We start from the raw sequence: 144,179 nt of genomic DNA on the forward strand, positions 1-144,179 counted from the left end.
GAATGTAAAATGGTGCAACCATTGTGGAAGATAGCTTGGCGGTTCCTCAAAAAGTTAAACATGGAATTACCATGTGACTCAGGAATCCCATTCCTGTATGTACTCTAGAGAAATGAAAAGATACGTCCACACAAAAAGCTGTGCACAGATGTTTAAAGCAGCACTATTAATAATAGCCAAAATGTGGGGGGGAAGAAACCAATGCCCATCGAGAGATGAACGGATAAACTGTTGGTTTATATGGACAGCAAACTATTCATCCATAAAAAGGAATGGAGGATTGAAACATAATACAAGAAAGCATTACGCTAAGTGAAAGAAGTCAGATACAAAGACCACAAATTACATGATTCCTTTTTTTTTAAGATTTTACTTATTTAACAGAGGGAGAGAGAGATCACAAGTAGGCAGAGAGGCAGGCAGAGAGAGAGTAGGAAGCAGGCTCCCTGCTGAGCAGAGAGCCCGATGTGGGACTCGATCCCAGAACCCTGAGATCATGACCCGAGCTGAAGGCAGCGGCTTAACCCACTGAGCCACCTGGGTGCCCCTATATGATTCCTTGTGAATGAAATAAATATCCAGAACAGCAAACCCCACAAAGACAGAAAGCAGATGAGTGGAAGGGAATAGAGAGTGATCCCTTCAGAGATACTGAGCATTCTTTGGGGCTGATGAAAAAGTTTTGGAACTAGAAAGAAATGGGTGTTGTAAAACATTGTGAATACACACTGAATTTTCACTTTAAAATAGTTAATTTTATATTATGCCAATTTCACCTCAATGCTTAAAGGACACATCCACAACACAAATCCTGTCTTTCCTCTCAGAAGTTTACCCATAAACAGCACAACAAAATCCCCACTACTTATTCTGGCATTCAAGGCGCTTTGTAATTTGTCCCGAACTTACACCCCCACCCGCCACCCCAGTTTCCACACTCCCCCCGAGTCCTCCAGCCTGAGCGTGCCCACACACAGGGCTCTGTATCTCTGCTCTGGGACGCCCTTGCACAGCTGACGGCATGTGTGTCCTACTTCCCCAGCCAGGCTGTGAGAGTCTTGAGAGCAGATACAACATCTAATTCATCTTCGGGTTCCCAGAGTCTAACCCTGAGTCTGGTATTTACTGAGCACTCGATGAACTTTTGCTGAATTAAACTGAATGCACTCGGAAACCCTGGGGAAGATCTCCCAGAATCCCTCAGGGATGGGGAATATGTGTGCAGTTTTGGGCAAACACACAAACAAAAAAACATAAGGAATGTTGAAGTGCAGTCAATATTCTCAAAAGGTTTATGTTATATTAGATTGGGGTCGGGAAGAAAGAATGGGGGTAAAGCAAGCAGCACAGGAGAAATCTTTGCACTTTGGTCTTGGAGGAATAACCACACCTGAAACACCCCAGGGCTTTCCACAGGCCTCCATTCAACAGATGGGGGTGAAGGGGGGTAGATGTCAGGCAAAGGGGAAGTGGATCCAAGCCGGCCCGCTGTCACTGCTGCCACTGCTGCCACACTGGGCTACAGAATTCATCTAGGGCGGAGCGGAGGATCATGTACGAGTGACCCTTGGTAACGTGGTGGCCCCACACGCAGCCGAAAGTCTGCTTCGGGTGTTTGACCCCCCAAACTTCATCACTCACTGCTACTGGCCACCGAAGCCCAGCCGGTACCCCAGACAGCCAACCGACACGTGCGCGTTGTGTGTTATCCACAGTCTCACAGTAAACCAGAGAAAAGAAACTGTTATTAGAAAATCATAACCAAAAGATACTATGTTCACAGTTCTGTGCTATGTTTTTTGAGAAAAAACCCATGTGTAAGTGGAACCACACAGTTCAAAGGTCATGACCCATGACATGACCCATGACATTCCAGGGTCAGCTGGATACAGGGGCTGCGCCGGGGGTGCGAGGTTGAAAAGACCCCGTGGCACAAATGCGGCCGCCCCTTATCTGAACATGTCACTGGGGAGTCACCGGCGCTGCCGACAGGACCGTCCCAACTCCTCAGTGTTGACGGTCCCTGCGCAGGGAACGCGGCCCCGTTTAAAGGCAACAACGATAACAATGACGGCGACGGCTGACATCAAATACCATTTCACATTCCCATTAATGTCTCAGCTGGGGGCAGGGGACACTGAAATGAGTTAAAAAACAATGTTTTAACCACAAAAGCTCGTAGCTTCCTGAGATAGACAAATCATTAACTCAGTACCAAGGGTCACTGCGGACTCATGAGGAAGTGCTGCTGGACCCTCGTGCCTCAGTCATTTTCTCTGTGAAATGGACTCAGAGTTCTAAGACGTCTTGATTCAAAGAGTGGATTAAACTGGGAGCAGAGGCTTCTTCTCTCTCCCCATAAAACCACACCAGTTGCTCAGCTCTGAAAGGGAACATCTATCCAGGACAGACATGCGAAATTTATGAAACTCTGTTCCTCCCCAAATCATAATGCACAGCAGATGCTCGAATCTGAGTCTATGTCGTCTCAGCAGAGCAAGGAGAACACGTCGTACCTCGAAGACTCCTGCCGACCATCGGGCCTGCCGGAGGCGGCAGGCACGCGAGCTTTCTCCCGCGCACCACGGAAACCCAGCTCCCAACCACAGGGAGGGAGCTACCCAGAAGTGGTGGACAGAGACTCTCTACTCAGAATTTGTCACCAGCAGCAAGAAACAAAAACAAACAAAACCAAAATATGTGACACCCTGAAGGGGCCCCTTTACAAGGTTGGTTCTTGACAGAATTGTACTCCGTCCAACACAGGCTCACAGAAAACAGTCAGAAACCGTGTCTGCTGATGTCTTCCAAAGCAAGTTCCTCTGGGTGAGAGGGACTCGCCTCTGCAAGGCCAACTCCGGCCCCACTGGGAAGGCGAGTCCTTAGTCACAGACACTCGTCCTGGCACTTTTCAGGGTCAGCTGGAACCAGCGCATCCCATGGGGGACATGCTCTGAATGTCCTCCCCTGAAGTAAGACTTAGAAAATGGGCCGGCCTCAGTCGCGTCCCCGCTGAAATGAGAGACAGGACAGCGTCCACTTTCGAAAACACCGAGACCCCTCCCAGAGGACTCTGACGCCCCTGGACGGGAAGCAAGACGGAAGCTCTAGGCCGGCCAACACTCCGCTTCTGAAAGGATTTACGTGCGAAAGCCCTTACATGGAGCCCGGGTGAGGCCCGCCGCGCGGCACAGAGCCGAGGGGGTCCTTCGGCTCGTCAACCTAGGAACACACTAGAGCAACCACACTCCAGGTCCGGCCATTCCGGATCCTATCACGCCGTGGGCTGGTAGAGGCAGAGAGAACTGTACAGCTGAACCTTAGAAAAAGTGTTCTATTGTGGCTGACAGGATAAAGCCAAATGTACTCCAGAAAGTCCAATGTGGAAAACCATGAGAAAACTCCATTATCTGGGAAAGCACTTCGTCTCTTTCACCCACCCCACCCTCTACCCTCCAGGGAAGGTGGCGTGAGGCTTTGCTGTGGGGCTGGGCTTTGAGCTTCCCTCCTGGTTAGAGGGGAGGCCCGCGGTCCTCAGAGCTCCGAGTCTCTGCTTACCCTGCAATGAGTCCAGCAGCATTTTAAGGGCTGCAGGGAAGTTCCTCCTCCTTGTCCTCTGCCCTCCCGGCGTGGTGAAGGTGACACTCTACTGTGGAGAATTACTTATGCTGCGTACAATATGGCCGTGGCTCTGTGTCCCTCTTTAAGAAGCAAATACTCCTGGAAACATAACATGGAAGTCACTTAACCACTTGCAGACTCTGCTGGTCGGTGCTTCTCTCACTGAAGAGAACTGCATCAACGGGAGCTAAGACGATGCCCAAATGCAGGGAAGGATGACAGGTCTGGAAAGGGTGAAGGAGTTCTCCAGCTGGCCACCGCTTTTTTATCCCCTACAGCAGCGCGGAGAGGGGAGACGGGGGGTCTGACGTGCGGGTGGTCTGCCTCAGCTGATACAGATGTCGTGAAAAGAAGGGCCATCTGTACCCCAATGTTTATAGCAGCAATGGCCACGGTCGTCAAACTATGGAAAGAACCAAGATGCCCTTCAACGGACGAATGGATAAGGAAGATGTGGTCCATATGCACTATGGAGTATTATGCCTCCATCAGAAAGGACGAATACCCAACTTTTGTAGCAACATGGACGGGACTGGAAGAGATTATGCTGAGTGAAATAAGTCAAGCAGAGAGAGTCAATGATCATATGGTTCCACTTATTTGTGGAGCATAACAAATAGCATGGAGGACAAGGGGCGTTAGAGAGGAGAAGGGAGTTGGGGGAAATTGAAAGGGGAGGTGAACCATGAGAGACTATGGACTCTGAAAATCAATCTGAGGGGTTTGAAGTGGTGGGGGGGTGGGCGGTTGGGGTACCAGGTGGTGGGTATTAGAGAGGGCACGGCTTGCATGGAGCACTGGGTGTGGTGAAAAAATAATGAATACTGTTGTGCCGAAAATAAATAAATAAATTTAATTTAAAAAAAAAAAGAACATTTAAATACTGCCAGATGGTGCTACAGCTAATGCAAAGACTTCCTCCAAAGCTTTGATTTTCCAGAACTTGTCCTCGTCTCTCCAGAGCATTATACTTGACTTCTCTTCAACTATATGGAGCATACAAGGCAGAATCGATCCTTTAGGAAGAATCAGCTATGATAGGAGAATTCCTCAGAGTCTTACTTGAACTTGACCTCGATTTATACGTTCCACTCAGGGTCACTTGTAAATTCCAGCACTCTACTGATTCCTATGCCCCGTCCCATGTCTCTGCCTGGACGCCTCACCTGTGCTCAGTCATCGTACCCCGAATTAAATGTATTATTTTTCTTCCCCAATCAGCCTATCCTTGTATCCACACATACAAAATCCTTCCCTCCTTCTCCTTTAACTTAGGACTGATAAAACGTTAATTTTTTAAAAAATGTGTTGAAGCCCGGACATTTGGAAAAGTGTTTTTACACCTTTTCCTTTCCATTCCCACAGCTTCCACTGGAGAGTAAGGTCCCTACAGCAGGGCCATCGCACCTTCCTCCTCCCTGCTTCCCCTCTGCAATCGGTCTTACAAAATCCCATCGCATTTGTCCTCCTGGAACCCTTCACTGAGTATATCCTGCAAAGAGTTCGAACCACCAGTGTACCTGCACTGCTCACATAATAAAACCCAAATCCCTTCAGGCTGTTTCTCCAAGTCCTCACTGAGCTGTGGTGTGGAGATGGGTTCAGAGACTGCACTTGCCGGCTTACCTCTGACTTTGCTCCTGAGCCTCAGGTTCTCTGCTACGATATTAGTGTAACGACCCCCACGCCTGGCCAAGCGTCATGGGCCCAACAGTTCCGTGCAAGGCACATGCAAGCCATTTCACATGAAACACACTGGGGCACTGGTGATTTCTCTCCCATTATTTCACGACGTGTAACTGTTCTAGGGACTCAGGTGGCAACTGTTCTGCTTATTTCAAAAGTGCATTATAAGCCCTTTTTCCTGCACACATTTGCTTACTCTGACTCCTCTAAGTGGGTTCTTTTTGTTTTTTCTTGTTTCCGTTGGCGTTTCCCTTTAAAGTACCAATAAATTTCATCTGTTCCATGAAATTTTCCCTAACGCCCTCACTCATCTTGGATCACAGCCCTTATATTCTGTGACCCTTTGAATTTCTAAGGTTCTGGACCACTCGTTTTTTTAAAAGATCTTATTTATTCATTTGACAGAGAGACACAGTGAGAGAGGGAGCATAAGCAAGAGGAGGGGGAGAGGGAGAAGCAGACTCCCTGCTGAGCAGGGAGCCCGATGCAGGGCTGGATCCCAGGACCCTGAGATCGTGACCTGAACCGAAGGCCGAGCTTAACGACGGAGCCCCCCAGACACCCCTGCACCACTCGTCTGGCACTTAGATTGGCACAGCCTGGACCGCTTTTCTCTTTACGTGCCTTGGACCCTAGTGAAGACGTGACCTCTTCGGAGCAGCGGCTGCTCAGCTGGCTCGGGGGCCTGCGTATGTGAACACCTGTCGCTCGAGATGATGACAGTAGCAGCTCAGTTATGAAGCATAATCACTCTCGAGTAAACTGGAGAATCTCAATCTCTGTCGGTGGGTCGACACTCTGGTGAATTCTTAATTAGCACATTGGCAATTACACTTCAAAGCTGCGTTCATGGGGCACCTCACAATTGTTCATTAGTTTTTGGCAAGATGGTCTCAGGAGGTGAGTGATAAAGATCACTCCCTGACTTTCTTTTTTTCTAAACTGAGGAAAGCAAAGTACTTTTATGAGATATACTGGGAATACTGAATACAGAAACTGACTTGAAAAGTAAAATAAATTGTTTTTCTTGCCCCCTATCCCTTTCCAGGGACAATGTTTCTCTAGCAATTTTTGTTTCTAGAAAGCAAATACTGACTTACTTGGTTTAATGGAGCTGCTGACAGTCCTCAGAGGCTGGGAACTCTCTACTCTTCTTTATTCAAACTGAAACTTTTTACTTTACCTGAAAAAGAGAGAATTCTGGTATGTCCTGGAGTCATGTTTGGGCTTTGCTTATTAGTTTTTTTTAATGATTAAAACAATGCAAATTAAACCAAAAGTAAGTAGAAGGAATGAAATAACGACAGAAAATAATGGAAAATAGGTAATAGAAAAATAGATTAAAAAATAAAATCAATAAAACTGGTAAACCTGTAGCCAAAGGAAACAAAGAAAGATACAAACTGACAATACCAACCATAAGAGAGGAAACATTATAGCCCTTACAGACACTAAGAGGTTAAAAATAAAAAAGGATATATAAACAGCTCTAGGCTAGTGAATTCAGTAACTTAGATAAAGTTGAAAAAAGAACATTTTTTAGAAATCTTCAATGAGTTAAATTGTTTTTCAGGAGGATGGTACTGATTTAACTCTGACCGGTAGTATGTGAAAGGACCGGTTTTACTGTGTTCTTGCCAGAACTGAATTGCTATCATTGATTATTATTTGAAATAGTTGCTTAATCCTTCCACTTCAGCTTGGTACCAGGCTGTAACCCTTCTCTAAAAGTCTGCACATAAACAGCGAGTCCAAATTGTTTCCTTCCCTGTGGGCAGAGGCTATCTCCCACTCGTGAGGATGGCAGGCTTTTGCAGAGCCTCTGGCTGTGTGATCTCCTCCGGCATCACCCTCCCCATGGTCCTCAGCCAGAGTCTTCCCATTTTTCACTTCTGTCTGCCTAGTAGGGTCTTTTTTTTTTTTTTTTAAAGATTTTATTTATTTATTTGACAGAGAGAGATCACAAGTAGGCAGAGAGGCAGGCAGAGGGAGAGAGAGGAGGAAGCGGGCTCCCTGCTGAGCAGAGAGCCCGATGCGGGACTCGATCCCAGGACCCTGAGATCATGACCTGAGCCGAAGGCAGCGGCTTAACCCACTGAGCCACCCAGGCGCCCTGCCTAGTAGGGTCTTGATGACGTATCACCTCTAATGCTTCAGGCATTAGCCCAGCACAACACGGCAGAGCTAAGCCCGTCCGTGCACACAGCACCTCTTTCCCTACAATGCAGCTCAGCAGCGCAGCACCATTCATTTTCATACGGCACAGCTGGGATTTGTCCTTCACTTCCGGGGCCTCCCCATGGCTACCTTTCATGGTCGTCTCCCCATCCCTATCCTTCCTTGTCATCTCCTCTCACTTCACCCAGCTAGCACCTCCTTCCCAGTTACACGCGTGATGGCATAAACAGAGAGATGGAGATGATACCAAAGAGATCTGGGAGGGGAGGGAGGGAGGGATTCAGAAGGGCCCTTGTGGTGGGCACCCGGCTGTGTGTCCAATCGCTCTACCATACCCCTGAAACTGGCACAACACTGGCTGCTATAACTGACGGGAGCTCAAATAAAACCTTTAAAACAGGGTGATCGAGTCCTCTCTGTGGCTAGGCTGGGTCAGATCCAGCCCGCCTTCCTCCATCCCTACCCTGCAGGCACTCCACGTTCCCCTCCCCCTCCTGCCCAGGTAACGCCGTCCAGATCCTGGGTCAGTACCGACCGTGGCTGCTGGGGGCCAGCTGGCTGCCGCAAGGCGGTGTACGCCCCTGGAAATGTGAGCTCCGGGAGCTCAAAGACCCGCTCTCTCATCTGGCTACCTCGGGCGCTGGCACCGTCCCTGGATTTCCAGGCCAGTCCCCTGTTTCCACTCCTGTCTTCCCACCACTTTCTCTTCTCACAGCAGCCATGGTGCTCTTCCGCGAACACAGTCCGTTTCCACTTTAATTTACTAATTTCCCGAGGAAGAGTTGGTGTCCTACTTTCCTGCAGTGGCTACCTGTGGGTTCGTTTTTCTTTTAGCCGGTGGTTTTGTGGTTCTCAACCTGTTCTTATGTTTTGCCTGTATCATTATGAACTCACAGACTTATAAAATGTATTCAAGAGGAGTCAATCAATCGCAGCTGCCATTTTCTTTTTTTTTAATTCTCAAAGTACCCCATCTTGTACCAAAAGAGCTCCCTCAAACCAGCTCCTGGGAGACCTTTATGATGAAGTCCTGTTTTGTTTGTCTGTTTGCTTTTGACAGAGTCTTTGCTTACTGGTACTACAGTTCATTATTATCTTATTTCCAGCCTCACCTTCGGATCAGCCCTTTCTCCACAAAGCCCTAATTCCTTGTGATGTATAATGTCACTTAGAGACCACAATCTGGGCATTATGGCTATTCCTTGTTACTAGCTTGTCATTGCTTGTAGCTCTTTAGTGTGGACAAGATTAGGGACTACACATTTATCTGACCTGTCCTGTACGGCTACATTTTAGAACAATCAAAAAAGACCTAGCTGATGAGGCATTTTTCTTTTGATAGAGAAGAATTACAGTTATTAAATGCAAAAGGATTAATAAAATTGGAACATCACCATTTATAACCAGTAATGAAATAACGATTCAGGCAATGCATATCAAGAGATGCTAAAGACATTAGGGAGAAGGATGGCAGGACCCTTCGCAATGGAACGATCAGGCTGCTCTCGGAACCGCCGATCAGTTTCAGCATGTTTCAAAATGAGACAGCCAGACATTATGTACTGTGTAATGTAATGCAATAAGAAATACACAGCACCACTTATAAAAGAGTACTGCCAAAAACTGTTACACTTGAATTTAGTCAAGATTCAGATCTAAACTTCAGTTTGCAAGGCAACAGGAGAGCAAATACACAAATCCAGAATTTGGTACAATTTCTAGGACAACTAAGATAGTTTATTCAACAAGTCAAGGACCAAAAAGGGGGGAGGAAAGTGGCAGATCTGTTGCAAATTAAAAAGAAACTAAAAGGCATTACAATCAAGCGCAATGACTGGACCTCATTTGGGTCCTAATTCAAACAAATCAACTCTAAATGTCTTCTTTGAGATAACTGAGAAAATGTGAAGGCATATTTGGACTCACAAGCTATTAATGGATTTTTGTTAATTTTGTTGGACATGAAAATAGAATTGTGGTTGTGAGAAAATATCCCTTTTCAAAAAAATATATGTGGAAATAATTAGGGTTAAGATGAAATGTAACAGGAATTTTCTTTAAAATAATGCAGAGAAGGGGCGCCTGGGTGGCTCAGTGGGTTAAGCCTCTGCCTTCGGCTCAGGTCATGATCTCAGGGTCCTGGGATCGAACCCCGCATCGGGCTCTCTGCTCAGCAGGGAGCCTGCGTCCCTTCCTCTCTCCCTGCCCCTCTTTTTGCTACTTGGGATCTCTGTCAAATAAATAAATAAAATCTTTTAAAAAAGGGGGGGGGGGAGGAAGAAAGGGAAAATAAGGAAAGAAAAGGAATAATGGAGGGAGGCAGAAAAAAATATTAAGTACTGAATTTAGAGACGGTTCTCAGAAGGGTTAATCATACTGTTTTCCCTACTTTTGTGTATTTGTGTATATTTAACATTTTTCATTTGAAAGTTTTAAAACATTAATTAGATCATTCCCCTTTTACTTTCCCATTTTCTTAAGAGAGAGAGAGAGAGAGAACACATGTGGGCATGTATGCAGGGTGGGGAGGGGCAGAGGGAGAGGGAACATTCTTAAGCAGACACCACGCCCCAAGCACAGAGCCCTAGGTCGCGGGTGGTGGGGCTTGATCCCATGACCCTGAGATCAGGACCTGAGCCCAAATCAAGATTTGGAAGCATAACAGCCACCCAGGCATCCCTAATTTCCCCACTTGATGTATGACAATCATGAAGTGTGTCCGTCGGCTTGGGACTAGACAGGACCACGTTCAGACATATAGAGAATAAAAAGTAAGTCGTCCGGGTCACACCGCCCAGTAATGACCAGTGCTGACATGCAGGACATTCTCTCCAGGCCCTCTTCACCTCCGCACCAGCAATGGCTATTGTCTTACGCCAAATGGTTTTTGTCATTTGTCAGTTTATGCCAAATGACATGTTTTATGTCAAATCAGTCCAAACGGCTTGTCTTGCTGTTGTATGTGGCTTTACTGTCATTACCAGAGAGGCAGGACCTTCTCTCATAGGCTCACTGGCCACTTGTATTTCTTTTGTGAATTATTTGTGTTAAGGGCTTCTCATTCACATTACAAACTTTTTTTCCTGCAGTTGTTACCTAGTTGCAAAGAAATTTGCACAGACTATGTAGCATAAGCACTAACAGGAAAAGGGGAAGGAGCCACGGGGTTTGGCAGCTTTGAGGATCTCAGTGTCCTGTCCCTGAAGACTCAGCCAAGCCTCCCTATTCTCAGGGCAACCAAGTTGCACAGCCCAGAGAGCACCGTTCCCTTAAAGACAACGGGCTACTCTATTCTGAGAGTATGAACAGAGTCGCAGTTTGTCTTGGCCGCAGACCTCTAAAAGAAACAACATATAAAACAAGTCCCGCAAGTAGGAGAAATTCAAAATATGGATTACATTTTGGTGAAAAAATATTTTTTAAAAGAACGTGACAAACCATGGGAGAGATTTAGTTTTTAAATGATTTTCCTCTTCCTATTCAAAGAACATTTTGTTTCAGGAGGCAGTGAGGACACAAAGAAATGATAACAAGGTATCAGTCAACTTCAGCAAAGGGAGGCAGCGGGCGTACTGCTGGAGATTTTACTGTGAAGGCGTCTCCTGTGTGTTCTGGTGTCTGTTCTCCGTTTTCTGCTCTGCCGTTACTCTCTGCCCCAGGCTCCAGGATCCCATCAAGAGTTCCTTTCCCCTCCCTCCCACTCTCGCTCTCCCTGTTCTTTCTCTTGGGTCTTTCTAAGCCCGAAGTCAAGACTCAGGAAAGAAAATGCTTTCAGGCAACTGTGATGTGTTTGTGTGAACTGTGGCAGCCAGAGGACAGACAAGTATGGAGAAGTCAGTTTTTGAGAGAAAGAGAGTTAAGGGTCCACGGCCAAGTGCTTGGAAGGAGCCGACATCCGAGAACAGAGCTGGGAGAGGCAGGGGCGATCTGAGAGCCAGAGGATGCTTCCCGGGTGCACGTTCTGGGCCATCGCCCGTACTGACATGATTTCCTGTCGTGCATGTGACGCTGGACAGGCATGTCATCCGCACGTCACAGAGGAGGAAACAGCAACCAGGGAAGGTTATGCAGGCTGTTAAATGTCACACAGCCAGTATATGTTGTCAGCAAGATTCAGGGCCAGCTCTGGCTGGTCTGCAAGCCCACAGTCTTTCTCAAATCACAGAAGCTTCCAGAGGACAGAAGACGAAGCCAGGTCATGGACAACTAATGGGCTCTAAAATACAGATACTGGTTAAGGCATCAAAGCGTCACTCTTCAAAGATAATTCTTACCATTTTCTCTTGAAAATAATGGTAACAGGGTTATCCAGACTGTACAACTGGCAAACGCAGGCAAGATTTAAATCAAATTTGCTTACATGTCCTGGAAATAAGGTTATGTAAATTTCATGAGATTTTATTTCTAGAATGGCCATGGTCTGGGGGGGGAGGAAAAAAGGGAAGTAGGGTATGTATTTGTGTAGGGTATGTATTGTGCTGAAAGAGAACTTAAGCACTGCCAGGTGCTACTGATTGTATCTGAAAGGTTCTCCCTCACTACTTTCATCTGCCTGGAGAACTCCTACTGACCCACCAAAGCCCAGCTTAAATATCACTGCGCCCTGAGTCCCTGCTTAGAACATTTCTGCATCTTCTCCCTACTTTGAGGCTCATGCACTGTAGCTCTGTCATTTTCCTTCCTTGTCACCTATGGTCTTCTGACTTCCTGACATGAGAGCATTCTCCAGTGAGAGCTCGCAACCCTTTCCGCAGCGTTCCTGCATCACCTGTGTCTTTCATGCCCAGAAGGAAACCCCATCGAATCCGCACAGCCCCCCTTTCCAACCACAACCTCTCATCTTTTCAGCGCCCTCCTTTTAGCACCCATTTGGCCACCTCAGTGAGTCTTCCAGTCCTTTCTCGGACCCTGGTCGGAGACCCCCACCACTCGTCGCTCAGTGGTCTCAACTTTATCCCACCCCATCTGTGAACCCACTGCACCTGCCCAGAGAAATCATAACTCTGGGTCAGTCCAATCACTCATTTCCTTACTGCCATACCTGGGTTGCCAAGTATAGGAAGAAAGAGATCACACACCTATGCACATTAATGACAATAAAAGTCCATTCTTTTACATCTTAACTCCGTCCTGAGAGCCACGAGGCCGTCCTTCTCAGTGCCCTGAGCCAGCCTTAGCTTGTTATCCCCTGACAGCCTTTCCAGGTCCTCACCGTTCTTGTAGAAGACACCAGTCCACCACCTTCTCCACCTTTCTCGGATGGTCACCCTGTCCTGTACTCACAGAGGGCTCCGGCCTGTCCCCTGCTTCTCCCCTCGTGCCTCTGTACACTGGTGCCTCCTTAGCTAATTCCCACCTGTTACCGTTGGGAAGACTCCCCCCAGCCCCCATCCAAGGCCTGTCTCTCCGTCCGCCCATCAGTGCCCCTCCCTCTCTCTTTGTAGCCACACATTCAGTCTCCTCAGCTCTAACGTATTTTTTTGGCTGTTTATAAACACACTCACACCACTATTACCTTCAAAAAAGATATGATCATATATACAAATATTGAATCACTGTGATATGGGCCTGGAAATAATACATTATGTTAATTATATCTTGGTAAAAAATACAAACAAACAAAATTCTTCTGCTGCTGCCTTAGACCATCTGCCTGTATCACCCCAACTTCCTCACCTCTCATTCCGACCTGAGTCCACCGCGCCTCCTCCTCTGCCCTCAGGACTCTACTGAAGCGGATCTCCCCATGATCTCCCCAAGGTCATCAATGCAGTCATCCAATGTTCCCCTCTGTAGCATTTTATGCCATCGTCTCTTCTTTCCTTCCCACGCCTCTCTTGCCCCTGGCTTCTTCACCTCATTTCCTCTACTTCCTCCAATGACTCCTTCTCAATCCCGTTACAGGCCTTTCCTAACTCTCCCTTGGATATGGCCATTCCCTCGAAGTCCCGGGCAGAATTCTACGAACATACTGCCCACTTCCCTTCTGTGTTCATTTGCACCATGGTTCAGGCCCTTCCTGCGCACCCTTGACCTCTGAGTCCAGACCTTTGCTCAGGTTCCTCTCTTAACCTCTAGAGCTCCCCAACCACCGTTCTACTGTTCATGTCCGCATCCGTGCCTAACATAGGCTTTCAGTTCAGCAGTCAAAGTGTGTGTCATTGTCCCTTAGCCACAGCTCAGCGAATGACATCATCATCTATTCATTTTCCCAAGTTAGAAAGCTGGAACTCATTTTGGATTCCTCCCTCTCCCTTGTCTTACAAATTCAGCACTCGAGTTCCACCTGCTTCACATATCCTGAATCCATCTCCTTTCCAACCTCACTCCCACTGCCATGCCTCAAGGCAATGCCTTGCCTCCTAAAGAGTCTCTGCCTATGATCTTGCCTTCCCTATTATACCCCAATCTATTTCTGACACCATAATTCTGAATTATAAATTGGATAATATGACGCTCTGCCTGTCCTCAAAACCATTTAATACAAACACTAGAACATCTTGATTGTCATTTAATTATTGAAGGATAAAATTAAAAAGAATAAAACCCAAACTCCTTCAACAGGACACAAGGACCTGTTTGGAGCCTTCTGCCATCCTTCTCAACCACATCTTTAGCCACTTTGCCCTCACATCCACGGCCCAGGCTCCCTGAAATATTTGCAGTTCCGGGAAGATTCCACATGCCACCTTCTCTACGTGCTAGCACTCAGGTGGGTCCCCCTGTCTGAACGCCTTGTGATCCCTCCTTCAGTCTTCTCGTCTCACTTGGCTCATCACCTTCCAAAAATCAGATTCGTTTTCCCAAAGCAATGTGATCCCACAAGATCCCCACACATTTTTATAACAACACTCACCATCCTGTATAATATTCTTCCATTCGTTTGTCTGTTTCAGCAACTAGGTGTTTCTCAAGCAAACACATCAGGCTTTACACCTCACATCTCACCCGTCTTTGAATCCCCAGCACCCACCTTAGGACCTGGTTCAAAAAGCCATGCAGAGTGTTGAAAAAAAGGAAGAACACCTTAGTTATTCAAAATACTTTTATTTCCGTTCTTGTTCTTTATTGCTCTATTATATACCATCCTAAAATTCCATGCCTTAAAGCAACAATTGACTATTAACTCTCATGGTTCTATGGATTAACTAGGCTCACAAGGTCTCCATTGGAGGTTCTGTCTAATGGTAAACAGGGATGGAGTCAACCGGAGGCTCTGATGGGCTCGGCAGCCAAGATAACCAAACCCTATGTCCAACCACGGGCTGGAAGTCTAGCTGAGACTGTTTCCTGGAGCTGGTACGTGGTCTTTCCTTTTGGCTTAGACTTCCCACAGCATGACGGGAGAGTTCCCAGTGCATCCCAAGAGGAGTGCTCCGTGAGATCAGGTGCAAGCTGCCAAGACTTTTTATGACCTTGGAAGTGCTATTTTTACTTCTACCTCATTCTGTTGGTCAAGCAAGAACTTAAGGTCAGCCCTAATTCAAGGGGAGGGAAATCTGACTTTACCCCTTGATGTGGAAATGGCACTTAGGTGCAGAGGAGGAACGGACTGATGGTGGTCATCTTTAGAAACAACCTACCATGACTTAGAATTATAAGCAACTTTAAATAACACGCTAAAGTGTGGTTCCTAAGACCTTCAGTTTCCCTCAATTTGGCCATTTTACTCTTTTTTTTTCTTTTCAGTGTAACAGAATTCATTGTTTTTGCACCACACCCAGTGCTCCATGAAATCCATCCCCTCCGTAATACCCACCACCAGGCTCACCCAACCTCCCACCCCCCACCCCTTCAAAACCCTCATATTGTTTTTCAGAGTCCACAGTCTCTCATGGTTCACCTTCCCTTCCAATTTCCCTCAACTCCCTTCTCCTCTCCATCTCCCTTTGTCCTCCATATTATTTGTTATGGTGCTGGGAAAGCTGGACAGCTATATGTAGAAGAATGAAACTCGACCATTCTCTTACACTGTACACAAAGATAAACTCGAAATGGATAGAAGACCTCAATGTGAGACAGGAATCCATCAGAATCCTAGAGGAGAACACAGGTAGTAACCTCTTCAATATCAGCCACAGAAACTTCTTTCAAGATATGTCTCCAAAGGCAAAGGAAACAAAAGCAAAAATGAACTTTTGGGACTTCATCAAGATCAAAAGCTTCTGCACAGCAAAGGAAATAGTCAATAAAACAAAGAGGCAACCCACAGAAAGGGGGAAGATATTTGCAAATGACAGTACAGACAAAGGCTGATATCCAGGATCTATAAAGAACTTTTCAAACTCAACACACACAAAACAGATAATCATATAAAAAAATGGGCAGAAGACATACAAATGGCTATCAGACACATGAAAAAGTGTTCATCATCACTAGCCATCAGGGAGATTCAAATCAAAACCACATTGAGATATCACTTTACACCAGTTAGAATGGCCAAAATTAGCAAGACAGGAAACAACAAGTGTTGGAGAGGATTTGGAGAAAGGGGAACCCTCTTACACTGTTGGTGGGAATGCAAGTTGGTGCAGCCTCTTTGGAGAACAGTGTGGAGATTCCTCAAGAAATTAAAAATAGAGCTTCCCTATGACCCTGCCATTGCACTCCTGGGTATTTACCCCAAAGATACAGATGTAGTGAAAAGAAGAGCCATCTGTACCCCCAATGTTTATAGCAGCAATGGCCACGATCGCCAAACTATGGAAAGAATCAAGATGCCCTTCAACGGACGAATGGATAAGGAAGATGTGGTCCATATACACTATGGAGTATTATGCCTCCATCAGAAAGGACGAATACCCAACTTTTGTAGCAACATGGACGGGACTGGAAGAGATGATGCTGAGTGAAATCAGCCAAGCAGAGAGAGTCAAGTATCATATGCTTCCACTTATTTGGCCATTTTACTCTTGAGAAGCATTTCCATTCGTGGAGTAAATAAGATTATATGAAAGGACAGCTTTCAGTGAGGTACCTAGTACTCCACCAGCTCTCTGGGAAGTTTTAGCCTGAGGCTAAAATAAGATTAGAAATGATTTGTATGTTTCCATCATCATTTCACTCTTAAATGGTCTTTACAATAGCAGCATTTGAGAACAAAAATGCAAGCTCCTTGGGTCTCAATTTTTCTCTTTAATTCCTTTGCCTTTGTAATTCTGTCATTTTGATGGATAAGAAGATTAACTTCAGAAAACAAGTTTCTCAGAAGAGATGATCAAAGAGGGAAAAAGAAAAGAGAGAGGTAAACCATGAGAGAGACTCTTAACTACAGAGAATGAACTGAGGGTTGTTGGAGGGAGGTGGGCGGGGCTTGCATGATATGGGGTGGGGGTTAGGGAGCAGGTCATGGTGAGTACTCTGTGGTGTATGCAAGTGATGAATCACTAGATTCTATTCATGAAACTAATAGTACACTGTATGCTAATAATTAGAATTTAAATAAAAACTTGGGGGGGGGGGAGAAAACGAAAGTTTCTTTCAGCATGTTAATTTCTATAGAACAATACTCTTTTTTTTTTAACTTAAACTTATCTTCAGTATTGTTAATAGGTGAACGAGTATTGACTATATGTCCACAACATAGAATAGTGGTTTACCAGTGATAGATTTAGGTATTCAGTATTTTTTGGTTGATATGTAGAAGTTAATTTTCCAGTTGCTGTTGAAACTGACCCTGATGTGGGATGTGACTCTTACGTACTTCAGACTCCTGGCTTAAGATGGGAGGTAGAGAACCTATTATTTATTTCAGGAGAGTAGAGTAGAGGGTGTAGGGCAGTCCTAGTTTGGGCTGTGCTGCAAGTCTAGAGGGGAGATTGTAACATTGAGAGGACCCAAGATTGTTTTCTCAGGAAAGTGGCATAATTTAATATCAATGAATCGTTACAGGGTTCCCTTCCCTTTACAGGGTCTGGGGAAAGCGGGACGAGGAGGAAGAAATTTCAGCCTCTGCTGTCCTTTGGTACCAGTGACGTGTGAGGCAGGAACAGGCAGCCGGGCCCGAGCGAACACACTGCAGGCTCCGTGGCTAGGACAGCGGCGAGCAGAGAGTGGCAAGAGACGCGAGGCTTAGCCAGATCACAGGAGAAGACAAGAGAGCGCCCCGCGCTGCTGCCGCGGGCCCTGCGGTCCGCCGGTACTCACTCGCCCTTGCTTCTTTTCCTCCTCCACTTTACAGTTTAAGCTTCTCTCTTCTGTGTTCATGCGTGAAGACCAAGAAAGCGAGGAAGCAGAGTGTGTAGAGAGGCGGGAGCAAGTAAGGGGACAGTGTGAAATCCCTCCATCCCCTCAAACTTGCAGAAGAGTCCATGACAGGAACAACAGTGCCTGTCCATGTCAAGATTTCAGGGGGCGGAGGGGCCTGGCTCGCAGTCTGCACAACGCGATGCAGGAACAGGACGTATGGAGCAGCAAGAAGCAGCCAGACGTGAAAGGGGGGGATGGAGGTGTCGTCCTCACCTCCCTCCTCCTCCCTCAGCCTCCCCCTCTAAAAATTATCTTGAAAAGTCTGGAATAGACTCAAGGCCATCATTACTTCTAGGTAAGGAGTGGAACTGACCTTATTTGTGTCTTAATGGACAGGATAACTCAGCTGACACGTGGCCTGTCTGCACAGCTCTTGATTTAGATCTAACCCTCTTCGATCTGCAGCCCTTGAAGGCAGACAGTTGAGATAACCCGCCTCCAACTCCCCAGGTCTTACTCCCGAAAACATACACAGACACTAAATGTTGTTGCGGTTGAAGAAAGGAAAGGAGGGAGGGAAGCAGGGTGCGATAAATGATTATTTCACTAACTCTGTGTTGTGGTTCTAAAGAGCATCTCTCCAGAACACTACGTGAGCGCCTCACAGGATGGAAACCGGGGTAGAAGTGCTCCGTAAGGTATTGACGACAAGCTGACCTTTAATACACAAGGCCAGAAACTGCGGAAGTTCTCCTTAGCTAACCGAACTTGCACGGATGCCGATTACTCATGAATATTAATTGGCTTAGAGTTAGGAAACATTAGCTATGACAAAAACAAGAAATGTTAACCTTAAAAAGACCTCCAGCTAAAGCTCCAAATGCCCGTGTAATACTCCTGGGGCGTTTACAGCCTTTTCCATGGTGGATCGTTCTTGCGATACTGGACAAGTTTGAACACTTCTGAGAAGTGTTGCGATACTGAGAAGTTTGGAACATGGTATCTCACATGCAAATTACTTCATGGCTGGCACGAACGAGCAGCACGTGGAGAGGCTGACGTGCTACAGCAGCGATCAGAGTACAGTGGGCCTTTGTCATTGTCCTCGGTTGACGAACAATGTGGCCCCATGGAATGCCCTAGACCCAAGAGGGAGTGTTCATTGTAAAGCCCTTCCAGACTTGAAAACGGCCTCACACAACTCAAGCAATAGGATGGCCTGTATTTTAAGTACATTGAGTTCAAGAAGGAGAACGTGGATTTCTTGTAACAAATCGATAGAAGCAGCTGATGCTAAAGAAATACAAGATTCAACGGCCACACCATACGTTTAACAGCGTTCTCTCCTGTAGAAATCTCCCCGTTAGCAAAGTGGATGGAGACAAGCACATTCCTATGGTACCACAGTTACTCTCGGCAGAGTGAGCTCTGTGAAATCACGATTTTTGAAAAGCAAGTTCATAACCAATTTGTTTACAACCTTCTTTGTCATTGAACAAAATTCACTCAAATGAAGAAAAGCTGGATGAAAGTGAAATTTTTCATCCGGCTGATTTACGGTGATTCATCACAACTCTACATTTTTTAGAGCTTAGAAATTTTGGATTTGATTCAGAAGACCTCCACCTCTGAGTGGCCTGTGTGAACCCGGGTTGCTCGCTCTCCCCAGCTGCTCCATGTTCTTTATCTCATCCTGTCCTCCAGCCACCAGCTCTTCTCCATTTACTCGGCTCCCACTCAACCTTCAGAGAAGGTCCCGCCTTGCCATTGCCGCAACACAGCGAAGTGCAGCCTCTGCGACGTCTTCATCGGTGTGTGACAGTCCCTCCTCTGCCTACTGGTGCCGTAACTACTCACGCCACTTCCCAGTCACTTGGCAGGAGGTGCCTTGTTGAGTCAGGGTCTCAGCTTGAGGCTAGGTGATGGCACTGCTTTCTGATGCCCAGCTCAACTCCAAGGGTGTGCCCAGTGGGACCCTGACACTATGATCACAGCATGGGAGCAAGAATCCCACAGCGGCTGCCCCTTCTATGCCACCAGACCCATTCTATTTTCTGGCATGCTGCTTAGAAAATAAATTTTTTTCTGACAAACTGCCAATCCTTTTCCTGGGGCAAGAATAAATGAGGTTTTCAGCTACCCATCTTTTGTCATTTCTATTTTTTGTTGAACCCATTATTATCCATAACCAAAATTGAGCTCTTAAAAACCCAGGGGACTTAACACAACTGTTCTCAAGCCTGAATTGTTCTTACCACAGCTAGAGTCATTTTAAAAGACTTGTTTTAGACCATGTGATCCTGAAGCTGGAAAGGAAGTTGGAGATTTATTATTTCAAATCTTTGTTTCGCTACAAGAAGAAACTGGGGCTCGGAAGGAGTTTAGAATTTATCCAGCGCCACAAAGGGGTATGGCTGGAGTCGGACTCACTGCAGAGGTCCTGCTCCCAGTGTACCGTCCCCTCCAATGCCCCTTTGCCTCCCTGACCTGGCGAATTCCTCTGCCGAATGCATCCTGCTCTTCCCCTTTAAGACAGGGTTCTCTCAGTTGACAAGTTCTTGAAACTGCTGACAAACCATGCCCACGTTCTGCTCCAGCACAGGTCCTGACAAAGAGCACAGGGAACCTGGAGGAAGGCAGGCAGAGGACAGAACACAGACTCTGGGCTCAGCCAGCACTGTGCAGCTCTGCCCGGGCCTCTGCCGGATCAAATGGGTTGAATGTGATCCGGCAGAGAGCCTTAAGCACACAACAGGGCAAGAAATGAGAGTTCGCCTTCCATTCGCTAACCAGAAACCAACTGTGATTATCAGCAGTGCACCCAGCTTCTGAAACTGGAAAATAATAATGACGGCTAAAATAAACTTATTTTTAGGATACATGTGCATGAATAGTAATATAAAAAATGGCCAAGTCCAGCTTGGAGACCTGCTTATTCTAGTCGGGTACTAGCCTTTTGCTTATTCCACTGTAAACTGAGAATGAGTAAATGATTCACCACGGACACAGCTGCGTGTGCTGAATATAGACTCTCCAGTGCTTGGTTTTCCATTAGAGTTTACATTTCCAAGCTTAATGCCTGCAGGGCGGCCTAACACATTCTATTGTTTGTGTGTTCACTTTTTAAAGCTGAGTTTAAAAGATGGGAGGGGAGCTTTAGACACTAAAAGAATAGACTTAAATGGCAAGAACACTGTAGCCCCAGATTATTCTGATGTATTAAACTGACAATTTTTCAAATTCTTAATTTAGCCTCCTCTTTGCTCTTTACTGACAAGAAAATCATTTCCAAGGAAAACAGTCGGTTATTTGCTTAGCAATTACATAGGTGGCAATGATTAAATTGTAAACATCTTGGAAGCAGAAGAAGATATTAAGTTTTCAAACATGGAGAAATGAAAACAATAGTGATATCTGAGGATCTGCTTCATGCCAGCGAGTCTACTAAGTAACTCGGACTGTGTCATTTCTGAGCCACTACCATGGCGGGGCGGGTATTACTAACCTGTTCCCAGATGAGATGAAGGGGGACTGGCTGACTCATCAAGACCATATGGATGGTGGGGGTGACGCCATGAGTCAAACCGTCACGGTGGGGCCCCGCCCACCATGCTACTCTGCAGTCCTTACAAAAGGCAATGGAAATAAATAAATTGAAAAAAAAAAGTTATATATTTTTTAAAAATGAAAGAACCAGAATACTGGGAACAAATTAAAAATAAAAGTTGTATCTATGAAAAAAAAATGAATACTGTTATGCTGAAAATAAATAAAAAATAAATTAAAAAAAAAAAAAGAAAGGCAATGGAAGGAGACAAACCATGAGAGTCTCTTAATCTCAGGGAACAAACAGGGTTGCTGGTGGGGAAGGGGGCAGGGAGAGGGCGGCCGGGTGATGGACACTGGGGAGGGCATGTGCTATGGTGAGTGCTGTGAAGTGTGTGAGCCTGACGATTCACAGCCCTGTACCCCTGAGGCAAATAATACACAGTATGTTTAAAAAAAAAATTTTAAGTAAAAATTTTTTTTAAAAAAAGGAAAATTTAAACCAACTGGTTTTAAGGGGAAAACAAGGCAATGGGAATACACCTAGATTTGGAGTCAAAATCAAATTTTAGGGCTCGGGTTATTACTTGTAAGCGCTTGGAGCATAGTCAAGACCTACCACTTTCTGGGGTTTAATTTCTTTTCATCTGTAAAATGAGAAAGCAAACACCTACTTCACAGGACGTTATGAGGATTAAATAAACTCCCATGATTTGCAAAAGTGTTTTAGCTGCCACAGGCCATCCAGAGAGAGATGTCTGAGAGGCGGGCAGGCTGTCCCTTGCCCCTGAGCCGCAGCCACCCCCTCTCAGAACTGCCTCGAGGAGTCACTGGAGGCTGTCAGGGTCCCTGTAAGCCCATGCAGCAGCACTGAGAATGTCAAGTTTTTTTAACATCCTTAGTAGCTTTGCAAAGCTCAAGGACTAAATAAAATAGGTCTTATAAACTTGGTTTTCCCAATGTAAGTAGTGTAGCCTTTCAGAGGGGCAGAGGCTCAGAGAATATCTTCCGAATCTAGTTTGGGAAATGAAGACTCAGACAGGACACAACCTTTACTAGAATATACACGTTAGATTTGCGAGGAAGCACAGAGAATACACAGAGTCAAATCTTAGTTTTGCAGATGAGTCAAGGGACATCTAGACAGCACAGCTGGCTCCAGAACTCGGGGGTCCTGCTTCTGAGTGAGCTGTTCTCCACTGCACTCATCATTCTCACAGACCCTTCCACAGACCCTTCCAAACGTAGATAAATACCACTGACAACAAGTTAGTGACAAAGTATCAGCTGTTACACCCCCCAGGTAGAACTCTAGATGGGTTTCTATTTACTGCGCGACCTTGCTGCGTGACCTTGAAAAAGTTACTTTGTATCTGCACCTCAGTGTCCTCATTTGTAAGTCATAATGACACCAGCGTCACTGATTATAGTGAAGATAATACACGAAAAGTCTAGTACAGTGCTGGAGGTGCTCAACCCCACCAGCCACTACCTAGTCATACTTTCTGGGCCATCAAACTCCAAAACAGGGCTCCCTGTGCCTTCCCTGTTTACGGTTACCCCCTAGCAAGCAGGGAGCCTGCCAGGAGACTCCCTGATGGCACTTGGGCAGACCCTCTTTGCGATCAGTCTGCTTATCTCCACTTTATCCAGTTTAAAGCTATCATAACATGGGGGGGCCACGGCTGGATGTGGAAAGAGGGAGAAAGTGACGCAGTCACTCTGAGCCTTGGAGCCTGAGTCACCTTATCTCATCTACAGATGGGAAATTACTATCCATTCTTTTTCACTCTGAGGTACTCAAAGCTGTCAGTTGCCATAAAAAAAGTACATTATACGTTAGAGAGGAGTAGGGAATTTGGGTAAATTGGAAGGGGAGGTGAACCATGAGAGACTATGGACTCTGAAAAACAGTCTGAGGGGTTTGAAGTGGCGGGGGGGTGGGAGGTTGGGGTACCAGGTGGTGGGTATTACAGAGGGCACGGCTTGCATGGAGCACTGGGTGTGGTGAAAAAATAATGAATACTGTTTTTCTGAAAATAAATAAATTGGGGGAAAAAAAGTACATTATAAACTATTTGTTGCTACATAAATACAAAGCCTGTAAAGCAAAGAGAAGAAATGGTAGTGGGTTTCTCCCCATGTTAATAAGCCACCGTCTCTCGCTGGAGTGAATTTTTACTTCCTTTCTTACATGCAGCACTTGGATTTAGTTTCTAGCCTAATGAATTAGCGTTTTATTAATTATGTCTGATCTAACGGCCATGAACCCAAGTGTTTGTTCGCCTCCAGCAAGAAAAATGGAGTCCTTTCCTTAGAACATGAGATCCTTTCTAAATAAATTACGAAAGTCTTTTCAATAGCTTGCTTGTTCTGTGTACAGAGTTGCTCAGATTCTGGATTATCTTAAACCCCTGCTAGCCAGCTACCTGCTTTGTGTATTGTCCCAACAATTTACCCTTTGATTTCACGTTTCTTTCAGCAGCGTTAAGGCACTAGGCAAATATTACTCACCAAACTGGTTTGATGGTGTCCTGTTAAATTTAGTTTAGTTTTTTGTTTTTTTTTTTTTCCACTTTTGTGGCTCGGTCACATCTATTCTCAGAGCTATGACCTACATGAGCTATGAAGACTCTGGGCAGAACGGCCACATCAGAGCTTCCCATGGATGATCCAAGTGTCCAGAGCTTGCTTTCTGGTTGGCTACACCATTCAGGACCCTCTTTGCCACTGCCGCCTCCCACTGCTGTCGCTTGCTCAGGGTTGTCCTGGGGTGGGCGTCCATCCACATCCCTGCCAGGAGCTTTACCGCTTACGGACACGAACCGCAGGGCCCGTGAGTCTGCACTAGCTAGGTGTGTTGGTGCCTAACTAGACACATCTTTAGGTTCAACCTGAGGAAGCTGTGGTCAGTGTCAGCCTCAGTCTCCTCCAGGCCTCCTCTGCCAAGACCACGCTTTCCTCCCACCCACGGTCCCGTGCTGATGTGGGACCACGAGTAAAGAGGAGCTGTCTGCAAAGTCCTCTGAGTGTCACAATCCACACCCCCTACCCGCTCTCTCCTCCCACTCAACCTCCCACTTCACAAGCCCATCGATCCCAGTGGCTTCCTCTCCTGGGAGCAGCTGGTCCAGCTAAGGGGGAAATGAGGTAGCAGAGAGGCTCAACATCATCTTCTTCCAATAGTTCAGCTCCAAAGGGGTAAAAAAAAACCCAGCTGGAGAGTGACCAACTATTCATCACTCCACGTGGTAGCTGGTCTCTGCTGATAATTCCTGCTTCCAATTAATGAAGTGAGAACTTGGGATCCACGAGGGAATGAGACACTGTCTGACTCCAACAGAAGGGCTGCTTTCAGAGAAACAGAAGTAGATGGATCCCACAGCACTAATCAACGTGCTAATATTTAATCTGTTAAAAATAAACATTTGCCATCCCTCAGGTGAGTACACCTTGCTTAATCTTTTCCCCTTCCTATTTGTCCATATTTCATTAACACAAACTTTTCTTGCCTAAAACGGTATTCTTGCTTATGGTCTGCTTCTCATAAAGGGAAGTACATTCTGATAAAATTTACCTGAAATGAGCATGGTCAGCACGCAGCATCACGTCACTTTCTGGGGCCGCCCCTGAGCCTGACATGGGGTTACCCCTCTTCACTTGTGGCTCTATTTGCTTCCGACTCGGGGGCTTCCCAAAATACCTACGGTAATTCAACAGAGAATTTCGAAGCCCTCTAGATTACATGATGCTAAAGGTCACCTTTCAGTGGGAAAAAGTTTTGCTGATGAATGTGTCTCGGTAACTGCACTGCCCTCAGCAGAACCCTATGAGAAAGTGCACCTGATCCCACACCGTCCCCGGCCCCACACCCCCTTAAAACCAGCAACACTGGGTGGAGAGAGGCAGTAGAAAGCAGAGGCTTCCAGGGGAAGGCTCAGAGGTTCAAAACTGGCTCTGCCACTCGCCATCTGTGTAACTAGGGACAGGCTACTTAACATCTTCTTCCTTCATCTGTAAAGTTAGTGTTAGTAGTACCTTCCTCTCGGGCCTAATTTGAGGAAATGTATATACACATGCATGCACAATACACACGCACACACGCATGAACACAGGCACACACACTACACAGGCTACACACACATCTAACAGTACTCAGTAAGTGCTGGATATTGTTCTCAGTGCTCACGGTGCTGAGAGCCAACTACGCGCCAATACAGCGCTAAGCATTTCCCATGTGTCACTTATTTATTTCTTGTAACCATCCTAAGGTTGAAGCTGTATCGCTAGGCTCTTTTGCAAGGCGAAGACAGTGGAGGTCGAGATGACTTGCCTTGGGTCCCACAGTGAATAAGCCGCAGAAGTGGCACTGGAGCTCGGACCTTAGCAGAGCCCCTTGCTAGGCTCTGCGGACAGCCACACTGTAAGATGCTACAAGAATCTGGGCTGCCAGCTTCAAGTAGCCACTTTTTCTATACTGCAGGGTCAATCAGAGTGTACACGTAGTCATACATACAACAAAATACTTACAATATTTCATCACGAACACTTCCTCCCTATTCAGTAAGTCACTCAAAAATATTCTTCACCAAGAGCTTGCTCAGCACTAGCCTCTGTACAAGTCTTGTAGAACCCAGAAAAGACTGAGGCAAGCCCCCACCCCCAGGAACACTGCAGCTTGAGGCAAGAGAAGGGGAGACTTGAAGTGGCTGCTTGCTCCCCAGAGCTATTCCCTCGGCTGGAAAGAAGACTTCTTAGGGGTGGTACACCAGTGGCCATCATGGGCCCTAAAGCCCTTGAGGTGCTGTGCTTCCTACTTCCTTCCTTGCTCCAATTTAAATAGTAAGTCCTAGTTGTTTTATCTTATTGAACAAGGGCTTAAGCATCCTAGACCCCTACATATTATAGAAAGATCTCGTGCCCCTGCATAAAAATGTCCACAAGAGATTAAAATATTAAAAATAAAGGTGGTGGTATAGCTTCATTTACTTTCTCATTCTGCAATAGTTATTGAACACCTGAAATGAGCCAGCCACTTAGAGCAAAAGGAATACAATGGGGACTTTGCAGAGGCGCAATGGTCCTTCTCTTTAGACTCAGTCTGGTGAAGGAGACATGCAGACAGACGGGTCAATTGCAGGGGCTGTCAACAGCAGTCACTCTAGGGCAGTCCAGAGCCATGCGACATCACAGAGACGACGAGACTGTTCAAGACGCAGAAATAACGAGCAAAGGCCCTGAATTGTGAGCATGTAAAGGATACCACAAAGACCAAAAGGAAAATGCTGTTGTACTGCGAAAGCATGGATATGGCGAGAGATGAAACTGGGTATGTAAGTAGTAGGTTAAACAGGCTTCAGGCCTCAGTTTTCTCATTTCAAAACAGGAAAAGTCTGTGATGTAAGATCCCTACTAACTTGAGAGATACAGAACATCACCCAAAATCCCAAACAAGTGCCCTGAGGGCCCTCACCCCACTGCTGCTGTTTAAAGGGGAAGCTGTTTTGCCTTAATGAATCTGCAGGAGTGGCGCCCTCTGGTTCCGTGTTTTCTTTGTAAGGCTTTCTTTACAAACAGATGTTTTGTTCAACAAGGCATATAACTTCCATATCAAGAAATGGATTCCAACTTCTTAAGAAGAAAGACACCTTTTCTGAAAAAAGACCAAGGTACTCAAAGGGGGTAATTAGCCCTTCCTCAGCCCATGAGTAGTTCTGTAGTATGTGGCCAACGAAAACAGGATGGAGAACACGAGGACGGTGTCAGTGAGCTCCCAGGATGGGCCCATGTCTCCGACGCCATCTGTCCAGAGGGTGACTGATGGTGCAGATCTGGACAAAGGGAAACTCGGGGTGCACTAGACTCCAGCATTCACCCCTGGATGTTCTCAGCAGACGAGTTCACAATTTCATCCCTTAACTCTTCAGTTACTTAAAAGAATCATCATCCTCATCTTCTTCAAAATAATAATAATTTTAAACTGTTTTGTGGATTAAAAATGTTTTATATGTATAATCCTACTCAAGACTTCCTGAGAACCCAGTGAACTAAGATTTCTTATTCCTTTTTCGCCATGGAAAACCTGGGTTCAAAGAAAGTGACTCGCCGTGAGTCAATGATCCATCACAGACTAAGGAATCTTTGGTTCCTTCTGCTGCTAAACAAGACTATGAAGACTTTGTTGGTGTGGAGGGTTCTTGCTAACAAGTCTCAAATAAAGATGAAAATTTAACAATTCTGGCTCTTCATTTCCATTTGTTCCTCATATATTAAGTGTGTTACTTAAATAATCTCAATTGTCTGTCATCAGCCAAAAGTCAATCTTTACACAGAATCTACCTTAAAATTTCATCAACTCAGATGTCACACCAAAAGATCATTTCACAAGTTATTTCATCTCTGGCATCCTCATTTTCCCTTCCAGAATTGGAAGCTAACATATTAAAATGCTAAAAACACTGTGCAGAGTGCTTCTGCATGAATTACCTTGTTTTGTCCTGTGAAAAACACGACAGCGGGCCCAAATGGAGTCACTTATGCTAAGCTCTAAGTCACCGGAGACTTAATTCAATTTCAGCTTTTCCAGAAATGAAATCTTTTTTTTTTAATTTATTTTCAGCATAACAGTATTCATTATTTTTCACCACACCCAGTGCTCCATGCAACCCATGCCCTCTCTAATACCCACCACCTGGTACCCCGACCTCCCACCGCCCGCCCCTTCAAAACCCTCAGAAATGAAATCTTAACCCAGTCAGGAATTGCCTGATCAGCGCCAGTTAGATAATCTGCCCGACAGACCCTTACCATCCCCTAAAGTAAGTAATTTAGCAAGAACCAACCAGTCTGGCTTGTTCCTGCTCCAAATGGCTGATAAAAGTCTTTCATTTCAGAGCAACTTTCTGTCTGGTAGATTGGATACTGTGCAATTCAAATCAAATCAAATAAACTCAATATTTCTCATATGTCTCAGTTTGCCTTTTAACAGTTCTTAAAATACCCTTATGAGGCAGGTGCAGACTTCTGATCCCAAATTCTAGATAATGAAAAAGTTAAGAGATTTTCCCATGTTTTCATAATTAATGCAGTGGTGGAGCCAGAATGCAGCTGAGGCACTTCAGTGGCCAAATGATGCCTGTGCTCTTCAAGTCCAAAGTGCTGTCCCACACACACCACCCCAAGTGGCAGGGTTCCATGAAAAACAAAGGCAGCCTGAGTAATCAATGCAGTCTCAAGGTTATGTGTGCGATTTCTGACTCAAGGCTGGGGGCACAGAACATTGTGCACTTCACGTTTTAGCTAGGATGACCACGTCATTGAATGCCACAGATTTACAACAGCGGTGAAATAGATTTTGAAGACTTGCCTTCATACTCAAAAAGAGGTCCACCTTTTTTTGGGTGGAGAGATGAACTGAACTGCTCTACCAGGGAGAGAGATGGAAGGGCAAGTCATCTCCGAGAGTGTCTCAACCCGCGGGCCTGGTGATCAAGGCTTTAGATCTGCAAGGTCCAGGAGTGCGGGCAGTCAGTGTGGGAACAAGAAAGCTAAATGTCCCATATAAGATATCCCACCCAGGGATCAGATGTACAAGTCTGGGATTGTTAATATGGACCATTAATCAGTCAAGCACACTTGCCAAAACTGCATCGACATCAATTTATGTGCGCGAGAGAAAAGAGTTACCCTGCAGCTCTTCTACTGGAGAAGGAAGCGCCGTACATTTGCACGCTCTATTGTATTTTTTGACAAATAGCGTAGTGAACTGCCGCTGCATTCAAAGCTGGTCCCCACTTAGTGCTGGCAGCACAGGAGTGAGCCCCAGGAGCTGCCCTGGCACTCCTGCTCTTGGCCCCTCTCTGGGCACCCACTGCCGGGGCGGCTGCCAACAGCACTTTGGATCCCGTGGGACTCAGAAAAGGAGAGAGAAAGCACAAGAGTTGACATGCTTTTAAAGAAACTATTATCCTGTTGAAAGATTTTCATTTCATTTAAATGTTAGCCCCAATTTTAGATGATCTTCTTAATGTGCTCTTTTCAAAAACTGAAGGTTAAAAATAAAACCTTAAGAATAATCCCACCATCATTTACACAAATAGTTATTTCCATTTGGCTATTGTTTTCCTCCACCAAAGTGTAGAAAGCAATTACTCAGAGGGATAATTATGGGGACTGGAGGGACTGAGGACCTGAGCCACCTCCAAATTCATTCTTTAAGCATCTGCTCACAATTACCAAACTCGAATAATGAGCATGATGGGCTCAGTGTCATGTTGGAGATAAATGCTGAGAACATCAACAACATAATAAGGTAAAATCTGACTTGTATTCACGAAATTGTTTTATAAAGATACTACGAGGCATTCACCAGCTTGTTTAAAGAGAGCTAAGAGGAGACACATCCATTAGCAACAGGGAACAGAGCTCTGGTGTGATAAGCACTTGGATGCAAAGTTTGAGATCTAAGTTGGAATCCCAGCTGCGGACACCACCTCGCTCAGACCACGAGCCTACTCCGAGTCTTAGAGTTCCCACCTGCCAAATCCTAACATTAAGGGGGCTGTTTCAGATGAGATAAGGTAACAACAGAGAAACCCACAGTAAGCCTCCATCACCATCTTTTGAACAGAGTCTGAGTATTCAGATGTCCGGACATGGAGATAAAATCCGGGCGACTGAGTCATAGGGTTGCAACGTCACATGCAGAAAATAGCCACTCCTTAATTAGGTACAACTTGATGTCCCACACTTACAGGCATCACAAGGCAATTATTTAAATAAGAGAAATAAGAAATATATTGCAGTTACGGATGAATGTTCTGCCAAGTCCAAACTATAGAACATACAAGGAAAACCTGTGAGAACGCCAGTGAATTACCACAGAAAACCAAAACAACTTACAGAAATGTGGCAACAGTATCAATCCAGAACGGCTTCAGGACACAAATACTGCCATGACATTGTCTCAGTCCAATGCTAAAATGCAGTTATGCTTTGCTTTCTTTGCTTGAAAAAAAAAGGTGTGGTGGGAATCTCTGTATAACAATCAGCATTTTGTCTTCCTTGGAGAGCTTCCTCCCAGAGTAACACTATGGCAAGTCTTTTTGGCAAATGATCATCCTAACATTATCTTCTGTGTAACTACAGATCTCCTGGTATCTCCTCTTTCCTGACTAGCCCCTTGCCACCCCCTTGTTACTCAGGAGTCCTGAGAAGGGAGGAGGAGGACCTCCACATGAGCCAGGGTCCCCCAGAAGCAGCCGTAGGAAGAGAGCAGGGTGGACAGGCTGCAAGAGACACAGGTTCAAGCCCGAGCTCTGACAGGCACCGGCTGTACGAGCTTCGGCAATATCTTAGTCAATAGACATTGTAGATTTTCACCCGTGAAATGGGGAAAATAATAGAATACCTGTAAAGCCCTGAGAACAATAAGCATCAGTGAGCATTAGTTGCTGCCACCACCCTCATCCTTGCCCAGCACAGAGGCCAAGAGGGAGCCAGCTGTTCACACTTCAGCCAAGTCCAAAAGACCCTTCCATCTTGCCCTTCCCTCGGCACCCAAAGTTTACAGTCCGTACCGAACGCACTGGGGCCTCCAGCCTCCAGACTCAGCAACAGGACACTACTTACTTGGAGAGAAATGAGAAAAAGACAAAAACATAAACATCTGTGTGCCTTTTTCTCCCCTTATGATTTCTGGAAGAGCTTATAAAAGGGTAATCAGAGAATAAAAACTACACGTTGATTGATACGTTCTTTTCTCTGTCCTTGAATCTCACTGCCATGAGATTTCCACTGATTTCTACGAATCCCAGATTAAGAAGCTACAAGTCTGCTGTAGAAGATTCATCCCATAGAGATTTCATGGGTATCAGGAAAATGCAGAAAGCAAGGAAATTAATTAATTAGCCTCAGTGAGGCACCAACCAAATAATGCCATTAACTTCTTACCTAATGGGCTGGGACTCCATCACAACCTATTAGGGGACTATTAATATGTGTAATGGTTTTTGGATTTCACAAATGTGACCTCTTCTATTAAGAAGTCAGACTTGGCTGGGCGCCTGGGTGGCTCAGTGGGTTAAGCCGCTGCCTTCGGCTCGGGTCATGATCTCAGGGTCCTGGGATCGAGTCCCGCATGGGGCTCTCTGCTCAGCGGGGAGCCTGCTTCCTCCTCTCTCTCTCTGCCTGCCTCTCTGCCTACTTGTGATCTCTCTCTATCAAATAAATAAATAAAATCTTTAAAAAAAAAAAAAAAGAAGTCAGACTTGGTCAAGACTGTGGATACTCACGACACTCAGTGAAAATGGCCATGAAAAAGTACTGACAGACCCTCTCATAAAATATGAAACCAACACACAGAAGCTCTAAAGGACCTAAAACAATACCTGATTCCAGACAGAGCTGGCCCAACAGATTCTCTGCTCTCCTCAACTTCTACCAGACTTGTTACAGCCGACCCAGCCCCGCTGAGGGTAGGGTGAGAAAAGGAGTATTTGAAGGAGTCACAAACGTTTTGATGAACTCTGCTGACAGCAGAGCGAAGGCTGCCTTGGCCTGTGCGCTTTCCAGACTGTGTGCTGCGCTCAATTGGGACTTAAAAGTCTACTCAGGCACTCTGCAGTGACCAAGGAAGAATGGAGAAGAGAGAAAGCAGGGAAGTCTGGGAGCTCAAAGGAGAGAAGGACACCTCTGGGGAAGGCGTTCACCCACAGGCCCAGGACCAGGCAGGAAAGTGGCAAAGGCGGCCAGGGTATTGCTCACTCTTTTCACGTACATGAGGAGCTTCTCTTAATTGTGTAAAATCCGTTCCAGGGACTGGAGAAGCAAGGATGAGTAAGACCTGGCCCCTTTTCCTGAAGGTAGGAGAACGCACACACACACGCACACGTACACACACATGTACACATGCCACACACACTTTTACACAGTGGGATTCCTCGTGGCGAGCACTATGAACAAGAGATACAAGCCTATCTGCTCGGATTCCAGAGAGTGGGATGTCGTAAGGATGTGGGGGATTGTCGGGGAGAAGGTACCCGAAAAAATCATGCGCTGAGCGAGCAACTCAAGGAGGAAGAAAGAGTTTGCAAAAAGCCTCGACGAAGGTGAAAGTTTTGGAAGAAGAACCTAGTCAGGGCAGAAGCCTCAGCATGAGCGACGGGCCAGAGGCACTAGAGAGCCTGGGGGTGGTCAGCACTGCTGCAGGCGAGGTGGGGATCACACAGGGAGGGAAATGCTGGGACACTGTCTGCAGGGCCAGGGGCAAAACCACGAGGAGCTGAAACTTTCTCTTTTCCTTTTTCTTTTATTATGTCATGTTAGTCACCATACAGTACCTCATTAGTCTTTGACGCATGTTCCACGTTTCACCATTTGTGTATGACGGCCGGTCCTCCATGCGGTCCGTGCGTCCGCAGTACGCACCGCCAGGCCAACCCAGACCCCCACCCCCTCCCTTCTAAAACCTTCCGCTTTTTCCCGGAGTCGCAGTCTGACATGCTTCATCTCCCCACAGGTTCTCCCCCTTCATTTTTCCCTTCCTTCCCCTACTGTCCTCCATGCTGTTCCTTATGTTCCAAGTGACTGTGCTTAGGACAGAATTTCACCCCGAGGGTGAGGAGTGTGCATTTAGCCAGAATGTCCAAGTCCTCTGATATTGTGCAGGAACTTAAGAATGTGGACAGCCAGATGGGGAGGAATGCCCAGCAATTACTTCAGTAGAGTAACATTTATCTTCAGTTACAAAAAATGACAATTTGTGGCATTTGTTCTTCTCTGCCTGACATTAGTTGATCTGGGTTGTAAGTCTTAATACTGTCTTAAATGAACACAGTACCCTCTAATTTTCTAAAATTGCAAGGTAAGTATTTAAGAAAGACAGATAAAAACAGGGATTTTGTCCCTTTTGTTTTGCTGAGCTTAACCTTAAGGGTGAAAAAAAAAGAAATCTTCCCTCACATCTCCACACCCACACAAAACACTGCGTTTCGGTATTACAGAGCTGTGCTGTGTGTGTGTGTGTGTTTAAGATTTTACGTATTTATTTGACAGACAGAGATCACAGGTAGGCAGAGAGGCAGGTAGAGAGAGAGAGAGAAGAAGAAGCAGGCTCCCCGCCGAGCAGAGAGCCCGATGCCAGGCCTCAGTCCCAGGACCCTGAGATCATGACCTGAGCCGAAGGCAGCGGCTTTAACCCACTGAGCCACCCAGGCGCCCCTGTGCTTTGTGTTCTTACTGCAGGAGGCAGCCCCACACAATAATGTGTGAGGAATGTTACACTGAGGGGTTATGTTTCAGACTTGGCTCTTGGAGATCCAGGATAAAAACAACTCATAGTTCCAAGTAGGATCTCCGGTTACTGGGAATGAGAAAACCTTGTTTGGGGGAGGGGGTAGAGGAAACAGGTAGGGTGGGCACCAATCTGCTTCCCATTTCAAGGTCATGAGACTTCCCATCTCCTCCTTTTCCTCTTCCTCCTTCACTTCTTCCTTCTCTTACTTCTCCTCCATTATCTCAAGCCCTGACCCCATCACGTGGGTAAAGGGGCAGCCACAAAATAGGGCCAAATTCTCATGGAATTAGTTTGAGGGAAAATTATATTCTACCCATTCTAGTAAAATTTCCTCAAGGACTCAAAAAGATGTGACAAGTGCTCTCTCTTCCTGAGGCAAGTAGGTGGGAGTGTGTGGCAGTTCAATGTCCAATACACAGTAAGCACAGCCACATGGCTGTGAGCACCGTTCTTGGTGAAATGTGTTCATCCCTACAACCGTAAACTGCTGCTGAGACCATTGTGTGGATGAGAAGACTGAGGCACAGAAGAGCAGGAGGTTTTCCCAAGTCTCCCAGCTAGTAAGGGTAGAGCCAAGATTTCAATCATGGCAGTCTGTCATTAGAACCCAGAAACACACCAGTATTTTATAAAGCCTCCCAGCAGAAGCACGTTCGTGAAATCTCCTAGATGTAGAAAATAAATTTTACCAAAGCCTTTTCTTATCAAGTCTGTAAATTTTAACTCAGATGTACAACACAGTTTTTCAGTAACTCCGTGCACTGCTCCGTGCTTCTCGGCACGGTACGTGCACTGTCACTCCCCTTCCCCCATGACATCCGTCCTCACACCCGCTTCCCCTTTGGAAACCCTCTGATTGTTCTCCATGGTTAAGTCTTGCTGTGTTTTGTCTTTTTCTTTTTATTCCCCTTTGTTCGTTTCTTAAATTCCACATATGAGTGAAATCACAGGGTACTGGTCTTTCTCTGACTGGTTGGCTTTGCTTGGTGTTTTATTCCCTAGCTCCGTCCATATTGTTGCAAATGGCAAGAGTCTGTTCCCTTTCACGACTGAATAGGATTCCACGGCATGTTTTATACACGACCTCTTTACCCATCCGTGTATCGATACTTATTTGGGCTGCTAACAAAGCCTCTTGAATATAAATTATCTACATGGATGAAGGTGGTTTACTGTGTTTTCCAGGATTCTTACTGAAACCCACTCTGGAATTTACCAAATGGTCTAAACTGGTGTGAGAGGCAAAAAGAGATCCGCATACATGTGACGTGGTTACCGTTCCCACACACCCGTGCTCCAGTTCGTGTCTCAACCGTGGACCATGCTCCACTTTGACCCTGAACTCCCAGCCACTACTGTCCCTGAACCACCAAACTGCGCCTTGGCCTTGTTTAACGCAGCGTGCCCTGCTGACACACGTGCCCAGGTGTTCTGAGCCACACCACAAATGATCCCTCCATCCCTCTTCCTTTAGCAAACATGATGAAAACCTACTGCAGCAGAACGCCCAGGAGAGCGAATGAAATTCCGCACGGGGAGATTCTAAAGAAAAGGCTGCAGGACTCTCTCACAGGGCACTGTTCCCAAAGTGCTCAGCATGGCACACTGCCCTGTAGAGCTGGGAATGCAAAAGCAAAGGCCTCCAGTGTCGTTTCCATTTGTAAGGGGACTGAATTAGCGTTGCCAGGGGAACAAAACCCAAGTTTCCTATTAAATTTACTTGCAGCTTAGGCATCGCACCTCTGCCAGACTGAGCGAAACACGGTAACGGAAGAAAACTACAGTTCTTTTATTAATACCTCTCAAAGCACATACTTCCCAAGTAAAGATAATCCACAGAAGAACAGATCTGACAAATCCCACCATGACAGTGATCTGACTCTGCCCAGATATTAGCATATGGCGGGAAAACACCACAAAGAATCCCGCACAGCTGCACTTCTCTCTCAGGAGCTCACAACCCAGGCATGGCGCTTATCTCTAGTCCTGTGGTCGCTTGTAACCTACAGGTCTGTGGAGTTGTGCGACAGCCAATGACACAAGGGTGGGGAAGGCTGGGACCAGTGTAGGAGAGGAGGAGGCCAGATGGTGAAGGTGGCGAGCGGAGAGGAAGAACACAAGTCTTGGGCCAGCTCAGTCATTAGGGATGAAGCAGGTCCGAAGAGGGTGTTGACCGGCCGAATGACATTGGAAAACAAATGAAGGGGGAAAGAAGGTTACTGGCTGAATCAAAACACACCAGGCGTCAAGAGATGACTCAAGAAAGAATACAGATGTCACTTGGATGAGGTTGCATCTACACATGTATGGGCTCCTCCTTCCTTTACAAAATATGCTGCCATCTTAAGAGCAAACACCAAGCAAGCTGTCAGCCGGTCACTCCGAGGTCATATGTGCACACTTCCAGGGGCCTGACAAATCCCAGCCCTAATTCATTATCAGTCCTAAGGGTCTCTAAGGTAGTGCATCTTTTCCAAATCTCAGCTCAGACATCATTTCTCAGGGAGTTCTACCCCAAGTCTACAGGCTAGGCTCAATTCACGTTATACATTCTCAAAGCCTAGCTGTCATTTTCTCCAAATTACTCACAGTTAGAAATTATATAGGTAAATGATTTTTTTTTCCTTTCTGTTTTCCCTTGGCTAAATTATAACACTTCTTGAGTGTAGGAAGTGGGTTTGTTTCTGCTAAGCATTGTGTTTCAAGTTTCTACAGAGAGCCCAGCACACAGGAAGTGTTCACCTTACATTGTTTAATGAATGAATGAATGAACTAATTCTAAACAGATATAGTCAGAAGGTAAAGAAGTCACTCCATGGGGAATAAAGAGAGCAAGCCTGAAAGGCCATCAGGAATCCACAGACTCTCAAGTCAAATTCTGGCTGACCTCCTTTCCCAGAGAAGCACACACTTCCACAGAGTACACCTCAGAAGGTAGATCAGACAAAATCTGGATCTAGGATAAGTTTTTATCACAGCCTTAACTGACATCCAATGTCAGTGCTTGGCTTTTCTTATATGGCTGTGAGAGGCTTTCAAAATGAGATTCTGAATAACTTCTTAGAGGTTTTGCTGTACCAACTTCGGCCAAGGATCCCTTGTATTTCCTGTGACCAGAAAGATGTGGGTCTCATGAGTCAACAGCCTCTTGGATGCGTCATAGCAATCAGCTCAGCAGCACTTGGCAATCCCCCAGCAGCTTCCAATTGCTGACCCAGCGAACCTGCAGACTTAGGATGAGTTTCCTTATCCTCTTCAAGAGTCTATAAATGCCCTTTCTCTTGAAAACAAGTAGCCAGAGGCAGAGAATAGTGACTACACATGTTCTCACTCTGCAAATGCAGGAGAATTCAGAATTACATCCAATGCCAGGGAGGAAGCAGCAGACCATGTACTCATAACATAAGCTCTTGGAGGCACATTATTTTTTTAAATTTCTTTTCAGCATTAACAGTATTCATTGTTTTTGCACCACACCTAGTGCTCCATGCAATCCATGCCCTCTCCAATACCCACCACCTGATTCCCCCAACCGCCCACGCCCCGCCCCTTCAAAACCCTGATTGATTTTCAGAGTCCATAGTCTCTCATGGTTCACCTCCCCTTCCATTTTCCCCCAACTCCCTTCTCCTCTCCATCTCCCCATGTCCTCCGTGTTATTCCTTATGCTCCACAAGTGAAACCATATGATGACTGACTCTCTGCTTGACTTATTTCACTCAGCATAATCCCTTCCAGTCCCATCCATGTTGATACAAAAGTTGGGTATTCATCCTTTCTGATGGAGGCATAATATTCCATTGTATATATGGACCACATCTTCTTTATCCATTCGTCTGTTGAAGGGAATTTTAGCTCTTTCCACAGTTTGGCGACTGCGGCCATTGCTGCTATGAACATTAGGGCACAGATGGCCCTTCTTTTCACTACATCTGTATCTTTGGGGTAAATACCCAGTAGTGCAATTGCAGGGTCATAGGGGAGCTCTATTTTTAATTTCTTAAGGAATCTCCACACTGTTTTCCAAAGTGGCTGCACCAACTTTCATTCCCACCAACAGTGTAAGAGGGTTCCCCTTTCTCCACGTCCTCTCCAACATATGTTATTTACTGACTTGTTAATTCTGGCCATTCTAACTGGTGTAAGGTGGTATCTCAATGGGGTTTTGATTTGAATCTCCCTGATGGCTAGTGATGATGAACACTTTTTCATGTGTCTATAAGCCATTTGTATGCCTTCATTGGAGAAGTGTCTGTTCATGTCTTCTGCCCATTTTTGATATGATTATCTGTTTTGTGTGTGTTGAGTTTGAGGAATCCTTTATAGATCCTGGATATCAGCCTTTTGTCTGTACTGTCATTTGCAAATATATTCTCCAATTCCGTGGGTTGCCTCTCTGTTTTGTTGACTGTTTCCTTTTCTGCGGCACATTATATTTAATCAAAAACTGTTTCATTCATTTGTGCTATTTCATTTGTAATGTCAAAGCTCAGGGGGTAATTGTATCAAGAAAGAAAGGCTCTAGAGGATACCACAGAATCATCAAGGGTGAATTTATAAAACTACACTATAGCTGTATCTTCACTAGTATCAAGGAGAAGGTCATGAAGAAAGGACTAGTTCTGACAGATTCTGAGCTATTTGGTGTTTTTAAAGTAGAGTTTCCTTGGAAGAAGCAGAAAGAATGTTGAGTCAGAGGAACACAGACTTGTATGTGGTCTTGGCCGCTGTGCTGTTTGACCTTGGACACATTATCCATGTTTTTTAATTCTAGTATCCTTATTTTAAAAATGAAGGTAATAATATTTGCTTCCCAGCACTACTTCAGGGTTGGAACTAATATGCAGAGAGGCACCAGACTGGGATCTGAATCATAGTCAGTTCCATCATTCATTCCACTCAATCCATTGGATGACCTCTGCAAACTGCACCCCCCACCAAATCTCCATTTTTCCTTATCTCTGTTATCATCCTGGACCAAGCTGTGTATCCTACATTCATGCCACTGTTGGTCATGTAGCTTGCTGAAACCTGTGGTATCATCTTTCTGGCTTTAACTATGTCTTGAATTGTCATATTACCTGCATTTTTGTGGTCTTGCAGAATGAGAGAGAGTAAGAGCAAAAGTGAGAGAGCCAGCGTGGGGGAGAGAGCAAGCACATGGGGCAAGCAAAGACAGAGACAGAAACAGAGACCATATCGCCTTATGCAAACTTGTCAGAGGTTCTGCCTGGTGCCCCTAAGGCTCAGAGACAGATGTATGCAATGATCAGGAATAAATGTTGCTGGAACGGTACACAGGTACCTACTGTCCACTGGGCTCCTCTTCATGTTCATTCTCACTTCTCTTTCACTCCCCAGTCTAACCCCCCAGATTCAATCCTCCTCCGTGATGACCGAGCCTTTGGGCCTACCCTAAATCTGCCTTCTTCCATGACCAGCTTGATGAACTTTGGTCCCTGGCTTCAGAGCTTGTCCTCATCCTTGGTCTAGTCCACAGTGGTTCTCCTGTGTTCTCTGTCTCCATCTAGATGGACATCTAGGATGTCCTCTGCAATCTTCTCTCAAGTGGGCCCATTTTGGCTTCCAATTTCTTCCCTTTCCACCCCTCCTCAAAAGGTTTCCTAAATCTAAAACTAACCCCATGTAGTTCTTGGCCTCTGTAGTTCCTGGCTATAAGCCCCTAGAACCAGGAGGACTGGGAAAATCTCTTAGTAGTGATGTCTGCATAACACAGGGCTAACTCCAATCCATCACAAGCCTGACTAATTGGGGACCTTGAACTGGACCCTGTGTGGGCTATGCAGATGTCAAAACCTGGGCTCCTGCTGTCAAGAGGCTGACATATGACTGATGGGGAACACAGGCATATTGACAATATGAAGAAACCTGGCTATATCAAAGTCCCATACTGAGTCGTAAGATTATGGAATAGTGTTTATGTGGGAATGAAAACACCTGAAGCACAACAAAAGGGTTCTACACAGATTATTTTTTATGATCACCCACATTCTAAGTTATGTCAGTGTAATGAGTAAAACATGACTGACTAGAGTACAGTGCATGGGGAAAATGGAATCTGCTAAGGTAAGAGTGACCAGTCACTGATTCCACAGAGATCAACTACCTGCCAGAGACTACATGATGCACAATGTAAGGTGCAACTGAGAACATCATAAAATTCTCATCGGCAGTTGATAAACTTAGAGTTCTTTACTGTGTATATTTCAAGAATGCCAACTTTCTAATGTACTGAATTTCAAATAAAATACACAACCACACACATACATACAACAGGCTAAAGCACCTTCGCTTGAATCATTGCGCTTTTTTTAGAGTTAAATATTTTAAATTTCAGAATTATTAGAAACAAATCAAATTGTTAACATTTTGAATAATGTCATTTTCCATGATGCAAACAAACAAGAGCTATTGATGAACAAAACAAAGCCCTATTACTCCAATAACCGAACTAGTAAATTAAGGAAGTACATCAGCCTTGCACGTTAGGGATCAGCAGGAAACTAGTAGTCAGGGAGCACCTGGCCTCGCTGAGAAGCAAATGCTTAATCATAATTACAATAACCTCAACTGGGCTTCCAGCCTGAACGGTTTAGAATTCTTCCTTCGTGTCCGAAGTAAAGGCCACCACAATGGATAAACTAAAGCCAGTCTCTTACGCTCTTGTCTTTGTTCCCCAAGTGAAAACATTCATGGTGGAGGAGCAGCAAGAGGCGGAGGAGCAGGAGACCCGGCATCATCAGGCCCAGGAGCTCCGCTGGACAGTGGCCAAGCCACTGTGAGCTCCTACAGACCCGACAGCAGCGATTCTAGCAACAGAAAAGCGACACTTTCTGGAAGGTCGGACGTGCGGAGAAGTGACCCAGAGGTGATATTTGGGCGGACAGGCCACGTGGGGAGGGGCCTCCGTCAGCCACTTACCCGCAGCGGAGCCGAATCCCAGCGGCTAGAAGTCGGCGCCGGGGGCCGTATCTCCAGAGGCCACGCGGGAGCGGAGTCCTCGCGGGGACCGTGTGGTCTCGGGTCCCTCGGGGTCACGGAAGGACCGGGGGTGTCCGAGGGCGGCCGAGCTCCCGGGTGCCGGAGCGGGGCAGCGCGGGCGCAGACAGGCCGAGGAGGGGCTCTCAGCTCGGGGTTGCCACAGGCCGGGGTCCCGGCGCCGTCCGCAAGCGGCAGGTCCGGGGAGACCCGGTTCCTTCTCTGGGAGGAGCAGCGAGGCCGCGCGGCAGGATCCGCGGCGTTTGGAGGCTCCACACGGGCCGCGCGCCAGAGACAGAGACGCTCGGTCACAGCCAGGGCGCTCGGAGCGCCGCCGTAGACGGGGAGATGGGAGGGACTGACGGCGTTTCTCCCCGGTCGCACTGAGGAGCGGGCCCCGAGCTCTCACCTCCTCTGGGGGACACTGGGCGGCCGCCATCTTCTTTCCCGTCGTCCAACGCGGTACGGAAAGCGCTCAGGGAGCAAAAGCTCCGAGCGCGAACCCGAGCACAAAGCTTACCCGGCCCCTGGCAAGGGCGGTGCGGTTCCGCCTGCGGTAAAGACAACTGACAGTCACCGCAAGAGACCCCTCCCCCAGAAGATCAGCAAGAACGTCCAGCCAAGACCAAGTTCACCGATCAATGAGAACTGCAAAATACCAATGCTAGGGGAAAACAGCACATAAAACTTGTGGCTTTTATCCCACGATTCTTTACTCTTTCAAAGTTAAATTTTTTTAATTTTCATTATTTTTCTATTTTTTTTCAATTTTTCCTCTTTTCTATTTTAACCTTTTTTAACTATTTTATCTTATCAATACCTTTTTAAACATCGTTCTTGATTTTCATTTTTGTAGTCATAGTCTATCCCTTCATTGTATTTAACCTTATTTTTTGGTTATAAACTTTGTATTGTATAACCATTGTATTTAACCTTATTTTTTTGTTATAACCTTCTTTCCACCACATATAATCTTCTTTCGTTAAAATTTTTAGGTACTTTCTTCTAACAAACCAAAATATACCCTAAATCTAGAGTATGGCTTTGTTCTAGTCTCCAACCTGATCACATTCTCTGCTTTTTTTTTTTTTCTTTTTTCAACTAAATTCTTTTTTTTTTTTAATTTATTTTTTATTTTCAGGATAACAGTATTCATTATTTTTGCACCACACTCAGTGCTCCATGCAATCCATGCCCTCTATAATACCCACCACCTGGTACCCCGACCTCCCACACCCCGCCCCTTCAAAACACTCAGATTGTTTCTCAGAGTCCATAGTCTCTCATGGTTTACCTCCTCTTCCAATTTCCCTCAACTCCCTTCTCCTCTCCCCATGTCCTCCATGCTATTTGTTATGCTCCACAAATAAGTGAAACCATATGATACTTGATTCTCTCTGCTTGACTGATTTCACTCAGCATAATCTCTTCCAGTCCCATCCATGTTGCTACAAAAGTTGGGTATTCATCCTTTCTGATGGAGGCATAATACTCCATAGTGTATATGGACCACATCTTCCTTATCCATTCGTCCGTTGAAGGGCATCTTGGTTCTTTCCACAGTTTGGAGACCTTGGCCATTGCTCCTATAAACACTGGGGTAGAGATGGCCCTTCTTTTCACTACATCTGTGTCTTTGGGGTAAATACCCAGGAGTGCAATTGCAGGGTCATAGGGAAGCTCTGTTTTTAATTTCTTGAGGAATCTCCACACTGTTCTCCAAAGAGGCTGCACCAACTTGCATTCCCACCAACAGTGGAAGAGGCTTCCCCTTTCTCAACATCCCCTCCAACACATGTTGTTTCCTGTCTTGCTAATTTTGGCCATTCTAACTGGTGTAGGGTGGTATCTCAATGGGGTTTTGATTTGAATCTCCCTGATGGCTAGTGATGATGAACATTTTTTCATGTGTCTGATAGCCATTTGTATGTCTTCATTGGAGAGGTGTCTGTCCATAACTTCTGCCCATTTTTTGATATGATTGTCTGTTTTGTGTGTGCTGAGTTTGAGGAGTTCATTATAGATCCTGGATATCAACCTTTTGTCTGTACTGTCATTAGCAAATATCTTCTCCCATTCCGTGAGTTGCCTCTTTGTTTTCTTGACTGTTTCCTTTGCTGTGCAGAAGCTTTTGATCTCGATGAAGTCCCAAAAGTTCATTTTGGCTTTTGTTTCCTTTGCCTTTGGAGACATATCTTGAAAGAAGTTTCTGTGGCTGATATCGAAGAGATTACTGCCTATGTTCTCCTCTAAGATTCTGATGGATTCCTGTCTCACGTTGAGGTCTTTTACCCATTTTGAGTTTATCTTTGTGTACGGTGTGAGAGAATGGTCAAGTTTCATTCTTCTACATATAGCTGTCCAGTTTTCCCAGCACCATTTATTGAAGAGACTGTCTTTTTTCCACTGTATATTTTTTCCTGTTTTGTCGAAGATTATTTGACCATAGAGTTGAGGGTCCATATCTGGGCTCTCTACTCTGTTCCACTGGTCTATGTGTCTGTTGTGCCCGGCTCCCGTGAGGGGCTGGGAGCCTCGCCAGCCAACAGAAGCACAGCCTTTTTTCAACTAACTTCTTATCAATTCCTTTTTTAAAATCTTTTTTACTTTTCAGGTGCCTGGTGGCTCACTTGGTTCAACAACTGCCCTTAGCTAAGATCATGATGATGGAGTCCTGCATCAGGCTCCCTGCTAAGCAGGGGGTCTGCTTCTCCCTCTGACGTTCCCTATCTCATGTTTCCTCACTCTCAGTCTCTTTCTCTCTCAAATAAATAAATAAATAAATAAATAAATTTTTAAAAAAACTTAAATTTTCATCTTTACATTCATATTCTATCCCCTTATCATGTCTACCCTTATTTTTGTAGATACATAAATTTTTCTTTCTTTAAAATTTTGGGAGGCATTTTTTTCTAGTAGACCAAAATACACCCAAAATCAACTGTGTGGCTCTTTTATATTCACCAACTTATTGTTTTTCTTTTCCTTTCTTCTCCCCAGGTTTTGGGCCTCTTCTGATTTGGTTAGTATATATTTTTCTGGGGTCATTTTTGCCTTTTTAACATCTTTTTTTTTTTAAAGATCTTATTTATTTATTTGACAGACAGAGATCACAAGCAGGCAGACAGGCAGGCAGAGAGAGGGAGAGGAGGAAGCAGGCTCCCTGCAGAGCAGAGAGCCCGATGCGGGACTCGATCCCAGGACCCTGAGATCATGACCTGAGCCGAAGGCAGCGGCTTAACCCACTGGGCCACCCAGGCGCCCCGCCTTTTTAACATCTTATTCTTTCATTCATCTATACTTCTATGGACAAAAGGAAAAGATGGGATAACTCACCTCAAAAAATAAAAAACAACAAACAAACAAACAAAAAAAAAAACAAGAGGCAGTACCAACTGCTTGGGACCTAATCAATACGGACATTAGTAAGATGTCACAACTAGAGGTCAGAATGATGATTATAAAGATGCTAGCTGTATATAAATATGCTTGAGAAAAAGCACAGCAGATACTAGAGAATCCCTTTCAGGAGAAATAAAATCTCTTTCTGAAGAAATAAAAGAACTAAAATTGAACCAAATCGAAATCAAAAATGCTATTAATGAGATACAATAAAAAATGGAGGCTCTTACTGCTAGGATAAATGAGGCAGAAGAGAGAATTAGTGATATAGAAGACCAAATTATGGAGAATAAAGAAGCTGAGAAAAAGAGAGACAAACAACTACTGGATCACAAGGGGAAGAATCTGAGAGAGAAGTGATACCATAAGCCAAAACAATATTAGAATACCTGGGATCCCAGAAGAAGAAAGAGAGAGAGGACAAAAGGTATACTGGAACAAATTATAGCAGAGAAATTCCCTAATTTGGGGAAGGAAAAGGCATCAAAAACCAGGAGGCACAAAGAATCCCCCTCAAAATCAATAAAAATAGGTCAACACTCTATCTTCTAATAGTAAAACTTACAAGTCTCAGTGACAAAGAGAAAATCCTGAAAGCAGCTCAGGACAAGATGTCTATAACCTACAATGGTAAAATCTTAGATTGACAGCAATCTCTATCCACAGAGACCTGCTAGGCCACAAAGGACTGGTATGATATATTCAGAGCACTAAATGAGAAAAATATGCAACCAGGAATACCATATCCAGCTAGGCTGTCATTGAAAATAGAGAGAGAGATAAAAAGCTTCCAGGACCAACAAAAGCTAAAAGAATTTGCAAACGCCAAACCAGCCCTACAGGAAATATTAAAAGGGGGCCTCTAAGCAAAGAAAGAGTCCAAAAGTAACAGACCAGAAAGGAACAGAGACAATATACATAAATGGTCACCTTACAGGCAATACAATGGCACTAGATTCATATTTTTCAATAGTTACCCTGAATGTAAATGGGCTAAATATCTCAATCAAAAGACACAGGGTATCAGAATGGATAAAAAAAACAAGACCCATCCATATTCTGTCTATAACAAACTCATTTTAGATGCAAAGACACCTCCAGATTTAAAGCGAGGGGGTGGAAAACAATTTATCATGCTAATGGACATCAAAAGAAAACTGAGGTGGCATTCCTTATATGAGCAAAAATTGGTTTTAAGCCAAAGACTATAATAAGAGATGAGGAAGAACACTATGTCATACTTAACGGGTCTGTCCAACAAGAAGATCTAACAATATCTGTGTCCTTAACATGGGAGGAGTCAACTATATAATCCAATTAATAAAAAAATCAAAGAAACACATGGACAAGAATACAATAATAGTAGGGGACTTTAACACTCCCCTCACTGAAATGGACAGATCATCCAAGCAAAAGATCAACAAGGAAATAAAAGCTTTAAATGATACATTGGACCAGATGGACATCACAGATGTATTCAGAGCATTCCATCCCAAAGCAACAGAATACACATTCTTCTCTAGAGCACATGGAACATTCTCCAGAATAGATCACAGCCTGGGTCACAAATCAGTTATCAACTGGTACCAAAAGATTGGAATCATTCCCTGCATATTTTCAGACCACAGTGTTCTGAAACTACAACTAACCACAAAAGGAAAGTTGGAGAGAATCAAATACATGGAAGCTAAAGAGCATCCTACTGAAGAATGAATGGGTCAACCAGAAATTAAAGGAGAATTGAGAACCATGAGAGACTATGGACTCTGAAAAACAGTCTGAGGGGTTTGAAGTGGCGGGGGGGTGGGAGGTTGGGGTACCAGGTGGTGGGTATTATAGAGGGCACGGCTTGCATGGAGCACTGGGTGTGGTGAAAAAATAATGAATACTGTTTTTCTGAAAATAAATAAATTGGAAAAAAAATTCATGGAAACAAATGAAAATGAAAACATAACGGCTCAAAATCTTTGGAAGACAGCAAAGGCAGTCCTGAGAGGAAAGTATATAGCGATACAAGCCTTTCACGAGAAACAAAAATGGTCTCAATACACAACCTAACCCTACACCTAAAGGAGCTGGAGAAAGAAAGGCAAAGAAAGCCTAAACCCAGCAGGAGAAGAGAAATAATAAAGATCACAGCAGAAATCAGTGAAGTAGAAACCAAAATAGCAGCAGAACAAATCAATGAAACTAAGAGCTAGTTCTTTGAAAGAATTAGTAAGATTGATAAACCCCTGGCCACACTTATCAAAAAGAGAAAGGGCCCAAATTAATAAAATCATGAATGAAACAGAAGAGATCACAACCAACACCAAAGAAATACAAACAATTGTAAGAACATATTATAAGCAACTATACACCAGCAAATTTAACAATCTGGAAAATGTGGATGCATTCCTACAGACATATAAACTACCACAAATGAACCAGGAAGAAAGAGAAAACCTGAACAGACCCCTAGTCAGTAAGGAGATTGAAGCAGTCATCAAAAATCTCCAAAACAAACAAGAGCCCAGGGCCAGATGGCTTCCCAGGGGAATTCTACCAAACATTTAAAGAAGCATTAATACCTATTCTCCTGAAAGTGTTCTAAAAAATAGAAATGGAGGAAATTGGAAGGGGAGGTGAATCATGAGAGACTATGGACTCTGAAAAACAATCTGAGGGGTCTGAAGTGGCTTGGGGGTGGGAGGTTGGGGTACCAGGTGGTGAGTATTATAGAGGGCACGGATTGCATGGAGCACTGGGTGTGGTGCAAAAATAATGAATACTGTCATGCTGAAAATAAATAAATTTAAATAAACAAAATAGAAATGGAAGGAAAACTTCCAAACTCATTTTATGAAGCCAGCATTACCTTGACCCCCAAACCAGAAAAAAACCCCACAAAAAGGAGAATTACAGACCAATATCCCTGATGAAATGTATGAAAAATGCTCACCAAAACATTAGCCAATAGGGTCCAACTGTACATTAAAAGGATTATTCACCACGAGCAAGTAGGATTTATTCTTAGGCTTCATGGTTGGTTCAACACCCGTAAATCAATCAATGTGATACAATACATTAATAAAAGAAAGAACACGAATATCATATGATATTCTAAATAGATTCTGAAAAAGCATTTGACAAAGTATAGCATCTTTTCTTGATCAAAACTCTTCACAGGATAGGCACAGAGGGTACATACCTCAATATCATCAGAGCCATCTACGAAAAACCCACAACAAATATCATTCTGAATGGGGGGAAACTGAGAGCTTTTCCCCTCAGGTCAGGAACACAGCAGGGATGTCCATTATCACCACTCCTATTCAACATGGTACTAGAAGTCCTAGCTTCATCAATCAGACAACAAAAAGAAATAAAAGGCATCCGAATTGGCAAAGAAGAAGTCAAACTCTCACTCTTGGCAGATGATATGATACTTTATGTGGAAAAACCAAAAGACTCTACTCTGAAACTGCTTGAACTCATACAGGAATTTAGTAAAGTGTCAGCATGTAAAATCAATGCACAGAAATCATTACATTTCTATAAACCAAAAAGACAGAAGAAAGAGAAATTAAGGAGTCGATCTCATATATAATTACACTCAAAACCATAAGATGCCTAGGAATAAATGTAACCGAAGAGGCCAAGAATATGTCCTCAAAAAACTATAGAGTACTCATGAAGGAAATTGAGGAAGGCATGAAGAAATGGGAAAACGTTCCATATTCATGGATTGGAATGGAAAAACAAGTATTGTGAAAATGTCTATTCTACCTAAAGCAATCTACACATTGAATGCAATCCCTACCAAAATACCATCAGCTTTTTTCAAAGAAATGAAACAAATAATTCTAAAATTTATATGGAACCAGAAAAGACCCCAAATAGCCAGAGGAATGTTGAAACGGAAAACCAAAGTTGGCCGTATCATTTCTTTGGTGTTAGTTGTGATCTCTCCTAGTTCATTCCAGAGGTCAAGCTCTAGTACAAAGCTGTCATCAAGACAGTATGGTACTGGCACAAAAACAAACACACAGAGCAATGGAACAGAATAGAGAGCCCAGAAATGGATCCTCAACTCTACAGTCAACTAATCTTTGACAAAGCAGGAAAGAATGTCCAATAGAAAAAAGACAGTCTCTTCAATAAATGGTGTTGGGAAAATGGGACAGCCACATGCATAAGAATGAAAGTAGACCATTTCCTTACACCACACACAAAAATAGACTCAAAATGGATGAAGGACTTCAATATGAGAAAGGAATCCAGCAAAATCCTTGAGGAGAACACAGGCAGCAACCTCTTTGACCTCGGCCGCAGCAACTTCTTCTTAGAAACATCACCAAAGGCAAGGGAAGCAAGGGCAAAAAATGAACTGTTGGGACTTCATCAAGATCAAATGCTCTTACACAGCAAAGGAAACAGTCAACAAAACCAAAAGACAACAGACAGAATGGGAGAAGATATTTGCAAATGACATATCAGATAAAGGGCCAATATCCAAAATCTAGAAAGAACTTATCAAACTCAACTCCCAAAGGACAAATAATCCAAACAAGAACAGGGCAAAAGACATCCAGATGGCCACCAGACACATGAAAAAGTGCTCAACATCATTCCACATCAGAGAAATGCAAATTGAAACCACAGTAAGATACCACCTCATACCAGTCAGAATGGCTAAAATTAACCAGTTAGGAAACAACAGGTGTTGGCGAGGATGTGGAGAAAGAGGAACCTTCCTACACTGTTGGTGGGAATTCAAGATGGTGCAGCCACTCTGGAAACCAGTATGGAAGTTCCTCAAAAATTTGAAAATAGAGCTACCCTATGACCCAGCAATTGTACTACTGGGTATTTATCCCAAAGATACAAATGTAGTGATCCAAAGGGGCACGTGACCCAAATGTTTATATCAGAAATGTCCACAATAGCCAAACGATGGAAAGAGCTTAGATGTCCATCCACAGATGAATGGATAAAGATGTGATATATATATGCAACGGAATACTATGGAGCCATCAAAAAACCCACAAAATCTTGCCATTTGCAAAAATGTGGATGGAACTACAGTGAAATAAGTCAATGAGAGAAAGACAAGTATCATATGATCTCACCAATATGAAGAATTTGAGAAACAAGACACAGGATCATAGGGAAAGGGAGGGAAAAATGAAACAAGATGAAACCATAGAGGGAGATAAACAATAAGAGACTCTTAATCTCAGGAAACAAACTGAAGGTTGATGGAGGGGAAGCCTGGGTGGGATGGGCGGCTGGGTGATGGACAATGGGGAGGGTGTGTGCTATGGTGTGTGCTGTGAATTTTGTGTAAGACTGATGATTCACAGACCTGTACCTCCCCCCAAAAAATCATATATTATATGTTAATTTAAAAAAACTTCATGATAGATAATATATTATCCAACAGTCTGCCCTTACTTTTTTTTTTTAATTTCTAGGAAAAAGTATAGACACATCCTGGTTTTTTTCTTGGTAGAAGTCATAGCTCCTTTGTGATTCAGATACAAATAAGCAAAAACGCATTATGTTTCCTTTATATGTGAAATAGAATTACATAATTAATTGGATTTTAATGCACAAGTACCAAACACTGTGGAAGGGAATACTCAAATTTGAAGTGCTTTCAGGGTACTCAGACATTTAAAATTACATAAAAGCATGTGATATTTTCAGAGCCAAACAATGAGGTCAAAGATGAATAGCGTTCAAATTTTTTGCTGAAACCTTCATATCATGGGCATCAAGTCAAACCATATGGAGAAGAACAAAACAAAACAACTCAAAGCAGAAGTTCCCTGATTAAAGGAGAGAACCAATGGCTTGGGGCTCTGGTGCCTTCCTCACCCTCCCTGGCAGCCCCTCAGGTAACCCCAGAGCAAGCATAATGCTCCAGGAGGCACAAAGTGAAAACCACTGCTGATTGAGGGATGCAGACACCCAGTCATGGAAGGAATACACGTGGGAGAGAACTGAAGGTGTAACTAAGTGGTAAAATATATAAAATATACCAGCTTCGGGAATATTTATTCTAGAGTCGAGCTTGATATGATGGAAGCAGTGAATATGAGATTGGTAGTCTCTTACCATTCTCTGATCCAGACTTTGTGTTTTCTGTTATCCAGCCAGAGACTCCAAAGTCCACTGGAACAGTCACAGGGAGACAGATTATGAGATGTTCTGTGAGGTCACACCCTTCTCATCCCCATCCATCTAGGCCCACAAAGGCATTCTGTGGGTACTTATCATTTAACTACTGGGAAAATATGGTAGGAAAGTCTATTATGGCCAGACACTATCTTGGGCAGATGGACTGCATCATTAGACAAGACAGACAAGGTCCAGAGTCTCCCGGACACGAGTGAGGGAGACAGAAAAGCATGAACTAAACTAATGAAAATAATTTCAGAAGGATTTGTACTACGAAGAAAAACTGAACTGGGTGGCAGGATAGAGAGCAATGATTTCATCATCCAGAGGATAGAGAGCAATGATTTCATCATCCAGGCATGTTCTTTTGAGCCTTCTCCCAGCACCTCTACTCACGGAATAACATTCCTCTCTAAATTTTCTCTTTCTGCACTGAATGAAAGATGGGCCTGGGCTCACCTCCGTTTTGGAAGAGAATCAGTCGTATCCCCGAGAAGGTCTCAAGGGAAGATGCTAAGGTTGTTATCCTCTCTCCTGAATTTTCTTTCTGTCATGCTTCTCTGCAATGAAGTGGTGAGATATCCAGGGTCAAGATTCGGAATCGGGTCCAGGAATAGCTGATGAGTGAGGCCACCCACTCTATCTTTAACACGTCCTTTTGTAAAAGGATAAAAAAGTTCCAACCTACCCTTCTGGAGTAAGAGTCATAATTGTGCAATTTTTTACTAATTGATCCTCTGTATACCTCAAATGTGAACAGATGAATCCCAGAGGCTCCCGATGGAGACCTTCAGAGTTCAGGATCCCCAAAACCTTTCTCTTTCTATGGTGAAGAGAAAATGAATATTGCTGCTACTTTTCTTAAAGCGTTGCCAGTGGCAGTATGAAACAAGTTTCAGGTGCCACATTGCACAGCCCTTCCAAAGCCTTGAGAAAGACCCTAGCAATGTGTCTGCATGGTCATAAACTGTAAAATTTGCAAAGGGTGGTATATTTTTGTATCATTTCCCCACATTTTGTTTCAGGCTCCAAAACCCATGTCCAAAACTATGTCTCTAGACATAGAGTTTCCCTATCGATAGTGCCAAGTGGGCTACAAGTGTTCTACTTGTTACACTAAAAATAACATTTAATTTTTACCTCATTAAATTTAAATATAGATTTTCCTCAAAAGAGGTTTTGACTGTTGGATTGTTGCTTACCCAGCAGCACAGTTACAACAGTCCTCAATTCCCCAAATACACGGAAATGGAATTTCATGCACTCAGTTTTGCCTCCCAAATTAAATTAATGAAACGCTGCTTTGCACCTTTAAGATACTGCCCTTCGACACAGATGTAAGGAAAGGTGTGGTGAGCTCTTGTGTTTGAAATTCAAGTATTTGAACAACATTGTTCAGTGATGAATTCAGTCCAATTCCTTCCCAAGTTTTCTTTTCTTTTAAGAGTAAAGGCCACCAAAATAACGGTGTGGGGGGTAAGCCGCAAGCCGTGATACGTGAGCACTCCCCATGCTGTGCAGTTCAGTACGTGGACACACCTCACAAATGACATGTGGCTGATGTGGCACAAAGGTGCTGGGAACCGCAGAAGCTCAGACTCACTCTCTGGGGACCTCAGACTTTCAGAAGACTTCCTAGAACTGTATGGAAGACAAAGTATTTTATCGTGTTCCTTAGACAATGATAAATTGAATCTTTTGTTCAAGTTCGTTCACAAGACAATGGCAACTTCCCACAGATAATCCCCCAAAGTTGCCCTCCGGGACTCTGTCCTTCTGCGGGAATGAATGGAGGGAGCGCAAGGGTGCAAATCTAGAGATGAGTCGGCAGTTTCCAGCTGTGTGGCGCGGTACAGGGGAGTTTCTAGCTGTGTGGCGCGGTACAGGGGGAACTAAAATACCGACAGTGTCGGCACATCTCAAACTCCTAAGAGATTCGGAATCCTCATCTTTAGCCTTGGGTTTCATCCTTAAATGTTCCCCCACAAAGAAGCAAGAGAATTTCATCAACCACACATTCACCTGTTGCATATAGTTGTCCTAGATGGGGTTGAGCCAACAGTATCATAAACATAAATAAATAACTACACTTCCAGAAGTGGAGTTAGATGAACGCCCAGGGAAGGAAACCAGAGAAAGATACAAAGACTGAGCCTGGGAAGGTGAAAAGAACCTCCACCTTTAAGGTCATATATTTTATTGGATAGCTGATAATAAATTTATAATAAACCATCTCTGTACGTATATCATCTCGATAGAACTTTATCTTAGAGGAAACAGCGAAAGAATAACTTGCTTTTTTAGTGTGCTATTTGCCTTTTTCAAAGTACATACTTATCTGGTAAAGAACCATAAATATATATCATATTCACGTACCCATGAATATGAAAATATATGTCATTATGGGTCTACTTCGCCTCTCTCCAAAAATCATATATTTTTCCCTAAAAGTCAGACCTGAGTAAGTCGAACTCTCCTTTCAGACCACAAGTATCTCATCTGGGAACAGAGACCACACTTTTTTCGTGTGGCTTTCTCAGCATCTAACACAGATTGGCACAAAGACTGCATGGAATAAATGAGATCTTAAAAACATAAAGGTGTTTAATAAATTGATAACCGAGCGTATTTTAGTAGTCTAAAGGGACAAAAAAGAAATAGACTATTTTCAAGGCTAATGGAGCATAATAAAAAAAGATGCATATTAAAAAAGAATATTTTCAAGGCCCACAGGGGTACATTTATGAAAACAACAATGTTCTATCAATAAATTGTCTAACATCAAATTATGGAAAGCAAATAAATGGCAGTATCATAAAGAAGCATTTTGGGTATTCATGAAAATGGACTTCGAGGAATATATAAATTCCTAAAGCAAAATTTCCATTTTTTAGAAAGAAATTTGGGAGGGCAGTGATGTATGATGATGTCTGGATAGAATGACAATCCAACTTCTAAAATTTTGGATCTCTTCAGTCACAATTCCTGATATTAAGCTCCACCAGTTATAAAATACACTGGTTGAAAGAAGTAAATATTTTCTCTATCGACCTTCACCTATTTTGCACAACTATCTTCTAATTTGCCCTTTCCTTATTCGCCCGATTTCTTACACCTGAATCAGAAGTTACAAACTGTTGGTCCTAGGCTGGGTTTAGACTTTTGCAATATCCTACTTGTATCTAACTAACTGTAAAGAGTTAGATTTTTTCATATTTAAAAAAACCCAGATTTCCAAATTTGTCATTTCTTGAGAACAAAATAGTGGAAACATGAGCATTAGACTCAAGTATTCATTATTAGTGAGAGTCTGGAAGAGAGGAGAAGCTGCCTCTTCGAAGAGAGTACTACAGGCTCTGCGGGTAATCCCATCCCTACCCAATCCCTGTCACTCACGTCACCATATGGCCCTCCTGTCACCTGAGTGTTTAACCTCTAACTAGATGAACAGTTTTCACTTAAAATGAATTCTTAGGGGCGCCTGGGTGGCTCAGTGGGTTAGGCCGCTGCCTTCGGCTCAGGTCATGATCTCAGGGTCCTGGGATCGAGTCCCGCATCGGGCTCTCTGCTTAGCAGGGAGCCTGCTTCCCTCTCTCTCTCTCTGCCTGCCTCTCCATCTACTTGTAATTTCTCTCTGTCAAATAAATAAATAAAATCTTTAAAAAAATGAATTCTTAAATCTCGAGTCTCTCTTTAGTCTACTTGGCTACTCTCAACCAGGTGTTTGATGACCACGGCATGCTGGCATAAAGGGTCTATGCACTGTCTTTATTAAGAAAACATTCTAATGCGTGTTTACTTACTGCAGGGGTCCCAGATGTGGCTTGAAGACTTGGGTAAGAAACTGAACTAGTTTTTTTTTAACTGAACTTCTATTCTTGCTCCCTCTTCCATCCTTTGTTGAAGGAGATGTTCCTGAAGTTAACATGATTTAATAGGTCAGACTTAGGATATAGGAAGTTGATTGAGCATGATCAGTTCAAAGAAGGTAGGGCAGCAATGAGCCATGGCCCAAAAATCACACAGGTAGAGGAATGTCATCAACATGTTCTTCTTTGACCTGCAGTCTACAAGAACTGAATGTTCAATTTGTTAACAACTGCGACCAGCTCTAAGGATTCAGTATGGCGCCACACAGTAAGGACCATTTGGCTAACTGGTAGCAAGTTGATTACATCGGTTACCATTCTTCATGGAAGCAGAAGCAATCGACCCTCAGTAGAATAGAGTAATTGTTTGTTTGGATTTGTTTTTCTTATCCACTACTCTTTGGCCAGCACCAGTGTGCACCTACCAAATATTAATAGGAAATTACAATGATCATATGTAGACAGTAGGGAATAAAGGTTAAATTCACCCTGCCTGTCAAGTCCCTATGACTCACAGGTCTGCTGAAGGCAAAGGAAAGTGAAATGGGTAGTCTAGAACAGAAATCATAAACACAAGTTTCCTCTTGTCCATGAAAGCCACTCATAATTGATACAGTCTTGCCAGCCAAAAGGATTTTATTGGGCTTTTCACTCAGAAGTTTTTGTTACAAAAATAATAGGGTTCTATATAAATAAAAAAGGACATTTTAGTAGTGATTACACTTTTTCAAACTATATGCACTGCTCCACAGAATTTGCATGCCTTGTGGTGAAGGAGATGATAAGAATTAGTTCTTCAGGTCAATGCATGGGACTTCACTGTTGAGAGGAATTTAGTTCTCTGTGGACTAGCAGAAGCAGAACACTTGCAGTAAATAGACTACATTCAAGTCAGTGAGTCTGCTGTGTAGCAGTCCATGGGCAAGCGTCTTCTGAGTGCTCTCAAAACCGTTACTACACACCTTAAGCACTTGTTTCGATATTTAAGGATAATTGCTTATGAAAAGAGATCTTCAAGATGGGGCAGAGTCATGTTAAGAAAATACACAGATCCCCAAGGCAAATTATTATCACTTTAAGAAACAAAACACTGCTGCGCTGTTTGATATCTAATTTTGAAACTTTATTATGTTAACAATTACATGAGTGGAGTCTTTTCCAGTAATTTTTCCATTTGATCATCCTAACCAGTTAGCTCAAAATGACCTTCCTGCAAGGACGTGTATCATGAGCTCATGAAGAGAAGCCGTTCTGGGTAGTGTGGGCGGGAACGGGTCGCAGGCCATCCATAACGTAATTACGCACCTGCTGGGAAATACTGACGTGCCCTTCCTCCCACCATAAGAGGAGGATTTTTTGGAGTATGTGTTGTACCAGAGTTTTCACAAAATTCTTGATCGGGGGCTATCAAACAGACACAAGTCACTGGGATTTACAGCCGAACCTGAACTGCAAGTGGACAGCAGAAGTAAGGACGGTATGGGTTCGAGGGACAGGAAGAATCAGAAACCAGTCACCGCTTCAAGCACAAGAGCCAGGAAGGAACATTTACCAATTTACCGACCAGAATCTAGGATGAAGGAAGCGTCGATTTTCACAACAGAGGCAGACACAGAGCGATGGCAGGCTTGAACTCAACCAACAGAAAGGATGATCGTTTGCAGGGAGGGTGGGGTGGGCCAGAGTGTCCCTGGAAGCACCCCGGATTTATCCTCTAAATATCCAGGTGACCCCTGACCTCTGGAAGCTGTTCTCCTTTTTCATCTGTTCCCCTCTCCTGTGACCCCCACACCCTGCAGCCATTGTTCCTTTAAGAATTCTTACTCAGTTATCTCTTTATTATCCATCATGCTGCACTTCAGAATGGCTTTTGCGTTCACATAGTCAAGGCCTCCATATCAATTTCTTGGCTTCCCCATCACCAGGCCTCTCCCCCCCCCCATGTCAGCTACCCCCTCCCACAGCCACGTCCTGGATTCATCGCACCATTTTTGAGATCTTCAGTTCAGACACACGACTGTCCAGATGCAGTCTCCTTCCTGGGTCTCTCATTCGATCCCTACCACTTCACCTGCTCCGGATCCCCACAAGCCTCCAGTCCTTTCTCCCTTCCAAAGGTTACTGTTGTCTACACCGCTCTCCTTATTCGACCTGGGTCCCACAGCCCAACACTTGGACCACCTGCCACAACTTCGGCGACCTTACTGTCTTTTCAAAGTTTTCACAGGGTAAAAGCTTAATACCGAATTAACCCATATCCATTGTTATTTAACCTCTGGTAGCTACATCAAGTCCTCTCCCCCCAACCCGGTTCCTCCTCATTATTCACAGATGACCTTGCCTTTTACTTAATGGAGACTATCAAGGCCATGAAGCGGAAATGCCCTCAATTCTCCGCCGTGCCCCTGCGAGCTCACCACATCATCACGGCCCGCTCTTGTTACCTCATCGCCTCTCTAACGGGGAAGCTTTCTTTCTCTGGTTATCCCAGTGTTTTCTCAGCTGTGCTCTGGACCTTCTACCTTCCAGCTCCCATTTAAATCTCTTTCCATAATTTTGGGGCGCCTGGGTGGCTCAGTGGGTTAAAGCCTCTCCCTCGGCTCAGGTCATGGTCTCAGTCAGGGTCCTGGGATCAAGCCCTGCATCAGGCTCTCTGCTGATGCCTGCTTCTCTGCCTGCTTGTGATCTCTGTCTGTCAAATAAATAAAATCTTTAATAAATAAATGAATCTGTTTCCATAATTTAGAAAGTCTAATTTAATAATCTTTCAAAGAAAATAATTTATTTAATTATGGATGCAGTCTCTCTCTTTAGTGTGTCCCTTCTTTTGGCCAGTCTCTCCAAAGCACCTTCAAACAACAGTAGGTTTTTAAACACCTACCCCAGGCATTTTACATTAATTAGTAACTACCACACCACGTAGCTATCATTCCCATTCAACTGATTAGCAAACTGGGTCTCCAAGTCATGTAAATTTCTTAGCATTCCGCAGTGACTTTGGCAAATTTGAGACTGAAATCTAGGTCTGTCTGTGCAGATGTCTGTCTCTTTCCTTTCTGCTATTTTGCCTTGGTTACCCTCCCCCTGACCTATACATGTCTCTTTTTTCTGTTCGTAGCTCTCCGCATCTGGAAAAAGTCAAATTAAAGCACTGCTGATAACAGTGGGAAGAACCCCTTACCCGGCAAAGAGCTTGTTGCCGTACTCGAAACAGGAGGAGTTAACAAGAGTCAAACTAACCTCATCTTGTCTTCTCCTTAAGACATCCAAGGTCAGCGAATAGTGCTCTGTAGTCGTTACCTCCCACAGCTCACGACGCTCCTGCTACAGGCTTTCAGAGACACAGCAACAGGGAACAGGACCACAAAGTGGCCTGAAACTTCTCCAGTTAGCTTCAGATCCTACAGCAAATGGACTCAAAGATCCCAAGACAAATACCAGCTTTCCACAGAGCTGCACTACTCACTACCCGGGGTTCTCGATGACTGCTTATTGAGGATCCGTTAACAGGTAAACAGTGTACTACCAAGGGCGATTAGATACAAAGTGTATCCCCAACCACCTTACAAAGTAGTGGGGCAGATAGAGGGAACCATAGTTCAAGATATAAAAAGGTAAGTCCCCCCCCCACCAAATAAAAGAAAAAGTTTCCCCAAGAGAGATACAGATAAAGTACAAAGTGTGTCCAAAGGATTGTATGTATGATCTAAAGAGAAACCTAGATATGGGGAATATATGGTGAAGAGCAGATAGTCTGGGCTGTCCAAAGCATTGAGAAAGGGATGGCCAGGAGCGGAACATACTGGAAAACCCTTATAATTTCTCCCTTTCCAGGACCACTTCTGCCTCCACATCTTCCTTTAATCATCAGACAATGGGTCCAGCTCATGATGGCTCTTGAACGCCAGACTAAGAAATGTGGTACTATTGATTAGGATATGGGGAGATTGTGAGGCATTTTGTGTTTTGAAACCAGGGATAGGAAACTCAAAGCTAAAAAAAAAAAAAGAAAAGAAAGAAACTCAAAGCTGACCTCTAGAACCCTGATCTGATAGCATTATTTGAACAGATTGGAAGACTTCAGAGTCAGATAATCAAGCTCAAAATTATGAGTACTATTCTAGTTCCTTCTACTCATATTTGTGAAGTTTTTCAACAAACCATAATATCAAAGAGAATTTACTGAAAATCCACGTTAGCATACCACTCTCTGTACTGTCTTTACAGTAGTATTTCAGAGATACATTAATCTTACCATCTGCATTTTTTTTAAGATTTTATTTATTTATCTGACAGAGAGAAATCACAAGTAGGCAGAGAGGCAGGCAGAGAGAGAGGGAAGCAGGCTCCCTGCAGAGCAGAGAGCCCGATGTGGGACTCGATCCCAGGACTCTGAGATCATGACCTGAGCCGAAGGCAGCGGCTCAACCCACTGAGCCACCCAGGCGCCCACCATCTGCATTTGTAAATCTTATAAAATTAAGATGTAACTCTTACAAGGTAAGATGTAAAAGAGCACATAAAGTTATATAGCTGAAGAGATACATAGTAATAAAGCACAGGCTGCAGGAATACAGAGGAAAATATCACACACAGCTGCAGTGTTTTAAAATATCAATACACTTGTTAAAATACAGATTTCCAGGCTTAGAAGAGCAAGAGTCAATACGCTTTTCTGTAAAAAAGTCATATAGTATATAATTTAGGATTTGTGGCAATATTTGGTCTCTGTCACAAATACTCAAATCTTTTTTTTTAGCAAAGAAGCAGCAACACAAATTACATAAAAGAATAAGCCTGGTTGTGTTCCAGTAAGTTTATTTATAAAGACAGTAGGCATTCAATGGAAGCTAAAACTAGTGGCTAAAATTTTCATGAGAAACAGTATATTTACATAATTTCAGAGTGTACTCCCAGAAAATCCATATAAGAACTTAAAACATATTTGTTAACTTCACAATGGAGAAGCCTAGAAGACACAATGTTAGCCAAATGGTAAAATTAATATCTACAGGAATCATGTGCCAGCTGAAATGATGCATTGAGATGAACCAGCATCATTTCTGAGATATTCCAGCCAAAGATGCAAAACCTGAATCTAATCATGAGAAAACATGAGACAAACCCCAAATGAAAGATGTCCTCCGAAGTACCTTGTCTGGACACATCTAACACATCTAACACTTCAAGTTCATGAAAGAGAGTCTGAGACACCAGTCCAGGTCAGCAGACCGAGAGACATGGCAGGGAAATGCACTGTGCTCCCCTTGATGGCTCCTGGACCTTAGAAAGGACATCATGGGGACAATCAGCAGAACTGGAACAGGCAGCGTGGTAGCACTGTGGAATTCCCTGGTTTTCGTGTCGTACAGCAGAGTGGGAATGCGTAGGGAAGCCTTACGGTGCAACAGGACAGTGTGTCTCTCATTTACTCTCGACGCTTGAGGACAATAATATGCCTAAATACAGGGAGTTGGGGAATGATGAATCTGTTGACGTAACTGATGTAATAATTGAAGAATCTGGAGAAAGAGTATACAAGTGTTCTTCGTGCCATTTTTTTCACTTCTTATAAGCTCAAAATTATTAAAAATAAAAGGTTAAATGATTGGCTATCATATATCAACTGAAGGCAGGAAAAAATGCCCAAATCTTTGGGATTACATGAAAAGGTTTTTAAAGCAATGAGGGGCTAGTGTGAATAATTCAAGCACTGGCAGAACTTCAATTCATCAGAGCTTTCCAGCTGACTTTGAAGAGAAGTTCCTTAACTTCCAACAACATTTTCAATTTAAGGAGAAAACAAAACTGAGCACAGTCAAATAGAAAATGCTAATGAAATCATGGTGTACTTCAACATGCCTCGGAATAACTCCATCAATGCCGAAGAAGCTACACAGATCAAAATTACACCCCTGAGTCATAAAAACTAGTCTTACCACCGTGATGATGTGAGCGGCACCACTGGCCAACATCTGCCAGTTTAAATTTAAACCAAAACCATTTAAATTTAAACCAAAAACTTGCAACTAAGAATAGGGCAAACGTGGATATTACTGATCCCTGGATTTACGTAACTTGGAGAATTCTCTCTAGGAAACACAGTATAAATTTGTGAAATGACTAGGTACAACACTGAATAGTTATTAAGAAGGAGAAAATAAATCATAACAAGTTATAAATTTTTAAAAATTGACAAATACGACAATCCAAAGTGTAATGTAATGGTTTTATTATTTAGATGCCTGACATGAATTTTTCCAATGTTTCCCTAAATTGTGTGGCTACTTATCCTTTGATCACATTTGCATATGATAAAATTCTATAATGTGGTCGTCTATGCAGGAAAAGGAAGGCGATCTTGCTAGTGAGGGCCTGGGAATCCTAAGCTCCATTTGCTATGAACAAATCAACCTCTGCCTGAAAATCTCTCAGGGATGCTGCAGGCAGAGGACATCGAGAAGAGGACGGCTGAGCTGATGAAGTCCTCGATCAAACCTGAAAGTCCAGAACCTCCAGCAAGGGGGTTCACTCTTGAAGCATTTTATTGATATATAATGTGAGCAGTTTAAGAATAAGCTTCTGAAACATGATGGGATTGATTTTTATTTATTATAAGAGTGACATGGGATTGAAAGTCTATTGCTAAAAAGTCTAAAAGAGTTCCTTGAAAAAGTATAAATAAAAATTCTAAGTGATACAAGAGCATGGTGGCATGGTCTACTTGACCCCCGCGCACACGCGCGCGCGCGCGTGTGTGTGTGTGTGTGTGTGTGATATACAGCACTTATTCTGCTTCCTTGCTGGCCATGAAGGAAGTCTAGCTCAGAGGCCAAGGAGTTCGGGACAACTAAAGCAAAGCATTTACAACAAATGAAAACTTAAAAGTGATTTAACCCCATCACGTTATGGGCTGGGTAGGCCCAGTTAGGTCAACTAGGGGAGGCCTGGGGAGGGTTCCAGTGGCAGAACGGGAGGAGGAGGCAGGAGCTGATGGAGCTGGAGAATACGCTCGAAGGAAAGCTACGACACGTGGAGGCTAATTCCAGAGCAGGAGCAAGGAGGCCACGCCAGGAGGCAGGTGGCCGTCAGCAGGCTCCGGGGCACAGGACCCGAGCCCCCGTCTCAGGGAACATCCAACCAGCTCGCTCCTTGCTGCTGTGGCTGCGGAAGGGGCTCCGGGAACACAGCGGGCGAGCACCCACCACCCGGGCAGCCACGGGAAGCTCCGCACCTGTTTAGTCAGAAAAGGCCGAGCTAAGGCCCGAGAACCGTCTTCACACGAGGGGACGGCAGCCGGGCAGAAAGGGACCGAGTTCACTCTCCACAGTTCATGCGGCAGAAACTAGAGCCAGCGCAGGAATTCACACGAAGACAGAGTGAGCACTGGCGACGTGGACTCTACTAGAATTATTTGCCTCTGTTCATCTGCAGCAATGCTTGGACCATCCTGAAGTGTCAATAATATTGGCTATATTAGTTAACAAAAGTAAGAAAGAAGTCTCGGCAGTAGAGGAGCTCATGGTGGAATCGAAGCTGACCCATCCCTCTGAGTTTAGGGATTGTGTCAGAGGCTTGACCATAATGGGATTTTTTTAAGGCATTTTATTTCATTTTTTAATTTTTTAATTAACATATAATGTATTTTTTAAATTAATTTATTTATTTTCAGAAAAACAGTATTCATTATTTTTTCACCACACCCAGTGCTTCATGCAAGGGTACGGCTCCGTGAATGGTCAGGCTTACACAATTCACAGCACGCACCATAGCACAGCCCCTCCCCAGTGTCCATGACCCAGCCGCCTTATCCCTAGCCCCGCCCTGGCAATCCTCACTTTGTTTCCTGAGATTAAGAGTCTCTTAGACCATACCGGGATCTTCCACATAAAACTGAGTATGTGCCAGGCGCGATCAAAGTGTCTTCCACAGAGTGCAAGCTGGGGCGTTCCCTCAAGGCGTGAAGAACCGAGCTGCCATCGCACTACTGGGCATTTTCCCCAAAGATACAAACATAGTGATCTGCAGGGGCACGTGCACCCGATTGTCCACAACAGCCGAAGGATGGAAAGAGCCGAGATGTCCATTCAGAGATGAATGAATAAAGGTGTATATATACATTATGTACCCACAATGGAACATTCCTCAGCCATCAGAAAGGACGAGTGCTTCCCATTTACATCGCCATGGGTGGAACTGGAGGGTATAATACCGAACGACATCATTCAGTCAGAGAAAGACAACTACCACATGGTTTCACTCACATGCGGACGATAAGAAGCAGCACAGACGATCCAAGGGGAAGGGAGGGAAAATGGAATGAAAAGAAATCAGAGACAGATAAACCGTGAGAGATTCTTAACTCTAGGAAACAAACTGAGGGCTGCGGGAGGGGCGTGGGTGCAGCGATGGGGTAACTGGGCGACGGGTGGCAAGGAAGGCCTGTGACGTGATGAGCACCGGGTGTCCCATGCGGCTGACGAATCACTGACTCTACATGGGAAACTAAGGGTGTCCTGTATGTCGGCTCAATGGACTTGAATTAAAACAAAACAACAAAGCAGAGTACCTTGCACAGATTGCTACATTTAACTCTCACAACCACCCTAGGAAGTAAGTTCTATTATCAACTCTATCTGATGCATGAGGCAACAGAGTCACAGAGAGACTCCGTTATTTGTTCGACGTCACACAACAGAGAAGGGCCGGAGTCAGGATTGAACCCAGCGAGCCTGGTAATAGAGCCTCTCCTCCGGAAGCGCCACATTATACCGCTTGGCAGAGAAAAGCTGACTGGGACTCAACACCGTGGTGAATTAAGAGCTCTTGTCCTACTTCCTGCAAGTCTCAGGCCGTCTTGGCTATCAGTTCCATTTCCATGGATGTCAGATCACCCACCTTATTTTTGGCTGCTTTAAGCTCTTTGATGGCAAGGCTGAGCACTGAGCTGTGCTGAACACAGTCCTTCCAAGGTACCATGACCCTTGAAGCAAGACACCAGATTAAAAAAAAAAAAAAGACACCAAATATATGAAACAATAAATCCTGTTATGATAAAAGCGTTAAATAAAAAGTGAAATCTATTTTGCTTTTTTTTTTTTTTTTTTTTTATCTTCCTCCAGATTTTCAAGAGCATCAGAGAGCGGCAAGGACTTTGAGAGTCAGCAGCCCTGCGCAGCGCCCCAGTCGGAGGGCGCGCCCTGCCTCGGCCAGATGACAAACGACCTTCTGCTCATTGCACCGCAGCTGATTCAGAGTCACGCGACGGACACCGACAATTAAGCGCACGCACGGATGACGTGGGCAGCAGGACAGCCAGACTGAGCGCACGCCCAGAGAACACCCATCACCCCGGCGAGTAATTACACTGCTGAGGACGTGCAGGAGAAGGCAGGTGTCCTGGATAACAGGATCTGCTTCACAGCCAGGAAATCATATTTCAAATGAGGATATGAAAATGTGTTGTTTCGAAGTTTCCAAGGAGTCTCAAGAAATACAATGTCGAATGGGATCCCTCAGAGAGGGAGAAGCGTGGTTAACAGTGGCCATGAAACCACCAAGTATCACAGACCAGGCCAGACCTTTAAGCCTTATTATCTAATTTAATCCTCCCAAAGCCCAAGGTCACAAAAGAGTAAGTGGCAGAGATAAAATCTGAGCTCAGTTCCTTGTGCTTCCACACCCATGGCCTCCAGAGTATTAAGCTGCTTGTGAGCATTGTGAGCATTGTGTACTGAGCATTGTGTATAGAGAAATTTGCCTAAAATAACACACTCCGAGTTTTCTTCCCAGAGTCTAATGCTAGAGGCTGTACAGACAAACTGGTCTGTGGAATGGTTCAAGGGTAAGCATTTAAATGGGACTGACAACAATTGCCTGGTGGTGCCAGCGCCCAAGTGTTATGACCTTTCAGAGAAGTGAGCTGCGGGCACCTGACATTCTCAGTCTGAACTGGTGGAGGCAGCCCTCGGAGCTCACGGACTCCTTGCTGGTGCCAACCTTGCAGAGTGGCACGCGGGGAACCCGGACTCCTTGCTGGTGCCAACCTTGCAGAGTGGCACGCGGGCTTTCCCCGCATGACCTGCTGGCTGAAACCTGCACACGTACACATGTCTTACGTGATGATGGAGCCGAGCAAGGAAGTGCACCCCCGCGCAGAAGCTGGGACGGACCTGAAGACAGAAGGAAGGGACCCAGTATGGCTAATGAAGGCCACCTTTGTGGAAATGGGAATTCTGGTGGTGAAGGATTTGGATACTAAAACATGAAGGGGAGATGGAAACTATGAACGAAGAAAAGAGATTCCCCAGGTACATACCAACTGTCTTCAAAGTCAGAAAGACTCCCAGTTCCAGCTTCTGTGGTCTTGGAAATAAAGCAAGGACCAATGAGGAGATGCTCTAGAGATCTGTATTTTAGCCCATAAAGGAAGTAGCTTTCTAAAGATCCGATTCAACTGAAAATGAGTCAAATGTGGAGAGGCAGGAAGATCCTGGTTCGTGGAGATGTTGTTCCACTCTGAGAACACACACACATGCAACCACATGTCCACACACCTGCGTGTGCACACATGCTCACTTGCACTTACCAACTGAATTGCCAATGCCACGTGATTCGTATGGCCTGTGATGCCCCCTTAGCACCTCCCATCTTTCTTTATCGGGAAAGATCTCAATATTTGCTCCGTGCTCTCAAAGTTGTCTTTGCTGACTTCACTCTGCTCAGTGGATGCCTCCTCACTGCCACGGTCGCTTCCCCGATTTGAATCTAATCACGTTATTTCCAATTATCCTATTTGGGTGTGCTGCTGTGCCTACGGTTACTACTCTGTGACACTTTACCCTTTACTAGCACGTCAGTGGCTCATCTTCAGACCCATGAGATTGTTGGTTGCAACAGCAGAGGGAGTATAAAATACAGAGATCAAAAGCTGGAGGAGGGGTTACGATGACGTATCCCCCTCACCCATTCTACAGCATCTCCTCCATAACCTCGGTTTGCCTGCCTCAGCCTCCGGAGAACATGGTCTTTGCTATTCCAGATCCGTTGTAAGTTCACGGTCTTAGTACTCTCAGGCTGGCTCATCTGGCCTCCATCGTTGTTCCTGACAGCTGATTTTTGTTGCGCTGCCACTTTTGTATTCAAGGAACCCTGGAATTTCAGAGCTGGAAGAGATCCTAGAAATCACTTACGCCAAATGCTTCATTTTAGAGATGGAAAACTGAGCTTATAGAGGTGAAATGATTTGCTCAACATCATAGAATTATACAAACTGGAACCACTCTTTCAGTGGTATCAACCTGAATTCACTGTCATGGGGAAGTGGTCTATTTTCAGGTAATGATCACAGCCGAGAGCTGACCTACGCGGCCACCTGTCACCTAACCATTCCTCCTACTGCGGGCCTAAGCAATCAGGCTATGGCAAGTTAATTCTACCAAGTATGGTAGAAAAAAAAATTACACAGGCTTTTCTTCACCAAAGACAATCTCTTCTTTTAGCTTAGAGATCATTGTATGGAGGCATCAGTTTAATAAGAAAACCGGTCAGTTTTGCTTTTGACAATATACTAGGGTATGTGTGTGTGTGTGTGTGTGTGTGTGTGTGAGAGAGAGAGAGAGAGAGAGAGAGAGAGAACGTGTGGGAGTGGAGGGAGAGATTTAAACAAAATCTCCATATGAATCAAAAATCAAGGGAACTAAAGCGATACAAATTATTAAAAAGAAGGCATTTTTCTTGTCGGATGTCACCAACTAGATTAAAGATTTGGGGGTTTTATTTATTTAAAAAGTAGTGTAGGTTTGAACAAAAACTATTTGTTTTCTAAATCCAAAACAGAATGAAACTGGGATGTCAAAAGTCCCAAACCAAATCTGGCCATACATTTGTATCTTTCATTTTGTTTGAGTTCTTCATCAGTATTAAATTACTACAGATGGCAAAGATACTGCCACCCTGTAAACATCAACTTATCTAGAGACTAACAGGCCCACAGCCCATCTGGTAGAAGAAAAGAAACCAATATTTACTGAGCACCAACGATGTGTTAAATTCTGATATTCATGATCTGATGTCAATGCCAACGACAACCTTGGGACATTAAGTATTATTATTCCATTTTTTTTAATAGGGGAGGGAACTCAGATCATGGACCTCCTTGCAAGTGCTAGAGCCAGGACTTCGGTGCAGATCTGGCTGACCTCTCTGGTGCACGACACCCTCTGTTCTCAAAGAGACCCTGAGACACCAGCAATAGCCACAGGACATTATCAACCATTAAGAAGTGGGACACAAGAAGGAAAGGACTCCGTGGAAACTGAGAAGAATGTCCAGTCCAGCTGGTTCAGCAGCCTGCGTAGAAGGAGACTCTCCATGGCACGAGGTGGGGGTCGGGCAGTCTGCTCCCGGCAAGTGAAGGCTGAGCCAGGATCCGCCAGTCCCCACCTTGCAACTTCTTTAGGAATCATCCAGGAGCAGCACAGGCCAGGGATAGTTCTAGAGAAGGGACCGCGGTGCCCATCAAAGCCCCAGACCTACTCCCTCTGTATAGGGGACACAGCCAGGGCCCACCAAACTTGTAAACCAGAAGCAGTGTCTCTGATAGCATGAATCTTACACTTTTCCAGCCCAAATGTGTCTGTGCACCTGGCGTACCGGAGGATCTAGGTCTCAGGAACTCTTCTTCTTTTTAAATATAATTTATTTTCTAGGGACTATAACTTGTAATGTTGTAGACACAAGGAGAGCCAGCCTTCTTCTCCCCACCAACCCTACCCAGATTTGCTTAATTTTTCCTCCCTTTAGATTTTCTTTTTTATTTCCTTATTCTTTATTTTCCTCAATTTTTTAATTTATTTTTTATTTATTTTCAGCATAACAGTATTCATTATTTCTGCACCACACCCAGTGCTCCATGCAATCCGTGCCCTCTATAATACCCACCACCTTGGACCCCAACCTCCCACCCCCCGCCCTTCAAACCCCTCAGATTGTTTTTCAGAGTTCATAGTCTCTCATGATTCATCTCCCCTTCCAATTTCCCTCAACTCCCCTCTCCTCTCTAACTCCCCTTGTCCTCCAGGCTATTTGTTATGCTCCACAAATAAGTGAAACCATATGATACTTGATTCTCTCTGCTTGACTTATTTCACTCAGCATAATCTCTTCCAGTCCCGTCCATGTTGCTACAAAAGTTGGTTATTTGTCCTTTCTGATGGAGGCATAATACTCCATAGTGTATATGGACCACATCTTCCTTATCCATTCGTCCGTTGAAGGGCATCTTGGTTCTTTCCACAGTTTGGCGACCGTGGCCATTGCTGCTATAAACAAAGGGTACAGATGGCCCTTCTTTTCACTACATCTGTATCTTTGGGGTAAATACCCAGGAGTGCAATCGCAGGGTCATAGGGAAGCTCTATTTTTAATTTCTTGAGGAATCTCCACACTGTTCTCCAAAGAGGCTGCACCAACTTGCGTTCCCACCAACAGTGGAAGAGGGTTCCCCTTTCTCCACATCCCCTCCAACACATGTTGTTTCCTGTCTTGCTAATTTTGGCCATTCTAACTGGTGTAAGGTGGTATCTCAATGTGGTTTTGATTTGAATCTCCCTGATGGCTAGTGATGGTGAGCATTTTTTCATGTGTCTGATAGTCATTTGTATGTCTTTATTGGAGAAGTGTCTGTTCATATCTTCTGCCCATTTTTTTTATATGATTATCTGTTTTGTGTGTGTTGAGTTTGAGAAGTTCTTTATAGATCCTGGATATCAACCTTTTGTCTGTACTGTTATTTGCAAATATCTTCTCCCATTCCGTGGGTTGCCTCTTTGTTTTCTTGACTGTTTCCTTGGCTGTGCAGAAGCTTTTGATTTTGATGAAATCCCAAAAGGTTATTTTCGCTTTTGTTTCCTTTGCCTTTGGAGACATATCTTGAAAGAAGTTGCTGTGGCTGATATCGAAGAGGTTACTGCCTATGTTCTCCTCTAGGATTCTGATGGATTCCTGTCTCACTGAAATTTTTCATCCATTTTGAGTTTATCTTTGTGTACGGTGTAAGAGAATGGTCGAGTTTCATTCTTCTACATATAGCTGTCCAGTTTTCCCAGCACCATTTATTGAAGAGACTGTCTTTTTTCTACTGTATATTTTTTCCTGTTTTGTTGAAGATTAATTGACCATAGAGTTGAGGGTTCATATCTGGGCTCTCTACTCTGTTCCACTGGTCTATGTGTCTGTTTTTATGTCAGTACCATGCTGTCTTAGTGATCGCAGTTTTGTAGTAAAGCTTGAAATCAGGTAACGTGGTGCCCCGTGTTTTATTTTGATATGAATACATTAATAGTAGGAGATCTTAACACACCTCTCTCAGAAATAGATCATCGAAGCAGAAAATCAATAAAGAAACAAGAGCATTGAATGACACATTGGACCAGACGGACCTCATAGATATATACAGAACATTCCACCCTAAAACAACAGAATACTCATTCTTCTCAAGTGCACATGGAACCTTCTCAAGAATAGACCACACACTGGGTCACAAATCAGGACTCAACCAATAACAAAACTGAGATCATTCCTTGCATATTCTCAATCACAAGGAAAAGTTCTGAAGGAACTCAAACACCTGGAAGCTAAAGACCACCTTGCTTAAGAATGCTTGGATCAACCAGGAGATCAAAGAAGAACTGAAACAATTCATAGAAACCAATGAGAATGAAGACACTTCGGTCCAAAACCTATGGGATACAGCAAAGGCGGTCCTAAGGGGGAAATACATAGCCATCCAAGCCTCCCTCAAAAAAATGGAAAAATTCAGAACACACCAGCTGTCTCCACACCTTAAAAAACTGGAGAATCAACAACAAATCAAACCAACTCCACACATAAGAAGTGAAATAATCAAGATTAGAGCTGAGATCAATGAGGTAGAAACCAGAGATACAGTAGAACGTATCAATGAAACTAGAAGCTGATTTTTTGAAAGAATCAATAAGATCGGTAAACCATTGGCCACACTAGCCAAAAGAAAAGAGAGAAAGCCGAAATTAATAACATTATGAATGAAAAGGGAGAGATCACAACTAACACCAAGGAAGTAGAAACAATCATCAAGTTATTATCAACAGTTATAGGCCAATAAGCTAAGCAACCTAGATGAAATGGAGGCATTCCTGGAAAACTATAAACTCCCAAAATTGAACCCGGAAGAAATTGACAACCTGAATAGACTGATATCTAATAAGGAGATTGAAGCAGTGATTAAAAAAAAAAAAAACCTCCCAAAAAACAAGAGCCCAGGACCTAACGAATTCCCTGGGGAATTCTACCAAACTTTCAAAGAAGAAATACAACCTAGTCTCCTGAAGCTATTTCAAAAAATTGAAGCAGAAGGAAAATTTCCAGACTCTTTCTATGAAGCCAGCATTACCCTGATCCCCAAACCAGGCAAAGACTCTACCAAAAAGGAGAATTTCAGACCAATATCACTGATGAATATGGATGCTAAGATTCTCAACAAGATCCTAGCCAACAGGATCCAACAGCACATTAAAAAGATTATCCACCATGACCAGATGGGATTCATCCCTGGGCTACAAGGATGGTTCAACATTTGCAAATCAATCAATATGATAGAACAAATTAATAAGAGAAGAGAGAAGACCCACATGGTCCTCTCAGTTGATTCAGAAAAAGCATTTGATAAAATCCAGCATCCGTTCCTGATTAAAATGCTTCAAAGTATAGGGATAGAGGGAACATTCCTGAACTTCATAAAATCTATCTATGAAAAGACCCACAGCAAATATCATCCTCAATGGGAAAAAGCTCACAGCCTTCCCATTGAGATCAGGAACACGACAAGGATGCTCACTCTCACCACTCTTGTTCAACATAGTATTAGAAGTCCTAGCAACAGCAATCAGACAACAAAGAGAAATAAAAGGTACCCAAATTGGCAGTGAAGAAGTCAAACTCTCTCTCTTCGCAGATGACATGACTCTTTATATGGAAAACCCAAAAGACTCCACCCCCAAACTACTAGAACTCATACAGCAATTCAGTAACGTGTCAGGATACAAAAGTCCATGTGCAGAAATCAGTGGCTTTCTTATACACTAACAATGAAAATACAGAAATGGAAATTAGAGAATCGATTCCATTTACTATAGCACCAAGAACCATAAGATACCTGGGAATAAACCTAACCAAAGAGGTAAAGGATCTGTACTTGAGGAACTACAGAACACTCATGAAAGAAATTGAAGAAGACACAAAAAGATGGAAGACCATCCCATGCTCTTGGATCAGAAGAATAAACATTGTTAAAATGTCTATACTGCCTAGGGCAATCTATACTTTTTTTTTTTAAGATTTTATTTATTTATTTATTTGACAGAGAGAGATCACAAGTAGGCAGAGAGGCAAGCAGAGAGAGAGAGGAGGAAGCAGGCTCCCCGCTGAGCAGAGAGCCGGATATGGGACTCGATCCCAGGACCCTGAGATCATGACCCGAGCCGAAGGCAGTGGCTTAACCCACTGAGCCACCCAGGCGCCCGGCAATCTATACTTTTAATGCCATTCTGATCAAAATTCCACTGGTATTTTTCAAAGAGCTGGAGCAAATAATCCTAAAATGTTGAAAAACAAAAATAAAACTGGGGGCATCATGTTACCTGATTTCAAGCTTTATTTTCCTCAACTTTAAACACTTTTTTTTCCCAATTTATTTATTTTCAGAAAAACAGTATTCATTATTTTTTCACCACACCCAGTGCTCCATGCAAGCCGTGCCCTCTATAATACCCACCACCTGGTACCCCAACCTCCCACCCCCCCGCCACTTCAAACCCCTCAGACTGTTTTTCAGAGTCCATAGTCTCTCATGGTTCACCCCCCCACTTCCAATTTACCCAAATTCCCTACTCCTCTCTAACGCCCCTTGTCCTCCATGCTATTTGTATACTTTTTAAGTATTTAGTCTGTGGTAGGTCATGAATGAACTCAAAGAAGATAGGGAACCCCTCCCCCCGAAGGAGGGGCAAGGAAATGGTACATGATTATATAAGAAATAACTAATATTTGTATGGTGACTCCTAATCAAATTCCCTTGCCCCTCCCTGGTCATTAAGAAGAAGAAATGGGGTGCCTGGGTGGCTCAGTGCGTTAAAGCCTCTGCCTTTGGCTCAGGTCATGATCTCAGGGTCCTGGGATCAAGCTCTGCACTGGGCTCTCTGCTCAGCAGGGAGCCTGCTTCCTCTCTCTCTCTCTGCCTGCCTCTCTGCCTACTTGTGATCTCCATCTGTCAAATAAATAAATACAATCTTAAAAAAAAAGAAGAAATGAAGATATAAATAGGATTTGAGAGAAAGTGACAAATATGGAAGAGAGGTCTTTTTTTTTTTTTTTTGCCTCTCTTCCATATTCGTCACTTTCTCTCAAATCCCATTTATATCTTTATTTCTTTTTGGCTTTAAACATGTCTACCTTTTCGCCTTCTGATTGTCTAATGACATTATACACTGTGTTTAGCGACTCTTGTGTTTCTGGTAGTTGGTCTTCATTTCTGAACAATGTATTTTCTTTTATTTCAAGTTCCTTCCTAATTCTGTAGCCATATTTCGGAGTGTATCTAATTCTGATATATCTACAGAGATATAAATCAGAAGAGTGGACGCTTTTGGTGAGCAGTGGGTACTGACTGGAAAAGGGGCACAAAGGAATTTTCTGGGATGGTAAGACTATCCTGTATCTTGATCTTGGTGATGTTACACGGTATGGCCATTTGTCAAAGTTTACTTAGCTGTGTGCTTGAGAGTTGGGTATATATATCTAATCTCCTCCATAAACATCTGTGTACAATCACCAACAGTCTGAGCTGCCTCTCCTCTTGCTAACAACCAGTTCTGGAGAAGCTGTAAGACATGCTTGGGGAGAGGCAGGTAGTGATGTTAGGATGACCATCTCATCCTGGTTTTCACACTGGAAGTCTTGTGTCCCCCAGATCCCCTCAGACCCAGGCAAGCCAAAATTATTAGTCACCCGAGGTGGCATCCTTGGGGCTCCTGATGCCCTCAGAATTGGAGGTACCCTTGATAAGCTTAATTCTCTCATTAGCCATAGTATCTTAAAATGATTATTGATTTTTTTGTCTGATTATAAAAACAAAACAAACATACAGTAGGAATTTTATGAAGAAGAAAAATCAGCCATATTATCTCCCAGTTATGCTGTATATTAATAAATATTTTTATTTTTAAAGTTTTAAAAAGTTCTACCAACACCAGTGTTGTTTCTAGTCCTCAGTTTGTATCAGTTCAGCATGGCCCCTCTAAGATGGACAGTGAGGTACCTGCTTGCCCAGCTAGCCGGGTTGAGAAATGAGGGTGGACCTGATTTATTAACAAAGAATGTTGTCCAGGCAGAGGAAAAACGGTGGAGGGAAGGAAGGAGGAAGGGACATAGGACACGTGCCCTGGACATTTTCACAGACATATTTACTGCACTTGGAAGTGGTCTGCTACCGCGGGAGACACGTGGGTCTGAGGGAGTCAGGGGACCTAGCGCTTGGGCTTCTTGCTGTCACTGACCCGTACCTCTGTTGACCACAAAGCTCACTTCGGTTGCTGTCGAAGGGAACTGCCATTACTCTATGGGTTATTTAGTGGAAGTAGATTAATATTTAGAAATATGTGTGTGTGCGTGTGTGGGCAGCTGCACGCACACACACATGCAGCTATAAGCGTGCAAGCACCTACCTGTGTCTACAGAAAAGAGAGAAGAATGAGACTATTAAAGAGAAAGAGACATAAACAAGGAAAAGTGCTAAAAAGTACATCTCTTATACCCTGAACTTGAGACCCTGGTCCTTACGTAATCGATATCCTAACGCTCAGAGAAAATGGGCAGTAGAACAGCTATTTTCACATTATAATTCAAGCCAATAAATATTATCCCACTTTTTCTTTTTAATGTTGGCTGGGGTGCTGAGAGGCAGGTAACCCGACACTTGTCTTTGAGTTGAGTATTGTCAGACTTCGAGATCTTGTCTCCCATTTTATGGGAACTAGGGGATTTAAGAATTAGCAATGAGGAATCTACTTTCAGCATCACGTTTAAAGTTCTCCAGTAGAAGGATAAGGCTCACGAGGACTGTCTAAATGAAAAGGAGATTATCACTTGATCCATCAGAGTGTATGTTCTGAATGAGGTTTTGCTGGTGCAAAAAGTTGAGACGTCAGGAAAAAACACATTTCTTTCCAACCCATTGTCTACAAATCCATTGTCTCATGCACTGCTGCTCCACTCCCTGTGACTGTCATACTGAAGGACTGTGTTTCTATCGGGTTATTTTTTTTCTGTGTAATAATGTATGAGAAATAATGGGGTGAGAAACTCAGAGCCAGTGATGATACTGGTGAGAAACTTGCAAGGATTTTCACAGTTTACTGGGTTTCCAGAACAGGTCGCAGAGTTCACTCAAGTGCCAGCCTTAGCATAAATGTATTCTAGAACCTTCAGTCTACTGTTTGCTCCCCCGTGACCCCCTCATGGAGCCACTGAACCCCAAACACATATACCTCCGTTCTTTCTTCACTTCCTTCTTTCTTCCCCGGAGGCATTTTCTTCCGCCATCACTTCCTTCCCCGGTTCGTTCATTCTGTTGACTCAGCAATTTTTGAAGGGAGAACCTGCTGTCTCGGATCCTTGGGTGGCACAGGGAGGCCAGTGTGGGGACCTGTGATCCCCGCCTTCCAGGAATTCCCATTCTCATCCTCAACCGCTGCTCTACCCCGTTTTCATCTTGGTTCCCTGCTTTTATTCCACCTTGTTGTCTAAATTCAGTGCTGTTCTCTTTTGCAAACCCTCCACACCTTTTCTCAAATCCCCTGTAAATGTGTAACAGAAACAGGTAGGGCTGTATTGTTCGATGGATTAATTTCCTATTGCTGCTGTAAGAAATCGCCACAAGCATACTGGCTTACAACAATACAAATTAATTCTCTTACAGTCTGTATTTCAGAAGTCTGATGCAGGTCTCATCAGGCTAAAACCAAGGTATCAGAAGGTATTCGTTCCTCCCTAGAGGTTCTAGGACAGAATCTGTCCTTGCCTTGTCTAGCTTCCAGAGGCTGCTCAGTCTCTTGTCTTGGGACCCTTTCTCCATCTTCAAAGGCAACGATGGCACATCCAGGCCTCACGTAAGATGATTCATTTGACTCTTCTGCCTTCCTCTTCCAACAATTCATGATTCTTGTGGTTACACTGAGCACACCCAGAAAATGCATGGTAAACTCTTTTTTTATGTTTTTTTAAGGTGAGGTATTTGACAGCTTTAATTCTATCTGTACCCTTGACTACCTTAAGCCATATAACCTAAGATATTCATAGGTTCTGGGATTAAGATATGGGTACTTTAGGGGTGGGAGGCATTATTCTGCCTAACACACTTAATGCTAAGAGTGTTTTCAGTTCAACAGGTACCGAAGTTTCAAGCTATCACGATGAAATTGCCAGGAGTTCTGATCTTGGCCAAAGGCAAAAGGAAGATGTTGGGAGCATTAAAGCGCCACCTGAAAAGGACATAAGCTTTGGGATCAGACAAGTCTAAGAGTAAATCCCAGCTTCTGCTGCCTATGAGTGCTGTGGCCTTTGGAAACTCACCTTAATGTCCTCGCCCTTAATTTTAGAACATCTCCTGAGGTGTTTTCAAATGGTTCTGTTGAGATAATCTAACCTGAGAAAAGGGGCTTGGCTTCTTGGTACTCCATGGATGTTAGTTTCCTTTCTGTAAATCACTAGACCGCACATCACTTAGGTGGTAGACCACCTTAGCTGATAGCCCCTGGCATTGATATCTAATCGATCAACCAACCAGCACACACTGCCAGCATTGTGAGGGCCCCCCGCGTGGTACAGAGCGCCATGCCTTCTTCAAGGGGACGGCGATCTGGTTAGCAAGTCTGGATGTGAGCACAGGAGAGGCTGGACAGTGGTAGGAGACACTGGTCAGCAGCACTGAGGCTCCCCTTGTGACTGGTGTTGCCGTTCAGCAGGAACAGGCTCGGCAGAGTGGAGCGACAGGGATGATGTCGCGGGGGGAAGGATCTGGAGAAGAACCGCTGCTGAGGACGGAGAGTGGTAGCGTATGCTGGGTAAAGCCTTTGGATTCTACCCTCAGTGACCTTCAAAGATCTTGTTTTCTCTCAGCTCAAGACACAGTAAGTCAGGCCCAAGAACACCAGTAAGCACCGGCGCCCTCCCCAGCCTCCCGTCTCTCCGCCACCTCCTTGCCAGGCCCCTCCCTCCTCCTCGCGGCATCTCAGCAAGATACAAAACAGCCTTTCTTTTTTCTGAAGACCATTTAGCAGCAGTGCCCCATAATTACAGTAATCTTACCCCCTTTGAATTCGCCAAAATTACCCCTTTTCTTTATATTAGCCCCGTAGCTCCACGACAGGCATAATTGGTAAGCTTTGCGGAATGGGGCAGTGTTGTTTTTGTGAAGCGACATCTGCTCCAAGAGACTAATGTTCCTCTCTGACTGACTCATTTGGTAGCAGCAGCACCGCATGCCGGCGTGAACGGTGGGGGTGGAGGATTCGGGAAGAAGGGGGCGTTTGGAAGGATGTTTTTCAGTTTTTTCTATTTTATTTTTTAATTAAAATTTTTTTAAGATTTATTTTTAAGTAATCCCTACCTCCAGTGTGGGGCTCAAACTCACAACCCATGCTCTACCGACTGGGCCAGGGGCCCCATTTTTCAGTTTTTTAGATTAAGAATGTGACTATTCCCTTTCCTACAGAAGGATAGTGAACATTAGTTGTAATAGTTGTAAGGCCTATGTCTGGAACGTTCCATGTTTTAGGACGGGGGAGAGGGTCCCGCTTCAGACATTTTAATTGCCTTGGTGATTCCCATCCACCTTTCTTTGTCTCCTGGGGGTTCCTCAGCTCCTCTCCCCTCCAGCTCTGCTCTCCTCTGAGATCCCATCTATGCACCTTTCCGCCTTCAAAACCTGTAATCTCCTCTGTCCAGGGGCCTCCCTGTCCTTAGAATCCACCTTCATAGGGCACTGAGGAGTCAGAGAAGCACGAGGTGTCTATCAAGGTCCATTTCCTCATTACTGAGGCCATTCCCTGAGAGCCTTCTACATGCCAGACTAAAGGACACAAAATTGGGTGATTCAGAACTCTGTCTTCAAAGAGCTCATGGTCTCATAGGGCCTTGACTGTTCAAAGGAAGCTCCAGGATACTCTAAGACTGACACCAAACGCTGAACGTCAGGGGGATTAGCTAAGGCTTTTCTGAAGAAGTGAGTCTGAGTAGGATGAAAGTGTTAATCTCTGCTTACAGACCTCCAACAGCTCCCAGAGGCTGTTTCATAATGTCCTAATTCCCCTGCCTGGATCTCTAGGCCCTCCATAATCTGATCACACTAGACGTACCCATTCTAACTCCTACCCTACCATCAGGAATCATCTGCTCCCGGGGTTAGCCTAGTCCCTTGTTTCCCATCCACCCCTGATTCTTCAGTCTGGGTTTTTGTTCATGTTTTCTGTCTAAAATAAGCCTCTACTAGCACATCCACCAATAACCCCAATGACCCTCAGACCTTTGTCATCTTCAGGGACCAGTCCATTGTCCAATTGGGAAACTTCATATTCTATAGCTTCTCCCACAGCACTTAAGCTAGAAGTACAATCCAGATAATGTATGTAAAAAATAATAAAGATATGAAAAATATAATGCAGACAGAAGGTATTGCTATTATCTTTAACTGGTAGGAGAAATTTTGATTCTTTCACCAACATTAGGTGTATTTCTGTAGGCAGCTTGGCTCTTTAGCTATAAAATAGGAAAAATCATATCGACATTATAAGGTTGTTAGAAAGATTAATCAAATATATTGGCATGCATATAAAATGTCTCTCTTGTGGTAAGAATGTTGATAGTAGTAGGGGTGTTTTCTTTCTAACCAGAGAGGATTCAAATTTTTTTTTTTTTAGATTTTATTTATTTATTTGTCAGAAAGAGAGAAAGCACACAAGCAGGCAGAGAGGCAGGCAGAGGCGGAGAGAGAGGCAGGCTCCCTGCTGAGCAAGGAGCCCTACACGGGGCTCCATCCCAGGACGCTGGGATCATGACCCGAGCCGAAGGCAGCGGCTTAACCCACTGAGCCACCCAGGCGTCCCGAAGATTCAAATTTTAACTTATTCTTTTACCATGTAGACCATGACAGGTAGGTTTTGGGGTGGGAGAAGCAGAAAATTCATCTTAGGAAGGAAAGATTGATCATGGCAGATAAATTTAAACATCCTTTAGAGCTCTGCAACTTTCATCTCAAAAATCAGAGAAGAACTATAATATTGTAATGGGTTTATGACTCCCCATTTCCTGTGTCACCACTCCTTGGCAAGAAGACACACCCTTGGCCCTGACACTCCCTTAGAGACTGAGGGATCATTGTTCTCTAGACAATATTTATCAAAAATAAAGGCACTCACTGGTGAGGAAGTAGAGATGAAAGAGAAGGGTGGGGTGGCAGCTGCCCTTTCTGGAAGGTAGTGACTTTCTGATCTTTAGAACTGAAGTCTCCAGTAGAGTGCTTGAGTCCTAAGCATCAACACAGAACAGTGGTTGTAAACTGGAGTGATTTTGCCACAACCCCCACCCCATCTATGGCATCTGGAGACATTTTGTGTTTTCATCACTTGAGCAGGACTGGAGAGGGGTTCTACGGAATCCAGTGGGTAGAGGACAAGAATGCAGCTAAACATCTCAATTCACAACACAGGAACCCAACTAAGAACTATCAGGCCCCATGTCAAGAGTATTGAGGCCAAGAAACCTGCATTAGAAGAAGCTGTAACTCATAGCCTTGGGTCATGTCCAATAGCCTTACTTTAGGACAAGATGCCTAAGGATAGAGCCAGTCCATGAAAACTGCCCATTGTCTTAGACACCACATCACTGTGGGGCCTTTTAAAATCACATAAGTGAAATGCGTAAAAAGCTGAGGTTATCCACATCCGCCCAGTGAAAAGATTGCTAAAGAATCTGGAGGAAAGCAGATATTAAGTGGGCAGTTTGACTACAGGACCCCCTTGACAAGATGAAAGGGCAGTGTGCAAGCCTGCAAGGATCCCAGGAGTGCCGGGGGACGGTTTCTAATCTGTGGTCAGTTTGTCCACTGTCCTGTCAGCCAGTTCAGCCAAGGACACAGAGAGGCACTCTCTCCACTTGGGAATGGCAGGGGTCCATTCTGAGAGGTGCCATGGGTGTCGGGAGGGGGAGATTTGGAAGACTTGAGGCGATTTTAATCTCTTTCAGACCCATCACAAATAAGCACACAGTAGAAGTTAAAAAAGAAGTGTTCTTAGATCGAAGTGCGATTTCAATGCAAGTCTCCTAGCCTACCACCCTTTCCCGACTAAATCACTACCCCGAGTACTTCCTCCACAGAGAGACTGGCGCCACCACTGCCCAGGAACGTGGGTTAGCCGCCCCTCCCCTAAACCCCGAGCAAACCTGATCTGCTTCTGTGCAGTGTGCGTGAGATTTCACATAGACAGCAGGGCAGAATAAGTGATTTTGCCGGCGTGGAAATACATTACTGGCTGTCTAAACAGACACCAAATTTAGATATTGACAGACCTTAACATGAAACTTCCTTCCTCCTCTTTTCCCTTCCTGCTTCTTCTCCTTCCTCTTTTATTTCTCTTTCTCTGCACGTCTCCAGCTCTCCACCCCCTACACCCCTTTGAACAGTCAGTGGATTTTTTATGGTATTTAACTGTGTCCTGACTGGTTCCTTGCTCTTCTTCACTAAACTGGCAGAAAACTCAAAGATGTCTACACTGCCCTCCTTTCATAACTGAATCTCTGCGAGGCTTTCTCACAACAAGCCTGATTGCCTGTGTGGACTGGGTCGTCTGGGTCTCTGGGGCTGAAGGACACAGGCGGAGGGTTCAGACCTGGCCTCTCCACCTGCTTTATCCGTGTGCTGGTTGCTTGGAACCGTCTCTCCGTTCAGGGATTGAGTCTCTACAGGGACAGACTCACAGATCACACACGAAGACGTAGATCATTCCAAGAGTCTTCATGCCTTCTCTTCACCCCCTCAAACAATAAAACCCGTCATGGAAAATCTTATCCCTAACTTGGAATTTTGGCATTTGGAGGTTAGCTTTCTGAAATTTCTCTTTTCTTTTTAATATACGGTCTCTCTGCCAAACACGCTGTCATGCTGCTGGGCCCAGAGCTCTGTCTCAGCTTCGTCCGATCAGCACCATCACCCGTGGGAGGGACACTGCTCCAGGAGTACGAGGATGTCATGTTAGGAGCAGATACCATTCTTCCCTGAAAGGGGTGTTTAAAATTGTCCCACATGGGATAAGTAGGGACAAAAGCCAGTGTTTCTACCTCTGCCACTTACCGGCCACATAATGAGCATCTTGGACAAACTGGAGAGGAAAGTCCCTGAGTGCTCAAGAATGCACTCTGTCCCTCTGCAAGGGACAGAAGAACCACCTGAGAAGGGCCCCTTCTGGAGCCAATTTTAATAGATTTTCTAAAAGATTTAATTTACTTATTTGACAGAGAGAGAGAGTGCACAAGCAGGGGTAGCAGCAGGCAGAGGGAGAGGAAGCAGCAAGCTCCCCACTGAGCAGGGAGCCCGACACAGAAACTAGATCCCAGGAGCCCGAGATCATGGCCTGAGCCAAAGGCAGAGGCTTACAGATGCCTCACCACCTGAGCCCGTCAGGTGCCCCAAGAGCCAATGATAATATTTCCGTAACCAATGAATGAACAGTAAGTAGGTCCTAAAGTTCCCATAGTGGGTTAAGGTAGCTAGCGCAGCTCTCCAGCCCAGGTCACTTCCTTGATCCTGATTTGTTCTTTATTTTTTAAATTCCTCTGAAGGGATGCTAAAGAGCTTGGAAACATCTCACCAGGTACAGGTCCTTCTCATACCAGAAGGAAGAAGCTACTCCTTAATTTCCTTGAATGGGCTAGGTGGCTAGAGAGACAGAAAATAGCAATAAGGGCACAGCATGCAAACTGGGGGTCTGACTCTGGTTGAAATTTTCTTCAGATCGCAAACTGGGGGGGTCTGAAATTTTATTTTAGCTTCAAGTTCCTGGCCTTAGACACCCTCAACGATGATTGTCAAAATAATTTAAGTGTCCCTGAGAGTGGGTTTTACGCACATGCACATGCAAAAAGACAATCTGCAGTTGCTCTGAGGTGTTAATAGTTAATTTATTGAAAAACAAATTTGAAACCTATTGTTCCTTAAGTGTCTTACATGAATACACAAATTTTATTATTCTCATTTTAAATCTAGAAATTTAGCATCACTTTTAAGGATACTTCTACAAGTCAGTTGATTAAATACCTGTAAACATATTAAAAATGCACCAATCAATTTCTTATATTTTATTTGCTTTGTAAGTACTTTCATTATCTGATTAACAGAAGCTTTCCATATATTTAGATGGCTTTTATAAATACAATAAATAACACTGCTATGGTGAGTTTTATGTTCTCTTAACACTTCAATACTGTTTATATGTATAGTAAATTTCCCTTTTGCCTTTCATATTAAAACACACACACATACAAACACAATTCATGATTCAATTATACAGTTTAAATTAGAATCATCAGGGGCGCCTGGATGGCTCAGTGCATTAAGCCTCTGCCTTCAGCTCAGGTCACGATCCCAGGGTCCTGGGATGGAGCCCCGCATCAGGCTCTCTGCTCAACGGGGAACCTCCTTCCCCCTCTCTCTGCCTGCGTCTCTGCCTACTTGTGATCTCTCTCTGTCAAATAAATAAATAAATAAAATCTTTTTAAAAAATAAAATAAATAAATTGGAATCATCAGTTCTACCTGCTCAATGATCTACTGCTATACCATCAACCACCTGAAGTGTTGTGGCTTCTGACAATGGCCATCTTGTTTCCTCTCACGGGTCTCAGGCAGCTGGGCCCGCTGGGCAGACCTCGTGTTGTGGTCATAACAGCAGCCAGGAGAAAATCATCAGGAGGCTTGCCTGGGATTCCTGGGCAGCTGGGTCTCTCTCCCTCTCCCCCAGTTCCGAGTCTCTTCTTCATGGGGCCTCTCTAGAGGAAAGCCAGAATCCTTACATGACGTCACCCGGCCTCCAAAACTGAGGCCTCCAAAAGAGAAGCAGGAGAAGCTACCAGCCTTCTTAAAGGTGAGGCCTAGAACTGGGAGAGATCACTTCTGCCTCCTTCTATTAATTAACACGAGTCCAGGCCAACCCAGATACAACGACGGGGCCACACAAGAGCGTAAGTACTGGGAGGGGGAGTTCACTGGGGGACCCTCCTTAGGAACTAGTGATTATACCTGATACTCCAATATGTCCAAATCTAAGCCCTACAAATGCTATGAATACCAAACCTGCAAGTTCCTGTGGCAAGGACTGCTGGTGCTTACTGTCGTCCGCTCTCCCTCTTTTCCCTGGACACGCAGCAAAAACACATTCACTAACCTCCCTTGAAATGCTGTGTTGCCATGTCAACGAACTGCATCCAGTGGAATCCATGGGGAAGCGCCAGGCCCCACCTCCAGGCCTGGCCTATCCGGATGTCCCACTAGATTCACTATGGAGTGCTGATTCTTGCCTGAACCAGTCCTTACTAGGATGGTAGCAAATGATGGGTTTCCAACGCTAGCATTCTCTCCAGTCAGTGCCCAGCATGACCGCAGGCAAGAGCCCTCCCTTCTCACTTTTTATCTATTTATTATCAATATGAATTCATTAGTGCCCTTAATTATCTTGTGTGCAAATGACCCAAATCTGATGATGGAAAACTACTTCAAGTTGGATACTGTGTCTTTTTTAAGATGTTGTATCTTTCTTACTTTCTGATGTAACAAAAGATTCCAGGCTTATTTTCTACCTTCCCTCCCCAGCTTCAGGATTTACTGTTTCTCTGAGGAGCCCTGATTCCTTTTTTTTTTTTTGGAAAATGGTAATTAGAAGCTAAGGTGAGTTCATTGCTGCGGGTGCTATTGGGGTGGTTTTGCTTCTAGATCTTTGCTGCAGAAAAAGCTAGAAAAGATATGAATATTTACATGTGTACATAAACAAACATGTATGTCAATGTGTGTGTATTTATATTCACATATGCATAGTTTACAAATTATGAGTTTACAAACATAATATTAAATATTAACCACAACCCATCCTAACAGGGTTTTTTTTGATGACTCTCACTTCATGTACATCCCTTCTCCACAAAGGATCCCAACAAAATATATACACTCATTCACTTAATCCTATAATATGTCTAAAGTGGTTTCAGTGTTTCTATGTCCAAATAAAAAAGGAAACCTACTGAAAAAAGTACAAGGTTTGTTTGCTATTCTCTCCCACCCAAGACTGAGGATCTATAATCAAATACCACATTCATTAGATAATTAAATCAGTGCACTTGCTTGATCTTTTTCCCATTCTGTGTGATTATGCAGTTTACTTGAAATACATTAAGGTTTGTATATTTCAGTTTGCTTTCACTGTTAGGTTCTTTTCCCTTTCCATCCTTGTTGATGTAATAACATGTATTTTATACGTTTTTAAAAATATGTGGCGGGAGCACCTGGGTGGCTCAGTCATTTGAGCATCTGCCTTTGGCTGGGGCTGTGATCCCGGGGTTGTGATCCCGGGGTCCTGGGATAGAGCCTCACCTTGAGCTCCCTGCTCAGCCAGGAGTCTGCCTATTCCTCTACCTCTCTTCCCCCTGCTCCTACTCTTTCTCCCCTCAAATGAATAAATAAAATCTTTTATTATGTCATGTTAGTCACCATACAGTACATCATTAGTTTTTGATGTAGTGTTCCATGATTCATTGTGTATAATGCCCAGTGTTCCACACAATCTGTGCCCTCCTTAATAACCATCACCAGGCTCACCTATCCCCAAACCCCCTCCCCTCTAAAACCTTCAGTTTGTTTCCCAGAGTCCATAGTCTCTCGTAGTTCATCTCCCACTCTGATATCCGCCTCTTCATTTTTCCCTTCCTTTTCTTCAAGTCCTCCATGCTGTTCCTTATGCTCCACAAATAAGTGAAACCATATGATAATTGGCTTTCTCCACTTGACTTATTTCACTAAGCATAATCTCCTCCAGTTCCATCCATGTTGACGCAAAAGTTGGGTATTCATCCTTTCTGATAGCTGTGTGACATTCCGTTGTATATATGGATCATATCTTCTTTATCCATTCGTCTGTTGAAGAGCATCTTGGTTCTTTGCACAGTTTGCCTATTGTGGACATTTCAGCTCTGAAGGTTGGGGTGCATGTGACCCTTCTTTTCACTACATCTGTATCTTTGGGGTAAATACCCAATAGTGTAAATGCTTCATAGGATAACTCTATTTTTTAATTTTTTGAGGAGCCTCCACACTGTTTTCCAGAGTGGCTGCACCAACTTGCATTCCCACCAACAGTGTCCAACACTTGTTGTTTCTTGCCTTGTTAATTTTGGCCATTCTAACTGGTGTAAGATGGTATCTCATTGTGGTTTCGACATGAATTTCCCTGATGGCTAACAATGATGAACACTTTTTCATGTGTCTATTAGCCATTTGTATGTCTTCTTTGGAGAAGTGTCTGTTCATACCTTTGGCCCATTTTTTGACTTGATTATTTGCTTTTTGCGTGTTGAATTTGAGAAGTCCTTTATAGATCTTGGGTACCAGCCCTTTATCTGTACTGTCATTTGCAAATATCTTCTCCCATTCTATGGGCTGCTCTTTGTTTTGTTGACTATTCCCTTTGTTTTTATCTTGATGAAGTCCCAAAAGTTCATTTTCATTTTTGTTTCCCTTGCCTTTGAAAACATGTCTTGAAAGAGGTTGCTGTTGCCAATGTCAAACAGGTTACTGCCTATGTTCTCCTCTAGGATTTTGATGGATTCCTGTCTCACATTGAGGTCTTTTATCCATTTTGAGTTTATCTTTATGTATGGTTAAGAGAATGGTCGAGTTTCATTCTTCTGTACAAAGGTGTCCAATCTTCCCAGCACCATTTATTGAAAAGACTATCTTTTTTCCAGTGGATATTTTTTCCTGCTTGTCAAAGATTATTTTATTTTTTATTTATTTTCAGATTTACAGTATTCATTATTTTTGCACCACACCCAGTGCTCCATGCAATCCGTACCCTCTATAATACCCACCACCTGGTACCCTGACCTCCCACTCCCCACCGCTTCAAAACCCTCAGATTATTTGACCACAGGGTTGTGGGTCCATGTCTGGACTCTCTACTCTGTTCCACTGGTCTATGTGTCTGCTTTTGTGCCAGTATCATGCTATCTTGGTGATCACAGCTTTGTAACATAATTTGGAGTCAGGCAACGTGATATATCCAGCTTTGTTTTTCTTTTTCAACCTTTCCTTGGCAATTCAGGGTCTTTTCTGCTTCCATACAAATTTTAGGATTGTTTGTTATGACACTTTGAAAATACTATTGGTGTTTGTTTTTGTTTTCAGCATAACAGTATTCATTGTTTCTGCACCACACCCAGTGCTCCGTGCAATCCGTGCCCTCTTTAATACCTACCACCTGGTTCCCCCAACCTCCCACCCTAACCTTTCTGTGGAAGTTCTGCTTCCCTGTCTGGCCAAGTGCTCAGCTAATCTCTGCTGGGGAGAGCAGGACTCCTGGGTTGTACACTACGGGCAGGCAGGAGAAAGAAGTCAGCCAGTGATATCGGACGTGTTATTTAATGGCATCTGTCAAGTTGGGGTAGCTTCCTCCAGAAGGTTGTTTTTTCATTGCTAACTATGTTATTATATATAAAATGCTTGAGTAGAGCTTGGTGTGGAGAAAGCTCAGAATATGTCAGCTATCATTAACATGTATCAAATGCCTACAGTGTGCCCAGTGGCTTCCTGGACCCTTCTCTAAGACGTCAGATTGAACTAAAGTGTATCCCATGGTTACTTGGATTCTCTGAGGTGAACAATACTGAAACAGATGCTTCATTTAGATTTAATGAACAAACAAGTGAGCGAATAAAGAAGGAAGATGTTCTTTCTAGATCTTCTGCCATCCCCTTTGTGTACTTAAGATCTGAAGTAAAGTGGAGTAAAAGGACAGGCCAAGGCTGAGCTCTGCTTTTCTCCTGGAAGGTCTCGGAGGTCCTGACCATGTGTTCTGTGTCATGGTCAACGTTCAACCGATCGCGGCGACGTTCGTTTCTAACGCGGCACCCGTGCCCTGCGTGCGACGTTTCCCTCCCGGGCACCACCCTGAAGCACGGAGGCCCACGTGCTGTGTGTCCCTCACCTCACTGGAGCTGCGGGTTCAGCTTCCAGACGCGTAATGAAACGGAAGTACGCACAAGGGCGGCTGGTGAGAGAGCGGCAGACACGGCCAGGGAGAGAGCGGCGGGGAGAAGGGAGAACTCTGGCCTTGTTCTGAGGAGACACGGGGCCTCACAAGAGCTCACCAACACAAAGAACTGAGCAGAATGTTGCCCAAATGAGGCTGCCTGCAAATACCAAAAAATAAGACTCCTTTATCAGGAGCACCAGGAGCGCTTTCAGGAGAGAAGCATGAAGAATTCCAGGAAGCACACATTCAAAGCCTGTTTCCTAGGCAGCTGAACGCCACCCACCTTCCCTTGAACAAATGGAGCCCAATTCAGTTCTCCAATGTGCCATTCGCCCTGCCTTTCAAAACAGTCCTGACAGCTGGGCTCTACCTTCTGGTTTCTGAAAGCAAACCTCTCTGTGGAAGAGAAGGGTTTCCTGCTCTATCAGCCTGGCCACGGGGATCCTTCCATCCCAAACCCACCCGGACTCTGCTTCTGTCCCAGCTCGGGAGGAGCCTCGGGCGCAGGTGTCACTCCCGTGGCTGTGGAAACAGAACGTGACAGCTGTCTCCCTTGCAGGTCTTGGGAAGGGGCAGAGCAAACCATCTATCGATGGCTTCTGGGGCCCTCGGGTAGCTCAGAAAGTCTGGCTCTCATTGGAATAGGAGACAAGGAGGTGGATCTTGAGGAGAAAGTAAGAGTTTGCTTAAATAAATTATAATACATCAATGTGACAAAATATTAAATAGCCATTAAGTAGTATGTTATGTGAGAGTCCTTAATAATGTGGGGAAAATTTCAAGGATGAAGTATGAAATTAAAAAAAAAAAAAAGCTAGTTTCAAAATAGAATTGTCCCAGCAAAGTAAAAATGTGTGTATCTAGAAGGAAAAAAATACCAAAATGCTAATTGTGGCTCTATCTGAGTAACAGGATTATGCATAGTTTTAAATTTTCTTTCAAGTTTCCTATGATGAACAGAGATTAAATTTTAACCATGAAAGGGATACTAATGTAAAATAAAATAGAAATAAAAGAAGTGTAACCTACGGGGTAGGTGGGGGCAGAGCCAGGCTGTAACACAGGGTTTCCCACTCCCATGTCCTTCTGCCGTCTGTCTTCTGTCCACCTCCAGCCTCGCCTATGGTCTCATCTTTACAATCTAACATTCGTTATAATGGTCCTAGGTCTCTGATGGCCTTTCAAATGGCTGTTCTGCCTGTTTCCCCAGGACAGTGTCTCATTTTTCTCTGGCACACAAGCCCCCACCTTGAACCACAAAGCACAGAGCTGTACCCACAGCAGGTACAGGCTGAACGGTCTGTCTGTCAGGCGAGCACCACTGGAGGACGGATGGTATGTTCAGAGATGCTAGGAACTGGGTGAGTCGAATGACCCATGACGAGGGCAGTTGGACAGATAAGCAATTTTGGTTTACTCCTGACTTTGTATTTCCTCCAAGAGGCACAAGGGCATCTTCTGAACCAGGTTTTAAGCCGTAAGAAATTCTCTCTGTTGCTGTCTGTCTCTCTCACACACACAGTCTGTTTCTCATTAGGATCCCTAACAACCCGTGTGGAAATGGCTAGAGCTCCGCAAATCCCCCTTGAATAAACAAACCCCACCCTCACTGTGTCCCCTCAGACCCTGGTCCAGACTAGAGAACAAAGGAGAGCAGGCCACGGCCCTCACACAGTCATGAAGCTCGTGGCCCTCACGAGGGGGAGGAGTTCACCAGAAGATGCGGAGGCCAGGGTGGAGAGGGCAGACCACCCAGTAAAACCCACTCCACGACCTCCCCGCTTCCAGGAAGCCCACCAGGGAGCACTCCTCAGCAAGCCCACAGCCCAACGGCGCCCTTCCCTGCCGAGACGGGTGCACGGATGACACGGACCGTGACGAAGGTTAGGACAAGCCGTCAGAAACTGGCAAGCCACCAGCCAGGCGTGTTTTTTGTTTAGTTTTGGTTTGGTTTGACTTTGGGTGCACAGTGTTTTGGAAACACCTGATTTTAAATGCCATACTTTGGACGGCACAGGTGTGCCCCGCTGACTTCTTCCCGCTCTGTCTGCTCTTCCTCCCGTCACCCTCTCTAAGCTGCATCACCCCAAGCATTTGGGCCGATAAGCTCTGCCTGGAAAGCTGCGGCCCTGGTGACTGTGACACTGTGGAGAAGGTCATGAACATGCGAATTACAGTAGCCAACATCCAGCCCGTGCTCACTCCGTGCCCGAGTCTATCCTAAGGGCTCCATGTGCGCGCGTCATCTGAGCTTCAGAGAGACGAAAGCCGACACTGGGGGGCTCTGCTCAAGTCCGCTTAGCCCCCTCTTACTACTGCTCCGTTTTCCTTCCCAGCTTTTATGTGCATGGGAGTCTACATGAGGCCGTACCGCTCTCCTGCGGGGGACGGACAGCGGGTGCCTGGAGCCTGGTGGTTTGCTCTCTCCCACCCCTTCCTGGCAATGACGATGGGCTCGGGATTCCTTGTCCTCTGGAGCGCCCCTGCAGGATCAGTCTGGGGCTTCCCCCGGAAGCTCTCCTGGCTCAGTCTCTTCCCTTCCCCGTAAACTCGAGGATTTTCATCCTACCTAGGAGGAAATCACAGCCCAGATTACTTGCCCTCGCCTACAGAATGGCAAGTTGCAGAACCTAGATCTGCCTGACCTTCCCAGGGCTTCCTAAAGACATGTTAAACGCGGCCAAAATCACCCGTGAAAAAGACAACGGGGCCCAAAAGCATCCTTCTTAGAAACGCCACAGAGACCAGCCGTAGGGCAGCGGTCGTGCTGTCCCAGCTGTGCCAGCCTGTCTCTCTTTGCAACTCTTTCTTTCCCTTCTTGCAATTAAAGACCCTTTACTGAGGAAAACTGAGGACATTGAAAAAGTCTCGTTGAGAAACAGGACATTTTCCTTCTGTAAAGAGGCTGCTGATAGAAGTCGGTGACGGGAGACGCATCCTTCTCTGCAGCGCGAGCCGGTCGGCCGCACCACTCTTGCCCAGCAAGGAGCCCAACGTAGGCTCGATCCCAGGACCCTGAGATCCTGACCTGAGCTGAAGGCAGAGGCTTAACCGACTGAGCCACCCAGTCACCCTCAATAGGCGTTTACTGAGACCTACTCGGTGCTGAGCACGGCAGCAGCAGTCAGGGACATCGTTCTAAACAAGACAGGCTTTTGCAGGGCTCTGCATGGGGATTTATCCCTTGAAGCAGAGTGGGGACCACACTTGCCCAAGTCCATGAGAAGTGGGCCCCCCTCTGCCACGCTCTGTGACAGTAGAAGACGGGGTTCTCTGCGGGCGGTGTGGCAGGTCTGCCCTTTGAGTCTGTCAGCGTCCCTGCTTTCACGTCATCCTCTAAATGACAAGAGCACAGGAACACCCCCGGAAGGCAGAGCCCAGCCATCCTTCCTGCGTCTCCCTTAATTACTTGTTTTCTGTGTTTACACCTGGACCCTGATCATCAGGGCAGATACAAGTATGAGGCAAGCGGTTAACCACAATCCCCAAAGACAAAGATTCCATCAGAAAATCACAACAAAACTGAAAAAAAAAAATGGCCTCGTTCCTCCTATGTGTACAATTTGTTGCAGGTGATTTGAGTGGCTATTGTTTTTTCTAAGAACAACAATAAATCTTGGGTTCTACAGCGTTACCTTTTTTTACTGATGTTTCAAACAAAAAAGGAATGTGTAATAATACTTTAAAAATGTGCTGTTTTCAAGGTATTTTGCTATGGCATATGTATTCCTTTTTTTCTTTTTTTGACCTTTTTTTTTTTTAAAGATTTTATTTATTTATTTGACACAGAGAGATCACAAGTAGGCAGAGAGGCAGGCAGAGAGAGAGGGGGAAGCAGGCTTCCTGCGGAGCAGAGAGCCCAATGTGGGACTCGATCCCAGAACCCTGGGATCATGACCTGAGCCAAAGGCAGAAGCTTAACCTTCTGAGCCACCCAGGCGCACGGGCATATGTATTCTTATTTAAATAGTAATTACTTACAAATGTACACAATCTAATTTATTTTTTTAAATGTATTCTTAAAAAATACTGTAAGCAGACATTATTTTCATGGTTCTACAGAAGAGAAAATTGAAGCTCAGAGTTTTTAAATAACTTGTCTAAAGTCATATAGTTCTGTCTAAAGTCAGAGTTTTCCTTATGCAAAGGTAGTGGTTGATGATTTTATCTGAACAGATATTTAATTTGCTTTCACTTTTCTTACTTTCATATGTATATCAGAGGGTATTTTCTCCTATTGTTTATTTTCCATTTTATTCTGCCTCAATTAAAGAATAAATAAAAGAAAATCTTCTTTGTTTTTATTCTCCTAGTACATAATATTATCTCAAAATTTGGTTATAAGGATCAAAACATTTTAATATTTTCCATTCTGTTTCCAGAATTGAACAGTTATTAAAAAAAATGGCCCTCTGTTTCTGTCTCCTTGATCAGTAAATTATTTTAATAATTAATTATTTTGGTTTTCAGCTGAATTAATTAAAACATGACGCTAAATCAATATTATGGTTGGAATCTCTGGCAATTTAGATCAATCTCTTTATTATTAATAAAGCAAACACTTGCATATTGCTGGTTTACTCTTCAGTTTCAAGTAACAACATTTTTTGAAACATTACCTTATAAGCTCTATAGAGGCAGAAAACATGGCTGTTTGGTTTCATAAATATAAGGGCAGTGCTTGGCACAAAACAGACATGACCTTGAGGGTATCAATATCCAGAGTAGGGAAAGACTGGTAAACCATGAGTGAAATTCAGAGGCTGGCAAAGAAAACCAAAGAACACCAGAGAAAATTAGCTAAAAGGGCCTGGTTGAGATGAAGTTAAAATTACTGACCTTGAGAGGGAAATCCTACACTCTAATTTCACAGCTGTACAGCCCTCCCATTTCTTATGCCTCTCCTCCATCCAGGTGTCTCCAGTGTTCCCGTGCTTATGAACACGTACGGATGACAATGAACAACAGAGAAGCTCTATGTGAGATGCTAGGATCTAGTCACCTCTCCAACAATCTTTAAATAACCACTTCCCTACAGGATCACATTGCTGTCAACAAATGGAATTAAGTTAGGGTAGCAATGAAAAGTTGCCAATGGGAGTAAGGAGAAGATCTGTGGGAGAGGTCTCCCAAGCCCGAGTCTGGGTTAGATTTTCACAACTACAACAAAATCAACTGTGGATGTTTAAAGAAACTGGATGAAAGAAGCATGGGAATTGGTGTTTCTTAATACTTTTTCATGTAGGAGCCCTCTGAGGTCCTTATGACAGCCATGACCCCTCTTTCAAAACAAAACAAAGGCATGCTTTTACATATGCCCATCCCTGTTTTGAGCTTCTCCTGGCTCGTCCAATCCCTGATGGACCTGTGGACTGCAGAGCTCCAGACCCAGGTAAGAATTTCTGGTCTAGATCATTTTTCCTCTTATTTTTTTTAATGTCACTCAATTTTATTTATTTTTGTGGGGGTTTTTTTCCTAACTTTTAATTTTAATTCCAGTATGGTTAACATACAGTGTTGTATTAGTTTCTGGTGTACAGTGGAGTGATTCGACAATTCTGTACATCATTACATCATAAGTGCACTCTTAATGCCCTTCACCATTTCACCCATCCCTGATCCCTCTATTCTCTGGTATGCTTTCTTTTATTTTTTAGATTTTATTTTTAAGTAATCTCTACACCCAACATGGGGATTGAACTCATAATCCCAAGATCAAGAGTCACATGCTCTACCAAGTAAACCAGCCAGGAGCCCCTGGTATGCTTTATTTTAAATGAGTACCGTCAGCCAAAGCTATTTTGAAAACAAAAAGAACATTTTTTACCTGAAGCATACTTCAGAATACATGGTCTAAAACATATATATATAAGAGTCCTTCCGAGAAAATTAGAATACCTATTTTCTTCAAGTACACACAGAGGAATCCCCTGGCTAAACACATAAAAGGAGACACAACAAAAATTACACATTTAAGACGGAAATCATACCAAGTATATTTTCCAACAACAATGGTAAAAAGTAAAGATAAAAAATAAAACAAAACTGGAAAATCTACAATGTAAATATTAAATATTTAATATGAAAATATTAAACATACTATTGCACAAGCAATGGACTGATTAAAAAATCAAATGGCAAATCAAGATAAGTCTCAAAAGAAAACACAATATTCAAAAACCTATGGGATATAGCAAAAGCAGATTGTTAGAGTGAAATTCATGCTACAAATGCTTATATTAGGAAAAAAAATTCAGGGGTGCCTGGATGGCTCAGTCTGTTAAGCATCTGCCTTTGGCTCAGCTCATGATCCTGGAGTCCTCAGATCGAGCCCCACATTGGGCTCTCTGCTCAGTGGGGAGCCTGCTTCCTGCTCTCTCTCTGCCTACCTCTCTGCCTACTTGTGTTCTCTGTCTGTCAAATAAATAAATAAATAAACAAAATCTTTTTTTTAAAAAAAAAAACACTGACAGTAATGACCAGTTTTTCCAAAAATATAAAATAAAATAAAATAAAATAAAATTGGCAATGCCTCAACTACATTAACTAAGAAAAAAGAGAAGACTCAAAAACCAAAATGAGAAATGGAAAACAATTAGGCAAGACTCATGAGTGTTGGTCAGGACCTACCAGGACAGGCTCTTCAGAGCACCCTGACTGCCTTACTGGAATAGCCCCTTTCTGTCTCCCGGACAGCCAGCGCTCATTTAGCTGTTCTCACCAGCCTGAGAGTGCCATCTACATTTGTGCTGGTTAGTGAGTCCCACCAGGGACATGCTCTCAGAACTCACTTGGTTTCGGCATGTGAAGGATGGCTTTCAGGAAGATGGATGGATGGATGGATGGATGGACGGATGGACGGATGGATGGATGGATGGATGGATAGATGATAGTTGAATGAGAATATACAGAACCTCCAGAAATAATCTGTTCTAATGGCACTCCTGAGCTACCCTGGAATTCTTCTGAGTACCATAATTTCTGGTGGCTGATGCTACCATAAGATTTTATTGAGTTGCTCCACTGAAGGGCGTGAGATTTGTCTTCTAAACATCCAGTGTACCTGTATGGGACAATAAGCTATACAGTATTCATTTGTTTCCACATGACACCAGGTGACCTGGCCTGGATCTAAAAGGGGCCATACCTAATGGTGCAGGAATCTGACATGCAGGATGCGTCTGATGGGAATGGTATCACACAGCTTGGAAGTCAAGCATGAACGAGTAGACACCAAGTGAAAGTTGCTGGAGAGCATGTGTGCAGGGGTCCTAGGGCTCATCAGAAAACATGATGAGGCACAGTGCTTTTGGGATGGCATGATATGACTTCCCAACAATGTTTACCAGAATTCTGAAGTAACTTGAGAAAGATAGGTTTGAGTCTTTCCACCTTCCATAGCCATTGTCAAAGGGATTTGAACCAAAGCATAGGACAGCATTTTTTACTCTGTGCATTTCAGAAGATTTTTCTAGATAACGGGAGCAGAACATCTTTGTCTTACCCTAAGGGGATTGGCCTGACTTTTCATGCTGGCTGCGTTTTCACTGGCCTCTTTGATCTCTGGTGATTCAATATGCCCTTGTGTTCAGCATTTCCAAGACTTGTAGCCACAGCTTCCTCTCTTCTGCCTTTTTTCCTCTTGTTCCAGACAAAGCATTAGATTGTCTAGATTACAAATCCCAGCTCAATAAATGCAGCATCTTAGAACATAATTTGCCTCTCATTACAATGTCCAATATGAATTTTTTCTTAATGTTGACTCTTTAGAAATGTGTATCAAGATTTATGAACTAGCTATGATGAACCAGCTAGTGGCGAACACAGTTATTTGTCTAAAGTCTTTCCTCAGGACTGCAGGAGCAGAAGGTCCCAGATAGAGAGAAAAGAGGACCAAGCTAAGTTTAGAATCAGAAATTCTGGATTTAAACCCCTGATCAACCCCATAGTAGTCTGGAATAAGTATGAAACTTCTCTGCGCATGTCTTTTTAACTTTAAAATACAGGTAATTAAGCTAACTTGTGAATATTCTCTAGAAACCCACGTTCAGACCATGGCCTCTAAGCCCTCTGGACCTCTCCTGAGTGCCTCTCTCCTCTCCTGTCCTCCACCTGTCTTCCCTTGCCCCTCCTGCTCCAGCCCTGCTGTCCTACTAGAGGTCCCTCATACCCAGCGTTCTCTGCCAAGGGCATTCACACTCTGTTCTCTCTTTCTAAAAAGCTCTGTTCCCAGATAACCACACAGTTTACTCCCCCATGTCCTTGAGTTAGCTGCTCAAGTCAGACACCTCCCAAACACACGCCAACAACAGAATCACCCGGCCGCCCCACATCACCGTCCCTCCTGAGGACTTTGTGGGTACCCACAACTCTTACCATCTCCCAACACATTACTCGTTTATTTCACATATTGTCAGTCCCCTACTCACCCCATGGAGGACTGAAGTTGGCTATTTTGTTTACTACTGTGTCTGTAGCAATTAGAAGAATGAAAAGAAAGCTTGAAACTTCAGGTAATCAAAAAATAAGTGGAGATAGAGTGACTGAGGGAACTTGTATAAAAGTGGTAGTATCTAGCACAGGAAGCGACAATAAATCATAGCTCACAACAGTATATCTAGGAAGTAGTTGTCCAAGAGAAACTTTTCTGAATTTTCTTTTATTTAAGATTTTATTTATTTATTTAAGAGCAAGAATGAGAGAAAGAGAGAGAACCCAAGAGAGGGAGGGTCAGAGGGAGAAGCAGACACCCCACCAAGCAGGGAGCACAATGTGGGACTTGATCCCAGGACCCCAGGATCATGACCTGAGTCAAAGGCAGTCGCTTAACCAACTGAGCCACACAGGGGCCCTAAAGTTGTTGTGGGTTTTTTTGTTTTTGTTTTTGGGGGTTTTTGGTGATTTAGGATTTTTGGTGATTTAGGATTTAAATTTATTTTACTTGGTGACTTAAAATTTAAACTAACTCTACTTTGAAGCTTTGAGAAGAACATTATTTTGGATCTGGAGGCTAAGTCTTAAATCATCTTAAAGGTAATTACGTACTACACTGGCAGGTGACGGGAGGTCAGTTCTGGGATCCAAAGTGCTGGCTCCTCACTGAAGGCATCGGGAATCTCTAACGAAGTTTTCATAACAAAATGGGAAGCTGGAGAGGACAGGGGTACTTCGCTTTCCAAGGAAGCGGTCCCAGGTCATGGAAATGGCTTGGATTTTGGCACCACAAGATCTGGATTCCGTTGCTGATTCCACCCCTTAACAGCTAAAGGAACTTAAGTACAATTTACTCTAAGTCTTAGGTTCCCTTTATTTTAAATGATGGTAAGAATAGATATTATCTTACGGTGTTTCTGCTTCGTGTTCATGTCTTATTTATGAGAAATGAGGTTATGCGTATGACAGCGCTTTGCAAACTGCTAATCACTGCACAGGGACTGGTTGTTCAGCGGGACCTGTAGACTCTACAGGTTCTCTTGACCTCAAAAAAAAAATGGCACTTAGTCATTTATAAAAGATTTTGACTTTGAGGTGTGAAATTATATTTTGCAAGTTTCTTCCCAGTCTGAGACTTTGCTCTGAGCTTAGATAGGCGTCTAGCACTTTCATATTCACTTTTTACTCTATTCACTTTTATATTCAGATGGTACTTTTCTTCGAGAAAGTCAAGAGGTTTTATATACAATTATTCATTCATTCTTGTCTTTTAAGAGAGAAGGAAGAAGAAAACTCTTTTGAAGCTAGCAAAATGGAGAAAAGCAGGATCGGGAAAGTCAGGCTGGACTGCTCACCCTCGCCGTGGCTCCCAGTTCTGTGAATCTGTGAAAGGAGGGCTTTGTGCCCTCTTCTGCAGCCTGCTCCCACATCCACTAGGAGTCCAGCTCAGGATTTCATTCAAGATAAGTGGGAAGGAGAGGGCCTCTTACAGAAGTTTTTGGTAGAATGAGAATTAATTACACCACAGTAAAGAGTAAGGTGGTTTAGCTCTTTTTGGCCGTTCCAGGCAAGGCCCTGGAGCTGGTCCTGGCAGGGCGTGCGCATCACTGTACCACGTGACCTCACAGCTATGGCCACTGGCTTAGGTCCTTGGATAATATGAGGCCCACTCTAGTCTCCAAGAGACTTTCAATCAGCCGTAAGATTATAAAAGCAGGGCTTCTTGGAGAAACTCTTCATGAGACTGAACTCACTAAACACTTCATGATTTCTTATGTTGTGCCAATTTAGGTGAGTTCCTATTTGGGTACTCAACAAATTGCCCAATCTTTCTTAAATCACAAAAGTACCCTACCTTCATTATGCTTTTGGCTGTGTCTTTCCACTGGGCATGGAGAAAACTGGAAGACACTATAGAAATATGGATGCTTTGGTGCCAGCTTCAAGCTTTCTGATTGGTGTGTGAGGCCCAGAAGCAGACTGGTGTTCCCTGAAAGAGGTTCAGCAAAATCTGGCCTGTGTCTTTGTGTGTGTGTGTGTGTGTGTGTGTGTGTGTGTGTGTTTCAAAAATAGAACTGTTTCCTTTAGGGAAACCCAAAATTCAGGAAGGGGAAGATACAGGAAGAAAAAATATTTACTATAAAGCTAGATTGTGTTTTTCCATAAACACTTACTTTTGTTCCTTTCTGATTTTGTTTGACCTGGGCTCTCAGCCACCAAGTAGTTACAAGTACAAGCTTCCTCAAGGACCCCAGTGGCCAGAGGAACAATAGGGCTTCATTCCTGCCAATGTCAGAGCGTTGGATGTCATCTATGTTCTCTTGGCTGCTCTTCCTGGTCTCTAAAATGAACACATTACTGACCTTATGTAAATTACAGATTAATAGGAAGACAGAACAAGATGATTTGTAACCCACATGCAAGCAGGAGCCACACTGTCCTTAAACTGACAAATGAAATTACTTCAAAATCCCTATTATCTGTGGTAAGAAAATTGTCATCTCACCTGGTCTTTCTTAGGATTCTTGTATTTCTTGGAGAAAGGTTCTCTGAGTTGACGTGGCATTGAATTTCCGCCTTTACCAAACCCCTTCATTTTCTAGGTCATGTGACCACCCTAGACATGTAATTGCTTTCCTGTACTATCTCAGACTTCATGAGATAGTACCACGATTACTTCCAGAAAACTACCAACCCAGTCTGCATGCCTGGATAAGACTTTCATTGAAGTTTTTGGGGGAAATGGAAGGTTTTAACATGGCCGCATTTCAAAAAATAAGATAAGTAGATACCAGAGTTCTTAAAAGTCCTCAGGCTACTCCTTTTCCAGAAATTCCTCACTGGTCCCCTCAGGTTCGTATCTCTGTCTCTGTCTTATCTTCCCGGAACACTCCTTCTGTCTCCAGCGGCATGAAGCTCAGATCACTACTAACTTCTCCTGAGCACAGGCTCCGCTGTCAGCCCCGACCTCCTCTCCCTCCGCAGTGCGGCTCTCTGCTTCAGAGAAATGCTGCCCTGTTTGCCAGGAGTGAAAGTGGCCACCACCAGTACGATTTCCAGCAACGCGCTTCCATATCCTGTTGCGCCGTATTTGAAAACTGCATTTTTAGCAAGCAAATAGTCTTCAAGGAGTTCTTCTTAGAATACCACCTGACATCTCACCCACGTTCTTCAGAAGTTTTATCCTGCTACTCTGCACCTCTAACCCTCACTGATAGCTAACTTCCTTTCTTCCTTTCTTTTTTGATAACTAACTTTCAAAACAATAACTACAGACCCTGGCAAGACCCTGAAGTGCCCTTCTGGGCTGGTTTACTGAGTTCATCACAGCACAGGCTGACGGGAGGAAGGCAGGTATGAGGGCCTTTTGGAGAAGGCTAATGCGGTAACTCCGAACACTCTCCTCTTCTCATTTTTTCTTGCAATCTATTCTCCACAGAGCGGCTGGCGTGATGTTTGATAAAAACACAAATCAAACCATGTCATCCCCTTGCTTAAAATTCTCCCGTGGTCCCCACGTGTTTATGTGTCCGTCTCCAGTCTCCCCACTCTCCGGCTGTGATGGCTCCTCTGCTCCCAGACACACGAGGATCTCACCCGCAGCCGTCCCTCTGCCATCGCCCACCCCCTCTCTACTGCCTGGAGCCGACCTGCCCTGCTCTCAGCTTTCCGGGTCCTGCTCACCCGGCCTACCTCAGCCTCGGGTCCTGCTCACCCGGCCTAGCTCAGCCTCGGGTCCTGCTCACCCGGCCTAGCTCAGCCTCGGGTCCTGCTCACCCGGCCTAGCTCAGCCTCAGTGTCACTTCCACGAAAGCCTTCCGACCACCCTCTCCACACTACGCTCCTGCTGGTCTCCGTTTTGGCCTCATTTCCCCCTTCCTATCACTTGCCACACGCTGCTATTATTTTATTTCCTATTTGGTGCCTTTCTGTCTATCCCACTATGTCAGGAATCTGCAGACTTCTGCAAACAGTCAGACAGCAAATAGTTCAGGTTTGTGCCATACAGTTTCTGCTGCAACAACTCAACTCTGCTGCTGCGGCCCAACAGCCCCTGTAGATAACACACAACTTAGTGTGGTGCCTTCCAGTAAAACTTTCTCGATGGACACTGATGCTCGAGCTTTGTTTAATTTGCAGGCGTCATAAAATAGTCTTCTTCTGATTTCTATTGCATCTTAAAATGTAAACACCATTCTAGCTTACAGGTTGTACAAAAAAAGATAGCAGGCCATATCTGGAACTGTGGACACTAGTTTTTTGAGATCATAAGCTCCCTGAGGGCAAGAATGAAGTCAATGAGTTCTGCACTGAATCAATAACACTTAGCACAATTCCTGGTCCATGACAGGTGTTCAAGAAAAGTATATTAAGTGAATGGAACAATGATGCCAAGATCAAGGCAAAAAAGTTATGGTCTGGAGGGGAGATCAAAGGAAAAACAAAGACAACAGTAAAATATAAACAAAGAAAACCATCTGGGCAAAATTGAATCCTGGCCACTAATATTGTGCCAAATACCTATACCAATTGTATTAACCAGGGTTCTTCCAGAGAAATAGAACCAACTGGAGATAAAATATGAATATACATATTCATGTATAATCTACATATAATTATGTAATTGTACACATAAAGTTAATATATATAATTATATATTATATTATATAATATATATAATGGATAATTATAGATTTACTACAGAAATAGGCTCATGTGGTTTGGAGGCCCACAGTCTGCGGGCTCTAGAACCAGGAGAGCTAGTGGTAAAATTCAATGAGTCCAAAAACCTGAGACTCGGGACTGACGGCGTGAGTCCCGTCTATCTAAAAGCCTGAGAACTAGGAACACCAATGTCCAAGCGTGGGAAAGATGGCTGTCTCAACTCAAGCAGAGAAAGTAAGTTCACCCTTCTTCTGCCTTTTGTTCTATTCAGACCTTCAGAGTGTCCGGCCATGTCCACCCACATGGTGAAGACGATCTTCTCTCCTCATTCTGCTCAGGACTAATTCTAAGGCTAATCTCTTGCAGACACACCCCATACATGCACCCAGAAATAATGTTTCACCTGCTATCTGGGCATCCCTTAGCCCAGTCAAGGTGACGCATAAAATTGGCCATCACACCCAAACACCATTCTCCTAGGCAACCCGCCTTTCCCCCACCAATACTCAGAGTTTGGCAGATTTAAAGGATACATGAAAAGACCCCATGAGGTTCAGGCATACACCATGGGATGCAGTGGGTTTTATTTTTTTTTTAAAGATTTTATTTATTTATTTGACAGACAGAGATCACAAGTAGGCAGAGAGGCAGGCAGAAAGAGAGAGGAGGAAGCAGGCTCCCTGCTGAGCAGAGAGCCCGATGCGGGGCTCGATCCCAGGACCCTGAGATCATGACCTGAGCCGAAGGCAGCGGCTTAACCCACTGAGCCACCCAGGCGCCCTGCAGTGGGTTTTATTGTGTTTATGATTAGGGGCTAATCATAATCATAGTGTATATCCCACTAGCTCCTTTCACACTAACAAATATTTGGTTTGTTAGTGTGGAAGGAGCTCCTGGAATATACAACCCAGTGGGTCCTTTAAAACTTGAGCAGTCATGGGATGCCTGGGTGGCGCAGTTGGTTGGACGACTACCTCCGGCTCAGGGCGTGATCCTGGAGTCCCGGGATCGAGTCCCACATCAGGCTCCCAGCTCCATGGGGAGTCTGCTTCGCTCTCTGACCTTCTCCTCGCTCATGCTCTCTCTCACTGTCTCTCTCTCTCAAATAAATAAATAAAATCTTTAAAAAAAAAAAAAAAAAAAAAACTTGAGCAGTCTTAGTCATGTGAGAAAAATCTTAGTGCTCAGGCATTAAAAGACAATAATTTAAGTTTGGTTAATAAATTGATTCAAAAAATGTGAATATTTTAAGATTTGTTTTCCAAAAGAATTACACCAAGTTTTAATTCAAAGAGCAGTGAGAATAGTCAGGATCCGGCAGAACTGTGTTTATGTGGGTGCATGTCTTATCCTGACTGATTTAATGGGCCAAAACACTGAATTTCTGTTACTTTGTTTTGAAGTTGAATTTTTTGGTCAAGCTTTATCGCTGTCTGTATTCGTCATGTTCTTGGCCATCCATCTTTTGGTCTCTTCCTGTTAATTTGTATAAGACCTCTATATTTTTAATATTTGAGGAGAAATTTCAACTCCCTGACCTCATGTTATGATGGAGAAACCTTCTTTAGAGAAAGGATTCTTCACCTGAAGTCCTTCAGGTCTGGGGACAAATGTAGGAGGAGGTGGGGGAGCAGTGTCTTTGAGCTTAAATGGAAAAAAAAAAAGTATCTTTACTTTTTTTATCCTTTACTTGAAACTAGGATTCTTTCAACTCCAAATGTAGGGAACCAGCCACCTTGATATCAGCAGTACCTGCAACTTTGCCACCGATAAAAACCATAGATAATTTTACATCACACTGCATATATCCAAATATAACTTACACTCATCACTACATCAAAATTATAGTGGTTATTAGGTCTGTCACTAGATCATATATTTAGTGGGCTAATTAAGAAGGATGTATTTTAGGGGCGCCTGGGTGGCTCAGTGGGTTAAGCCGCTGCCTTCGGCTCGGGTCATGATCTCAGGGTCCTGGGATCGAGTCCCGCATCAGGCTCTCTGCTCAGTAGGGAGCCTGCTTCCCTCTCTCTCTCTGCCTGCCTCTCCATCTACTTGTGATTTCTCTCTGTCAAATAAATAAATAAAATCTTTAAAAAAAAAAAGAAGGATGTATTTTATATACCACAAATATTTTGAAATACTTTTCGTGACTGAATTTCGGCACAGTAGGTTTCCTTTGTCATTCTGGGTATTTGATGGAATCCGTTCTAAAAAGGGAGTCCGCAGCCCTCCTCAGACTGCCAGCGTGGCTCATCGCACCAAAGACTCCAGAAACCCTATCCTGGAGTATCAGTCATGGCTCCCTTCCACCCCTTGACTTATGTGACTCAGGAGTCCAAGACGTAGAGAAGGAACAGAGTCGTTTCAACTCATCCTCTGCTCTGAGCCCTCGTGTCTCTGGGTCTCTCGCTCTCTCGCTCTCAGCAGCCCGCTCTCTGCCATGGGGGAAACTGACCAAGGGAGGCTTTGCCCCCTGGGGAGGTCCACGTCACCCTGCCCTGCCTGTGATAAGGCATGTGGCTTTATTTCTGGGATAAAGTATTAGGAAACGTGCCAGTCTCAAATCTGAACCACTGAGTCTGCTTGTTATGGCCAATAACGTGACATTTTGGACTCTTGGTCTAATTTCTTTGCTCCAAAAATGGTTCCAAACTTAAAAGGGAGAGAAAGACATTCGTCACGAGTCCTCTAAAACCTCAACAATATTTCTTCAGATACAGTTTCAAATTCACCTCTCACTTTTCTTTTTCATTTTTCTTTTTAATACAGAAGTATTAATTAGTCTATCCAGTTAATCTTTTCTTCTGTAACTCCATTCACTACCTTAAGCTTAGAAAATCCTTCATCTCAAATAAACATGTCCTATGATTTCTTCTAGTCTTTTTAAGATTTTTTACTTTGAAATTTTAATCTGCAATTTATTTTTTTTATTTAAACTTACTTAGCCAACATATAGTATATCATTTGTTTGATGTAGTGATCACTGATTCGTCAGTTGCATAGAACACCCAGTGCTCACTATACCAACTGCCCTCCTTAAGGCCCGTCACGCAGCTACCCCTTCCCACCACCCATCTGCCCTTCCACAACCCCTATTTTATTTCCCAGAGTCAAGAGTCTCTCATGGTTTCGTCTCCCTCTCTGATTTCTTCTCATTCGGTTTTCCCTCCTTTCCCCTATGAATCTCTGCACTAAACTGTCATTTATTTTATTGTATACTGGGAGGACATGGCTCTCTAAATGGAGTCTCAAACTTAAGTAGCTAAAAAAAAATCAGAAGAGTATTTGTTGAGCAACCCTCCATTCCTCTCTCCTCGCAGAACAAATACTGGTGCGTGTCTGCTCTGTACAGGGCCCCCTGCTCTGCATTAGCCATTCGATGGAGAAGACCCTGTTCCTACTTCCTGATTTTCAGTACCTCCCCTTCACATATGAAGCTCTGGTATAGGTCAGGGCCTCGCGGTCAGGGGTGGGAGGTGTCACCTTGGCAAGAAGGACCGCAAACCCAAGGTGACTGAGACCAAAAGGCTATGATGAAGACAGTTGTGCAAGTCCTTTTCAACTGCAGAGACCAGGACTTAGTGACACTCTCCCGGGCAGGGGTGCATTTGTAAGCAAGACGAATGGTTGGACGGACGGCACGAGTTTAGGGTCCCCCCCTCAACACAAAATCACTGGCAGGCAAGAAAGAAAACTGCTGCGGGACCAGGCATCCACGCTCGACGATTACTGGACTTGAGGTACAGTCAGACTGGCCCAGCCATCCAGGGGCTGTCAGGCGTGTTAGGTGGGGACACACTGCACAGACAATTAATGTCAGCTCGTGGGGTTATGGGTGACAGACACAAAGAAGGAGCCATTCAGAAGTGGAGACAGAGAAGAGGTAAGAACCCCTGCTGACCCAGCAGGGCTCTGAGCATGCCCCTTGCTGACGGGAGTCTGCCACCACCTCTGGTCCTTGGAGCTCTGTGCCCGTAGAGCTCATGCTGGAGACCAGACAGTGCAGGCGGTCCTTCGGCTGCGGACCCTCCGTGCAGCACGGGTCACCTGCACGGACAAACCCATCAGGAGCCCAAGGAGAAACCAGAGCCAGAGGCTGCTGCGACCCGCTCCACGTCCCAACCCCACCATGCTAGAGCCGTGCGCTCCCAGTGACTCAGGCCCACCCGGAGTCCACAAGTGCTGCCACGTGGGCCTCTGCCTTCAAGTGTCACACACACTGAGAACAACCACTGTATCTGCCACCACAGTGTCTGTCAAAGCCCCTGCCCAGCCTTCTCCCCCTGCCTTCCTCTGCTAGTGTCCTCCAGCCCCTGGCATGTTCTCTGGGCATCCATCCAGCCCCAGGCTTTGAAACTCATGACTCCTTTGTGCTCTGTATTAATCAAATGACCTCCATTCAGCAGTCTGCTTCCTTTCATCTACTTCTTACTTCTCGTGTTTGCATTTTGTTTCTGTCACCCCATTTCATTTTCACTGTGTATGCCTCCAAGCTGAGAATTGCCTCGAAGTCTGGGAGATATATTTCCAGCTACAGAATATTCCTGAAAATAAATTCAAAGCAGCAACGCAGGATCTTGTAAGAGGAAGCTCAGAGGAGGGCAGATGTGGCACTCTCTGGGTTGGCAGGTAGACCTCACCCAGAGGTTGGGGAGGAAGGAAGGCCTTTCTGAAGGCATTTCTTGATCAGGTTGGTTCTTGTCCAGCATGTGCAACTCTTGGAGTGTTTGCACATCTTGTGCAGATATTAAGGGGAGGAGAGGGGCAGAAAAGGCCCCCTCTTCTCTCAGACACCTCTCAGTGCTTGACCCCTGACACCTACTCTACACTGGGTGCCTGCCTGCCTTCGCAGGTGGACACCTGCTGGTAGCACCACAGACTCCAGCCGACGGCACACGCAGCTGCAGTTACTACCTCGAAGTGAAGAGGACCCAACCTCGACACTCTCAGTAAACGCCAGAAATCTACACGATGCTGAGCCAACCTCTCCTGTCCACCAGGGATCCCCTGGCCTTGATACCCAACCATGTCCCTTGACACACAGCCCCTCGATCCCTGCCAGTGAAGGCAGGCCTGGATGTCACCACCCTTCACCCACTCTGGGCACTTTCACTCATTCTAGCTCACTCAGGTAAAAAAAGACCAACAAAAGATAGACGTTCCTTCATCCAAGCCAGGGTTTGGAGAGAATTCTCTTGTCCTTGCATGAAAAGATGCACCAGACAAACAGGGTCTCAGAGTAGAGTTTCAGTGTGAAGCACGTCTTCTCCTCCAGGGACTTGCTGAGGGCAGGCCCTGACATCTCCAAGTCCTCAGACCCTAGCACGACCTTGGCACTCAGAAGGCCCAAAAATGGAAAGAGTGATCACACCTATAACTTTGGCCTTCTTGGCCCCATAGAGCCAGTTCTGAGTACTAGGCTGTACAAGTTACACTGACTAACTAGAAGTTAAAGTAGAAAGACAAGGAAAAGGAATGGCCTAGAAACCATATGATATGATGGGCTATTGAAGTCTGCTTGAACACAGAACAGTCCAGTTTTGAAATAGAAAATTTTAAGTGGAGGATGACAGGTTTTTTTTTCATAACTTAATTTCTTTTTTTTAAAATTTCTTTTCAGCATAACAGTATTCATTGTTTTTGCACCACACCCAGTACTCCATGCAATACATGCCCTCTCTAATACCCACCACCTGGTTCCCCCAACCTCCCACCCCCCACCCCTTCAAAACCCTCAGGTTGTTTTTCAGAGTCCATAGTCTCTCAGAGTTCACCTCCCCTTCCAAATTCCCCCAACTCCCTTCTCCTCTCCATCTCCCCATGTCCTACATGTTATTTGTTATGCTCCACAAATAAGTGAAACCATATGATCATTGACTCTCTCTGCTTGACTTATTTCATTCAGCATAACCTCTTCCAGTCCCATCCATGTTGCTACAAAAGCTGGGTATTCATCCTTTCTGATGGAGGCATAATACTCCATAGTGGATCAAAAGCTTCTGCACAGCAAATGAAACAGTCAACAAAACAAAGAGGCAACCCACGGAATGGGAGAAGATATTTGCAAATGACAGTACAGACAAAAGGTTGATATCCAGGATCTATAAAGAACTTCTCAAACTCAACACACACAAAACAGATAATCATATCAAAAAATGGGCAGAAGACATGAACAGACACTTCTCCAATGAAGACATACAAATGGCTAACAGACACATGAAAAAATGTTCATCATCACTAGCCATTAGGGAGATTCAAATTAAAACCACATTGAGACAGTTGCTTTCAAATACCTGAAGACGGTCAAACGGAAGGAGGTCAATCTTATTTTATAGAGTTCTCGGTGTAGAGCGAGTGGAGAAATAGGATCCATAGGTATAATTTACAGAAAGGCAATTTTAAGCTCATAGATACATATAAAAAAAACTTTGTTCGCAATTTGAGCGGTCCAAACTGGTCACACCATACTATGAAATAGTGAGCATCCCATCACAGGAGATGTTCACAGAGACAGCAGACAGAGTAGACTCCTTCTACAGAAGATGTCTATATCGAGTGGCAGAGCTGAGCAGGGCCTCTCGCCTGTCCCCATGGATGTTAACATCTTGCAACCTCGTGTCAGGAAGAAGAGATGAGAAAGGAAGGCGAAGCTCAGGACTGTTGCACATTTACTGAGCTTCCATGATGTACCATGATATTGTGCTTACTGGGTCACATACTGTGCAAATTTCTGGAGCTACCCAGAAAAATAAGATTTCCGGATTCTTTCATTCATTCAATGATCCATGCAATAATTAATGGAATTGTATACAGAAACCAGACAGCCAAGGAGGAGGTGTTGTTAATTCAACCTGAGTAGGTTGGCAAGGTCTTTGAAGTTGAGTTGACACTTCATAGCAGGGCTTTTAGAGGCTTTCACCAGCCATTCTGGAGAGAGACAGGTTCCCCCATGCGAGGCACCAAGAGAGAATGGAAAAGTCCATTCTACGTGCAGACATACCCTCCCACACATAAGAAGGTACCAGCCTGACAGATACACAGCTGTTACTGGCAAGCTGGGTCAAGCAGCAAAATGATGCAAGCAGCAAAAATACGCAGTAGTGACATGAAGAGATGTGACCTTAGAAATAGTAAAAGAAGAGGGTTTCCCAAATGAAGTCCTCTCCCTCTCTTCTGTTATCATCCCCTCTCTCTGATGAGACTTGATGAGGATGAAAACCTTTGGCTTTTCCATGTGAACCACCTTATAACGGGTGAGGGGAGGAAAGTCAGGAGGGGTCTGAGGAGGAGGCTTCTGGAAAGAGACTCTATGCTGGCAACAGAACTTTAAATATCCCACAAGGCATTATACACCAACGCCACGAGCTGAGGCAGGTCTGGCTTTCACCATCTCCTTATTAGCTCGTGCAAGCCTTTTTGGTGTTGTTCTTGTTATTTTTACTCTATTTCATGCCTTAGTGAGGGTCCTGTTCCATTCAGCCTCACATGTGATTGCTGAGTACCCATTACACAGGCTTTCCTCCATGCTCTATCTGTACTTCTCCATCACTCACTCATTCGTTCACTTGTTCAATCAACAAGTCTTCGCTGAACACATAGCATGTGCCAATCACTACTTAAGAAAAAGGGACAGAACACTTAAAGCACGACGAAACTCCCATCCCTCCAGGAATCTCTTCTGTGTCCCCTCCCCACCTTGCCCAGCCCCAGGGCCCGAGTGCCATCCATAACACCCCCAGAGAAGGATGATCTTTCTTTGAAAACAGCATTCTCTAAGTGGATCTGCTTTTTGATTTGCCCACTCTGAATAGAATTTGACTGTAATTTTCAGTTTGAGCCCAACAGACTCACAAAGCTATTTATAACTACATCTGAAGGGTATTTTCGCTGAGGACTTGATGGAAATAGCAATTGAGGATGGTTTGAACATCTTGGTATCACATTATAATTTATAGAAAATTAAAGAAAACTCTTAGTCTCTGCTACTAAACTGCTCTAATTTCCTAGTCTAAGTGTCCTTATCTGCTGATTTCTAAGGACACTTCTCTTGTCTTGACTCTGCAGAACAGCAGCCTCCACTCACTGGCCGAGCAGAACAGACTTTGTCTAACAGCTTCTTGCCCCTTTCTGGGACTCTGGACTCTCAACCTCTCTGTGTCTCAATTTCATATCTGTAAAATGACCTAATAATAGCAAATCCTTCATAGGATTACAGCAATGCTCAAATGAAGAGACTAGCCAAGCGCTTTAAAGAGGAAATAAGTTTAATAGTGCGTTAGCCAACACGTACCATTGCTGCTGGTCCTTTATGCCTTTCTTGTTCCAAGGTTTTACTATTTCAAATCCAAAGGCTACCAAGTATAGTGCCTTGATCATAGTAGATAGCCAATAAATACTACATAGAATTAGTTAACAAATTGGCACAGGAAACCCAAGTCCTGTCCTCAAGAAGTTCACAATCAGTAGAAAAAGCAGAGACATACACAACCCATGATAGTAAGAGTCGGTCTGTAGAAGATCATGCCACCACAGTATGAAACACGAAGGCAAGTGATTAATTCTTCCTGGAAAGATTATAGAAGGTGCCACCAGGAAGAGCTGACAGTGAGATAGGACAATATGACTGAGACAGACTGAATTCCAGGTGTGAGGAATCATCTAGAGATAAAATTCATTGTGTGGAAGAAGACCCAGGTTTGGAGCTCAGAGCAGTCAGTCAGAGCTCCAGACAAAGATGCCACAGCCATCACATTAAGGTGATCAGGGTCCTGAAACCAAGAATCGGAAAGGACAATTCTTATAAAACCACCATGGAGGGAAAGCACTTGGAAACTGTTAAAGGCTTGAAATGGGACCTGGCAGCTGGTGACAGCGATGGCATTTATTACAACACTAACAAGAAGTCACGGGTCTTGTTGTTCAAGGATACTTAGCGAACTCTGAAGGAATCATTTCTGTACACAGTCAAGGCAGAGAACAGAGATGAGTTGGGGGAAAATGTATATGAACCAGCGGAGGAAACCAATGCCAACCGCTTGTCGTACAGCAGAGCCGTGACAGGAGAGAGGTCAAGAGAACACAGAGACCACAAGCAAGCACCCGGGTAAAGAGCCACCACCCATCTGGGTGTGACATAGGTGACAAAACAGAAGTAAGAGGGTCGGGAAGAAGGAAGCTAATCAGCCTTTAGGTCTGATTTCCAGGATATAGAAAATACAGGAGGGGCGCCTGGGTGGCTCAGTGGGTTAAAGCCTCTGCCTTCGGCTCAGGTCATGATCTCAGGGTCCTGGGATCGAGCCCCACATCAGGCTCTCTGCTCAGCAGGGAGCCTGCTTCCTCCTCTCTCTCTCTGCCTGCCTCTCTGCCTGCTTGTGATCTCTGTCAAATAAATGAATAAAATCTTTAAAAAAAAAAAAAAGAAAATACAGGAGATTGAGTACCTCATTAACTCCAAGAAGCAGCAATCAGAAAAATTCAGATTATGGGACATTTTACAGAACTGACCTGCTTTCTTCAACAAGTCAGCAACGTGACAGGAAGTAAAAGCGGGCTGGGAAAATGATCTTGATTAGATTAAAATGAAGTGATGTAGCAATCAAATATAATATGCGAGCCCTACTTGAATCCTAATTTAAACAAACTGGTTGTAAAAAGACATTTTTGAGATAATGATGGAATTTGCATAAAATGTGGCAAAATATTACAATCACTGAATCTGGATGAAGGGTCCATGGGGAATCATTATTTTATTCTCTCCACTTTTGTCTATGTTTGAAAACTGTTATAGTAAGTTTAAAACAAAAAATATGAAAAGAGATCAATGACAGAGGAAACACAGTCCCCAGGAACAAAGCACAGAGAATGGTTTTGGGGCACAGGACAGGCTTTTTTCTTTTGGAATAGGAGAAAATCAACAAAGGACATGTGCCAAGACTGGGGCAGGGAGGAGAAAAAGTAGTAAAGGAAGGTGAGGAAGGGCTTGCTCAGTGACCTCCAAATTCTCAGCAAAGGAAGGGACGAACTTGCCTCCCCACAATGGAAGAGATGGGGCATTGGGATTGGAGCTTGAGGAGGGACAGAACATTCATGATGCTAGAGAAAACAAACCGTGGCAGAAAATCACTATATAGTGAGCACTGAGGACTTGGGGGATGCTTGACTGTGCGGTCTCATGGAAGGTCTGGTCAGATTCTGAGCTGTCCCCAAAGGGGAGACAGTCATATTGTTTTCTGGGGTGTTCAGTGCCTCCCACGAAGAGGTGAACTGTTTGGGGACTTTGGAATTCTGTCTGGACCAGCTAGAGATAGCTTGCTTATTGTTTGTTCATATATTTGTTTTTACAATAAAGAGATTTTTATCTCTTGGACGAGACCGTAGGGCTAGTTTTCCCTTTTACCACTGCCTGTGGTGTTTTATTAATCTCCAAACATCCCATTTCTCCCAACCACACAGGCACCGTCGTAAGAGGTACTCAGCCACTTCATCCTCTACGCAGATAAGTCTTGCCAGCACAGGTCCGGAGGTGTCGGCTCCCTGACACATTTTGTCCCCTATAGAGAACCTTGTACAACTGACAGCCGTGTTAAGTTTCTGGTTCCTGCTCCTGCTTTCTGGCTTAGATTGGTCTCTAAAGCAGAAAACACCCACCGCTAAACTTCCGTCCCATGAAAGCCAGGCCCCCCTCCTTTGTGCAGTAGGTGTCTTTCGGTCTCTATTTTTCTCAGGGCCCTTCAGATCCTTTTTTCCCCAGCCAGACTCTTTAAAACCCCACTGTCCGCTCCCAAAATTCAGAGAGACGATGCCCCAAATACGGGATGTGAATTTCTGCAGAGCTTTGAGTGATTAAGGAACGCTTACCCCAGAGTGGCTTCACTACTCAGATAAATAGCAAGTCAGTCTTAGTTATGCTTAAGGATGACTTTGTGCAGGGGAGTGGGGAGAGACACAGAGTTCTCCTTGGGGAAGGAGAGGCAGAACAGCAAATTAAAAAGCCTGGCACACAGCCAGAGAAACTGCCACTTCCCTGGTTCTGTTGATGGGCTCCAAAGCCTCTCCAGCATGGAAATTTTCTGCACTTAATGGAAAATCTCCAGCAGCGCAGAATGGCAAGAATCCTACCTGTGTGGGGCTGAAGGGTACTTTCCTGGCTCTCTGGGAAGGAAGGACTTGCTAATTAAATGACTGGTGTCAGCTAGTTTCCCAGGGAATGATTCAACATACACAAGAGAGAAAACAAATTGCTCTTCACATGACACGGGATGTGTAAAAGACTGCGAGCCTGGCCCGTAGCACGTGCTCCAAAATACTGTCCCCTTATAAAATGACTTCGGTGGGGAACGTGGGCATACGTGAAGCTGCTGCGGTCCTAACAACATTCTGTTTCGTGACTTAGGTACTGGCTACACAGCTGTATTCCTCTAGCAAAAATTCATTAAGTTGTATTCTCCACAGTCTCTATACTCTTCCCTACACAGGTTATACTCGAAATAAAAGCCACTAATGTTTTTTTAAACGTTGCTTGTTACAAGTGAGGGATCTAGTCATTAAACTAGGGCCACCTCTCCTTGAGTTCATTAAAGCACTTACTTGAAAGGTTTAAATTTTCTATCTTTTCAAATATTCAGTGATTTGAAATTCCCCTCCAGTATTTTTCATGGGCTTCTTTAGCAAGTACATGGAGGAGGAAAGGCAAGAGAGGAGAAATCCTAAAACAATACCTGATACATCATAGTTTCAATTATATAATTATCTGGGAGATTTGTGTGACCATTTGCTTCATATCTGTGTCTCCTGCTGGACTCCGCGCGTCACAAGAGCCGGCAGTGTCCTCTCCCTGTTGTCACTACACTGTCAGCACTGGACACATGAAACTGAAATCCAGCCTTGGTTTTAGTCGGATAAAATCTAGGGGATTCTTTGGACAAACTCTGGCTAAGACATAAATCTGTGCCCCTCTTACCATAAAAAATAAATAAGAATACAGAAAAGAAAATCTTTCAAGGAGGCTCTGAAGTTCTTTCTTGTGCAAATGTTTGAAAATAAAATGTCACATTGCTTTGTCCTTATTTTTATCACATACAGTTTTTCATCTTAGTAGCACCTGGTATACTGGTCTCCCTCATTTTAAGTGTATTAGTGAAGCTGCACATTTATATGTAATAATCCTTCAAGATAATGTCACAAAGAACCCAAGAGAAGAATAAATGAAATATAAAAGTCAAGGCTGACTTTTTAATAACAAGAAATAGCCTATGCCAAGGAGACAGAAAGTACCTGGTAAGCACAGAAGAAAAAGAGGAGAAAGACATTATGTCAAAAGATGTGGAAGCTGGTAAGAAGAAGACACTTCAACAAGAATTCAAAACAACTGAAAGAAAAATTGTGCCTCTAGCTGCCTGGATATGGGTATGGGAGTTGGGGGCGAGGCACCCATTTAGGAAGACATACCCAAGTGCAAATCTGGTCAGAGGCGAAGCTTGAAGCAGAGAAGAGTGCTCTCAACCAGTGCTCCTTTTTCCATTTCGGGGCATAGCCCACCAGCATCCTCACCCACCACCACACACCCACCGTCCTTGTGTTGCTGGCTGTCCGCCCTGTCCTCCCCACAGAGTCGTGTTTCCCGCCCCCCCCCACCTCTCCAGGTGCTACTCCTGGCTTTTTTCCTCCTTTCAATTCTCTGTCCTATGTCTATGCCAGGATCTAAGCTCTTTTCTCCACTTAAAATTCCTTTCTTAACTTTAAAAAAAATAACAACTTTACTGAGATAATTTACATACCAGGCAACTCACCCATTTAAACTGTACAATCCAATAGTTTTTAGTATATTCACAGAGTTGTGCAATCATCGCCACAGCCAATTTTAGAACATTTTCATCGTTCCAAAAAGAAACCCTGTACCCATCAACAGTCAACCTCATTTCTCCCCAACTCCCAGCGGAGACAACCACTCATCTCCTTCCTATCACTCCAGATCTGGCTCTCATGGACATTTCACACATGTGCAATCATATGATACGTGGCCCTCTTCGTCTGGCTTCTCTTACTTAGTCTCATGTGTCCAAGGTTCATCCATGTTGTGGCGTGTGTCAGAACTCCATCCCTCTTTTATTGCAAGTAATATTTCATTGACTACCACCTTCATTTATCCTTATCAGTTGATGGACATTCCATTGATTTCCACTTTTTGGCTACCATAAACTATGCTGCTATGCACGTTTGCCTAGTGTTCTTTCATAGGGTGTTAGAACTGGAAGGAAGCTTAGCCATCATCCGGCAAAATCTCCTTTCAATTCAGAGTCCAAGGCATGGCAAGAAGGGATAGGATAGCATAAGCCTGAACCCAACTTTCTGCACCAGTTTCGGCAAAAGTAGCTCTTCATTCGATCACTTGGTGAACTCAGTCATGTGCCATTACTACCTCTTCGGCTCTGAATGGTTTTTTTGCTTCGCCTTCTACTGAAGTCCTTAGTTGAACCTCACTAAAATGGGTAACTTTTCTTCTGGTATTGTTAGTATCTCTAGAATACTACTTCTGCAGACTTCCTCAGACTCCAATGCACTCATTCAAATCCAGCATCTAAACAAAGGGTCTTTCTACCCTTAGACCCAAGTGCTGCTGGTGTAGCTCCTTTGGTCAAATCTGATCTTCCTCTCTTTGTGGTTTGGTTTTGTCTTGTTTTGTTTTGTTTACATTTTTGTGCAGTTATGCTCTATGCTGCTAAAATGAGAAACTATTTTTTTCTCCATCTTGGATAGCCAAGACATTACCATTGTTTGTTGGCCTTTGGGTCCTGTGTTAATCTGGACCAGCCCAAGTTTTCCCTGTTTTACATGAATCTGTTGGCTGCAATAAATCCGAGGGTTGGGTGTTTTGTTTTGTTTCTGAACTTTGCAGGTTTTTTCTGACCTTTGCAGATTCTTAAACCTAAATTTTCTCCAAGGGCCCTTATGCAGTGGGTGGTTTTGGCTCCCTGATTTTCTAAGATGCCCAACGGCAGTATGCATTCACATACATAAAGCACTTCTAGGAAGTACATGTCAATGGTAGTCTCACCAGAATCAGTTTCTAGATCCTCAACTTCTGTCTGAACTGTCCCCTATTTGATATGGGTGAGGGTGTGGTTGCTCGTACTGTTTTCCTCCACCACTAATCACGCTTGTCCACCTTAATGGAAGAAAAATGCACCTCCTGCCTGTCCTAAACTTACTTCAGTTCATTACCCCAGAGTGTAAAAGAGGAAAGAAATTCAGGGCACCAAACAATGTGACAATCTTAAATTTATATGTATGATACAAATGTGAGTGTCTCTAATGACAAAAAAGAATCTACGCAAGTGGTTTCCAATTCTTTGCTTTGTACAGAATTGAAAACCTAGGGTGATGGATCATCAAGAATCATTTTTAGTAACAATTATTGACTGCTACCCATATAACCCCTCTTTTCAGTTCTGTCCACTTACTTATATGAATGAACTTTCTCAATATTTATACCTATACAAATAGGAATATTACCAACACTAGCAATAAGTAATATGTGTCCAAGAATACATAAACTGAAAATCATAACTTCATCTGTTCTGAGACATGCATGTGTAATGAAATTTTGCTCCTGTCTGTTCTGTCCATATGCAGCTTGGGAGTCAGTCAGAGATGTGGACAGAGGGCGTTTTGGCAGGGGGGGGTTCCCCATCTCTGGTTCTTTCCCTCCTGAAAAGAGTGGTTCTCGCCACTCCCTTTGGTATTGAGTTTCCTGATGTTTTTATTATTCTCTTGGCCTGAAAAACTGCAAGTTTTGTCGTATGTGCTGCTGCCACATAGACTGTACCTCTCCCCAAGCAAGAAGCCCCAGACAGGAACTTATTTGTATAATCCAGTCTTCCCTCTCCAGGCCAGTATGAGCCTCCCCCTAGAACATGTGCCCTTCTGTTTACCCTCTTATACCTTTGGATAGTGGGGTTTTATTCTGAAGGTCCAGGTGTTTCGGTTGTTTTCCATGTGGATGGAGGAAGAGTCTTGTTCATCATACCATATCAGCACCCAATTTTGTTTTAAATGTCAGTCGACATTTAGGGTAAGCTGGGAATGATATCCTTTGCCATTATTTAGACTAATGATGAAAAATTCAGATATCAACCTTATAAAATCTAGGAAGGTTTTTTTTTTTTTTCAAAATTACTTTAAGGGTGTTGTATCAGAAACGTCTGAGCCATCTGAGGCCTCCCAGCCTCACCTGACTCTTCCTGGAGCCACCGTGGCCACCAGCCCTGCCTGGGTTCTGATTTTGTGCAGGGAAAATGTGACAGTGTCTCAGCTCCTGCCTGCACCAAATGCCTCTCATGTCCCATCCTGCAGACCATGAAGAACAGGACACTGTAGGACCGAACATGAAGCCCACATCCCCATGACCCAGAGTTTGAGGATGTTAAGGTTCTATGGGTAGAGCTCTGACAGATGGGAGATGAAAACCAGGGGGCAAGTTGTCTTTCTCCCTCAAGAGTTCCTGTTCTAAGTTGCAAATGTCCAGCTTTGCAGCTGAGTCCAACTAGTTGTATTTAGTAGAAGTCAACTCAATAATGCATTATTGGGTTGGTTTTCCAGCCATCCCCAGCCCCCATCCCTTTTCCCTCACCCCTTTTTCCCCAAGACGGCACACAGTGCAGTAGTAGTAGCTTTGTTTCCTGGGGTAGTCAGTTTACAAAAGGAGTACAGGAACCCCACCTGTAGGCCTCCGGACACATCATCACACCTGATCTCTGGTCTTCTGAGCTCTCCTGCCACTCTGGCCTACGCACCTCTAGACTGCCAAGCCCCACCCTGCTCGAAGGCGTGCTCAAATCTCAGTGACCCACTTCGCACTTCAGAACAGATTTTACACCTGACCTTTATACCTGTGACTTTGGAGCAAACAAAATATCTCCCAAGTCCAGAGTTTCTAGAAAGACTACTCCCTGAAGAAACAGTAGACCCTGGAACCCTGACTCCTCAGTCTATTTTTTTCCCTTTTTCAAAAATGTTCCTTTTCTCTCTTATTTGTAGGACAAAGAATGCATCTCTGGGGAGTGCACAGAAGAGGAAGCTGGCATTCCAACTGCCCATGTTCCATCAGACAAGCTCTTTTTAATACCTTAGCAATTTTCTGCTCTAGATCACGTCAGTTTCGTCAGCTCTCCTGTCAATGGGGCAAATGGCAGAACCAGAACCGATGGGTGAACAAGGAAGGGAAGCAACCTGTACTCCCATATAAGGAAGAGCTTTCCAATAATTGGTGACGTTAGGACAAGGAGAGCAGACAGAATGACTGCCCCATGGGATTATGGAGCTCTGGCTAGAAGTCCCAGCACAGGGGAGGTGTGATCCCATCTGGAACGCTCTGGAGCAGAAACACTCGGACTTGGCCCTCAGAGTTTTTGATTCAACAGTTTGGTTTAGTCTGAGACACTGCGCTTTTCACAGGTATTCGGGCTAACAAGTCTGGCCCGAGGTTGAGTCCTGCAGTGACGTTCGGGTAAGATAACCCTGAAGGGAGGCAGGCCAGGGCCGTGATTCCGCGCACAGCTGCGGAATCGGATCAGACCGGGTTGGAGTCCCCGCTCCGCCCTGTGCCAGCTCCGGATTAGACAGTCTCCTCACCCTCACTGAGCCGCTTCCTCCTCCGCACAACTGGGAAACCAACCAGTGGGACTCACCTCACTGGTAACTGTGAGGAATAAACACACCGCGAGCCAAGTAGTCATCAGCGTGATGCTTCATGTTTGCACCTCCCACGTGGAGGTACTACCGTCCGGCCATCGTCCCTACACCGTCCGGCCATCGTCCCTACAGGGCAAGGCCGCGCTGCCTCCGGAACAGCTGTCCCCGGAGCAGAAGCGAGGCCGCCACCGACGGCGATAACGCACACGCAGCACACGCCAGGGAGCAAACGCGCAGCGCGCTTCCCAGGAACCAAGTATCAGCACGTACACCTCACCGCAGGTACGCCCACCTTCCAGGGAAACGGCCCCCTCTGCCCACGCCGCAACCAAAGCGGTCGCCCGCCAGCAGGAGCACGATGGCGGAAGGGCAGGAGCCCTGAATTCCGTCTGGTCCCGGGACCTCAGCCAGACAGTCGCCATCCTGACCGCCCGCCCGCCCCACAGGAGACGGAAGAGAAGAACAGCAGCAGTTCCAGGAACGGAAAAGCAACGCGACCCTTTCCGGAAGGTCGGACGCGCGGAGAAGCGGATCCGAGGTGGCATCTGGGCCGACAGACCGCGGGGACGGGGAGGGGCCTCCGTCATCCACTTACCGGCAGGGGAGAGGGCGGCGGGGCCGAAACCCGAACCTTTAGTAGAAGTCGGCTCCGCGGGGGCCGTCGCTCCAGAGGCTCCGCGGGGACCGTGTGGCCTCGGGTCCCTCAGGGTCACGGAAGGACCGGGGGCGTCCGAGGGCGGCAGAGCTCCCGGGTGTCGGAGCGGGGCAGCCGGCGGGGAGACGGAGCCGAGGAGGAGCTCCCAGCTCGGGGTTGCGGCGCCGTCAACAAGGGGCAGGTCCGGGGAGACCCCTCCATCCTCCTCGTGGAGGAGCAGCGAGGCCGCGCGGCAGGAGTCCGCTGGGTTTGGAGGCGCCACACCGGTCCGCGCCAGAGACAGAAACGCTGGGTCACAGACCGGGGGAGCTTGGAGCTCGGCTGGAGACCAGGGAGGTGGGAGGAACTCGCGGCTTTTCTTGAGGTCGCACTGAGGAGTGGGACCCCGAGCTACAGGCTCCTCCGGCTGGAGAGCCAGCCGCCATCTTCATTCCCGTCGTCCAACGCGGTATGGAAAGCGCTCAGGGAACAAAAGCTCCGAGCGAACCCGAGCAGATCGCTTAGCCCAGACCCTGACAAGGGCGCTGCGGTTCCACCTCGAGCAAAGACAATTGAGAATCACGGCCACGGCCCCTCCCCCAGAAGATCAGCAAGAACGTCCAGCCTAGACCGAGTTCACTTGAGCTTCAATGAGCTTCCGGAAAGCAACACACAGAATTCATGGCTTTTCCCCCATGATTCTTTAGTCTTTCACCATTAAATTTTTTTTTCTATTTTTTGAATTTTTCCTCTTTCCTATTTTAACTTTATTAATTATTTTATATTATCAATACCTTTTTTAAAATCCTTTTAAATTATCATTCTTTTAGTCATAGTCTATCCCTTCCTTGTATTTAACCTTATTTTTTGTATACATATTTTTTCTTTCTTTAAAATTGGGATGCAGTTTCTTCTAACAAACCAAAATATACCCTAAATCTAGAGTATGGCTTTGTTCTAGTCTCCAACCTGATCACATTCTTGCCTTTTTTTTTTTCTTTTTTCAACTAACTTATTATCTTATCAATTCTTTTTTTAAAATCCTTTTTACTTTGCATGTGCAAAAGTAAAGTTGGTTCAGTGACTGCTTTAGCTCAGGTCATGATGATGGAGTCCTGCATCAGGCTCCCAGCTCAGCAGGGGGTCTGCTTCTCCCTCTGACCTTCCCTCTCTCAAGCTTGCTCACTCTCATTCTCTCTCTCTCTCTCTTTCAAATAAATCAAATAAAATATTTTTAAAAATCTTTTTTAATTTTTATCTTTACATTCATATTCCATCCCTTCATCATGTTTACCCTTATTTTTGTGTATATATATAACTTTTTCTTTAAAATTGTGGGAGGCAGTTTCTTCTAATAGACCAAAATACAACCAAAATCAACTGTGTGGCTCTGTTATATTTACCAACTTAATCATTTTTTTTTCCTTTCTTCTCTCCCTGGTTTCCAGCCTCTTCTGATTTGGTTAATGTAAATTTTTCTGGGTTTTTTTTTAGCATCTTGTTCTCTCATTCATCTATTCTTCTATGGACAAAATGAAAAGACGGGGAAACACCTCAAAAACAAAACAAAACAAAAAAACAAGAGGCAGTACCAACTGCTTGGGACCTAATCAATACAGACATTAGTAAGATGTCACAACTCGAGTTCAGAATGACAATTATAAAGATGCTAGCTGGGCGTGAAAAAAGCATAGAAGATACCACAGAATCCCTTTCAGGAGAAATGAAATCCCTTTCTGGAGAAATAAAAGAACTAAAATCGAACCAAGTTGAAATTTTAAAAAAGTTATTAATGAGGTGCAATAAAAAATGGAGGCTCTTACTGCTAGGATGAATGAGGCAGAAGAGAGAATAAGTGACATAGAAGACCAAATGATGGAGAATAAAGATGCTGAGCAAAAGAGAGACAAACAACTACTGGACCACGAGGGGAAGAAACAGAGAGAGAAGTGATACCATAAGAAAAAACAATATTAGAGTAACTGGTATCCCAGAAGAAGAAAAACAGAGAGGGGCAGAAGGTATGTTGGAGCAAATTATAACAGAGAAATTCCCTAATTTGGGGAAGGAAACAGATATCAAAATCCAAGAGGCACAGAAAACCCCCTTCAAAAATCAATAAAAATAGGTCAACACCCCATTGTCTAATAGGAAAACTTACAAGTCTCAGAGACAAAGAGAAAGCAGCTCGGGACAAGAGGTCTATAACATACAATGGTAGAAATCTTAGATGGCCTATCCACAGAGACCTGGCAGGCCACAAAGGACTGGCATGATATATTCAAAGCACTAAACAAGAAAAATATGCAGCCAAGAATACTATATCCAGCTAGGCTGTCATTGAAAATAGAAGGAGAGATAAAAATCTTCCAGGACCAACAAAAATTCATGGAAAAAACTGAAAATGAAAATACAACTGTTCAAAATCTTTGGGATGCAGCAAAGGCAGTCCTGAGAGGAAAGTACATAGCAATACAAGACTTTCTCAAAAAACAAGAGAGGTCTCAATACACAACCCAACCCTACACCTAAAGGAGCTAGAGAAAGAACAGCAAAGAAAGCCTAAACACAGCAGGAAAAGAGAAATAATAAAGATCAGAGCAGAAATCAATGAAATAGAAACCAAAAGAGCAGTAGAACATATCAATGAAACTAGGAGCTGGTTCTTTGAAAGAATTAATAAAGCCAATAATTCTTTGAAAGAATTAATAAAACCAATAAACCAATAAACCCAGACTTATCAAAAAGAAAAGAGAAAGGACCCAAATTAATAAAATCATGAATGAAGGAGGAGAGATCACAACCAACACCAAAGAAATACAAACAATTCTAAGAACATATTATGAGCAACTATGCACCAGCAAATTTGACAATCTGGAAGAAATGGATGCATTCCTAGAGACGTATAAACTACCAAAACTGAGCCAGGAAGAAGAAGAAAACCTGAACAGACTAACAACCAGTAAGGAGATTGAAGCAGCCATTAAATATCTCCCAACACTGGTGGCTCAGTGGGTTAAGCTTCTACTTTCAGCTCAGGTGATGATCTCAGGGTCCTGGGATTGAGACCCACATTGGACTGTCTGCTCAGCAGGGAGCCTGCTTCCCCCCTATCTCTGCCTGCCTCTCTGCCTACTTGTGATCTCTCTCTGCCAAATAAATAGGTGAAATCTTTGGGAAAAAATTCCCAATAAACAAGCCCAGGGCCAGATGGCTTCCCAGGGGAATTCTACCAAACATTAAAAGAAGCATTAATACCTATTCTCCCAATACTGTTCCAAAAGAATAGAAATGAAAGAAAAAATTCCAAACTCATTTTATGAGGCCAGCATTACCTTGATCCCAAAACCAGACAAAGACCCCGCAAAAGGAAGAATTACAGAACAATATCCCTGATGAACATGGATGCAAAAATTTTCATCAAAATACTAGCCAATAGGAGCTAACAGTACATTAAAAGGATTATTCACCACAACCAAGTAGGATTTATTCCTGGACTTCAAGGTTGGTTCAACATCTGTAAATCAATTAATGTGATACAATACATTAATAAAAGAAAAAACAAGAACCAAATGATACTCTCAGTAGATAATGAAAAAGCATTTGACAGTATAGCATCCTTTCTTGATCAAAACTCTTCACAGTATAGGCATAGACCATACATACTTCAATATCATCAAAGCCATCTATGAAAAACACACAATGAATATCATGCTCAATGGGGAAAAACTGAGAGCTTTTCCCCTAAGGTTAGGAACACGGCAGGGCTGTCCACTATCACCACTGCTATTCAACATAGTACTAGAAGTCCTAGCCTCAGCAATCATATGAACAAAAAGAAATAAAGAGTGTCTGAACTGGCAAAGAAGTCAAACTCTCATTCTTTGCAGATGGTATGATACCTTATGTGGAAAAACCAAAGACTCCACTCTGAAACTGCGAGAATTCATACAGGAATTCAGTAAAGTGTCAGGATATAAAATCAATACACAGAAATCACTTGCATTTCTATACACCAACAGCAAGACAGAAGAAAGTGAAATTAAGAAGTCAATCCCATTTACAATTGGACCCAAAAACATAAGATGCCTAGGAATAAATGTAACCAGAGATGCAAAGAATCTGTACTCAGAAAACTATAGAATACTCATGAAGGAAATTGAAGAAGGCAGAAAGAAACGGAAAAACGTTCCATACTCATGGATTGGAAGAACAAATATTGTGAAAATGTCTATGCTAGCTAGAGAAATCTACACATTGAATGCAATCCCTATCAAAATACCATCAGCTTTTTTCAAACAAATGGAACAAAGAATCCTAAAATTTATATGGAACCAGAAAAGACCTTGAATAGCCAGAGAAATATTGAAAAAGAAAGTCAAAGTTGGTGGCATCCAATTCCAGACTTCAAGCTCTATTACAAAGCTGTCATCATCAGGACAGTATGCTACTGGCACAAAAACAGACACGTAGCTCAATGAAACAGAATAGAGAGCCCAGAAATGGGCCCTAAATTCTATGGTCAACTAATCTTTGACAAAGCAGGAAAGAATGTTCAATGGGAAAAAGACAGTCTCTTCAACAAATGGTGCTGGGAAAATTGGACAGCCACCTGCAAAAGAATGACACTGGACCATTTCCTTACACCACACACAAAAATAGACTCAAAATGGAGTAAAAACCTCAATGTGAGACAGGAATCCACCAAAATCCTTGAGGAGAACACAGGCAACAACCTCTTCAACCCCAGCCTAAGCAACTTCTTCCTAGAAATGTCACCAAAGGCAAGAGAAGCAAGGGCAAAAATGAACTATTGGGACTTCATCAAGATCAAATCTTCTGCACAGCAAAGGAAACAGTCATCAAAACCAAAAGACAACTGACATAATGGGAGAAGATATTCACAAATGACATATCAGATAAAGGGCTATCATCCAAAATTTATGAAGAACTTACCAAACTAAACATCCAAAGAACAAATAATCCAATCAAGAAACGGGCAGAAGACATGAACATATTTCTGCAAAGAAGACATCCAGATGGCCAACAGTCACATGAAAAAGTGTTCCACATCACTCAGCATCAGGAAAATACAAATCAAAACCACAATGAGATACCACCTCACACCAGTCAGAATGGCTAAAATTAACAAGTCAGGAAATGACAGGTGTTGACGAGGATGCGGAGAAAGGGGAACCCTCCTACGCTGTTGGTGGGCATTCAAACTGGTGCAACAACTCTGGAAAACAGTATGGAGGTTCCTCAAAAAGTTGAAAACAGAGCTACCCTATGATCCAGCGATTGCACTACTGGGTATTAACCCTAAAGATAAAAATGTAGTGATCCGAAGGGGCACGTGCACCTGAATGTTCATAGAAGCAGTGTCCACAATAGCCTAACTATGGAAAGAACCTAGATGTCCATCAACAGATGAATGGATAAAGAAGATGTGATAGATATACGCAATGGAATACTATGCAGCCATCAAAACAACCAAAATCTTGCCATTTGCAATGATGTTAGTGGAACTAGAGGGTATCATGCTGAGTAAAATAAGTCAATCAGAGGAAAACAGTTATCATACAATCTCTCTGATATGAGGAATTTGAGAAACAATAGGACCACAGGGGAAGGAGGGAAAAATTAGACACGGTGAAACCAGGGAGGGAGATAAACCATAATCTCAGGAAACAAACAGTGTTGCTGCAAGGCAGGGGGGTGGCAGGGATGGGGTGGCTGGGTGATGGACATCGGGGAGGGTAGGTGCTATGGTGAGTGCTATGAAGTGTGTAAGCCTGATGACTCACAGTACCCCTGAAACCAATAACACATTATATGTTAATAAAATTTTTTAAAAAAGAAACACTAAAAAAAAATCACCTGTCTACTCAGGAAAGTCAATATCGACCATTAAAGAGAAAATCACTATAACCAAATGAGGTTTTCTAAAAATAAAGACAGAGTGCTATTTAGGATACCACATACAATCCAAATTTTCCTTTGAAGGAAAGAGTCTAGTGAAATCTTCTCTTTTTGACATCAGTGGGCATTCCAGGCAGTTCTGGGAGCCTAAAAGCATCTCTGAGCCTAAAAGCAAAAGGGATTGCTCAGTCCTGCCCCTCAAATGTGCTGGCCCACTGAGTCTCCGTGCCAGTCTTTCCAAGCAGAGGAAGTGAAGTTGTGATTTCCTTCCCACACCAATCTCTCTGAACAGAGTGAGGGCAATCCCCTGTGGACCCCACACGGGCCTCTGACTCACATTCTGGGCTTCAATAACAAGAGCATTTGGATGGGTAAGGCTTCAAGGGACCAAGAAAGCAAAAAATAGAAAGTAAAAGCTGGCTCCAAAAGGCACAAGAGCACCAGGAGACTTAAGGCCAACTTGTCCCCCGTTTCTTGCTGGAACACACACCTCGGAATTCCCCCCTGCCATGGTCTGCTCCCCATTCCCATGGGGTTCTGGCAGCTGGAGGCAGCCCTCAGCAAGGCAATATCTCTATGGAGATGGAGAAAGTTCTGGATCGGGGAGATCTAAAAGACTCCCACTGCTTTTGAAGGCAGTTTAGCTGGAACAGGGGAGCGTGCATCTAGTTAGCGAACACGGAGCACTAAGCACTTGTCAGACACGATGACCGGCACCTGGGGCCGGCAGCTAACACAACAGCTGGCTCTGCCTTCAAGAAGGCCCCGTCAGTCCAGGAGCTTCCTAGGACGTTTGGTTGCTAGGGAGATGGGGTGTTCTGTGTGTCTTTGTGAGATAAGACACAGGAAATCCTGAGAGGGGCTTCTGGGGCTTTCACTGGTTTCCACGCAATAGGAGTGAAAAACAGAAAGAACCACCACTCACGTTCCTCCCTCAGAGCTCCGGAGAACAACAGCCACGCGGGCCTTCCTCTCCAGGAGGCCCCCGTGGGGCAGCAAACCCAGACCTCCACATCCAAGGGAGCCGGTCACCTAGGAAACAGCATGAAAGAAACAAGGAAAACTGGGTCTTTGATAACACGTGGGCATTTCCACCTCACAAAGTGGCGCTCAAAGTCAGGCGAGCAGAGAACATGGTGTCTCACATTTGCTTAGCACCGTGTTCTTTCCCCAAAGTCTCTACATCCGACTAAAGAAATATTTATGACACCCCTATCAGAAGTCAAGCATTTGGAACCATTGCCTTATCATAATCTGGTACCTACCCTATGCACTAGTCACTCCTGTCAGGAAGTGAATCTGAGAGATCATCAGTTTGGTCCAAATCCAAACATCGAAAGAGTATGAGCAGAATTAAGTTCCCAGGTTCTATTAAACCTCCTATATTTACTATGATGCCTCCAAGCCAGTTGCCCACAGGCAACCTCAGAGGAGAACACCTCTTTTGCGTAGATGTCATGAACAGTGTGAGTCTCATATGGCACCTGGAGAAATGGTGAGGGACGGACATCAGTTGAACATCTGTGTGCTGTGCCCTTTCAGACACACTCCCTGCAAACAGCTGCGAAGTTCCCTCAGATTCGTATGTCGAAGGCCCAACTCCCAGTACCTTAGAATGTGGCCATGTGGGCAGACAGGGCCTTTAAAGAGGTCGTTAAGGGAAAATGAGGTCATGTGGGTAGACTCTTCACACGACACAACTGATGTCCTCATGAAACGATCACCGGGAATTCAAGGAGAAAGGCCCTCAGGAGAAACCCACTCAGCGGATGCCCTGGTCTCGGACGACAAGTCTCCAGAACGGGGAGGAAAATAGATTTCTGTTGTATAAGCCACCCAGTCTGTGGTATTTCGCTACAGCAGCCCTAGAAAACTCATAATACACTACCTCACTTTATTTTTATAATCTCTGTAAAAGTAGGTGTAATATCTATTTTTTTTTGAGGTGATGAATCAGAGGCCCAGAAAGGTAAAGTCACTTAAAGGAGGTCCCACAGCCAGCAAGTGGCAGAGCCCAAAACCGTCTGATCGTAAATCGTCTTCTCTTTGGACACCCCACCTGGCCTCTTAGGCACACTTGGCTCTGACTCTGAACCCCTCTGTGCCCTGTTCCAAAGTATCAGGCTTAGAAATTCCCACGAGGATGAAAACACCCAGGAACCTGCGCTGGGAATTTCAGAGACACAAGACCGAGCAGAGCTGCTGGAGCCAGAAGAACCGCAAATAATAACTATGATATTTGCAGAACAGTAAGGACACCAGTTTCCCTCTGTGGACCACAAGGCTTTTAAGCTGAAGGAAATTCTCACACTTTTTTTTTTTTTCAGCAGAGGAAGATTGACCACATTTTTTGGGTTCAGAAGACCAAAGGCTGATCACGGATTTCTAGCTGGAAAACCTCCCAGAGAACCTTCTGCATACCTGTGTCCTACTTCATCATTAGCAGAGTGGGTGAAAAGGCTTAGTTTGCAAACTGCGCTCTTCAAATGTGCAAAGAAATGTAACTTCTGTACCTCGGCTTCTATTTCGTGCAATATTAGTTCCACCTATTGACAGAAAATTTGACCTAGTCCCTTGAGGTGAAAAGAGGTGTCCCTTCAAGTCTAAAGCTGGTCATTTCTGTATGCCCCTCCTCTCACCCTCCACACCCAGGTGGCAGCTGACGTCCCATATACCTTCATTCCATTATGGGCACTTGCTAGAAGTCTCAGACCCCATCGGGTTTCCAGCTGGGGTCTTTGTGTTTCCCTTCGTCCTCTCCAGGTCCACAGGCATCACTCAGCTGGTTCTGAGCCCTTCCTCCTGCGGGATCCTCCAGGCTGTGCCACATTGGGCCCGCCTATGGTAACCCGCAATGGCCCTATCTCCCCTCCCCGGGACACAGCGGCCCCTCTGATGGCAAAATGTGGCTTAATTCCCACTCTGGGCTGAGAGTGGAAAGGCCAGCTTGAGTCCTCTTCTAGGATCACTGACCTTGCCCTCAAGGTCCCTGCTCCCGCCTATTCTCCCCTGGCCTTAACTGGTCCCCAGGGCCAGGACCCTTGGGGCATAGCTCTGTTCTTAACAATCCCTCGTTTTTGAGCAGATGATGAAAAGTGACTCAACTCTTACAGGTCAAAACTTTGGCTCCTTTAAAACCATGGTCTCTGTTTTCAGGTTTAAGAATTTCTAAGACCCTGATTTCTCACCTCAAAAATGCACCAGATTCCGCCTCCCCTTTACAGGGAAATTATACGGACGACGGGAACGTGGGGCAGAAAAGCCAGGAACTGGATTCTTTGCTGTATTTTGTGAAACCCCTGCCCAATAGGATCAGGCTACTGAATGAGAGAGGCTAAGTACACGGATAGTATGGAATTGCAAAGGGAGAAAAATGCCCAACTATCATCAAAATCTAATCACCACAGTGTCATACGTATGTTACCTTATTGTGTATTCTATGTTATAATAACATAACTGATACAGCTTAGATAATATGCAGTAATCGTTACGTGTCATCTCACTGTGTTTCATATATTCAACTCCTCTGTCACTCACACATGGGAGCTTGGTTTCGGCTCTGCTCTTCCTGCGAGACCAGACCCCTCCTTAGAAGGCAACAGCCCCGACCAGCGGACGCACAAGTCGCCCTTCTGACAGCCTCTCTCGCTCTCTCTCTCTCCCTTTATTCCCGTTTCAGTTGGATTGTCCCCTCGCCAGGGAGGCCGGCTCTGCCCGTCCTTCGCAGGCACACCTCTCCCTCCTCACCCTCTCCCTTGTCCCTCTCGGACACTGTGTCTGCCTGTTTCTTCGGCACTGTCAAGCCCCACACGCGCTGCGGGGCAAGCTTGGGGGTGGGGGGCTGCCTCGCAGGCTCTGTTCCCTGCCGCACCGACCTGCGCACGCCGGGGCAGTCCAGGCCACCACAGCCGTGAGTCTTAGTGAAAGGGGGACGGGGGCGAGCGGGCTGGCACCACGCCCCTTGCCTCGCAGAGACCCCCGAAGGCTGTAGCTCAAGGACCCAGAACCTTGAAGGGAAGCGCTGCGGACCTTGGCATCTGCGTGTGTCCGTCTGCGTCTGCATATCTGCCTCCCGGGCCGCTGGCTGGGGGGGTCTCAGACAGGGCCGCAGCCCCGTGGTGGGGGGCTTCCCGGGGGAGGCGCCCTGTCCCGAGGCCCGCTGCTGCCCGCCCTGCCGCCCAGACGCTGGCCCCCGCGGCCGCCTCTGTCCACTCTGCTCTGGAGAGGCGGGGCCGCACTGGGCAGGGACAGGGCCCACCAGCGCCAGCTGCACTTCACCGTCTTCGGGGTAGGGCGGGGGGCAGCACCTTGAAGTCTGGGCAGGGACGGCCGGCGACACGCGGGGCAGCCCTTCTCTGGCACGCGGGGCTCTCTGTGCGCTCCCCGCGCCTCCACTTCCTCCGCCCCGCTTTGGTCATGGGTGTCCCTGGAAGGTCCTTCCCAACTTCCCAGCCGCGACCGTTCACGGGCTCTCGGGACTCCACGCAAGAATCGAGTCCAGCCTGGCGAGCCGGCCGCCCTCCCAAGAGGCCCCAAGTTCGGTCCCGGCACCACACCCTCGCCTGCCCACCCGCCAGCCCACGCGAAACAAAAGCTCAGGTGTCCTCTGGCGCCCGCGGCCCCCCCCCGCCAGAGTGGACACGCGCCCGTGGAGAGAGCGCAGGTGCCTGCGCATCCGCCCGTCGGGTCAGTGCCCGCGCACCGCGCAAAGACGCAAGACGAGCCTTGTGCGCTCTGGGGTTCGCGCCCTGATGCGGGAGACCCACCGCAAACACCTGCGACTGCATGAGTGTCCGGCTTGTGCAGGACACGAGCGAACGAATGAGCCAACGCCTGAGCTTGCAAACACAGCGAAGCGGAGATCCAAAAGCAGCGGTCCCTGAAGGCCCTGCCTCTACCTTAGTCTCAACACCTAGAGCCCAGCCAGCAGCAGAGGCTCATGCCTGGCGTTACAGGCACCTGCGAGCGGACACTAATTCACCCCCAGGCCCTTTTCCAGTGGCTTATCTTGGGGCTAGCGAGCGGCATGGCATTGAGATTATAGATAACCTTGTCGGAATACGTAGCTCTCCCTGAGACCACCATCCTGAAGCCTGGAGGCTGGCCTTGGGGATACCAGTGAAAGACCCGTGGAGCGACACTGTCGCCCCAGGGAGGCGCAGGCATAAACATTTAATGATGACATATGGGGAGAAGCACCGCGACAGGGGCGCGTGCACAGGGAAGTGGAAGCAGGAGGGGCAGGTTACCTCTGCAGGGGTGTGGAGGGTGATCAACAGGGGAGGGAGGGAGTGTTTCTAAGACGTCCTTTGAGTGGAACCTTGATTGAAGGTTAACAAAAAGTTGGAAACAGCAGGTATGTTCCCAGCAGAGAAGGAGGCAAGAACAAAGGCAGAGCAGGGTGAAGGGCAAACCCAGAGTTCAGGGGTGGCAAGCAGTGCAGGGGTGGCCAGCGGTGCAGGGGTGGCCAGCGGTGCAGGGGTGCCGAGCGGCGCAGGGGTGCCGAGCGGCGCAGGGGTGGCCAGCGGCGCAGGGGTGCCGAGCGGTGTAGGGGTGGCGAGCTGTACAGGGTGCTGCAGGAGGAGGTCAGGCCAGCCAAAGGATGCTAAGGCCAAAGTGGACCCTGTGGTCCATGATTTTAGGAGGCTGCTGGCAAAGGATCCAGAAACTTGCATTTAAATTCAGATGCAGCTTCTGAAAGACATGCCCAGCAAAGCTGCCCTGCAAGGTGGGACAGGGATGGCCGCACGGCCTGGACCACCAGGGCTGGGCAGCCCTCAGGTGCTGCTGACCAACCCGGACAGCACTGCTGCCGACCAACCCGGACAGCACTGCTGCGGGAGCTACGTTCCGGAAAGGTGGGATCCTGGGTGAGGACCCTTCTGCTTCTCTTTTGGAGGTACCGTCCTTTCCCTTTAGAGTCTACAACCCGTACCCTACCCTTCAGCAACAGGTGCAGGGCACAGCCAAACGCGGCCCTTTTGTCTGCAGTGGGAGTTGCTGGCCTCTGAAGAATGCGGTCCACCCCTCATGGGGAAAGCGTCTGTGTTCTCCACATGGGACTCGAGTGAGGATCTCGCCTTCTGTGCCTCGGAGCGGGAGGGATGTCTCCGCCTCCATTCCTGTGTGTGTCAGAAGCTTCAGCTGTGAGGGGTGTTCCCTGATTCCTTACCAAGTCTCGGGTCTGGCGGATGAGCCACAGACCCCTCGCAGCAGGTAAACACCTGGGACCATGTCCCTTCACAAGGGCACTGAGTCTCCATTGCTCTTAGCTCGCCCACACACAGGCCTCCAGGAAGACGGGGCAGGTGTGCACAGAGCTCTCCACCCTGCCCCGCCGCACCCTGTCTTGGGCTTCCCGATTTACTTCCTCATGGAATTTCCCGTGTCATACATCTGCACGCTTGCCCCCTCCCTCACCCTTGCCTGGCGGACACACCTGTCATCCCAGCTCCCCAGGTGCAGCATGACCAGAACTTGCTGTCTGGGATGGGGGCCTTCATTCCCTTGGCATCCTGCCTCCGGCCCCCGGCCATGCTCCAGCCCCACCTTGGCAGGGGCTGGGCCAGGTAGGGAGCAGAGTGGGTCAGAAGCAAGGGAGAGAGGAAACAGCACACGGGAAGAGGAGACAGAAGGAAGAACCCAGAAGAGCAGCAGGAGAAAGGGAGGGAAGAGGAAGAGGAAAAATGCTTCGGCCACAGAAAGATGAAGGGGAGATGGGGTATAGAGACGGCTGAGTGGGGAGGCCTGGGACAGCAGCAGGAGGAAGAGGATGGGGCTGGGGACCAGGAGGAAAGGTGACTGCCAGTAAGAGCAACAGCAGAAACCTTACTTTGTCCTGGCCTAATGCTTCTCAAATTTTAGTGTGAATAAAAATCACTTGGGGGGGTGTCATTTGGGGGGCTCAGTCGGTAAAGCGTCCGACTCTTGATTTTGACTCGGGTCATGATCTCAGGGTTCTGAGATCAAGCCCACGTCAGGCCCCTTGCTGGGACTGAGCCTGCTTACGATGCTCTCTCTCTCTCTCTCTCTAGCTCTCGCTCTGCCCCTCCCCCCACCCGTTTGCATGTTCTTGCTCGCTCTCTAAAAAAAAGAAAGAAAGAAATCACTTGGCTTGCTTGTTGAAATACAGATTCCTGGCCCCTAATGAAGACTTCTGATGCCTTAGGTCTGAGCAGGCCCTGGAAATTTGTTGTTTTTTTTAGCAAGCAGCCCTGGAGCTTCAGATGAAGGCATTAAGAAACGCTGCCCTGAGAACCCCTTATGGCACATAGAGCACAAAGGCAGTTACCCTCAGGATGTCGTATTTTAAATGCTCAACTTTGGAACTCAGCTGCTGTACCGCCAATGCAAATCAGGACTCCGGTGTCAGGCTGGCTCTGCTCTCCAGCCCCCTGCAGAAATCGGAAAGTCTGGCAGATGCCTCCTGACTACAGGAGTCTCATCTGTGGCGTGGAAGGTTAAACGAGACCATCTCTCAAGATCCTATTTTAATAGGATCCTAGAAGGATCCTACTTTCCTGAAAGGTGATGGCCCTTCAGATCTAGCTAGCTGGATTCTGTATTTGGAGACCAAAAAACTTGCCCCAAATTCCTCCTTCTTCTAGCCATAGGTGTGAGACACGAGTTGCCTGTTTAAACACAGATTTTAGGAACCAACTCTGTGCTCTACAACCTGCTTTAAAGTTGATGCCACTATGTTAAATTAGGTGTGTAATTTTTAAAAAAGTATTTTATGTATTTATTTGACAGACAGAGATCACAGATAGGCAGAGAGACAGGCATAGAGAGAGAGGAGGAAGCAGGCTCCCCACCGAGCAGAAAGCCCGATGCGGGGCCTGATCCCAGGACCCTGAGATCATGACCTAAGTGAAGGCAGAGGCTTAACCCACTGAGCCACCCAGGCACCCCAGGTATGTAATTTTTTATTCACATCTTTCCTTGGAATATCTCCAATTCTTTGCAAGGGAGATTACTTGTAAATCGGTAAAGCACGGGAGTCAAGGTCAAGGTGTCAGCAGGCTTGGTTTCTCGTAAGAACTCGTAGCTTGCAGTGGCCTCCTGCGACTTGTGTCCTCACATGACGTTTCCTCTGTGCCGCATCCCTGGCATCCCTCTGTCTGTGCAGATTTCCCCTTACGAGAACTCGGTCATCCTGGAGGAGGACCCACCCCAACCGCCTCAATTCTGTTTCCTCCCTCCTTAAAGGCCCCACCTCCAAATAAAATCACATTCTGAGGTATTGGGGGCTGGGGCGTCAGTGTATGCCTCTGGGGTGTGTCACGATTCAGTCCAAAGCCGTTCCAGCCACCTGTACCACAGACCTTTAGAGTGGGGCAGACCCCTGACCCAAAAGACAGACGACAGCTAAGATCGCCAGGGGCCAGCAGGTGGCTTTACAGGAAAATGACCCAGCAAGGTATAATGATAATCACCTGGGGGGGGGAAGCTATTCCTTCTTGAGAACTCGAAGTGGAGCGTACAAAGAAAAGCAGGTGGTCGGACATGGGGAGAAATGCTGACCTGTTGCCTATCTGCAGCCTCTTCTGCCCCACGCACACCTCTCCCTGATGCCTCCCCGCAGCGCTCAACATCCCCTCACTGGGTGTGCTCTAGAATGAGAATGAATCTCTCAGCAGTGCTAAATTCCCAAGCACTTTTCTCTCCAGGCAGTGCCCTGATTCATCATCTCTTGAACACCTAGTTCCTTATTTCTGGTTTACTAAAAAGGAAAGACCTCCCACATTGACCTTTGAAAATGGCTTCTATCTGGAAGCCGTGGAAACACCAAGAGTAGGAAACAATGTTGCCATGTTCTGGGGTGAGGTGTAAACTCTATTCTGTGTTCTGTTCTAGTTCCTCTTCCTGTGGTACAAACCACCCCGGAACTTAAACAAAACAAAAACACTGTATTATACTCACATACTCTGTGGGTGAGGAGTTCAAAATGGGACAGCTTGTCTCAGCCACAATGTGTGGGCTCTGCTGAGAAGACTTGAAGCATTAGGGTTACTCGACCTTAGGAGATGGGAGTCCTCCCGAGGCTCCCTATTTGCGTGCCTGCTGGTCAGTGCCGGCCGTTGGCTGGAGACCCACACGGGGCCCTGCCATGTGGCTGCTCGGGCTTCAGGGCAGAGTGCCTGGCCTTAAGAGAGAGCACCCAAAGGAACCAGACAAGATGTTTTATCAGCATTCACGATCTAGCCTCGTTTCTGCCGTGGGTCATCCACCAGCCGGAACTCAAGGAAAGGGAGCAGACTCTGCTCCTCCCGGCAGAGGTGTTCAAGATCGTGTTGTAAGGAAGCAGGAGATACTGTGGTGACCATCTTTGGAAAATACAGAGTTCACCCTCAGGCCACAGTACGTCACAGCCTTCCCACTGGCAAAATGCCCACCTCTCCTGCTCCGAGACCACTGAGCCCCGTCCCATCGTCATGCCAGTTCAAGGCAGTCAAGGGAGGTCCAGGTGTGTGGAGTTATTCAGGGGCACAGCTGAGTCCCCCTCTTCCTGTCTACATGGCGGTGACCTAAGTGACCAGCCCCCATCCCATATGCAGTGGCTGTGGACACATGGGGGGAACAAGAGACACACCATGCCACGGGTCCCTAAATGATTCTGAACTCGAGCAAGGTACAGACGACCAGCTCCTAATTAGGGCTCAACCCTGCCCCTCTGTTCTCTGGCTTTGTTCTCTTCCGGGTCCTCATTCCTTTGCCTGAGTTTGACCTTGACTTTGCTGCTAAGTGGTTGTCTCAACCACCTCCCCGCCTGTACCAGCTGAGGGGTTCAAAGGTCTCTTTTCCTTTTGCACTGTTTCTTCGCTTTTAGTCCAAGCTGGTACAATTCTTTTAAAAACTTTGAGCACTTCTTGGGTGTTGATTTATAATGTACTCCATTAGACAAAAAGGTGTGGCCACAAATCTCTCAAAGACAGACCTTTCTTGACCTCTGGCTCGACGTGCCGCTGTGGAACCCTGCCTCAAGACTTTTGGAAACCCCAATAGTGAACAGCGAAAGAGGAATTTTCTGGAGGAGAGTTTTGTCGAGTCAGGGCACAGGAGTCTGACATCATTAAGCCCAGGTAACAAACTAATGGAGGTAACCCAGCCCAAGGAAGTCACACCACTGGCGAGGGTGGATTTATACACCTGAGAACCTTGACTACTGGAATTGTCGGATGAAGAAAACAAACTCATTATGAAAGAGACATTTCACGATGTATGGCTGCAATAACAAAGATGAGCATACAAGAAACCACTGGCAGTGGATGATGCTTTTAAAATAACACTCCACAAATGGCTTTTTACTAAACATGGGGTGGGGGGGGAAGTACTTCTAAATGGAAAAACCTGGGGGACGTCAACTTAATGAATCAAAATGGCCTGCATCCATGAGACTCTGCCACCTTGTGCCTCCTGGATGTGACCGATGCACCAGGAAGGGTACATCACATGTGCAGAATTCCCATCAACAAGGAGTGGAATCTGAACCCAAGCATGAGGAAACAATTAGATTACTCCAAATTGAGTGACATTTGACAAAAGGGCTGCTTGAACTCCTCAAAAGTATCAGAATGATATGAGAAATTTTTTTAAAGGCTCAGAAACCATTCTAGATTTAAAAGAAAATAGGACAGCTAATGAAATGAATAATTCTTGGTTCTATTCTGGATTGGAAAAAATGATTAAAACATTTAAAAGTATAATTGGGACATCTGAGTTTGGTCTAGGTGTTAGATAATATTACGTTTCAATGTTAGATTTCCTGAATGTGATATTTATATGTTTATCTGGGACAATGTCCTTGTGCTTAGAAGACATGCATGAAAACATTAAAGATAATAATAATTGAATTATCTATGAAAAAGACTCTTAAATGGCTCTCCAGAAAAACTATTTGTGTAAGCACGCACATGTGTGGACAGAAAGACATAAAGCAACTGGCCCACGGTAACAGTTGGCCAATCTGGATAAAGAGTAAATGGGTGCACATTGTGCTCTTCTTGCAACTTTTCTGCAGGTTTCAATTTTTTAAAAAAGTTAAAGGAAAATATTACCAACTGTAAAGAGTAAGTAGCACATACCGTGTTAATTATTCCTATGAACTCGCACAGTTGAGTTGGGCCTTCCTCTCTACAGGCTTCTTACTACCCACTTCAGGCCAGGCACAGTGAGATGAGAAAACTCTCCCAAGGTCGCAAAGAAAAGTGTTCAAGTGTCCGACAGGCAGAAACCAGAAAGCCAGAGTCCTTCTGCTTACATCCACATATCTCCTTCACCTGGACTTAATAGAAAAATTCAAATAAAGGGTCCTGCTCCTTTTTGTATCCACGCATAATCTGCTACATAGATGAAAAGGTATATTCTGTCAGGAAGAGAATATAAAAAAATAAAAAAATCTAAAAAATGAGCTTAGGTATGCTGAGGGTGGGAATCACGTTGATATTGATATTCGTTGGTTTTTGCTTTTCATTCCTTTGATGTTTGGCCCGGGGGAGAGCGAGAAAAGAGATTCATGCCCCAACCAACAATTTAGGGAGTCCTGGAGCGGAACGCTGCTTGGACTTTGGTATCTCTCAGCTACACATTCTCCTTCCCTTCGTTTATCACCCGTGTGTCACCACCTCCCACAAAGGCCAGCCATCTGGCACCTCTGGGCCACTGGCCAGCCCAGGTCTTTTGGACCCAACCTCACGCCCACGGCAAGTTTCCGTGTGACTTACAACCGTGAAGGAAAGGAAACCGGGGAGGTGATTTAGTCAGACCACTATGGAGCCAGAAGAGAGCTCTGTCATTCTACAGGACCAAACCCAGTCCCCATCCAGGCTTCCTAGGCTCAGGGCTCAGGTGTGAGCTTTTCTCTTGCTTCCTTAAGAGGTGGCCACGTTCAAGTTCTGCTTTTGCAACTAAGAGTCTACGTGTGGATTTTATGTGTAATACGATAAATAGCAGCTTTAGAAACCTATTAAGTTTTCTGGTTGACCTTTAAAAATTGCCTTGTTGTGGAAGAGATATCGACCACCCAAGGAAACAGAGTCTGGTATGTGCTGAGCATCTGTAACACCAAGGTATCACCAGACACAAGACGCGGACACAGAGGGTTGCCTGGGACAGTCACAGACTCTCCACCAAGGAAAAGCACATCATGGGGAGGACAGTGGTACAGGAAGTGCTAATAGAGATCTTAGAAAGGTCAATTGATAGAAGTCTCCTGCTAGCAAGAGGGCGTGGGATTTTGTGCAGCCAACATAGAGACATACAACACAGAGATGGTAGTTCTCTTTCTGCTCTGCTTCAGGGAGAAAAATTAGGCACAAGAATGACAGAAGAGAATGGTCTGATCCACTCACCTCTCCTGACATGCAGTCCATTCCTGGGCACACGCACCCCACCACCGTGCCACACACATGATCATTTCTCTGGTAACACAGGAGCTAAAACCAAGTCGTAACTGCCATCTTGAAGGGACTGAACACTCTGTGAACTGTGCAGCCAAGCTCTGTTTAAGGTTAGTATTTCTTCAAGTCACAGGAAGAAGAAAAAGCAAAGGTTGTTACCTTTATCGGTACATCTTAGCTCTAAAAATAATTTTAGTGTTATCCCCTACGGTGTGCTGGGTAGACGCAGAGACACGGAAGTGAGTGACATGCAGTCCCTTCTCTCCAGTTGCTCCTGTGTATGGGGATGAAACCGGGGCAGCGAACCAGTAAAAGAGGAGAGACAGACAATCCCGAAGAGATAGAGGACGATGCCTGAGGCAGGCGGCACCCCAGTGAGTATGGGGAGAGAGAGGATCCGTACCTACAGTCTAGAGGGGACATCTCCCCCACAGAGACAGGAGGAATGGAGGAGAGAGTAGATAATGACAACCAAGTCCCCAATATTGTGACTCTCAGTTTGTGCTGGAACCTCTTTGGGCCTTGCTGGATTTGTCACCAGCACAGTCTCAGAAGTTTCCAAAGTGGGTAGCTTATATTAAGAGAGAGAGAGAGAGAACTTAGAATCATTAGATTAAGGACTTGTAGGGAATTTCCTTATTTACAGTTAGGAGTTATTTCTTTAAAGAAGGCATCCTCTGGGGCGCTGGGTGGCTCAGTGGGTTAAGCTCTGCCTTCAGCTCAGGTCATGATCTCAGGGTCCTGGGATCAGGCCCTGCATGGGGCTCTCTCAGCAGGGAGCCTGCTTCCCTTCCTTCTTCTCTCTCTGCCTGTCTCTTTGCCTACTTGAGATCTCTGTCAAACAAATAAATAAAATCTAAAAAAAAAAAATCTTTAAAAAAAGTCATCCTCTGTAGATATCTTCTTAATTGTTATGATTAATGTCACTGAAGTTAACATTTCTAATAAAAATTCCACTGTTTTTTAAGAATGTAACTGATTGTTTATAGAACAAGATAAGGCAATGAATTACTGAAGTTATTCCCAAAACATAAAGAGATAAATCCTGAAAATGGACTAAAGAAATACAAGCATCTAGGTCAAATGCCTTCTGCCACTAATTTCCTAGTTTAACTACAATCCAGTAAATTGATCTTCCAAGACTGAGTCGAGCACGTTTCTGAATCCGGTCCTGCAGAAGTCCTGCAAACTTGATGGGACACAACAGGTAGAGGTGGCTTTGTCTTGAGTGTCACAAAGCCTCTGACTCGCTAATGACAGATACGTTCACTTTTTAGCTGTTTGCTTTAATCAGAGTTAGTAGACTCCGGATAGACTTAGATCGAGTCCCTTACAGCTCAAGCGACAGAGGAAAAGCGAAGAACCTGGAGTCAGGCAGCACCGCTCCTGGTTGTCTCCCCGATGACAAAGAGATCCCTTGTGGTAACAAAGGTGTGTCTGATTTCTCACTCCCTTAACTCCCTTCCAGTCCCAGACTGCCAACCAGTTCAGTCACGTCCGGTCCGTTCCAGAAAATCTTCAAGGGTCTTTGCTCTTTTTCATTTGTTAACATTTTAATTCCATTTGAACATCAGCTGGTTCTCAAAAAAAAAAAAATAATTAAGATAGAGGGACAAAATAGATTCCCCACAGAGATCTAATTCTTCTCTTTTCAGACTCCACTCCAGGACCCCTGTCGTTAGGAATGAAGCAGAAACACAGGCCGCCGCGTCCGAGCCGCAGTGAGGGGACGACCGAGTCCCCCACAGAAGGACCGGGAGGGCAGAGCCTCTTTCGCTTTCCATTGCGTTTGTTTCTTTCTTTCTCTCTTAGTTGACGGCATTTTCATTGTCCCAATTATGAAACAAAAAGATTCTCATTAAAAATTTTCAGGCAAGGGACGCCTGGGTGGCTCAGTGAGTTAAGCCGCTGCCTTCGGCTTGGGTCATGATCTCAGGGTCCTGGGATCAATTCCTGGGAAGTCAATTTACAAAGACATGAAGCTTAACTAATACAGTTAAATTAAAATACATGATTTCCATCTCAAAATATGGCAGACTGATAATATACATAAATAAAAGATTTTATTTATTATTTGAGAGAGAGAGAGAGAGTGAAAGAGAGCATGAACAGAGGGGAAGAGGGAGAAGCAGGCTCCCTGCTGAGCTGAGAGATCAACGTGGGGCTCGATCCCAGAACCCTGGGATCATGACCGCAGCCAAAGGCAGAGGCTTAACCCACTGAGCCACCCAGGTGCCCCAGACTGACAATATATGAACCTTCCCATCAAAACCACATAAAATGCTGGATCATATTACCTGGACTCTAAAATCTATAGCTGATCGCACAGGTAAATAAAGGAATCCCCATAGTGTTTTGAAAATAAGAATGTTTGGGGGTTAACTTTCATTCTCTATACTGATGGAAAAAGCACATGAGAACAGGAGGCATGAAACCAAGACCCCTGCATAAACCCTGGCACACTGAAATTCTATCCTCTGTGAAGAAGAACAAGAAAAATGTACCAACAAAGGAGGTAGAGAACAATACTTACACATATTCCTGGGTTCTTTGGGAAAAAGTCTCCTCTGAGAATTCATAACCGCAACCTGCCATCATGTGGGTTTGGGGTTCATGTCCACACTGTCTGTCTGGTGTCAGAAACTCCGAAAGAAAAAGTGAACGTACAATGGCCATAGGTTGGCAACAAACTTGAGCTTGTAGCAGACGCCCAAATCAGCCACACCTGGAGGGAGAGTTATTCAACCCCGACCTCATGGGAATCCCACAGACAGAGCTAAGCCCAGCAGAAGCCAGAAAGTGGAAAACCCAAAGAATGTGAGTAAACAAGCCGGCAGGAGCAAGAGTCAGCAAAAATAAAAAGCTCAGGTAGACATCTCGGAACAGAGATAACAGAGATAACACCACTGATGGTTAGAAACTCAGAGATTTCTTAAAAATAAGTAACTTTTCAAGTATTACCCAAGTTAAAGATAAAATTTTAACATAAAAACTAACTATTAAAAAGCAAGCAATTTTGAAAAAAAATTTAACTTCTAGAATGGAAAAATGGTGTGACTGAATTTAAAGCTAAGAGCAGATTAAATACATCTGCAGGAAGAATTAGGGAACCGAGGTAGACAGATCTGAAGAAAGAAAATGATCCAGTGCAGAGAAAGAGGTTTAAAATATGAATGAGAAGGGAAATAACACAAAAGTAGAACGTGAAGTTCTGGCATTTGCCCGACAGGAGAGAGGACAGAGAGGATAGGGGAAGGCAGAGGCTAACAGATGATGGCCAAGGATTTTTCTAGAATTGGTGAAAAGCACATGTCCTCAGATGCACCAAGAGTACCAAAGAGGAGAAATAAAAACTGTGCACACTTCAGCCAGGTTCCACGTATGCTTCCGGTGTGAGAGTCCTGCACGGCAGTCACAAGCGGGGAGCGGAGGTCCGTTGTTATGCACAAACGGCCCTTCAGGCGTCCGGGCAGGTAGCAGGCCGGCCGGCCGGCCCCGGAGGACAGCCCCTCTCACCACCTCGTGGCCCGCGCAGGCACTGGTCTTCCACCCCGCACACAGGCGCTCATGAACCCATCCGTTCACGTATTCTTCCATCGTTGCTTCGATCACACAGTCCACCCACTGAGGTCCTAACGAGGGCCACGCACGGGAGACCCGGGAGCCGCGCGGTGAACGCAGCCGACAATCCCTGCTCTGGCAAAGCTTCCGTTCCAGCCTCCGGCGCCGTCAGCGAGGAAGTACAGCAGACAGATTCAGTCCCCGAGAAGTAGAAACCAGCGGGATAAAACACAGAGGGACAGGGCCGGGGAGACAGTGGCGGGCCTCTTCCGTCAGAGTGCCCAGACAAGCTTCCCCCTGGGAGCTAAGACTAGTCTGAAGCCTGAAGACGAGGCAGAAGCCGGCATCTCAGACAGGGACCTCAAGAGCAAGGCCTTGTGGCTGGACCAAACCTGGCTCGGTTTAAGGAAGGGAATGAAGCCGGGGGTGGGGGCAGGAGCTTAGCCTCGAGGCCATGTGGAGAGGTGTGAGGCCAGCGAGAGGCAGGGACCGCTCACGGGGGCCCAGCAGGCTGTGCCAAGGAGTCTCTATTTTATTTTTCCCGCTTTTGGAAGCCATACATATGATTTTAAGCAACGAGTGGTGGGACTGGACGGACATCTGTGGGAGATCCTTTGGTCACTAAGCTACGGCGGCATTCCAGATGGAACAAACAAGAATGTAGGATCCCAGGTTCAACCCCCAGGGCAGTGACCCAGCAGAGATGGTGAAAGTGGGTCAGGGTGCAGCCGTGGTGATGGGAGCAGCCGCGGAGATGGGAGCAGCAGACAGACCCAGGACACATCTCAGAGGAGACACCATTCTGGCAAGGGAAATGGAACTTCCACTTTACTGCTTTCAGGCACCTGAGGCCCGTCTTGACTGCGGAACCCCACTGGACCAGCTTCTCCTCTTCATTTTTCCCACCTGCCCCTACCCCAGAGTCCAGCTAGGCACCTAGTCAGGTGCCCTTTGTGGTTGAACCCGAAGAAAACTCACGGAAGCGCAAGCAAGAGAGCCGCGAACCCGGTCCTGGTCCAGGAGCAGAAGGTGGGCCGCCTGGCCGAAGCCACACTCCCGAAGGGAAGTGGGAGGGACAGTGAGGGGCAGGAGCATGTAGCCCCGCAGAGGACACGGGGGCGGGGGCGGGGGCAGATGGCCTGGGGCCTGCAGGACAGTTTAAGGAAATGAAAGTTCTGTGCAAACTACTGCAGGGTTTTGAGCAGAGGAATGGTAGCCTCTGCCCCCTGAACTGGGGCCCCGCTGCAGACAAGGCTGTGCAAGCAGGAGACAGCCAGGCGCGTCCCTGGGAGATTGTGAAGTTCAAGGTCATGTCACACCCAAGCTGCAAGTATCCAGGCTCTCTGCGCTCCTGGCGGGGCTCCTGCAAGCCCCCACGGTGACCTTTCTAAGTGTTAAGGCAAACTTGAGTGACTTCCCTGTTCGAGAAGCCTCGTGCTTGCTCTCTGAGCCCCGGCCTGACTTCCCATGCGGCCCTGCTGCCTGCATGACCCCCCACCCCCCAGTACCCGCTGCTCCTGGGTCTGAGCCCTCCCAAGAAAGCTCCCTGCCCCCGTCCATGTCTCTTCCAGGCAGAAGGGGCCTTCTCTCCCGCCAGCTGCACAGCAGCTCCTGGTCTCCAACATGTAGCACAAACACCAAGTCTCGGAGTCAGGCTCTGTCGTGCGGCTTCCCCGGTGAGCTTCGGAGCCAGAACTGGCTCAGAGCCCGCCGCTGGCTTGCTGTGCACCTGACGAGCGTGGTTTAAGCCCAGCTTCCTACAAAGGCAGTAACGCCTACTGCGTAGAAGTGGCCTCGATGAAGTGAGATAAAACTCGAGAACCATGGGCCCAAGCACACAGTAGGTCTCGGGAAGTCGGCGTCCCCTCCAGACCTGGGGCCTCGACGCACAGGGAACGAGTAGGTCTCATTGACATCACAATGTCCCGTCGTCAGCAGCCGGGGAGTGCACCTGCTGGATGTCCGCGTGAAGGAGCACAGCACCTCTTCCAGGAAGGCTGCCAGGGGATGACGGCCATGCTGCCGGGCTCTGTGGCCACAGGCAAGGCCCTGCCGTTCCCTCCATCCCCGGGGGCTGGCACCCGGCGCTCCCGCGTGGTCCCTGCGGCGTCACTGCATTTCCCGTGTTGTGGTCAGGTTCCCAAGGGACACGTCCTGAGAGAGAGAGAGAGAGAGAGACAGGTACAGCGGGTCCCTAAAGCCACAGAGTGTCACATTCTCTACCTTCCACTCCTTTGAAGCATGTCACTGCTGCCGACCTGTGAGGAAGGGGCAATGAAAGGCTCCTCTGGGGTCTGAAGGCGTGTGAAATTGTGCCCGCATTTCCGAGGGCCTGCAGCCCAGACCACGCCTGGTCTTCCACAAGCAGCTGCGGCCTCTTCTAGGGTTTTTTTGATCTGATGACCCAAGAAATAAGACAGAGGGCAGGCCTCAGGGGCTCAGTGGTTAAGCATCTGCCTTCAGCTCAGGTCATGATCGCAGGCTTCCGGGATCGAGCCCCGCATCAGGCTCCCTGCTCAGCGGGAAGGCTGCTTCTCCCTCTCCCACTCCCCCTGCTTGTGTTCCCTCTCTCACTGTGTCTGTCTCTGTCAAATAAATAAATAAATAAAATCTTTTTTAAAAAAGAAAGAAAACAGAATAATGTCTCCATCCTCATCTTCACTGCCACAAACACTACCCTGGGCGGAGGGAAAGTGCCTGTCGATCTAGGCAAGAGTTAAAAGGAAGGATGAAAAGGAGAAACAGAAGTGAATCGTGCTGGCCCTTACTCGTCCCTTGCTCCACGCCAAGCCCCACAGCAGAGGCTCACGTCCCCACCGATCTGAGCGCTCGGGACAGCCCCACAGCTTTCCATGCTGCGCCTCGGCTGCGGAGGAAGCTCTGTCCAGGGACAGCTGGGAGGGCTCGTGGGAGCGGAGCCAGCTGGCCCGACCCCAGGGCCCACGCGTCCATCGCTGCGCCCTCCGCCTGGACAACTCCCGGCATCGTGGGCTTCAACCTCTGTTCTTCCTCCATGGGTCGTTGTAATCCGAGGAGGCATGCGAAGAAGCAGGCGGGCTGGAGCCGGAGAATTCCAGACGGAGAGCGGCCGGGCTGCTGCAGACACAGAGAGGGGAGAGCCCATGAAGGCCACCAGGACAGCCCGGCAGCAGGGGGTTGATATGCGGGGACGGTCTCGAGCAAGAGGCCCTTCCACCGCCACACCAACTCCGCGGGCTCGCGCTCCTGCTGCTTCGCGCTCCTGCTGCTCCGCACTCCCCCCAGGCCGTGTCTCAGGAGAATCCAGGGCTTTCCCACCTTCGCTCCAGGAGGAGGAAACAGCCTCCTTTGAGCTGACACGTGTCCTGACGGTTCGCTGGGCAGCGAAGCAGGAAGAGGCCCTTGAACAGGGACAGAGGGAAATCCCGTCATCAGACTCCGGCCTCCTGGCCGGGCCTCAGGGAGGTGCTAAGGAAACGGTGCTTGGCCCGGTCCTGGGCCACAGGGGCATCGCCTGGCCTAGACCCGAGCCCGGCCCGCAAAGCTCCCACACAAGATAAGCTGCGTTCGCACTTGGCTCCCGAGGCCCGTGAGGCCGGAGCCACCCCTCCTGCGGCGGGACCCCCTCGGGGCCAGGCGGGGCCCCTGCAGCAGCTGTCCCTGCACACTGCCAGGCTCGCAGGCCCCGTCCCCATGGCTCTTCCTGTTGTCTAAGCTCCCGGCGGTTCTCTGCTGCCCTCAAAGCACCTCCTCCTCCCACGGAATGGCCTTGGGAGTCTCCCCGTGCTGTCTCCTTGAGGCCGGTCACTCAGACAATACTGACAAGCATGTCCCACGTGCAGAACCAGCAGGGACCAGGGCAGGCCCGTCCTCACTCCCGGTGCCAGGAGTCTGGGGGTTTCACGAGAAGGAGAAGGGAGCTCAGACCTACCACAAAGGAGGCGCTCTGGGTGGGGGACATCCAGAAGAGCACCCCAAGCCCTGTCGGCAAACTGTCCCGACATCGAGCTGAGACGGAGCCCACCAGGTGGACGACGCTGCCCGGGCGCTGAGCGACCACACGGGCCAGTCACTCGGGCTCTCAGCCGCGAGGACTCGTCCTTTTCAGGAGTCCCCTCCGCAGCCCCCACGTGAGGCAGGGACGTGGCCCGTGCTCGGGGTCCAGCAGCCCCTCGTGCCCCGGGCTGTCCGGCGGACGAATGAAGGAAGAGCGGCTGCTACACCCGCCCAGGGCCTGCCCCAGGGCCTGCCCCTGCTCCGGCGCCTCCACGCCAGCCCCGGTAACAGCAGGAGCGAAGCCGCGAGGCTCGGCGAGCTCTGCCCGCGCCGTTCCTCTGCGCGTGGCTGTTGGAACCGCTGGCGTCGCGGGCAGCACCCGTCTGCGCTCCGGGCCACGTTCCTCAAAGGCGAACCGTCTCGGGCGAGGGGCGGCTGAACACTGTGCCTGGCAAGGAGGTAAAATGTGAGTCTTACAGGAAGAAAAAGATACCTGAGGAGCAGAATGAAAATTTCACATGAATTTCAAAGTCTAAGTCAGGAAACCAAATGCATTTCGGCTCTCTGGTGGGCAGCTTTAGGCTCGGCCCCAGCATCGGAAGGGAGACCCGCTTCCCCTCGCCTTGGCCCGGCTTTGGGGGCCCTTGTCGAAGTTCTCACACGAGACCTGCCCTCTGAGGGTGCCTTTGACGTGGGAAGGCACATGCTGGTGCCAAAGAGGCAGCTCCGTCCAGCCGTGAGCGGGCCTGGAGAGCCGCAAACCCAACCAGAGGGGACCCTGGGCAACAGGAACAAAGCATTCACTCTTGCAGTGTTTCCAAAGCAGAGAAGTTCCAGGTTACTTAAATGAGCAGCTTAAAAATGTCGTCAAGGACCCACGTTCTCTCCATGTTCTCCGTCTGCCGTCCTCAGCCTCAGGCATGGGCTCTCGTGCACCCCAAGATCGGACGACATCGGGCACACTCAGGGTGGTATGGCCGTAGACCTCTCGCATCTCCAAACGGCTGCTCCCGTTGCAAGCACTGTACCCTCGCACAGGACACGGGAGGGTGAAAACCTTTCCTACCTCACATTCCTTTCAAAGAAGAACTTTCCCGGTTGGTTCCCCTACTCTAGCAGACGCCCCCTCCCATCGTGCTGGACAGAACTGCAGCACAGAATCACAGGCAAAAGGAACAGAGCCGCTGTGAGTAGACTGTCCCAATTCCCGGGGCCGGTCGCCCTGTCTCCCCCGAGAGTGCAGTGACCAATACCTGGGTCTAGTCTGGCAAGGCAGAGTGAGGTTGATGGGTGTCAGCACAGGGAGAACCAGCAGAGCGAGGAATTCGGCACCTTCCCTCACCCCCAGCATGGAGAGCCCCACGGGACACGTGAGATGATTAACTGGGGAAAGAAATGTCGAGTGGCTGCCTGTGTTCACGGGAGCCTGACATTGTCCACAGAGCACGTTATGGCTGTGTCTACCTCCGGAGTGCCCATGTCACCCATGTGTCCCCCAGAGGGATCTGGGAGCGCAGGCAGAAGTCCCATGCATGAAAGCTGGACCTTATCGCTCACCCAGCTCTCCTAGATCCTACACACCTCACTGCACAGACAAAAGAACTAAGAACAGAGAAAGGGCTTGACCCAGGTCAGACCATCGGTGGCCAAGGCAAGATGGCAGCCTCTCAGGATGCTATCCGCCTGTCTGCACAAAGCCTCTTGGCTCCATCACACAATTCAATAAATACCTACAAATAACCAGAGTCCCATGGATGCCACAGGCCATGAGAACAGAAGGGCAAGAAGGCGTGATGGGAATGACTTTCTTGAAGCATCAACATTCCTCAAAACATACAGAAAACGAACACACTTCACCTTGGAGTTGAACAAAACTGAGCTAGTTCATCATCTGCGGCTTATAGGGACGAGTTGTAGGACGCTGCAGGACAAAGTGAAAAGAGCATTTAGCAATCAATTAAAAATAGATATGATGCTAGACTGTAACAGATGAATGTGGGTTTCAACTATCGAAAGAGAAAAGGCCTTTGTTCCCGGTTCCCATTTAAACACTGACACAAATAGGGCCGCCTGCACAACTCACAGGCCCAAGAACTTCCTTTTCGAGATTCTCCCCTTCGCCATATCAAACATGTTAAGATCCCCCGATCACAAGTTAAAATGACTGACACATTGAGGTGCCTGGGTAGCTCATTCAGTTAAACCGTCAACTCAGTTTCTGCTCAGGACATGATCTCAGGGTCCTGGGATCGAGCCCTGCGTCAGTCTCTGTGCTCAACGGGAGGTCTGTTTCAGGATTCACACTCTTCTTCTCCCTCTGACCCTTCCTCCAGCCTGCTCTCTCTCTCTCTCTAAAAAAGGAATAAATCTTTAAAAAATAATAATTGATATACAATATACAACTTGGTAATAATTTGTGTTGCATTTGACTAATTGAAACTTTTTTTTAACATTTACTTAAATATTAATGATCCTTTTCTGATGCTGTAGTTTTGAATTATATGTTTCCTATATCTATCTCAAATATTTTAATGGACCCTTAGAAAGTCCTAAGCCCTAGGCCATA

Source organism: Neovison vison, chromosome 10 (genome assembly GCF_020171115.1).
Source record: "Neovison vison isolate M4711 chromosome 10, ASM_NN_V1, whole genome shotgun sequence".
NCBI lineage: Eukaryota > Metazoa > Chordata > Mammalia > Carnivora > Mustelidae > Neogale > Neogale vison.